At 43.5% G+C, this 144179-nt stretch overlaps 4 protein-coding genes and 2 pseudogenes across 8 annotated transcripts; 2 read left to right on the top strand and 4 right to left on the bottom strand.

Annotated features, from left to right (window-relative positions):
• Window positions 1–5937: 5937 nt before the first annotated feature.
• Window positions 5938–94673, bottom strand: PTPDC1 (protein tyrosine phosphatase domain containing 1). Of its 5 annotated transcripts, XM_059656442.1 has the most exons (11): window positions 94442–94673; window positions 66488–66572; window positions 29913–30084; window positions 27885–27965; window positions 27535–27653; window positions 26414–26551; window positions 23807–25026; window positions 15545–15574; window positions 12207–12392; window positions 10309–10419; window positions 5938–7590 (listed from the first exon to the last, which is right to left on the bottom strand). In XM_059656442.1, exons 2-11 carry the CDS (start codon window positions 66567–66569, stop codon window positions 7474–7476), a joined length of 2256 nt encoding a protein of 751 aa, XP_059512425.1. In that variant the 5' UTR covers window positions 66570–66572; window positions 94442–94673; the 3' UTR covers window positions 5938–7473. The 5 variants fall into 5 exon arrangements, with proteins under 5 accessions (XP_059512425.1, XP_059512426.1, XP_059512430.1 ...); XM_059656443.1 differs by lacking the exon at window positions 15545–15574 and having other exon boundaries at window positions 66488–66575; window positions 94077–94672; XM_059656447.1 differs by lacking the exons at window positions 15545–15574; window positions 66488–66572; window positions 94442–94673 and adding an exon at window positions 30556–30802.
• LOC132211828 (U6 snRNA-associated Sm-like protein LSm5) lies at window positions 15586–18298 on the bottom strand. Its single transcript, XM_059656448.1, is given in 2 exon segments — window positions 15586–16114; window positions 16754–18298. A coding segment is annotated over 1 exon segment (192 nt). The 5' UTR covers window positions 17194–18298; the 3' UTR covers window positions 15586–16114; window positions 16754–17001.
• LOC132211827 (diphthine--ammonia ligase-like) lies at window positions 18448–23793 on the bottom strand (annotated as a pseudogene).
• LOC132211825 (retroelement silencing factor 1-like) lies at window positions 50331–56361 on the top strand. Its single transcript, XM_059656441.1, has 2 exons — window positions 50331–50450; window positions 50511–56361. Exon 2 carries the CDS (start codon window positions 50632–50634, stop codon window positions 55819–55821), a length of 5190 nt encoding a protein of 1729 aa, XP_059512424.1. The 5' UTR covers window positions 50331–50450; window positions 50511–50631; the 3' UTR covers window positions 55822–56361.
• LOC132212911 (small nucleolar RNA SNORA48) lies at window positions 79056–79200 on the top strand (annotated as a pseudogene).
• A 20574-nt stretch (window positions 94674–115247) lies between the features above and the next one.
• Window positions 115248–122840, bottom strand: LOC132212724 (NUT family member 2G-like). Its single transcript, XM_059658723.1, has 7 exons — window positions 122694–122840; window positions 119003–119720; window positions 118521–118649; window positions 117919–118058; window positions 117237–117481; window positions 116663–116779; window positions 115248–116117 (listed from the first exon to the last, which is right to left on the bottom strand). The coding sequence occupies exons 1-7, from the start codon at window positions 122707–122709 to the stop codon at window positions 115257–115259; spliced, it is 2226 nt and encodes a 741-aa protein (XP_059514706.1). The 5' UTR covers window positions 122710–122840; the 3' UTR covers window positions 115248–115256.
• Window positions 122841–144179: the final 21339 nt, after the last annotated feature.

Consider the following 144179-nt stretch of genomic DNA (forward strand, 5'->3'; position numbering starts at 1 on the left):
GGAGGAACAGGCAATTTTGTCTCTTATTCTGTCGGCTTAGGGAACAGAACAAATACCACAGACCGGGCAACTTAAATAACAGACCTTTGTTTCCTCACGGTCCTGGAGGCTGGAAGTCCGAGATCAGGGTGTCAGCAGGGCTGGTTTCTCCTGAGGCCTCTCTCCTTGGTTTGTAAATGACTGTCTATTCCTTGTATCTTCACATTGTCTTCCCTCTGTGTGTGTCTGTGTCCTAATCTCCTCTTCTTGTAAGGACATCAGTCATGTTGGATTAAAGCCCACTCTAATGACCTCATATTAACTTAATTTCCTCTTTAAACCCAAGTTTAGTCACATTATGAGGTAGTAGAGGTTGGGAACTCAACACTGAATTTTAGGAGGGCATGATTCTGCCCATAGTACCTCCCCACCTCTCTGGGCTATGGGATAGTCAGATAGCTGAATATAATAACATTTAACAAAGAGCTAATTAGCACATATTTTGTTCCAAGGAATCAGAGCCAAGTTTTGAAGGGCATTCTGATTTAACAGAATGATAAAGTGTTGAGACTTAACCACTCAGCACTGTATAGAAAGAATGGAAGTGTGGACTGAAGGTGTAGCGAGGCAGGTGACAACGCAGAACTCAATTAGAGTGCTGACAGAGGGAGAAGACAGCCTGAACAAGTGACATGGTCCATGTGGACATGTACTAGACTCGGCTCCTAGCTGGAGGGGTGGATATGATTCCTGAGTGTTCCCAGCATCAGCAGAGGGCCAAGCACAGAGTAGGCACAAATCTGTTGCTAAAACAATGTGCCTCATATTGTCTTCCACTTATATTGGAACTACTGTGAGCATACAAGAGAGTCTCAGAAAATAATTGATCATCTAATATAATTAACTTTGCCAAAATCATTTAGGACATGTCATCTACTGGTCCCAGAAATATTGCATTTAGTATTCAGTTGAACCATATGAAATGGCCAATATTTGGCCTTTTTCACCGATAGCAATGGCCATTCCACCATGGTTAGACCTAATTGAATGACTGAGTCATTTGCTTACATTTTTATTTTTAAGAGAAAGAAAATGACAAAGCAACCCACTAAATCAAAACCAAGTAGTATTTGCAGACTGTGATCAAATGGTCATGTAACGAGGAACCTATTCCAAAATCATAACTATTCCTCCAAGTAGGCAATCTTAAGAGTAAAACATCTTTTCATTATATTCAAGAAAGGTAGGCAGCAAGGGCATAGAGCCTTCCGTTGTGACAGAAGTTGCAGTGGATATAGGAAACTCTTTTTAAAGATTTTTTATTGATTTTTTTCAGAGGGAAAGGAAGAGAGAGAAAGAGAAACATCGATGCAAGAGTGAAATATTGATCTGCCTCCTTCAGGCCCCCCACTGGGGATTGAGCCAGAAACCCAGGATTGTGCCCTGAGATGGCAACCTTGTGCTGCATGGGATGATGCCCAACCCACCAAGCCCCATCAGCCAGGGCTGAAACTTTCATTTTCAGTACAAAAGGGCTTATGATATTAAAGTCTTATTGTGACACTAGAAGCCCAGTGTACGGATTTGTGCACCGGTGGGTCCCTTGGCCTGGCCTGCACTCTCGCGCAATCCAGGACCCCTCAGGGGATGTTGGAGAGTTGGTTTTGGCTCAATCCCCACAGGTCAGGCCTGGGATCCCAATGGTGCACAAATCCATGCACCAGGCCTCTAGTATGCATATAAGATCTTTGGTTAATCTCTTCCTGCCCTCTCCCCTCCCCTTCCCTCTGAGATTCACCAGTCTGTTCCATGTTTCCATGCCTGTGCATTGAGTCTTCCCCTTGGTGGTCATTGCGTGTCATAGCTTCTGACCAGTTGGCCGGTCATTTAGGCTTTTATATATATATAGACTAGTAGCCTGGTGCACGAAATTCATGCACATTAACACATTGTATGCGGGAAACGTATTTATACGTTTTACGTTGACTGGTAGTAGAGCGCGGGACACGTATTTTATAGACGTGGGATACGTTTTTTATAGACTAGCGGTAGAATGCGGGTAACGTATAAATACGTAAACTAAAGTTATCGTAATTTTACTGAACGTTGCCATTTGTGCAAAAAATTAGCAAAAATGGCCCACGCCACCTGTTAGCGCGTGATAAAAACTACCCGCAAACAATGTGTTAAAAGGGAATTAATTAGCGGAGATATTTTAATATTGCTATTTGCCCTTTCTCTATAATAGAAGTGTGAGAGATGAAAGGAAATTAGTAAAATGTATATGAAAATAATATATAAATTTATTAGTAAAAAAACAGTAACAAAAGGATGTAACAGAGGCATGATATAAAAACGACAAAAACATGATATGAAAACAACAAAAACATGATATAAAAACAACAGTGATGCAAACAATGACTGATAAAGTGATTAAACTTATTCTAATATCTCCCTGTGCACCACATTAAGAGTGAAAACACTTTCAGAGTGCTTGATTAATTTCCCTTGTGATGAAGTATTTAGAACTTTAACTGTAACGTCACATGCTCTTCAAACTCGAGAGAAAGCAACATATAACTGACCATGTGCGAAAACGGGTTCAGGTAGGAATATGTCTACTTTGTCTAGAGTTTGTCCTTGTGATTTATCAATAGTCATCACAAATGCTGGCATCATGGGAAACCGTCATTGAATCAATTTAAATGGGAGGCCAGTGTCAGATGGGGACAAATTAATTCCTGGAATCAGAACAACCTTTCCCTCTGCAGATCCTGTAAATACTTCAGCTTCGATAATGTTAGGTCATAATCTTTTGATAATAAATCTGGTACCATTACAAAGACCCCATTTACTATTGAGATTTCTCAATAGCATGATGATTGCACCCACTTTCAATTTTAACTTATGACATGGCATTCCTGAAGGAGTAAGACTATTAAGAAATTCGATGGGAAAATTTTCTTTTTCAGCATCATCTGTGGATTCAATGGAATCATCACTCAAATATGTGTGAAAATCTCCATCGAGTATATCCAAAATTTCTTCATTTAATTTTTGAACATGCTCATTTTTTGGACAAAGAATTGCACGTTTAGATACATTTTTAATATTATCTATAAATATAGTATTCCCAAAGGTAGCTTCAATAATAGATCCATTACAAATCATTTCACAGGAGATTTCAATAATATCCATTCCTAAATGAAAACTGCTATCAAGTTTGCCATTTCCAAGGTTTACTAACCATCCACTATAAGCAGAATCCTCTGATCTCATATTTGTTGTAAGAGACAACTTTCTGAAACATCCCCAGACATTGCAGTACTTTAAACTTGTTTGTACTATGGCCGATCCCATAGAATGCGGTACAATACTGAGACATTGTCAAAAATCCCCTCCAAGAAGGAGAACTTTCCCACCAAATACAACATTCAGGCTCATAATTTCTCTTAGTAATCTGTCTATGGCATTTATAGCATGACTGGATGCCATGGTGCATTCATCAATAATGAGAAGTTGGGCCTTTTTAATAGTTTTAGCAACTTCACTCTTTATATCAAGTCTAGAAATTGAAGTTTCATTTAATGGAATCAGTAATTTATATTGGGAATGAAAGGTACTTCCACCGAGAAGTAAATTTGCAGCAATTCCTGTAGATGCTATGGGTAAAACAGTACCACCACGACCTCTAATATAATGTATTAAAACTTTATACAGATATGCAGGTGAATAGGATTCCTAGCTGGCAGGCCCCTGACAGCAAGTTGGCCACCTGTCGATTCCATGAGGAATAGGGCTCCCTCCTCCCTCCTGTCAGGGTCCAGGGTGCAGGTGAATGGGGTTCCTGGCTGGCAGGCCACTGACAGCAAGCTATCCAACAGCAAATTCTGTGAGGATGGGGCTGCCTCCTCCCTACTGTCAGGGTTTGGTTTGAAGGCCGGCCACGCCCCCTGTTGGGCCAGACCCAGAGTTCTACCACGCTGTGGCCACTGCCTCAGCAATCTAGGACTGACTGCTGCTGGGTGCTCCTGGCACTCCGAGGGTCGGTTCTTCCCTCAGGCCTCGGGGGAAGCAGCTCTGGCAAGGCAACCGAGGACTCAGTACTTCCACACTCTGCTCTGAGGGTGGGTTCCTGCCTGAAACCTCGCGCTCTGGGAAACAGCTGGGGGAGGGCGCAGCCGTTTCCAAGACGACCCCTGCAGGACTGACTTCCTTCCGGTTGGTGGAGCTTCGGGACATGATGTTACACCCAGGGTTTTTATATAAGTAGATAGATTATTTTCCGTGATTGCATGTTTTATTGGCTGGCTTGGAATGAAGGTTCACCACAGCTCCACTAGTAAATGGCCCCATTGTGATTACTTATAAATCAGTTTTATTATAGTGCTGGGCTAATCAAACATCAGCTCATGTCTAAAAGCATGACTAAAAAGTAATGCACCATTGGGTAACAGGATTTATGGAACTTGTGTCATGCCATTTTTATCTGTACACAATATTCAACCATCTCACATTGTAAAGAACAACTTAAAATAAGGTGCTAATAATCCTGGGCCACATTTACACAAACAAAAAGCACCAAAGGGAATGCTGTTCTTGATTTACTGCACTGAAAATACATCAATGCTTGTAAATTTGGAACAAAGATCCTATGGGTAAACAGTCGCTTTTAAGCTAGCCCCAAATGATTTGTAGCCCTTCGAATATCAAGAGCTTGAGGCATGCACTCTGTGTATAAGACACTGTTTCTGGAACATTTTCCAGACATCTAGAGAAGAGCCTGAAATAGCAGCAGGCATAGAAGCATTCTCCATTTAAGAGAAAATAGGAATGTTATCTCTATTAACTATGACTACTGCTATTTTCATGGAATCTAGAGTGATTGACAGCACATACTCTTTCTCAGATAATACTGGGAGGCTGGTTAGAGATATGACTAAGCTGATCAGCACAGTACTTTTGAGTTATGCAAATAGACAAAGCAATCTCTGAAGCAGCATTACTTTATCTCAAAGAGCATCAGCCAATGCTATAAAGTAGCAAAGCCCAGAAGTGGCAGAAATCATTCACGTCCTAAGTGTGCTGTGCTAGAGGCCCTGTGAGCAGCACAGCCAGCGCAGTCTTTCCAGACCAAACATGTGGGGCATCTTCACTGCACTTACGGACCAGCTGAGGCTCTATGATGCCATCATGGAGTCGAATGCTAAGAGGGCCTCAGGGTCCCTAATGGGGCCCTCTGTGCTGGGCAGCTTTACCTGGTTCCAAGCTCCATAGGCAGGTGGTTTCAGGAGGAGGAAGGCATGGTTCAAAGTCACTCAGAATGGGTGGGATTCTTTTCTCAGGCAAGAGTCTTTCCTCTCTAGGTCTGGTAAGAGAAATAGGCAAGACAATGCATGTGCTCCCTGGGGTAGGAACTTCTGAATGCCTGCTCTTGGCCCTCCCTACTTGTGCTGAGCTGAATTTTGCAACCCGTAACTTCTTCCTATAGGTAGACTTCTATTCTCTGGGCAACAAAGAATTCCTCATCCATTCAAATACAGGAAGTCAGGAATCTTGTCAGCCTTATTTTCCTTGCCCATTCCTCTTAGAATTCTCCAACCCGGGTCCCCTGACACCCTTGGTCATTCTGAACCCACAGAGTCGGAATTGAGGAGAGCTTGACAAGCTGCCTGTTCAGCCTACAGCTCAGTCTGCCCATCAGGATAGTCTAACCACCAACTGCCTCAGGATGTGCGTGACACCCAAGCTGAAGAAGTAAAAGATAAGCGTTTGGGTTATTTTCACTTTTATTCAAATAAATACAGTACCTGTACACAGCCTAATGAGCTCTCCCACCAGCTCTCCTTTGCGAGTGGGTGTACTTAGATTTTAGAGGCGCACTGGGGGTCACACCATCAGACACACCGTGGTGCCACTTGCCCACATGAGACTGAATGAGAAGAGAACAGACATCTCTTTGGGTACAAAACATTTTAATAACATATCTTTGGATAAAATGCAATTGTCTTCTTTCCTAATTTCCTAAATCAGGCACTTGAAAATGAGAAATATCAGGAATGGACAACCCAGTTCATTAAAACTCATTGGATTTGATTTCCTAAGAAAATGCAAACAGTGTGGGAGGAAATGGCATTTAGTGTTTGCCAGCAGAGTTAGTAAGACTGATAATGACTAAAATATTTTTAATGTGCTAGAGCTTGATTCACAAATGCAGAAGTTAGAGAAATTTCATTTGTTGTTAATTAGCTTTTCCTGACATTCTGTCTTTATGATTAAGTAGTTTCTTTAGTTTGAAAATGGTTTGGTTAATATCACCTTTATTGGGAAAAACTTCGGTCCTCTCTGGCCTGGCCTAGGTACCCCACCTGTTCATTTGAATATTAGTTATGGCTTCAATAGCTGATTGATAGTTTGGTTCTACAAGGAACCAGTTTAGGTTCTTATCTAAAGCCAGTAGGGCGAATATAACCTAAGTGGGTCAAATTCAATTTAAAAATCTTACTTGTTCTAGTCAAAAGGCAGTCAAAGGCAACTTGGTCTATAGAATGGCAGACTGGGAGGTATGGGCCAGATGTCACGCTATCACACCGTCAGCATGAACAGACATGGCACTGGGGAGGGCTGCAGTGCCTGGAGGCTGGCCTTTCTGTGGGGTCCTGCTTCAGAGCAGCTTCCCACATGCCGGCCACTGAGCCCAATTCCTCTGTGAAGATGCTATTTGACTCAGCAGCAGCCCAGGGGAGTGGGAATAAGGCTGATGTGTGAGAACCACTCCTGTCTCCTGTGACAGCAAAGGTTGGCAACATTGTCGAGAAGCCTGAGCAAGTCTACTTTCTACAAGTAAAAAAAAACTCAACCATCTCACAGTCATTCCTTTAACAATAAAACTAAACTACTCTGAAAAAAAAATATATTTTTAAACCCTTTGCCACATTTATAAAAAGAAAAAACACACAAAAGATTTCAACAATTGGAAAAAATCCTTTAAAAATATTGTATCAACAACCTTCTTATTAAGAAATAAGAAACACTTGGTTTAAGACACTTGGTGACTTCTTTACATCATGCATCAGGGGATGGATACACACTGAGATTTTACTACTGACATCTACTTGGTAAAAATGGTAGGAGTTCTGTCAACAAGATAATTGTTTTGGAAAGAAGAGTTACAACTTTTTTCCAAAATGTCAAAAAGAATAAGGATGTAAACATACATTACTTAAAATAGTAATACAACAATATTAACTCAGTTAAATAAATAAAGCGGCACCAACTTTATGGCAATTTTTCAACATAAAAATGTAGCTCAACGATATCTTAAAATACAGAATTGCTCCAAACAGAAGCAGTCATTCTTAGCACAACCACGAGCATGAAGCAAAGTGCTGGGAGATGAAGCAGCTCTGCACTTGACCTTGCTCCTCTAGGAGCAGAAACGCCGCCTGGGTCTTCTAGTCTGAAATATTCGCAATGAAGGGAAAGTCAGCTGAACTAAACACCAAGCTTAGGGCTGTCTTTTGTCATTTTTCTTTTTTCTTCAAGTGTGTGCTTAAATATTTTCTTTAGGGTGTTGTAAACTATGGGTCCATTTTCAGAATCAAAATGAACCTGGTGACAAAGAAAATTTATATTCAGGACACTGAAACAAGAATTTTAACCAGTCTATTTTGGGAGAAAAGAAATGGGATGGGGAAAAAATAACACTTATTAGCAAAATTATATATAACATTTTTAAAATTAATTAACTTTTTAAAATCCTCACCCGAAGATATTTTCCACTGACTTTTAGAGAGAGTGGGAGAGGGAAAGACAGGGAGAAATATCGATGTCAGAGAAACACATTGATTACTTGCCTCCTGCATGCACCCCGACCAGGGCCCGAGCCAGGGAGGAGCCTGCAACCGAGGTATGTGCCCTTGACTGGAATTGAACCTGGGACCCTTTGGTCCTCAGGCCACATTCTACCCACCGAGCCAAACTGGTTAGGGCAAAATTATATATAAATTTAAAAGCATACACAATATGCCAGGCCAGCGTGGCTCAGTGGTTGAGCGGTGACCTATGAACCAGGAGGTCACAGTTCAATTCCTGGTCAGGGCACATGATTATGTTGTGGTCTCAATCCCCGGTGTGGGGCGTGCAGGAGGCAGCCAATCAAGGATTCTTTCTCATCACTGATGTTTCTATCTCTCTCTCCCTCTCCCTTCCCTTCTGAAATCAATAAAAATATATATTTAAAAAATACACACAATACATTTCTCACATTAATTTTAATTACATATTAGAATTGCTAATTACATCAATGACAAATTGGTCAATGAACACCCAAAGACTTAAATCTAGTGCCTATATATGTAGTCTACTCATACACTGTCAGGAATCCGGTCGACACTGAGTGTGCAGTGTGTTTTGGAACCAGAACCTGATCGCTGATGATTTAAGGGCAAGGCCTCCTCATGAAAAAAACGTGCGCTAGCTACCAGGGTTGCACTGGGGTGGCCTGAACAGGAGCCTGGCCTTCCACCTGCCCGCCATGCAGCCTCGGGTCATCCTGACTTCTCTATAAGAGGAGGCCGCAATGCCCATCTCCTTAGGGTTTCGGTGAGTACTATATATGAGATCCTGACATGGGTGTGACACACATAAAAACCTATGTAGCCGTTTCCTTGGTGGGAAGGCACCATGTACACATAGGCAAACTATCTGCCCAAGTTCACTGTACTACAGGGTTAGGAGTGATGCAGGATGGACAACTAGAGCAATGACCATGCTTCCACCCCACCCCCAAAGACACATGTGACTCCTGTGACAGGATGAGATCCCTTGGCCAGTGACCCCCTCCTCCTGCTCCTGGAGGGAGGGAGGGCCATCCCCTTGTGAAGGGCTGGGAAGCGTCTGGGATTTCACTCTGCTCACATGCTGACATCTGCTGGCTTGGGGACCCTGGAAGGAGACACTAGACTGCTGGGCCGGAGACTAACAACCTTGTAACTTGAACAACATAATCACAGGTGGGTTCCTTTGCCTTCCACGTCACATGGGGGTGATGTGGAGGGCACAGGTGGACGCTGCACAAGCAGGGCATTTGCACCATAGCCGAGGATCTCAATGCGGGGCTGCAGCAAGCCTGCTGAGCTCTGCGTGAAGGGAGACACGGCCTTTTCTACACGGGAAGCCCAGGACAAGAGCTGTCACGCACTGCTCCTATGATTGTGCACAGGGGGAGAGGCCCAAGGACTCTCTCCTGACATTTTTATGGACAGATTTGGAACAGCTGGTATGTTTAACTCTTCACTAGTATCTCCCTCAAAGGCCAAAAGGAGTTGTGAAGAATTTTGGACAGACCAATATTAAGTATCATTTTCAGTTAAATCAGACATTTTTATCTTAATCATTCATTATATTGTCTATCATATTTACAGAAACTTACTAACATTAATAACAGTCTCCACTGTTTACTTTGGTAAGTACCAAACCACAGCCTTCCCCACACAGCAAGCAGCTTCTTGGTCTATGAAGGCCTATGAAAATGTGATAAAATATAGACATAAAGGATCATGTGACTGGGGTTTGTGCTGCTGACTCTGGAAACTTAGTGCCATAAAGCTCCAGATGAGGAACAAGAAAGCCTGCCGGAATAATATCACTTTGGAAAGAGCGGAGGCGGAGGAGACTGGTGAATTACCGATAATGACTGATATCATCATTAGTGTTTACCACAGACACCATCATTGAAATGCTGGGTTCTTTGTTTAATGACATTTTCATATCATAAGTGAGAAGTACCAAAAAATTAGCTGAATGGGTAAGGGAAACCTCTTCACTTGGCAGGCACCTGACTCTTCTTCAGCCAGGAAAGACTGTTATAAGCCAGAAGGATGTGCAGAGGAAGGAAACGTTCTTTACTCTCTGCTTGGGATTTGCCAACTAGAACACACTACCTAATCGTCAATGCTGGACACTGAATTCTCACTAGATGATTTCTTGTTCAGACCCAAGGTAGAACTGGCTCAACAACAAAATTCTCTGACTCCTACTAGCACAACATTTAAAATATTTTCTCAATACCCAACTGTTTCTCTTTATAAAAGCTCTTTGTTTCAATGTTCTACAAAAAAACCCACAGGTCAGCTTTTTCTAATATTACTGTTTGAAAACGGGCAATTTTAGCTAAAAGTCTGCAACCACTTTTAAGAAATGTCAAACACATTTCCCCGAAAAGGAGATGTAGCTAACAGTTTTATTTTAGAGGAGGCAGCTGACCTCTGGATTCTAACTTGCAAAGATCATGCTGCTGTGGTCTGAAGGAGGGAAAGCGCCACCCACCTTGGTGAAAGCTTGGATGGCGTGGGCCAGGACAGCTTCCTCCACATCCACGGGAACTGGCTGCAGGCTCACCAGGCAGTGCAACACGCAAAGAATAGTCTGGTGCTGGCCCTGTTTTTTGCAGAAATCAAAATCAAACAAGTTTTTTTTTGAAAAATGCCTCAAGAAATAAACTCAAAGCAAGTGGAGCGCCAGGAACTGGCTTGTGACCAAGTGCTTATAACCTCCAACACTACACTCTCTACCAAGGGCTCTACCAGTGTTTACTGTTACGTGTCTGAATGCTTTCCGGAGCTGCTTAGTTATTACATGAAGCACAATTTCAAATGAAATGTTTTCCTTGAAGTGAACTGAAGGGATGATCCACTCTTATTGTTTCTGGACACAATGGCGTCAGTTGGGCTGTGTATGCTGACATGTCATGGCAACCAGGGACCTGCTCGCCCTGCTGCCTGCAGACCCTGGAGGACGGCGGGGTGTCAGGAGAGACCGGGCAGCCCCCGGGAAGCCTGGAGCTTAGGAGAAGGTCTCTGACAAAGCGTCCAGACTTGGTTCCTGGGGCTGCCCTCCGAGAAACAAAGGAGAAGCCCCACCCCTGCACAGTGAGCATCCCGTGCACATGGCCGTCAGGGCCACTGGCTGCACCTGGACATCCGCTCAAGCACACCTGATCACAACAGTGACGCTGACAGATGTAAGCCCCCGACATGATGCCAACGCCTACCCGTGGGCATGGAGTGAGTGACGCTGGGAGCACACGCTGTGCCAGAACCGTGAGTGTGAATCCTGCTCTGCCACAGGCTGCGTGCCTGGGGCAGTTATGTCACCTTCCCTTTTCAGTAAAACGGATCCTCTACCTTTCCGGGCCAGGGGGATGAACAAAGGTGAACACAGAATCTACAGCTCAGCAAGGGCCTGGCCCGCCACCACCCAAGAAGGGTAACTGCCTCCCTCAACCCTTCTCCAGGCTCATCTCTGTAATTTACCTGCTGAGAAACCAGCCTAAGAGATCTCCCAATGGAGGAAACATCTCATCTTAAAGCCGTGCATCACACCACTGTGTCTGCGTGTCTGCGTCACCAGCAGTAGCGCAGATGTGGAAACGGGAGACACAGCAGCACAGTAGGTAACGAAGGCTGGTTATGAGATAATAGTTTCCTAAAATAAAAACAAAGCCTATTTTTAAATAAAATGTAACATTTCTCTATGGTTAAAAATATTAAATTGTAAGAAGGATTTATGATGACAAGTCAGTCTCCTTCCCTCCCTCCCTAGACCTATTGTCTCCTAGTACGTTTCCTAAGGCAATCACCATCACTGTCTATCCATTTCTTGTTTTTCCTTTTATAGTCTTCTACCTTTTATACATGGACTACATACATATGTACGTGACACACTTCCCTTTCACAGAAAATACAAATGAGTGCATGTTCCAACCTACCTCACAGCTCTTCACATTGTACACTTATGGTAAATAAGTAGAAAACGAATACTTGAAAGTGAAAATGGTTAATTATAACATATCTCCACAGTGTTAGAGTATTACCTGTCCATCAAGTTAATATTTATGAAAATGTTACACTAAACATGGAAATATGCCTGTTATAATTTTGAGCAAAAATGAAGCATAAAGTTGTATATGAAATGATTTCTACCAAGTTAACATACGTGGTCATAAGTCTGAAAGATGTGAAAATGTTTAAAGTGGCTTTCCTGGGATTATGGGCATTTCTCTTTTTATTTTTGTATCTTCTAAATGTTTATACTGGGTATTTCTTGGAAAAACTTAAACACAGAAACTTAAATTAGACCCAGATATGTGATTCCATATGAATTCCCTTTTTACAATTTTTTTGTGTGTGAACTTACTGCATCACTTGGTCCAGCAGCTACCTTACCTTCTCTAATAGAAACAGTGCGTCTGCAGCATCTGCACATCTGTCAGCCAACATGCTCACATCCTCTTGGGTTATCACAGGTTCCTTCAGCTGCTCCACCCACGACCACATCAAACTGCACAGGATGAAAGGATCCCTCTCACCACATATTCTTTCCCAAGCTCCGTCTCGGGAATTTAGCTCTTTCTAAAAAGAAAGGAAGAAAAAAAGAGAAAGAGGGAGGAGAGATAAGGAAGAGAGAAGGGAGGGAGGGAGAGGAAGCAGGCACCATCTGACATCTGATGAACCTCAAGCTATCCAGGGGGCACACTGGGTTGATACTGAACCTCTCTAAGCCTGTTTCCCTCTACGAAGTGCATCCCTGCCCCTCAGGTGTTGAGCAGTCGAGGCCTCCTAAAGCTCCCAGTGCAGAGTGGCTTAGTTATTAACCTAAGCTTCCCACCTCACTGAGAAACCACAGCAACAGCTCAGGGAGGGAGCTGCCTTTCAGGGTCTTGGGGAACAAATCAGAAATATTTGCTGCAATGGAGTAGAAAGGTAGATTAAAATTATAAATAAAAGAACATTTGCAAATTAACCTGGGGTAAGGAAAAGCTTCTGACTGAAACTTTGAAGTGTATTCCCCAAAATGCCTAAAAGTTGATAAATGTACTTATTTCAAATTCTTTAGAATCCTATGTAGCATTTAACAAACAATAAGCACTATACCCTGAAATTTGATGGGGTATAAACAACTAGGAAGTCTTGCCACTACTCCACATGCCGGGAGATAATTTAGGCAGGTGATTTTAAAACTTTGCCTCACAGAGAACAGAGGAAAGTGAGATAAGAATTGTAATTTCTGACAGGACATTTAATTTCAGATTTATGTTTTAGTAAATGAAATATGCTTGCAATAGTAATAAGCATAGTAACTGCTACCATTCATTCATTCACCCATTCTGTAATTGTAGAACACTTTCCTTATGATAGGAACTCTGATCCATTACTTACCTCTGATTCTACAGCAACCCAACTCCCTCTACCAACAAATGTACTGGGGCTCAGGAAAGATAAAATAACTTGCCCAGGAGCCCAAATCGAGAAAAGGGCAAAACAGGCATTCCCACCAGGTCTACTCCACCCAGTCTGTGATGTTTCTTCATGCCACCAGGGTCCTCTGGCATAAATAAGTCAACTTGAGAAAACAGGCTGGGCAGAAACGACAAAACTCAAAGACCCTCTTATTAAATGACCGTTACATCAATATGTTTTCTGAAATCTTCAGTGGGATTAGGAAAGACATAAGAACGATGAAAAGTATTAAACACATGAGCTGTATCCTGCTCTAGGGCATTTGGGCCATGTGACTGCAGCATGTCATGTGATCCCTGGGACCCATAGTTCCCCCATATGTGATACTTAATTTATAAGGACTATATAGATTTACAAAGAACCTGTGAATAATATCATCTGCCTCCAAGTATTACTGTGAAATCACGAGATAAAAGACATGAAAGGGCCTAGTATAGGGACAAGGCGCATTATGCCATTTAAATCATGTTCATTTTACTTTTTCTTTTAAATGATTTTTTATTTTTCATTATAGTTGATGTACAATGTTAGTTTCAAGTTATATAATGATCAGACCTTTATATAACTTACAAAGTGATCATCTTGATGAATCTAGTGCCCATCACACACCACACGGTATTGACTATGTTCCCTATGCTGTACTCTACACCCCTGTGACTGCTTGTAACTACCCATTTTTACTTCTTAATCCCCTCACCTTTTTCACCCAGTCCCCCAAGCCCCTCTCCTCTGGCAAGCATCAACATTCCCTGTACCAATGAATCTCTTTCTGTTCTGCCTATTCTCCTTTTCTGATTTCACATACAAGTGAAATTGTCTGACATTTGTCTTTCTCTGTCTGGTTTATTGCACTCAGCACAACACCCTCTAGGCCAGTGGTTCTCAACCTGTGGGTCGCGACCCCTTTGGGGGTCAAATGACCCTTTCACAGGGATCGCCTAACACCATTGGAAAAACACATATATAAGTACAGATTGTTTTTGTGATTAATCACTATGCTTTAATTATGTTCAATTTGTAACAATGAAATTGGGGATCACCACATGAGGAACTGTATTAAAGGGTCGCACGGCATTAGGAAGGTTGAGAACCACTGCTCTAGGTCCATCCATATTGTTATAGATGGTAAGATTCCATTCTTTTTTTATGGCTTAGTCATATTCATTGTACGTATTCACCACTTCTGTATCCATTCATCTGTTGATGGACACATGTTGCTCCATATCTTGGCTACTGTAAATGCTGCTGCAATGAACCTATGGATGTATTCGTCTTTTTGATTTAGTGCTTTGTGTTACTTTGGATAAATACCCAGAAGTGCAATTGCTGGGTTCTTCCTTGTCTCTTGTTATAGCCTTTGTTTAAAGTCTATTTTGTCTGGTATAAGTTTTGCTACCTCAGCTTTTTTTTCTTCCCCATTTCCATTTTCATGAGCTATCTTTTCCACCCCTTTATATTCAGTCTGTGTCTGTCTTTCGATCTAAGGTGAGTCTCCTGTGGACAGTATATGTATGGATCTTGTTTGTTATCCATTCAGCCACCTGATGTCTTTTGATTGAAGCATTTAAACCATTTAAAGTAATAGACAGATATATATTTCTTGCCATTTTATTATTCATATTTTTTATCTTTTTTTCCTCCTTCTTAAAGAAGACCCTTTAACATTTCTTATAATACTGGTTTGTTGGTGATGAAATCCTTAGGTTTTTTTCTTGTATGGGAAGCTCTTTGTATCTGTCTTTCAATTCTAAATGATAGCTTTGCTGGGTGGAATAATCTTGGCTGCAAGGTCCTTGCTCTTCATCACTTTGAATATTTCATGCCAATCCCTTCTGGTCTATAAAGATTCTGTTGAGAAATCAGCTGACAGTTTTATGGGCGCTCCCTTCTAAGTAACTAATTGCTTTTCTTTCTCTCTCTCTCTCTCTCTTTTTTTTTTTTTTACTACATAAAATATTTTTTATTTATGTCAAAAAATGTACCTCTAACAGGCAAACTACAAACTGGGGAATTTACCTGCAAAATACATGAGTGAGAGGAACCTATTAAAAATTCTTACAAATTAGTAAAAAACAAGACAAGCATCTCAATGGCAAAAGCCGCATAGACATAATCAAAATACAAAATTAATAAAGAAAATTTTAAACATACCAAGTTTTGCCTATCACAATGACAATGAGAGAAGAGAGAACACAGCCAATGGTGATATGTAAAGTATAAAAAACCAATTATAAACGTTTTGTTAGCAACATGACAATATATACCTTTTGACAGTACATACTTCTGAATGTTTTCTAAGAAAAATGAAAATGTATAAAGATTTAGTTAGATTACTGTGGCCAATAATAATAGGCTAATAAATTATGGTAAATCCATTTAATGAAATACTGTGCACACATTAATGTTACTGAAATATGACATGGAAAGACATTCACCACTTAAATTTTTAAAAAGTCTTCAATGGAGGCCACAAAACAGTGTAAGCAGGGAAAACAAGTTTTTTAAAATATAAAATGTGTACTGAGAAAGTCTAAGAGAACAGACATCAAAGTATGATGTTTTCATTTGTCTGCATTTCTACAATGTGCACAGATTACTTGTTTGTTTTTAAGAGAAGTACTGAAACTTGAGTGCAGTAGAAAAATCCTAATTTCAAAGCATCACAGTTTGAACTGAATTGAATAATTTCAGGTTAAATGCACCTGTTCAAAATTCAAAGTTCACCATTCTGTTTGGAACAATTTTTGAGAACCAAATGGTCCTATAAATAAGGAAACAGATGTAAAATGACAAGAGAGCAACTGACAAAATGACCATAAGCTTTGTTCCAATGGCTATCTATACTAATAAAAGAGAAAAATGGTAATTGGCATACGACGATACCTTTTTCATTGGCTAATCAGGGCTATATGCAAATTAACTGCCAACTAAGATTGGCAGTTAACTGCCAACAAGATGGTGGTTAATTTGCATATGTAGGCACAATGCAGGGAGGCGAAAGGGAAAGCAGGAAGAAGCCCCCTGCCACTGACAGTGATCGGAAACCCAGGGGGGAGCTAAGAGCTGGGGGGCAGGGCAAAGGCGGCCCTGGAGCCGCCTTTGCCCTGCCCCCCAGCCATGATCGGAGAATCAGGTGCCTTTTCCACCCTGGCCAGTGATAGCAGGAAGTAGGGGTGGAGCCAGCGATGGGAGCTGGGCACGGTCGAAGCTGGCAGTCCCAGGAGCTAGGGGTCCCTTGCCTGGGCCTAAAGCGAAGCCCACGATCACGGGGCCGCTGCAGCTGTGGGTCCCCGCTGCCCGGGCCGGACGCCTCAGCCAGAGGCGTCAGGCCTGGGCAAGGGGCCGATCCTGCGATTGGAGGGTGATGGGGGTCAACGCCTGAGGGCTCCCAGTATGTGAGAGGGGGCAGGCTGGGCTGAGGGACACTTCCCCCTGCCCGCCCCCCCCACATCCAGTGCACGAATTTTGTGCACCGGGCCCCTAGTAATAAATAAAATGACAATTAACCCAAACCACCTTTATTTTAGTCTTTAATGTTCTTTTCCCCCCAAGTTAAACACGATTAACTTAAAAAATGGCATTTACAATGCCTCTTCAAAGCATTCCCCTTTAACGGGAAACGTGGCTTCACAAAATCTAGATAGTGAAAGGTTAAAAAAAAATGATATTTTGTTGTCAGTATAAGACAAAACAGAATCTAACGTAAGTCAAAGAAATCCATTCATACTTCAGGTCCTTCTCCCCCAGGAACCAGCATTGTTATATTATTTCTATTTAGCAAAATCTGGCCTAATTTAGTGATCCTTCTTCATTCTGGTGTGATTTAAAACTCAGTGACATCTTCTAGTACCGTATTGACAAAGTCATCAAATCCTAAGTGTGCCAACAATTTCTTATCACTCTTCATCACCATTTGAATTCTTGAGCCTATACACTTGTCCACAAGCTCTAGGCAGTGGTTCTCAACCTTCTGGCCCTTTAAATACAGTTCCTCATGTTGTGACCCAACCACAAAATTATTTTCGTTGCTACTTCATAACTGTAATGTTGCTACTGTTATGAATCATCACGTAAATATCTGATATGCAGGATGGTCTTAGGCGACCCCTGTGAAAGGGTCGTTCGACCGCCAAAGGGGTCGCGACCAACAGGTTGAGAACCGCTGTGAGAGAGGCATCAGCTGCAATGGGTTAGTGGTAGCGTTAGCCACCATGGCAACACTGGAAGTGCATTCTAATTGCTTTTCTCTTGCTGCTTTGAAGATTATCTGTCTTTAATCTTTAACATTTTATTTATTTTTGTTTTATAGCAGCTTTATCTATAATTGCAAAAACTTGGAAGCAACCAAGATGTCCTTCAGTAGGTGAAGTATAAATAAACTTTGGTATATCCAGTTAATAGAATATTATTTAGCACTTAAAAACTCATGAAAAGCTATGAAGGAACTTTAAATGCACATTACTAAGTGAAAGAAGCCAATCTAAAATGCCGACATACTATATTAACCCAACTATATGACATTCTGGAAAAGGCAAAACTATGGAGACAGTAAAAAGATGAATGGTTGCCAGAAGCAGTGGGGATAAGCAATGAATAGGTGGAGCATGAAATATGTTTAGGGCAGTGAGAATATTCAGTATAATACATAATGATGAATACATGTCATTATGTATCTGCTCAATGTACAATAAACACCAAGAGGGAATCATAATGTAAACTATGAACCCTGGGTGACCATATGTCCACGTACTATCATAATCCCACAAAATTCACAGTTTACACCATAATTCATCAATGGTAACAAAGGAACCACACTGGTGGGGGATGTTGATTATGGGGAAACTGTATTTGTGTTGGGGGAAGTGGGTATGTGGGAACACTTTATGATCTGCTCAACTTTAGCTATTTTAAAAAAAGTTGTCTGAAGTCAGCACAAGTAATACTGAAAAGTTGCTGCTCAATGGTTGAGTGTCAATCTATGAACCAGGTCAGGGCACATGCCCCGGTTGTGGGATCAATCCCAAGTAGAGGGCGTCTAGGAGGCAGCCGATCAATGATTCTCTATCAATCATTGATCTTTCTCTTTCTCTCTCTCTCTCTCTCTCTCTCTCTCTCTCTCTCTCTCTCTCTCTCTCTCCCCTCCGTCCCTCCCTCTCTCCCCCCCTCCCTCGCTGAAATATAGTCCAATAATGTTGAAATAATGAATGTGCTGAAAACAAAAATGATAGAGCACTTTGGTGACACCCAACAGAATAAACTTGATTGACTAAATAAAGCGATTGTCTTCTCACCCTCATTTTCAAATGCCTCTGCACCATGATATTACCGGCAGAGATGAGAGCAGGAAAGAGATAAAGAGGAAAATAAACCCGTGTGATGAAAGAAAAGATATCATAGAAACGAGCATTGTATATGAAGCAAAAGTAAAAAAAATTAAAAAGGCACATATCAAAAAAAGACATGAATAGAATATATTAACAAAAGTCAGAGTGAATCCAGAGTAAATTGACAACATAATGAAGAAGGCATTCACATTTCCCCAATTAATAAATGGTTCTATTGCCCTAGCCAGCATGACTAAGTGGTTAGAGCATTGGCCTGTGCACCAAAAGGTCGCAGGTTCAATCCCCAGTCAAGGGCATGTACCTCGACTGCAGGTGATCCCCAGCTGGGTCAGGGTGCATACAGGAGGAACCAATCGATGTGTCTCTCTTACATTGATGTTTCTCTCTCTCTCTCTCCCCCTCACCTCCTTCCACTCTTTCTAAAAACACAATGGAAAAAATATCCTTGGGTGAGGATTAACAACAACAAAATGATTCTATTAACTTTTCCTGATGGGAATCCTCACCCAAGTATATTTTTCCATTGAATTTTAGAGATAGTGGGAGGGGGAGAGACAGAGAGGGAGAAACATTGATGTGAGAGCACCACATCGATTGGTTGCCTCCCCGTATGTGCCTGTCCAGGGCTGGGGATCGAGCCTGCAACCAATGTATGTGTCCTTGACCAGAACTGAACCTGGGACCCTTCAGTCTGTGGGCTGATGCTCTCTCCACTGAGCTAAACTGGATAGGGCTGATGATCTATATATTTTTTTAAAATATATTTTTATTGATTTTTTACAAAGAGGAAGGGAGAGGGACAGAGAGCTAGAACACCTATGAGAGAGAAACATCGATCGGCTGCCCCCTGCACACTCCCCACTGGGTATGTGCCCGCAACCAAGGCACATGCCCTTGACCGGAATCGAACTTGGGACCCTTGAGTTCGCAGGCCGATGCTCTATCCACTGAGCCAAACCGGTCAGGGCTGATCTATATTTTTTAGAATCAAAAACTGTAATGAGGAAAAGCTGGACATAATAATTGAGAAAATGCTATGTAATTTTTTTCATATAAAAATGGCAGCTCAGTAAACGATCAAAAATACTTTTTAAGATGTTCTATAGTTGTCAGGCACTGGGAACACCTTGTCCGCCAAGTGCAATTCTAAAAAGGGTAGTTAAGCCACAGGTGCAAATGCATCAGCTGAATGTATGACTACTTCTTATTATTTTCTTCTTAAATAGAGGGCAATCCAATGTGAACTTTTCACATTCTCCACAAACATGGACTCCATATTTCTTAGAAAGCACTGAGATAAGGCTCCATTTGATGTAGGGTTTTTCCTAAATGCGTATCTGGGTCTAAACCCAAAGCTGCTACTTTTATGATGATTGCCTGAATGTTAGAGCCTGTCATCGCTCAGAGCAGATTTTTGTTTCTCTACCAAAGGTAAGCTAAAGGCTGAAAATTAAGCCTTTACACACATTTTATACTAAACATGCTGATAACCAGAAAGTACAGAACCTACTGACATTCCTTCCACTTTTTTTTCCTGAAGTTTCAAAGCTCATGGAGATCTTCAGCCTCATCACCTTCACACTTGGTGTACACTCATCCTGTACCCACACTCCTTCCTCTTATGGTACGGCAACAGAGGGGGAAGAGCCATTGCTTCTTCATACAAATCAATGGCATGAGGACCCACTGTCTGATACATGTCGCTATCCAGTTCACCTGACCCCACTTGGTTTTCAGCTGGTCTTAGATTTGCTAAAACAACAATCTAATGCACAGCAGCAATGCACTGCATATTGTAACAGCTGTCCTTCCCACCACCGACCAGAGCTACAACCCTCATGCTGGGCGCAGGGCACAGGCATAGTGGGCCTAACCTTCAGCATTTAAATTATGATGAGTCTTGGTGTGGGCCTATTTAGGTTCATCTTGGTTGGGACTCTCTGCACTTCCTGGACTTGTATGTCTATTTCCTCACCAGGTTAGGGATGTTTTCCATCATTTTCTGAAACCGGTTTTTAAACCCTTGGTCTTTCTCATCTCCTTCCAGCACCCCCATGATGTGAACGTTGGTATGCTTGCAGTTGTCCCAGAGGCTACTTATACTATCCTCACTATTTCGAATTCTTCTTTTTGCTGTTTGATTGGGTATTTTCTGCTTCCTTATCTTCCAAATTACTGATTTGATCCTCTGCTCATGCTCTACTGATTACATATAATGTATTCTTCATTTCTGACTGGTTCTTTCACATTTTCTCTCTCCATTTTTATGCGTATCTCTTTGTTGAAGTTCTCACTGAGATCACTGATCATCCTTATAACCAGTGTTTTGAACTCTGCATCTGGTAGATTGCTTGTCTCCATTTTTGTTTAGTTCCTTTTTCTGGCATTTTGTTCTTTCACTTGGGATGTTTCCTAGTCTCCTCATTTTAACTGCTTCCCTGTGTTTGTTCCTATGTGTTAGGCAGAGGTGCTGTCTCCTAGTCTTGGTGCAGTGGCATTATGTAGCAGGTGTCCTAAAGAACCCAGTGGCACAGCCTCTCCGGTGAGTCCGTGTGAACTGTGTGCACCCTCCTGTTGTAATGTATTGCTATCGGTATGTCAATGGGAAAAACTTACCCACAGGCCATTTTGCCGTAAAGACTGGCCATGACCTCTATGGAGGATCTGCTGTGCAGGGGCTGACCCCATGGAGCAGGACTTGCTTCAGTGGGGATCTGATGCCCACTGAGACCAACCACATCTTGAGTGTGGTTTAGTGTGTCACTTGTGGAGGTGGTTGGGTGGTGCTTTGGCATGTTCTGAAGCTGTCCACCAGGTGTGCTGGCTCTGGGGCCTCCAAAAGGTACAGGGCAAGGTCAGCTGTTGCCTGTGCCCTGCCCAGGGCCACCGGACATGAGCTACAAAGCGATCTGCAGATGGCTGCTACTTATGCTAGGCTTGAAGGTGATTGGGAGAGGCCAAGCTACCTATCAAGGCTGGCTGCCAATAGTGTCAAGTTAGGGGCCACTTAGCAAGAGGTATGGGGCATGCTGAGGCCAGTTGCTGCTTGTTTGAGATTTTAGGAAACTCTGCAGCATGAGCCAAGGCAGGCTGTTAGTATAGAAAAGCCACTGGAAACAGCTTGGGTGGGCCTGGAATTTGGGTGGAGCAGGGTCTCAGGGAATCACCAGGGAAGATAAAACAGTGTTAGCCAGGTTGATGGAGACTCAGATATGATGTCCACTTGCAGGCTCTATGGGGGAGGGCTCAGCAAAGGAAATATGGTCTCTGACAGCACTTCTGTCTAGGGGAAAGCTGCCCCTCCAGCCCTTGCTCCCTGTAGTTCCTTCCTGTATGTTCCTGGCACATTTCAAGCTGCTGTGAGTCTAAGTCTATGCACGGGCTCTTTAAGTGGAATGCCTGGGACTCCAGGAGCCCTCCATCTCATTTAGTCACCATCTGTGCTGGATTAACAGCCAGAAGTTATGGGAACCCCATCTTCCTAGACTGGAATATAGGACTGGTGGAATGCGGTGTGGGGCTGGGCCCCTTGCTCCTCAGGGGGGACCTTTGCAGTGGAGATATCCCTCCTTATTTAAAACTGTCACACTATGGGTATAGGACCAACCTGTTCTGTTCTGAGTTCTGCCCCTGCTACCAGTCTTCACATGGCTTCTTCCTTATATCTTTAGTTATAGGAGTTCTGTTCAGCTAGGTTTCAGGCGGTTTTGAATGATGGTTTTTCTGTAGTTCAGTTGTAATTTTGATGTGGTTGTGGGAGAAGGCAATTACCTTCTGCCATCTTGACCGGAAGCCCTCTTAGTTTACTCTTTCCAGAATTCAATTAATTTGTTTTTATTACTGAAAGGCTTATAATAAACTCTAAAAAAGAAAAAAAAAGGCAAACCTATCCAAACAAAACAGTAGTATTTACCTCTAGAAAATGCTTTCATATATGTTACATGTTGAAACAATGTGGCCCATGTACCACACTGAGCAGTGTGGGCAAAGAGGGGGCTGGCCCATGAGGGGCATGAGCTGTCACACTGAAAGCTAAAGGGTCTGCTGCTAGCTACCATGACATACAGCAATGCAGCAGCAAGACCTGGCCACTGGGTGGAAGGCTTGTTCAGGTATGAGTAGGGAATACAGAACACGCTTCATGTTGAAAAAAACAACATCAACCCACCACATTTAACTACTGACTGAGCAAACCAATTCTGATGGCGAAAGTGTGTGAGGCGCTCTCCTCCCGTCACAGTTACAAGCTGATGCGAGGTTCCATGTCTATTTTCCTTCCCCTGCAGCAGGAAGGTTCTGGCCCGCATCAGAAGCGTACACACCCTGCTTCACTAATGGCAGGATACAGAAGAGCTGCTATACAAATAACTTGTAGTTGATTATGGGCTAACAAGGCAAGATTTCACTAAGCCAGGCCTCCCTGGGTCAGCCCCACATTGGGCAGTTGATCCGTTCTGATAACTAAGTTTATAAGGCCTGCCTTTCCTCTAGATCAGCTGCTCATTCAGGGCAGAGAGTATGGTTGATTTAAGACTGCCTTTCTAGTGAAAGTACTACTCAAAAAAGGGTTAACATTTTAAATTTCAAGTAAAAGCCTAGAAAGGGACCCAAAAGACCTAACCTCAGAAACCCATGGCACACAGGTAGTCTGTAGTTGCTTCCATTTGCTTTCCAGATCTGACAGGTGCCACTGGGGCAGGACTGGGGAGTCTGCAGAGGGAATGCTGAGCAAATGGCATCTGTTATGCTCCCTCCAGACCTCACTCAACACTTGTATGGATGACCTCTGTAAAAGAATTTGCTCTGATTTCATTTATGTGTCAGTGTTCTCACTGCTAGGCCTTGGGTTGGCCTAGAGATCTTTCAGGTCAGTTTACAGCTGTCTGCTATGGCCTGTACATCTGTCTGTCAGTTTATCCCACAAACCCAGCAAGAAAGAAGGAAGTTACTAATATCAGTCCCATCCACGCCTCTCTCTCTCAGGCACCCTGCCAAGTGCTAAGTGCTTTCTTCCACAGGAGACTGAAGAAAGTCTGTCATTTCTATGACATCGGGCTCCGATTACAGCTGAGAAACCTGAAGTTCGAAAGTGTGATAACAAACATGTCTTCATAATTATACAAGTAAATTTGGGAAAATGAATGATGTTTTTGCATATGTAATTAAGTAAAATGCAAATACCTGCCACATTTCTACCTTCCTTTTCACTTCCTCCTTTTCTGCAAACTCACTGAAGTTTGCCAGGGCTTTGGCTACCAGTATCCTCCTTTCTTCAACACTCAGTTCAGACTGTAGAGAAGTGTGTGGAGCGACTTCAGGCACATCTTTGCTGCTCTGTGTCTTAGGTCCAACCGAGGACTGTGCTTTGGGGCTGGAGCCATAGTCCACAGGACTGCTGCGGCCACCATGAACTTCACACTGACATGGGGTCCCTTGCTGGGGAGAACAGTGTGGTTTCTTGGGGATATCTGCAATGTTGGGTGTAACTGGTTCCCCAGGATTGGATGAACCTGAAACACCTGAAGAGAAGGTTCTACTTCGCTGTATTTCCTTTGGAATATTCTTCCTTTGGAAAATTGGTGACCCGTCATCTTTCAGTCGTTCTAAGCCTCCAAATTTAGCTGGATTCCAGAAAGAAAATGTATTGTGGACCAGCATTTCCTTATTGAAATCCAGCTGTGGAGTCTGTGGGGTGTCACAGTGGCCTGTGGGCATCCGCTGCCTAGGGATGTGGCAGAATGAGATCTGAGCAGATGCTGTCCACGGGGTCCCTGACTGCTCCAGAAGTGACGCGGCTCTCTGTAAATCTGAGTCGCTGTAGCTGAGTTGCCTTTTCAGGTGAGTCAGGGGCTGAAGGCACTCTACATTCCGTCTCTTCCACAGAGGGTCAAACTCTTGCTCACTGGAAAGAATCATATCCTGATTCTCAACATCCGCCGCCGCTGCAGTGGGCGTGAAGGAGTCCGACGCCTCCCTGTCGTGCCTCAGGAACTCTCTGTCCAGCTGCATTGTGACCACCTCAGAAACGGTCTTTTCAATTTCGGCCGAGAGGCCGGGTGCTTCTACCGCTTCTGTCACTATGGGCCTGTTCTCAGCTAAGTCGAGCAGCAATTTGCACACAAGGTGGATAATTTTTGGCACGTGTTTCAGAAGTCGCGCCTCATAACCATGAAGTAGATGCCGCTGGCGAGTCAGATACTGTGTTAAGGTGACAGCATGTGCTTTGGGGTCACAGCAAGAGAATATGTTGCGAAGAGGAATCAGAAACTGAGTAAATTCCCTCACACACAGTAGCTGTCCTCGAGTCTGAATGGAATTGGGACGCTTTGCCCGAACAAATATAATGGCTTGATCAGCAGTCATTCTTGTTGCAAAAACTAAGTAACAAGCTATTAAAACACCTACATAGTGAAGAAGAAAAAACTAGATGAGAAAAGCTTACATATATTTTTATTTATCACTCTCAGATTATTTAAATTTTATATGTTTTTAGAAACCATATAAATAGGAAAACGTTTTAAGGATAATATAACTTTGTAATTTTTTGCATAGGTGTTTATATATTTATTTGTCTATATGGTACCCCTTGCCTTGACTGAGAACACTCGTTGCCCACTGTACCCAGAGGAAGCACAGAAATTGTCGCAGTGAAGCTAAGTGTGGAGTAACGGGGGATGACGGAGTAATTGTAGAGTGAGTGGGGGATGACTAAGTGTGGAGTAACGGGGGATAACGGAGTAATGGTGGAGTGAGTGGGGGATGACTAAGTGTGGAGTAACGGGGGATAACGGAGTAATGGTGGAGTGAGTGGGGGATGACTAAGTGTGGAGTAACGGGGGGATGATGCAGTAATTGCGGAGGGAGTGGGGCATGACTAAGTGTGGAGTAAGGGGAGTCAGCGTGGAGTTGGGGGGAATCACTGAGTGTGAAATAGGGGAATGACTGAGTAATTGGGGAGTAAGGGGAGGTGATCTAGCATGTTTATCCTTTTTGCTCAACTCTAACATGGGAGAAATAAAGTCCTGCTTCTATTTCCCATTTAACAGTTTCTGAAAATTTCCATCCAATGGATCCATACACTGCCTTTGCCATCAGTTGCTGGAATATTCCTGCCTGGCATTCTGCCAAACTGGACATTTTTAAATTTGGGAAGCAGTCACATTCACAATCTATTTTTCCCCCCTGACAATTCTTCTTATAGACTTGTCTCTATGTGAATATGTGTTTTTTTTCCATACCATGATATAACACTACATTGCTATAAGCACTTTACATTAAGGGAAACAGTATAAACATTATACATTCCCCTAACGAAGCTCCTGAGCAGGTGGGAGACTCCATGGCAGGTACACAGGTACACTACGGCCACAGTCAAGCTCAGGTGTATGGTTGAACCAAATGGTAATGAAGATTCCAACCCATCAGTCTTTATTTCTGTCCAATACCAGCATGACACTGAGATTCTGCTGCCTGTTTAAGTAAAATAATTGATTTTTATATAGAATTCTAGGCATGGATAGACTCTCCTTCACAAACAAAATTCGGACAGTCATGAATTTAAATCTTGGCCCTTCCACTTACTTGATGTAGCAAATTGCTTAGTCTTTTCAAAATTCATATTGTTGCTAAAGATTTATTAAGACAGTAAGTGTAAAATGCTTAGAACAGAAGGTAAAACAATGCTTGCTATTTCCACTATTATTTTTAAAGACATTGGATATTAAAAAATATTATTCTTTATATGTTTAAATATACTACAAGGCAATAAAACAACCCCCTAGAATTTACCTGTTCGACCAAGCCCTGCATGACAATGGATAGCTACTTTTCCTTCTTGTAAGGCAAATGTCATCACCTTCACCATATCTAAGATGGTGGTAAGCGACGCTACACCATAATCCTTCCATCCGAAATTGTAGAAATAAACTGGGCAATGAAAAGAGAATAGGAAAAAAAGCATCAACATACAGGAAAAATATTTGCAAGGAGATGTGAAGAAAGTGAGTGAGTTCATGAAGAGTAGAAAACTGTAAGGCATGCAGATCTCACTAGATGTGTAGGCCTGGAATAATAGGCTTTTTACATTTCCAGTAAGTTTATTGTTAACATTTCTTACGAAGCACATTCCCTATTACTTAAGGCATTTCCTGCTGAAACTCAGACAGAAAGAATTATGGAAAAGCAGGATTGCAAATTAATAAAGTCAGTAATCTACACCCAAATGCCTCAGCTCTGGAGAGAAAGCATAATCCTGGTTAAACATAGTCTAAATGACTGATAAACGGCAGAAGATGGTACAGACTTTTCCACCCAGTGGGGAAAAAAGAGCTAGATGAAAGCTTCTTTAAAAAAGTTCTAAAATCGCACAGGTTGATCCTTTCTAACCTGGTGGGATCCCACCCCAAAGTTCTTATGACTAAGGAGCTTCTGAAAGTGTCACATAAGGAATCCTAGCATCCTACCCAGGGGCAGAACTGCTGTGCTGCAACAAAAGCATCAGCAAGTCCTGGGTTCCAATCCTGCTAACAGAGTTAGGCTGTGTGACTGTGGGCAAAGCAGAACTTGCTAAGCCTGGGTGAAGCAGAAACAACTATGTTACTAGACTGCTTTAAGGATAAAATGAGATAACAGGTCTGACATACTGTTAATGTTAATGCAATCACTAATCAAATGTTACCATTATTTCTACAGGGTCTCTTTTCAAAGTCCCTCTCACAGAAGAAGAAAGCCTGCCCTTTCAACAGCGATACCACAGAAGAATGGTAGCATTCTTTAAAGTTAAAGTGAGCTCATCTTCATGTTTAGGAGCCCTACTACTGCACAGTTATTTCCATCACCTTTTAAAGCTAAGAGCTGAGCAGACCAAAGTCTCTGAGTACTGTCTGGGAGAGAAGGGTGGAAGGACTTACTGCCAGCCTCCATGAAAGCCTCAGGAAGGTACGTGAAACCACTTTCTTGTTCCAGAGGGTTCCCACAGCTGGCATGCTCACCAGGCCGCTGCAGGTTAATGACTGTTTTTAAGCCATGGCTTAAAAGAAAAAGAAAAGAATGAGTCATACTGGGAATTAGCTAGCATTTTTTAAAAAAGTAATCACTTTTAGCATTAATAAACAGTATGAATTATTCTCAAATATCTTATTTGAAATACGTTCTTTACACCTATTGCTAAAATGAAAACACTTTTCCATCGATGCCAAAAGCAATGGAAGAGAAAACATGAGCTGGCTTATTGAAGTGTATGAACAATATGACATTTTACCTCCGAAACTGCTCGATGACGCAGTATTTCTCAAGGAGCTCAGTGGACGGGCGAGCCATGGCCAGGATGTTATCGGTGATCCTACAGATGGGATAAAAGACTGGTGAAATCACAAAACCTAGACCATTCCAGCTCCATGGACTGAGAGCAGGGTAACTAACTACTACTTTTTTTTAGGATTTCAAAAACTCTGTAAGATAAAAATCTCCTTATCCAAATCTGGCCTAAATTTTGCATTATGATTAGGGCTCTAAAAAAAAACAACAACCCTACCTAGCTGCTTAAATCTCTAGGAAAATGCCAGGGCTTAAGTATGGACTGCAACAAAACATTTCCAAGGACACTCAAGAGATTCTAGTGGACATGATGGAGAAACCTCAACTGGAGCAAAGGTGAGGTTCATTATCCATAGGTTTTTAACCAGGTGAGGGGGACAACAGGAGGCATTTTCAGTTCTTGAGCTATCTGCAGTTCAGCTACCTATGTGCTAAATGGAATAAAAACACCTGCTTTGGACGGTTGGTGTGAGAATTCAACATGACACAGATGTAAAGTCTTCAGCAAAAATCCCCACACATGGTTATTAATAAATGCTGAGTTATTGCAATTTAGCAAAAAATAAGATCTCTGGAATCAGTTGGGCTTGGTTTCAAATGCTGTCTTTTCTACTTTCTAAAAGCTGTGTAGCACATTACTTAGTTTCTCTGGACCTCAATTTCTTCACCAATAAAATGACTTTACCAATGCCTACTTCACAACAGTTTGATGAAGAGGAGGTAATAATTTGAAAGTGTCTAGCACAGTGCCTGGCCTGTAGCCAAATGCATGTTTATTGACTGCACAAATGGACAGAGACCTAAGAAATGGCTACGTACAAGGTACATCAGGCAGTCTACCCAAAGATGTGGGTCACATGAACCTGAGAGGAGTAATGTTAAATAAACAGGGCAGGATCCAAAAAGATACCAACTCCCCTCTCCACCCCCGGCGTAATGCCTGAAATTCAACAGGGCTCCCCAAAACATTGGAACCCCCAAGATTTGATAGTACTTGGTATGAGATGAGGAGAGATGTAACATGATATCAGCAGAGGCAAAACAAAAGATTCAGATGGTTCAGTAAAAAACAAATAAAAATATTAATGTGGCCTTAAGCTGCATTATTAGAAATTACATCAGGAATACTGTTGGCTTTCTCACAAGGTTCTTTAAGAAAGACAGTGACTAGAATACGATCTGTGCAGAACAGTGACAGTGGACACCCAACATTATCAAAATCCATGTACCCAGCAAATCCAGTATGAAAAAGTATGGGTTGCAAGTTAAGAGACTCTGGTCAACAAATTATCTAATTTGTAAATGGATTCTTGCTATATACATTGGTTCATCACTAGAATTCTTTAAACAGTGATTTTCAAATGGGATTTGGTCTGATTATCAAAACTTTTTAGGTATCACTAAATTGAAAAGATCTACTTGTCAGTTTACTATTAATAAACCATAAAAAATGCAAGCATCTTTTATTGCCCATTGAACTGACAACTTGGACCACTACTATTGAGGCAGACTGAAGATGTATTTGTGTGAAAGTGGGTCCTTTCACACAGAGAATAGGACCAAAATTAAAGTAAGATTAAAGCTTACCTGTATGAAATTGGAAACTACCTCATAATTTTTCAAATTTATAGCTTAGCATTTTTATTATTTCTAGCAATTTCTGAAATTTAAGAGCTATCTAGTTACCATTTCTTTAAGATATTTACATACATTATTTCACTTAATTAAAAAAAGACCCTATGGCATTGGTTATATTATTTCCATTTCATAGATGAGAAAACTGAGGTTCAGAGTGCCTAAGAGAGTAGGCCACAGCTTGTCAGGCAGCAAGAGATAGGAGGTAAGGTTCTGACTTCAAAACCCCATACATCCTCTTCCATGGCCTCCTGCCACCCGGCACCACATACATCTTCACTACCTTTTCCAACTTAGCCGCAGGGAAGAGCTACAACAGACTGACAGAATCACTCACCAGGACGAGTAGATCCCCTTAATGGCCTGCTCCTGCTCACTCCAGCGGGCTGGATTTTCATATTTGCAAGCTTTGCCCCCACAGGCCATGGAGCAGGCCATGTGTCCAGGAATGACATGCCGTAAACGCTCTCCGACTTTTGTATACTTTGGTGTTGGACGTCCTGAATTGCCTAGAACATGCATGAAGGGATTTGAAACTCCACTCTCCAAACAGAACAGTGACCTGGGAAACGGCTGCCATTTTATCTCAGATTGCAGATGGGGAGCTGGTGCTGACCACCCTTTACTGTGTCAAGATTAAATCCATTTCCATTGCATCTAAGTTCACTATCTCTTAATGTAGGAAACTCTTTCGTACACAATCTCCACATGTCATACTGGTCACAAAGAGAAGAAACCATAAAAGCAGATCTTTTATAAGGGAGTGAGGTTTGTTCAGAACTACATTTTTAAAGAAAAACCACACAAGTCAATAATTTTATCTATTATATATCCACTGAAACTCTCAGCATGACAGACAGTAAAAAGTATAATGCAGAATGGTCAAAAATTAAAAAGGTATAAGCACAGCACAGCCTTTTCACATTCCTTAAATTTAAACTCAAAGTTGAGGCAATCTTTAAGAAGAAAAGGAGTTTTACTTTTTCTCTCTGGGCAAGTTGGGTTTCTCTTGGCGCAGCTGAGAGAGGACACAGCTAGCATCACCTGGAGAGAGGATGAGGAGAGCATCTTGGTGGCGGAGCTGGAGCCGGAGCCGGAGCTGTGCTGCCCCTGCGGCAGCCTCAGTACTGTGTCTGAGGCAGAGTGCCGGCGGCCCTGTAAGAAGGAGCTGAGGAAGGGCATGGCCGAGAGCCGCCGGGGCGGGTCCTGCATGGCGCTGGGCCCCCAAGAGGAGAGCTGGAGGCCAGGAGATGTCAGTGCCAGCTTGCTCCGTGATGAAGTTACACTGAGATAAGAGCATCACTCTGCATGATCTAACAGCCATTCAGGATAGGCTGACTTGTTTCCATAGTGACGAACAAAGAAAGTACTGATTCCCACTCAGAGTTGCACAGGCAAAGTCCCACATGAATGAGCTGCGTTTTGAACAGATTGTTCAAATATGTGGAGGAAACATGTATTTTAAATAAATTATTCCTAAATTACAACTATTCTATTTTGTTTTCCAAACATTTAAAAGATCTGACTGCCCAAAATATTACATCTAAAATACTGTAATGATAGAAAGTTAATTGTAATGAAGTGGGACATGCTGGATATTTATAACATTATTAAACCACCACTGCATTTTTTAAAACCAAAAAAATCTGTTTTCTTGTCAGAACTATTAAATACTTGGATAAAACAAATAAAGATGTCTGTAGGGCTGATATATTAATCAGAAGACATTTACTTTTAGTTTTTATTTTTAGAATGTGAAAACCCAATTCTTGGCGATGCCTTTATTGGATAGTTATAATAGTCAGGCTTCTCAAAAACTCAAATACAATTCGGCGTCTTTAGTCAGTGCCTGGGGAGAAAAGCTTGGGTAATGTCTTGGCAGAGGCCTACAAGCAAACCTCACTAAGTATCACATTTTTTAAAGGAACTGGGTGAGGGGGTGTTGTAACTCGAGGATAAAGAATATAAAGGGAACAGAAACTTTAACAACCACCAATTGTCCTCCTCTTCCTTGGTTAATGTCAGGCTGTACCGCCCCCCACCGCAACACTCCACCCCTCATCTTTCTGTCTCTTGTCTCCAAAATGGTATTTAACCATGTGCACATGGAAACAATCTACTGCCATAGATAGGGCTCTTTTTGTTTTGTCATTTTTTATTTTAACAATTAATAATGCTTTAAGCAAGCACGTTTTAAAAGCAACCCATCTCCCCAACAGGATGCACTCTGTCAAATAAGACAATTTGGTGCTCAAATTCCTACTCACAGTGTAGCACCATGCCCTTGCTATTCTGTGTACAGCGACACAGAATAATTTTTTTAATGTAACCAATCTAGAAGCACAGCTTCCAAAACTTTACAGGAGAGAAAAGAGTTGGTGCTGCGTGGAAGGTAAGTTGGAACCTGATGGCAGAAGACCCCCCACTAAGGGGCGCTCACCTGCTACCTGGGGATCAGGGAGTCAGACTTAAGATCTGAACAAGTCTCTGTGCAGAGGTTCACGCTGCCCTGCAGAGACAGGGCTGGAAGCACAAACCTAGGGACCTACGGACAGTAACTGGAGCAGAGCGAGGGTGTGAGACAGTGCAGAGGCAGACAGATGGCAACTGGAGGGGGCTGGACACAGCGCCGGGAGTTCCTCCCTAAGTGAGCGCCAGAGAGACACTGAAGCTACTGCTGAACATAGGAGCCAGGGAGGAGCAGGTGTGTGACAATCTGGCAGGCAAGCTCCATTTGAGATACAAGGCATGTGAGGTGGCAAAGGAAATCTCAGCCAGCGAATGGGAGGTCCCTATGTCTGCAACTCTAAGGGCACCTACAGAGGAGAGTCCAGGTGACTGTTCTCAATGGTTCTGAAGCAGAAAATAAGTTTGATGAGGGTGACTAGTCTGGATGAAGCTAAGGGTGGGATAGTTAACATATCATCTCAGGAGTAAGTTTCGCTGTGAAATCTTAACTGGGCTGACCTCAAATAGTAAACATGTAACCATTTAAGCACACTCAGTTACTAGACAGTCAGGGACCCTGAGTGGGAGTATTTAGGGAAGTGGACCCACTCCTGTGGCATGTGCTGCAGCTAGACTGGTGCTGAGGTGGAGTGCAGCTGACCTGTGCGCACGGTAGGCAGGGGCAGAGGCCTGCACTTCCCCTAGACACAACAGAACTGTCACTCCACCAATTCATGCTCCAAACTATTCCTTGGCAAAACTCCCAACTCACGGCCATATTCATTTTTAAAAACTACATTTATTTATGCCAAATGGCTTTAATAGGGAAGTGTACCGCCAACCCCACCTTGAACATTCTAGACCAGCCGTGGGCAAACTACGGCCCGCGGGCCGGATCCGGCACGTTTGAAATGAATAAAACTTAAAAAAAAAAAGACCATACCCTTTAATGTAATGATGTTTACTTTGAATTTATATTAGTTCACACAAACACTCCATCCATGCTTTTGTTCCGGCCCTCCGGTCCAGTTTAAGAACCCATTGTGGCCCTTGAGTCAAAAAGTTTGCCCACCCCTGTTCTAGACTCATCTCCCTCCAGTCTTTGTCCCTAGGCATGTGGATTTTCTGCATGTTTATAATCATATTGTAAATACACTTCTTTAGTTTTATCATTTTTATTTAATGGAAACACAATAATTATGACACATTTAGCTGATGCATCATAATTTACTTATTTATTCCTTAGCTCTTAGATATTTATATTATTATCCATGATTTTATTTAAAAATAAGACAAACATTTTCAGGGCTAGAACCTTTCTGATTCTATGTTCTCTTATTTAGTAAATTCCTAGGGATGGTATGACTGGTAAGCAAAATTAAATTTCAAAGCTTATATTTTTACTAGAGGCTCAATGCACAAAATTCATGCCCTTGTGGGGGGGGGGGGTCCCTCAGCTCCATCTATGCCCTCTCGCAGTCCTGGAGCCCTCAGAGGATGTCTGACTGACAGCTTAGGCCTGCTCTGCCACAGAAGCAGGAGCGGCTCCCGCCACTGCGCTTACCAGCCGTGAACCCAGCTCAGGGCTTCTGGCTGAACAGTGCTCAACCTGTGGGCATGCACTGACCACCAGGGGGCAACTCCTGCATTGAGAGTCTGCCCCCTGGTGGTCAGTGCATGTCACAGCAACTGGTTGTTCTGCTGTTTGGTCGATATGCATATTAGCCTTTTATTTTATAGGATTCACATATTTCAACAACTAAGTATGAACATGCTGAAAGAGGAAATATTTTTAGCAACTCAACACAGGTTTATTTCTGAGATCAGAGAGAAATACAGAACTAAAATACAGATCAAGAGATGCTATCTCTGATAGGGTTTTGTGCCAACCTCTTGGACCCCAGAAATCTCCTGATTAATTTTGTGGATCAATTTTGTTATATATACCCACGTTTTTGTTTCACAAATCTATAAGAAAGCATATTTGTGCTACACCCTAAAAATCAATTAAAAATTTTAAATAGGGATCAGTTCTAGTTTGCTAATGATAAATTGTTCAGACTCTTAGAAATAACATTTTAATTTTTATTTAAATTATCAATAAGAAAAAAACAGAAGCCATATCTTTAAATAAACAGGAGCAGCAAGACTATATTAGTTTCTATTTCATATTTTATAGAGAATGGAATGTTTTAGTGGTTTTACGAAGGGCCATGCTTTCAGCAGACACTTAAAAGGCACAGAACCCTTCTCCTAGTGGCCACAGAGAGCTTCTGTAGAAGCTCGTTATCCTCAGCCGCATTAGCTTCTCTCTGCTTTCCTTTCCTCCATCCTGCACAATCGTTACTTACTTGTAGGCCACAAGAACCAACACTACTGTTGTTTTCCCACATACCTGCTAACAACTGATCTATTTTTCCTCCTTTGACAACATATTTTTCTAAATACATAAAAAAATGTCAGTTTTCTATATTTCATGAATATAAAATCAAGGGGGACCCTGCCTCATTACTGTCCCTACCCTTCTCACTCCTAAATATGCTATCTCTAAAAAAAGTCAGCCTCCAAGAAAAAGTAGGAAAACAACATAAAAGATAATCCCTGCAAGCAATCCTACACTCTCCTGAGCTGCTATGATCGTCAATGTACAAAAGACCCCTCTCCCAGCATAATGGACACGGCCTGCTTGCACATGTGGTGTGTGGTGTGTGTGTGTGTGTGTGTGTGTGTGTGTGTGTGTCCCACCAGATACTGTTGTAATTAACTAGTTATTAACAATAGAAAAGGAACAAAGAGAAGGCCAGACATTACAGGCAGGTCATTTGGGCAGCTTCACCAGGAGCTGCAACTGCAACCCCCAGGGAACCACCTGCCCATTCTCTGTAGATCACTGGTGGGGGCCAATAAAGGATAGACGTATGTGCAGTGAAGCTGGGGTGACCAGGGGAAGTACCTGTCAGTCAAACTTGGGGAACCATGGCTTTGTCAGAATGGATGGAACCAACGAAATCCTGCAAAAATTTGGGAACACATAATCTCCTAATAAAGGAGTTCTCTGTCTTGTTGCTCCTGACTCTTGGCTTCCTGGCATTCGCCAAGCCCATGTGCAATGGACAAATGGGCTGATGCTGGACTGGACTTGGCTCCAACATGGAAAGAAAATTCTGGACACTGGCTCTGACTTTAGCTCTGCTGAAGCCCCAACTATACTTCTTCTATGACTGGACTAGGAGAAATGGGATCTTGGAATTTCAGGGGTGTAATTCCACAGAAATAAAGCTTTCTACAATATCTCATCCTCTCTCGCAAGTTTCAGAAAATTCTTTTTCTTGGGATATTGCAAGTAATCCACCCCCACGAGCAACAGGTGGGGATGAGGACCTCTCCCCACCGGTAACACACCCACAGTTTTACTCAGAATCATCCAGAGTAATATCTAAGGAACCAAATGAGATACTGGTCACTGCAATGTGAAATTATCTACACTTGTCATAAGCACAATAAACAACAAAATTAAAGACAAATCTCAAAAACTGGTAATTTCCTGTTATACTCTAGATTTCGGAAAGGACTAAGAATTCCTACTCAGAGAATGGGGTGGGAGCAGGAGGTCCATCTAACCCAGGGGTGGGCGAACTTTTTGACTTGAGGGCCACAATGGGGTCTTAAACTGGACCGGAGGGCCGGAACAAAAGCATGGATGGAGTGTGTGTGTGAACTAATATAAATTCAAAGTAAACATCATTACATAAAAGGGTACGGTCTTTATTTATTTATTTATTTATTTATTTATTTATTTATTTTTATTTTTTAAAATATATTTTATTGATTTTTTACAGAGAGGAAGGGAGAGAGATAGAGAATTAGAAACATCGATGAGAGAGAAACATCGATCAGCTGCCTCCAGCACATCTCCTACTGGGGATGTGCCCGCAACCCAGGTACATGCCCTTGACAGGAATCGAACCTGGGACCTTTCAGTCTGCAGGCTGACGCTCTATCCACTGAGCCAAACCGGTTTTGGCTGGTCTTTTTTTTTTTTTTTTTTTTTTTTTTTTTTTTAGTTTTATTCATTTCAAACGGGAAGGATCTGGCCCGCGGGCCGCAGTTTGCCCACGGCTGATCTAACCTCATCCCTAAATCAATAAAGGAGTCACGTCCAGGAACTGGGCTGGAACACCTACTTTCCAACCTATCATTTTGCACTTTTTGTGACAGGAGGCTCACTTCTCACATGGCAACTAATTATTCAACTGCTGTACAGCTCAAGAGGTTTTCTAATGATGAGTCAAAATCCATTTTCTCTGTAAACACTGGTTGCAAATTCATCCCTCTAAAACAAACAAACAAAAACAAACAAATCATCTGACTTGCAAGGTTTTTAAATATCTGAAGACAAAACTTCTCCAAGATCTCCCCTATTTAGGATAAGTTAATTTTTTCAGACATCCTTAGTATATCACTGTTTCCAGATCCTTCACTATGATTCTCCTTCTAAGGGACCCTCTTCTCCCTCCACAGCTAAACTCCTAAAAAAGCTGCTCATGTCTATCATTTCCATTTGTCACCAGTCTCATCCTCAACTTCTATTTAACTCTGGTCTCTGCCTGCCCTGAAACTGCTCTGCTTAAGGTCTCCAATGGCCTCTGATTCAAGATGGACTGGTTCTGACTGCTCAGCAGCATGCAAACCAGTTGAACAACTTAACTTTAATTTTAAACACTTTTTGGAGAGGATTTTATTTTATTTTGAATCAATCTCAAATTTACAGAAAACTTATAACAAAGAATATTTTCTCTTGAACCATTTGAGAAGAAGCGGCAGATAGACTGTCCCATTACTCCAATTAACAGCATTTATTTCCCATAAATAATGAGGTTATTCTCTACAATTCCCCCAAATTATGATTGATACATTACTAGTTGCCCTTTATTCCACAGACCTCACTCAAGCTTCACTGATTATCTCAATACTAGAGGCCCCATGCATGAAATTCATGCAAGGGGCTTGGCCCGCCACCTCCCCCTCCCGCTGCGGCTTTGTCCAGAAGGTCATCCGGCCTAATTAGCATATTACACTTTTATTATTATAGACTAGTAGCCCTGTGCATGAATCAATAGCTCGCTGCCGCCCTCCTGCAGCTCTCTGCCCGCTGCCCCGCCCTCCTGTAGCTCCCCCTGCCCCCACTCTCCCCCAGCACCCCCTTTATAGCTTGCTGCCCTGCCCCCTCCTGTAGCTCTCCGCCGCCCACCTGCTTGCAGCTCGCTGCCCCACCCTCCTGCTGATCCGTGATCCGGTCATTACACGGTCAGTCATTACGGAACTATCATTTGCATATTACATCTTTTTTAAAAAATATATTTTATTGATTTCTTACAGAGAGGAAGGGAGAGGGATAGAGTTAGAAACATCGATGAGAGAGAAACATCGATCAGCTGCCTCCTGCACACTCCCCACTGGGGAAGCGCCCGCAACCAAGGTACATGCCCTTGGCTGGAATCGAACCTGGGACCCTTCAGTCCGCAGGCCAACGTTCCATCCACTGAGCCAAACCGGTCAGGGCTGCATATTACATCTTTATTATGTAGGACTAGTAGCCCGGTGCATGAAATTCCTGCACATTAAAAGGGAATTAATTGCCCTAACTGCTTTGGCTCAGTGGATAGAGCATCAGCCTGTGGACTCGTGGACTCAAGGGTCCCAGGTTCAATTCCTGTCAAGGGCATGTACCTTGGTTGCGGGCACATCCCCAGTTGGGGGTGTGCAGGAGGCAGCTGATCGATGTTTCTCTCTCTCATCGATGTTTCTAACTCTCTATCCCTCTCTGTAAAAAATCAATAAAATATATATTTTTTTAAAAAGGTAATTAGCAGAGATATTTTAATATTGGTATGTGCCCTTTCTCTATAATATAAGTGTGAGAGATGAAAGGAAATTAGTAAAATGTATATGAAAATAATATATAAATTTATTAGTAAAAAAACAGTAACAAAAGGATATAACAACAACAGAGGCATGATATAAAAATGACAAAAACATGATATGAAAACAACAAAAACATGATATAAAAACAACAGTGATGCAAACAATGACTGATAAAGTGATTAAACTTATTCTAATATCTCCCTGTACACCACATTAAGAGTAAAAACACTTTCAGATGCTTGACTAATTTCCCTTGTGATGAAGTATTTAGAACTTTAACTGTAACGTCACATGCTCTTCAAACTCAAGAGAAAGCAACATATAACTGACCATGTGTGAAAACAGTTTCAGGTAGGAATATGCCTACTCTGTCTAGAGTTTGTCCTTGTGATTTATTAATAGTCATCACAAATGCTGGTATCATGAGAAACCATCATTGAATCAATTTAAATGGGAGGCCAGTGTCAGATGGGGACAAATTAATTCTTGGAATCAGAACAACTTCTCCCTCTGCAGATCCTGTTAATACTTCAGCTTTGATAATGTTAGGTCATAATCTTTTGATAATAAATCTGGTACCATTACAAAGACCCCATTTACTATTGAGATTTCTCAATAGCATGATGATTGCACCCACTTTCAATTTTAATTTATGACATGGCATTCCTGAAGGAGTAATACTATTAAGAAATTGGATGGGAAAATTTTCCTTTTCAGCATCATCTGTGGAATCAATGGAATCAGTGATGACTCAAATATGTGTGAAAATCTCCATCGAGTATATCCAAATTTTCTTCATTTAATTTTTGAACATGCTCATTTTTTGGACAAAGAATTACACATTTAGATATATTTTTAATATTATCTATAGCAGTGGTTCTCAACCTTGGCTACACATTAGAATCACCTGGGAATCTTTTTAAAATCCTGATTCCTGGGCTGCATCCTCTGGAAATTGTTTCTTTGTTATGGGGTGGGGCCACAACATTAGTAACAAAGAAACAGAATTTCTGGATAAGACTGTGAACAAAGACCACTAGGGGGTGCACCAAGGAAGCATAACAAAATGCGGAGACAAAGAAACAGGACAAAATTGTCAATGGAAGATATAGAGTTCAGAACCACACTTTTAAGGTCTCTCAAGAACTGTTTAGAAGCCGCCGATAAACTTAATGAGATCTACAAGAAAACTAATGAGACCCTCGATGTTATATTGGGGAACCAACTAGAAATTAAGCATACACGGACTGAAATAACGAATATTATACAGACTCCCGACAGCAGACCAGAGGAGCGCAAGAATCAAGTCAATGATTTGAAATGCGAGGAAGCAAGAAACACCCAACCGGAAAAGCAAAATGAAAAAAGAATCCAAAAATGCGAGGATAGTGTAAGGAGCCTCTGGGACAGCTTCAAGTGTACCAACATCAGAATTATAGGGGTGCCAGAAGATGAGAGAGAGCAAGATATTGAAAACCTATTTGAAGAAATAATGACAGAAAACTTCCCCTACCTGGTGAAAGAAATGGACTTACAGCTCCAAGAAGCGCGGAGAACCCCAAACAAAAGGAATCCAAAGAGGACCACACCAAGACACATCATAATTAAAATGCCAAGAGCAAAAGACAAAGAGAGAATCTTAAAAACAGCAAGAGAAAGAAACTCAGTTACCTACAAGGGTATACCCATACGACTGTCAGCTGATTTCTCAACAGAAACTTTGCAGGCCAGAAGGGAGTGGCAAGAAGTATTCAAAGTGATGAATACCAAGAACCTACAACCAAGATTACTTTATCCAGCAAAGCTATCATTCAGAACGGAAAGTCAGATAAAGAGCTTCACAGATAAGGAAAAGCTAAAGGAGTTCATCACCACCAAACCAGGATTATATGAAATGCTGAAAGGTATCCTTTAAGAAGAGGAAGAGGAAGAAAAAGGTAAAGATACAAATTATGAACAACAAATATGCATCTATCAACAAGTGAATCTAAGAATCAAGTGAATAAATAATCTGATGAACAGAATTATCTGGTGATTATAATAGAATCAGGGACATAGAAAGGGAATGGACTGACTATTCTTGGGGGGAAAGGGGTGTGGGAGATGCGGGAAGAGACTGGACAAAAATCGTGCACCTATGGATGAGGACAGTGGGTGGGGAGTGAGGGCGGAGGGTGGGGCGGGAACTGGGAGGAGGGAAGTTATGGGGGGGAAAAAAGAGGAACAAATGTAATAATCTGAACAATAAAGATTTAATTAAAAAAAATCAATAAAAAAAAAAAAGAAGAAACAGAATTTCTGGAGGATGAGGCCCAGAAATCAGGATTTTAAAAAGATTCCCAGGTGATTCTAATGTGCAGCCAAGGTTGAGAACCACTGATCTATAGATATATATTTCCAAAGGTAGCTTCAGTAATAGACCCATTACAAATCATTTCACTTCCACGCTCTGCTCCGAGGGCGGGTTCCTGCCTGAAACCTCACCCTGAGGGCGCGTTCCTTCCTGAAACCTTGCCCTGAGGGCAGGTTCCTGCCTGAAACCTTGCCCTCCAGGAAACAGCTGGGGGAAGGCACAGCCGTTTCCAAGACAACCCCTGCAGGACTGACTTCCTTCCGGTTGGTCTCGCTTATGGCCGTGCTGTTACACCCAGGGTTTTTATATAAGTAGATTCCTTATAGAACATTAGCCCATACAACATTCATACAATGCTGTACTTAGTCATCCTGTCTCTTTCATTTATTTCACTCTAGAAAAAGTTCCTCAGTCTTTTCTTGACTTGGATGCCCTTGACTTTTGAAGTGTACAGGACAGTTATATTGCAGAACATCTCTCAATTTAGATGTGTCTGTTTCCTCATGATTAGATCCACGAAGCCCTGGTGTCTACTGGTGAAGAACAGTATTTAGAAAGAAGTCTGGGTGCTAGGTTTGCTCAGTGCTACTACTGTTACCACCAGGCCCTCTCAGTGGACAGAGCTAAGGAACAGGTGCACTACATACATGCAAACACACAAATCACACATTTAGATATGTACTTGTTTCTACATGGATGCATGTACACTGAAATCAAAGAGTTCATCCTGAAATTACCAATTCCAATCAAACAACATAGACTTCCTCCCAATCTCCTCCTTTTTCTGTAACTGTAACTCCCTTTTCTGAAGGTGAGAACCTGCTACCATTATCCTTAACATATTTAGTTACCTAACCAGGCTCCCTCACTTCTACTGCTCTCTCCTCAACATGGATGCCTCCCTTTCCCCATTTGGACTCTAATACCCAAAGCGAGGCTGCTGTTGCCACCTTCCTGTGTGGATGCCTCTTCTCACTGCCTGTGTTTTGATACTCTATGCAGGGCTACCTACCATGCAGGAGCTCTGACACCTTGGGTATTCTAACACAATGAGTCAGGCCAGCCTCTCACATGGACATCGTCCTGCTCAGGTATCATGACTGCTAGGCTGCCCCCATAGGGATCCCCCTCACCCCGCATGGCTTCTAGCACTGCAGCCTGACCCACTGTCTGGTGTAGATATTACTTTTCATGGCCTTGCCCAGTGGCTTTTGGACTGAATTGTTCAGGAAGGGAAGAGAAAATAAGAGGAAGAGAAAGTTCCTTACTTGTTTTCTTTAATTGTGGTAAAATATACATTAACATAAAATTTACCATTTTTAAGTGTATAGCTCCGAGGCATTAAGTACATTCACACTGTTGTGCAACTATCACCACCATCCATCTCCAGAAAATCTTCCCAGACTAAATGGGAAACTCTGTACCCACTAAACACCAACTCTCTACTTCACCCTCGCTCAGCCCCTGGCAACCACTATTCTATTTCCTGTCTCTATGAATTCGATTATTCTAGGTACCTCATATAAGTAGACTCATATAATTATTTTTGTCTTTTTGAGACTGGCTTATTTGACTGGCTTATTTCACTTGGCATAATATCTCTAAGGTTCATCCATGTTGTAGCACGTGTCAGAATTTCTTTACTTTTTCTCCCTAGGGCTAAATAATACCCCATTGTATATACATGCTGAATTTTGACTATCCAAATTCATGTGTTGATAACATTCAGTTGTTTCTAACATTTGGTGGTGTGAATGCTGCTATGACTATGGGTATACAAACATCTGCTAGTATCACTATTTTCAATTCTTTTGGTATATACCCAGAAGTGGAATTGTTGGATCATGTGGTACTTCTATTTTTATTTTTTTTAGAAACTGCCATACTGTTTTCCCTAGTGGCTGTACCATGTACACGCCAGCAATATTTAGGATTCCAATTTCTCCACACTGTCACCAACATTTGTTATTTCTGTGTTGTTTGTTTTAAATAACAGCCATACTAATGGATATGCAGTGGTATTTCATTGTGGTTTTGATTTGCATTTCCATAGCAGTTAATAATGTGCTTATAAACATATGTGTATCTTTTTAACAGAAATGTCTATTAAAGTAATTTGGTCCATTTTTCTTTTTTTTTTTTTTTTTTTTAAATATATTTTATTGATTTTTCACAGAGAGGAAGGGAGAGAGATAGTTAGAAACATCGATGAGAGAGAAACATCGATCAGCTGCCTCCTGCACATCTCCTACTGGGGATATGCCCGCAACCCAGGTACATGCCCTTGACCGGAATCGAACCTGGGACCTTTCAGTCCGCAGGCCGACACTCTATCCACTGAGCCAAACCGGTTTCGGCTGGTCCATTTTTCAATTGGATTGTTTGCTTTTGGTTGTTGAGTTTCAGGATTTCTCTATGTATTCTGGATATTAATTCCTTATTAGATACATGAATTGTAAATAGTTTCTCCTATTCTGTAGGTTGACTTTTCATTCTTTTGATAGTGTTTTTTGATGTACAAAGTTTTTAATTTTGATGAAGTTCAATTTCTTTTGTTGCCTGTGCTTTTAGTGTCATATCCAAGAAATCACTGCCAACACCAATGTTATGAAGCTTTTCCTCTATGTTTTCTTCTAAGAGTTTTATGCTCTTAGCCCTTATGCTTTGAATTAACTTTCTATATGGCATAAGATAAAGGTCTGACATAATTTTTTTTTGCATTTTCATACCCAGTTCCCCCGCTCTTCCCCCCTAATTGAGGGGAAAAAATGTCTTTTTCCCACTGAAAAGTCTTGCACTCTTGTTGAAAATCATGTGCTCACATATGTAAGGGGTTTTCTCTGGGGTCTCTATTCTATTCCATTGGTTCTTGTATTCATCTGTCTTCATGCCAGTACTGCACTGTTTTGATTACTGCAGTTCTGTATTATGTTTTGAAATCATGAAACAAGGCTATTTGGAAGTCCTTCAAAATGCCACATACATTTTGGGGTGGATTTTTCTACTTCTATAAATACCATTATTGGGATTCTGATAGGAACTACACTGAATCTGTAGATCTGATTGGGTTGTGCTCATATCTTAACAATATTAAGTCTTCCAATCCATGAATAGAGACTTTCCCATTTATTTCGAACTTCGTTAAGCAATGATTTGCAGTTTTCTTTCAGCAATGATTTGCAGTTTTCAGTAAGGCAGCTGAGAATACTGGGTCCTGACAGCCCTCCCCCCACCTTGTTTGTAGGTCAGAGGTTCCATGCTGAGAAAGGTAAACCAAAAAAGACCAGAAGCTACTACCTCTACTCAGCTTGCAAAGCAGGGATAGCAATTAGGGAAGAGGGCCACCGGCCTCACTCTAAACTCCAGAGCCAAACCTAGGAGACTTTGCCCAGTGGGAAAGGCAGACCTTAAAAACAGAGAACTCTGAAGTTATTTCCAAAGAAACTGTCTTTATCTGAAACATAGTGTGAGGAAGTTCATGCCTAACCAATGTTTCCTAAAACAATGAAGGCTTTCGTTGTAAGCAATTAAGAGGAGGCTGGTAGATTCATGAGAGCAACAAGCTAAAGTGTAAAACAGCTAACTTACTAAAAAGAACCAGAGAAAGAGACAACTTAGAAGAGCCCTCACAGGTTAAGAACAAACCTCAAAGACTGGCCTCAAAAATCACCACAGCCTGAACTTAATTGGATCAAACTGTAGAGCAACAAATGCCTCAAGGCTCTGTCAAAAGTAATAAAGTGACCAGCAGGTGGCTGGTGAAAGCTAACAGTTGCATGTGACAACAATTGAGGGAGACAGTTTAACAGAAAGATTAGTGAGGGAGCCGAAACCGGTTTGGCTCAGTGGATAGAGCGTCGGCCTGCGGACTGAAAGGTCCCAGGTTCGATTCCGGTCAAGGGCATGTACCTGGGTTGCGGGCACATCTCCAGTGGGAGATGTGCAGGAGGCAGCTGGTCGATGTTTCTCTCTCATCGATGTTTCTGACTCTCTATCTCTCTCCCTTCCTCTCTGTGAAAAATCAATAAAATATATTTAAAAAAAAAAAAAAAGATTAGTGAGGGAGAGAAAGAGAGCCCTGCCACAACACTGTCATCCCAGGTCTGTGCCCTCCCTTGAAGGAGTCACATCAGAGGCTTTGGAACGTGGAGAAAACAGATCTCACTAAAATGGTCTGTCTAGTCAAGTCTCTAAGCAAGCATGTCAAACTCGCGGCCCACAACGCATATTTTTGCAGCCCAGCCAATATAACGGTATGTAAGAAACATTTTAATAAAAATTTCGTAACTTAATTTTTACAATATCCTGTTATACATAATCATTAATAATGAACTACAATGTTCGCTAATGACTGATTACTATAATTGTGTTGCATCCATTTCCCTTCCGTGCCTTATGCGCAGGCGTACCACTTCTCTCAACAAATATTAGCAGCGAATATTTTAGCAGCCCATTACCACGTCATTAGTCTTGTACTGACTTGTTTGGTGTGCGCAACAGGAAATATTTCGCTTTCTGAGAAAAAGAAAAATAGGTTTATTTGTGTTACGCTTATTAATTTGTGCAGTTATTCAGTGTCTGGTAAGTTAATGTTCAAGAAAAAATATTAATTTTTATTAAAATGTTCTATTATTTTATGTGAATTATTACTCATTTATTTCAGCCCTTTGTATTCACATGTCTCTATCGGAATAAATCTACATTTCTATGAAAATCAAAGCTTTTGTTTTTTTCCAGCCCAATGTAAACTTAATCCTTGTTTATTTGGCCTGTGTTAGCCTTTGAGTTTGACATGCTTGCTCTAAACAAATAGTCAGGCAAAAGCAAAAAACAGTTCGACTGGTGTGACTCAGTGGTTGAATGTCGACTTCTGAACCAGGTCACGATTTCTAGTGAGGGCACATGCCGGGGTTTCAGGCTCGGTCCCCAGTAGGGGGCGTGCAGGAGGCAGCCAATCAATGATTCTCTGTCATCATTGATGTTTCTATCTCTCTCTCCCTCTCCTTTCCCTTCCTTTGAAATCAACAAAAATACATATATATTTTAAAAAGTAACAAACAAATAAACAAACAAAAACCCAACAAGTTTGGTATGGAAGAGGTGATATGGAGGTATCATTAGAAACTACTGGTGAGAAGGCCCAGGCAACGTATTTACAGGCAAAGTCTTCAAAGTGACCACTGTAAATATGCTTGAAGACTAAAGAAAACCAAGAAGTAAAGGAAGCTATGATAACAAAGTCTCATCAAATAAAGAGCCAGAAATTATTTTTAAAAAACCACACACAAATGGAAATTCAGAAGTTTTAAAAGTATAATAATAATGAAAAAAATCACTAGAGAGTTTCAATAGCAGATTTGATGCAGAAAGAGGAAGATAAATTGATAGAGATTATATATCTTGTAGAACAGAGAATAAAGAATAATAATAAAAAAGAACAGAAATTCAGAGAAATGTTGGACATTCCTGAGTGTGCCAAAATACATGGAATTGATGTACCAGAAGGAAAGGTGCAAAAAAAATCAGAAAAAATATTAGAAGAAATAATGGCTCAAAAAACTTCCCATATTTGATGAAAAACACTAATCTATACATCCAAGAAGTTCAACAAACTCCAAGTAGCATAAAAGAAAGAGATCCACACCAAGACATGTCATAGTAAAAATGCTGAAAGCCAAACACAAAGAGAAAAATGATTCCCTATGTACAAGGGAACTTACTAGTAAATAAGATTTCAGCTGATTTTTTATCAGAAACAAGTGAAAACCAAAAAGCAAAGGGATAATATATTCAAAGTACTGAAATTAAACATTGTCAACCAAAAATCTTATATCCAATAATATTATCTTTTAAAATGGAAGGGGAAATACATTCCCAGATAAATAAAAAAATAGGGACTTTCTTGCTAGCAGACCCAACTTACAATAAATATTAAAGGACATTCTTCAGATTGAAAGCAAGTGACCCAAGAAATTAATGTGAATCCACATGAAAAGAAGAAGGATATTGGTAAATTACAAGGCAGTATAATATATAATATTGTAATTACTTAAGAATATAAGACAGTAAAAATGTGCTTTTCTTTTCCTTTATTCCATTAAGTGATTTGAAAAGGACTGTACAAAATAATATGTATATAAATATATTGTTGGGGCTATCCATTTAGAAATGTAATATATATGACAGTAATAGCACAAAGGAGTAGGTGGGTGTAGAGTTGTATTAAAGTAAGTATGAGACAGAAGATGATAATTCAAATCCACAAGAGCAAATGAAGAAAACCAGAGAGGGCAAAAACAAAAATTAATATAATAAACTAGTATCCACAGTAGTCTATAAAGAACTCTTAAAACTCAACAATAAAAAGATAAATAACCCAATTAAAAAATGGGCAAAGGATATGGATAGACATTTCTCCCAAGAAGATATACAAATGGCCAATAAGCATGAAAAGATGTTCAATATCATTAGTCAGTAGGGAAATACATTTCAAAACCACAGTTTGGCACTTCTTCAAAATGTTAAACATGAAGTCACCATGTGACCCAGTAATTCCACTCCTAGGTATAGTCTCAAGAGCAACTGAAAATACATCCAGGGCTTGTCCTTGGGGGTGGGAGTGGCAGGCGGGGGGGGGGGGGGGGAGGAGTCAACTGGGGAGAAAGGAGACATATGTAATACTTTAAACAATAATTTTAAAAAAATACATTCACACAGCCCTGGATGGTATTGCTCAGTGGTGAGAGTGTTGGCCCATGAACCTAAGGATCTTGGATTTGATTTCTGGTCAAGGGAACATACCTAGGTTGCAGGTTCAAACCCCAGGCCCAGGCAGGGAGCACGTAGGAGGCAACCAATCGATGTATCTCTCTCACATCAGTTTCTTCTTTCTCCCCCCGCCCCCTCTCTGTTACCCCCTCCCCTAATCTCTCCCTTCCACTCTCTCTAAAAATCAATGGAAAAGATATGCTTGGTGAGGATTAACAAAAACAACAGAAAATACACCCCCACAAAAACATATACACAAAAATTCATGAGCATTATTAGACTAGCCAAAAGCACAAACAACCAAATTGTGCATCAATCCAAATAGATAAACAAAATGTAGTATATTCATACAATGAAATATTACTCAACAATAAAAAGGATGGCATATGATACATGCCACAAGGATGAATCTTAAAAACATTATCACGCTAAATAATAGAAGGCAGACACAAAATATCACATATATTAGTATTATTCTATTTATATGAAATGTCCTGAATAGGCAAATCTGTATGGACAAAAGTAGATCAGTGGTTAGCAGGGACTAAGGAAAAGAAAAAATGGGGATCGATTGCTAATTGGTACAGAATTTCTTTATGATCTGATGATGGTGTTCTGGATTTAGACGGTGGTGATAATTTCACAGCTTTGTATACTAGTATGTACTAAAAATCACTGAATATTTTAAAAGAGTGAATTTTATCATAAAAAATGAGCAAGAGATTTGAATGGGTAGTTCTCAAAAAAAGTAAATATGGCCAACAAGCACATGAAAAGACATTTAACATCGTCAGTCAAAAAAAAAAAAAAAAAAAAAAAGCAAACTGAAACCACAATGAGATGCCACTTCATACCCCCATGGAGAACTATGATTAAAAAGTCAGACAATAAGTGTTGGTGAGGATGTGAAAAAATAAGAGCCCTCAAAAACGCTGGTGGGAATGTAAAATGGTAAACTACTTTGGAAGAAAATCTGACAGTTCAAATAAGCGAAGAGTTAGCATACAACCCCAAAGTTCTACTAAGTATATACCCCCCAAAATGAAAACATGCCCACACCAAAACTTGTACACAAATGTTCAAAGCAGCATACTCACAAAAGCCAAAAAGTGGAAACAACACAACTGTCCATCAACTGATGAATGAATTAAAAAATGTGTGAAGCAGGCTAGTTGGCTCTCCTGTCTTCCCCACACTGTCCCCAGTGTCACTGGAGCCTAGTGGGGAGCTGAGCCTCCAACTCCACCTGCATGCATGAGGAGAAAAAAAGCGGTAAGAGGTGGGATAGTTGGCACTATGTTTCCTGCCCTCCCCCCATGTCCACAGGGCACAGCAGGAAAATGAGCTTCAGTCACACCCTGCAGCAACAAAGTGGGGTGAATCACCTTTTCATTTCCTCTTTCCCAGATGGCAGTGGGGTCCAGTGGGAAGCTGGTCATCTTTCTTTATTCAGGAAGCTGGTCTTACACCCCCACTCAAAAGTAACATGAGAGTGCAGGGCAATGCTCTACCTTCTCCACAAAGGTGTCAGGGAGCTTATGGGAGAGCTGAAATTCCATCTGATTCATGTGCAAGGAGGCAGTGTAAGTGCTCCACTTTTGTTGGGGTGGAGTCAACAAGGCTGAATGGGAAAGTAAGCATTCAGACTCACCTGGTCTCGAGCTACGCTCCAATAGGGAGAACACTCACTAAAATAAAAACAAGCAGGATTCAAAATATCTACAAGATCACTTGTTATTCCAGGAACCAAAAAAATCACAACAAGAATGAGAAAAGACAATCAACAGATATCAAAACAGAGATAAATATGTTGAAGATATCCAATAAGGATTTCAATGAAGCTATCCTAAAAATAATTCAACATGTAATTACCGATTCTCTTAAAACAAATGAGTAGAATGCTCAGCAAAGAAGTAGAGGTTATATAAAAAAAAAAAAAAAAAGAACCAAACAGTAATAACAGAACTAAAAAATACATAACTAAAATTTAAAAACTCTCTGGATGGGTTAAATAGCATAGTGAAGATGACAGAATGTAATTAGTGACCTTGAGCACAGATAGATGAACAGAAATTATATAATATGAACAACAGAGAGAAAAATAGACTAATACAAATCAACAGATTCTCAGATGCCTGTAGGAAATTAACTAAAGGGCTAACAATATTCGTATCATTGAGTCTCAAAGGGAAAGCAGAAAGGGAGTGGGACTGAAAACGTATTCAAAGAGATAATGGCTGCAAGTCTCCCAAATTTGGGGAAAGACTTAAACCTACTTGTTTAAGAAGCTAAAGGAACCTTAGATAGGATACAAGCAAAGAAATCTATGCCAAGATGTATTCTAATAAGACTTCTGAAAACTGAAGACAAAAATATCTTGAAAGGAACCAAAGAGAAATGACAATTATAGGAAAAAAGCCCAATCTGAATGACAGCCATTTCTCACCTAAAAGAATGAAGGCTAGAGGAAGTGGCATAACATTTTTCAAGTTTTTGAGAGAAAAGAACTGTCATATGCAAATGTTATAGCTGGCAAAAATATTCTTCAAGAATAAAAGAGAGAAGTGACACTAACAGCACAGAGGAGTAGGCATCTCCAAACACCCATCCTACCAACAGAAACATTTAAATCAATCAGAAGCTGTCAGAACCAACTTTGTCAGAACTCTGGAAAATACTGAGAGATGTACAGCAACCAAGCAAATGCTGAATCAAGAGAAAAGGCAACATTTTCACTTGTCTTTGCCCCACCTACTCTCCACCTCCCACTCCCCTGCTTGGCAGCACTCTGATAATTATTGTGTGTTTGTTCTAACCTGTCTGGGGATACCTGAAGGACTGATACAAGTTACTCACTCAGGGCAGACAAATAATGGTCGCTACTTGAAAATACTGAGTAATGAACAAAAAATCTGTAGCCTCCTAGGGCAAAAGACTACTGCTGAGATATTGGAAAATGCTACCCAATATTTAAAGAATTTAACCAATTTCACACAATATCTTTCAGAAAATAGAAGAGGACAGAACATTTCCAACCCTTTTTATGAGGCTAGGATCACTCTTTCACCTAAAAGCAAAGACTGTACAAAAAACAAACTACAATTCAATGTCTCTTTAGAACTTAAGTATAAAATTCTCATCAAAATATTAGCAAATCAAATTCATCAATGCATAAAAATAATCACACACCATTATCAGATGGGATTTACTGCAAGCCTGTGAGAATGGATAAACATTCAAAAATCAATCAATATACTCGCCTCTCCTCTTAGCCTGGCTGGGCGTCGTGCTGGTCGGATCAAAAAAGTAAACATTGTGGAGGGACACTGATATGTTTGGAGAGAAATGGGAACATATACAATGAAAGAGTAACATTGAAAGGTATGGCCTCATCCTGCATCTCTGAATTGAGCTTGGCTTCAGCATTGACTTTGTTCTCAGAAAACGGGCTGCTCCTTTGTAGAGGAGATTCATATGTTCAGTCATAGCTGGAGTTTTTCAGATTCCTGACATTCAAAAAACGTGATTTTTAATACACTTCTACTACTTTAATCAATCAACAATGGATTGGAATGCTAAACTGAATAGTGTCACCTTACAACCAATGTATCCTAAAAAACAGTCATCTCTTTTGGAGCCGAGTATAATAAACACACCACCTCAAGTTCCTTTAAACCCTCCTGCAAGTAACCATCCTGCATGTATGTTTCGGAGTAACTCAAATCCAGTTTCACAGTCACCTCTCAACATCAGAAATACAACTTCCCAACAAATCTCTGCTTCTGATAAACATGGTAGGACAATTTTTGCCTCACAAGCTTCATTGGAAAGAAAAACTTATGCAAATGTAAAAGGACCCAATCAACTAAATAACAGTTTGCAAATGTCTCCAGGAGTTGCACAAAATGTGTGGGCAAACTCACCAGTGAGAAATTCTATGTTTTCTCACACGGGGGCAGCTGTTTCTCAACAAACTGGTTTTAGAACTAATCCACCAAATGTAAATGCACTACAGAATCAATTTGTAACATCAGAAATCTATCCTATGCAAGGACAGACGGTCCCTTCTAATTCTGTAAGAGTTCCTGTAACTTATCAAGGACACCAGAGACTTACCTCATCTTTATCAGAGCGACAGGCTGACTGGGCACAACAGTATACATCCAATGGACTGACTTATGCAGATTACAGACCACGCCCAGAGCAATACAGTTATCCACCACAAAGCTTTTTGCAAAGTCCTACTCTTCAGAAACAAAATACTATGCAACTTACATCAGTACAAGTTAAAAATAGTAATCATTCAAATTCTGCACTGACATTACAGTCAAAGCAGACTGCATCTTTACCGTCCTATCAAATTGCAGTTATTCAGAATGAAAAAAGACTTCTTCCTCCTTATGACTGTAGGTATGCAAGCCAAACTTTGCAAAATACTCAGCATGTTATTAATCACTCTTCAGAAGTTCCTCAGAGTCAAGAAGTTCATACTTCTGAAATGAGGAAAGACTTTTGCAGGGGCTTTCAACAGCAAAACCTCAATGAAAATGTCAGTATAACTGGAAATTTTTGTAATATGAAAGTAAATACTAATGTCAATCAGCCTGTTAGTGAGCCTACTAGATCTGTGGATGATGTTCAGATTCTTCCTCAAAATAATCAAGAAGAAAGAGTAGATTTTTCTAATCTGACTTCAAGTCAAGTACTGGACACAAATATTGTAAAAGAGAAGTTAGTGAAGGATATTAAACAATTAGTAGAAATGAGAAAGAAATTTTCTGAACTGGCAAGGAAAATTAAAATTAATAAAAATGTTTTAATGTTAGCAGGTTGTACTAAGGCTAATAGTGAAACACCTCAAAATTCTGAACTGTCTCTGAAACAAACTGGCAATACCCAGTTTGGACCACATGTAACCGCAGCCACTCCAGAGACTGCAGTGGATAAATCACCAAAAGCAGTGGAAATAGCAGAAGAAACAAATAGAATGCACAGTACATTGAATTCTAATAATCAAGAGACCAATTGCAGGAATTCTAACCAGGTTAATTCGATTTTACTAAATTCTGTGTGTTTGGGAAAGGGGCCAGTGCCAGACCAGTTACATAATTTAAAAGATACCACGTCTTTCAAGATGCCAACTATGGAGAATACTCAGTTTTCATCAGGAAATACAGTCAATGTTAAAGAAAATGTGCAAACCAATTCTGAAACAAGTTTAGTTTCTCAGTCTACGGCCTCTGAGTCATACGCTTCAAAATATCTAAATGAAAATAGGCTACTTATCAGTCTCCTTGCACATTCAGATGAAATTGAGAAAAGGTTAATGAAAGATGGTTGTGAAACTACTAAGGATTCTAATCCACACAGTTTTAAAATGAATGCTAATACCCAAATCACTAATAACCAACTGAACTTGAAAACCATGGAAACTCCAAGCTCTTGTAATATAAACATGAATGTATCAGAGAATTCTTTTTGCCTGGACCATAAATTCCCTAAAACTGGAGTACCTCTGAATGCGGACAGTCATTTGGAATTGCTAGCAACATGTCTTAATCTGTGGAAAAAAAACCCTTCTGAACCTACAGAGAAAAAACAGTGTAATGAGTTAACAACACAGAGAACAGCAGTTGGAATCTCGAAAGCTGGGGAAATCTGTGATAAAACTCCAGTTTCACTTGTGGGATATTCTCAGAATAAGATGGAAAACTGCTCACAAGTAACAACTCTGCCAATGGCAGTGCAAAGTTATGAATCTCCAGGTGCAACTACTATTAAGGGAACAGAACTTCAGATTGCTGTGGTGTCACCCTTAATTTCAGATATCAAAACATTGCCTGTCAATGGAATAACACCTGATCCTTTACCCGAAACAGTCTATCCAGTTATTAAAGAAGGCAGTGTTTGTAGTTTACAGAATCAATTGGCAGAAAACACAAGAGTGACTGCTGTATTGAAAGTGAACGAACCAGTTACAACAAATAAGGTTTTGCCACTAATTCAGAAGGAAAAGCGAAATACGTCAACTAATGGTGATTCAGAAGATGCACCTAATAACAATCAAGGAAATCCAGTAGAATCTGAACTAAATATTCACTGTCCTGTGAGTGATCAGCAAGCTTCATCTAACTATAAAGACAATGATACTGTGAGTAGTGAGTTGTTGCAGATTGACAATATATGTTCTCTGGTTGAAGGTGATACATCTTATAATTATCAAATAGCAAAGATATTCAGCTCACCTCCTATTGAACAGATTGAGTCACAGAAATCATTACCAAATCTCCAAGTGATTAGTACTAAAAAACAAAAAGAACAATTAGACAATATCACTGAAAAGATAGAACTTGGTTTACAAAAAGATAATTTTTTACAGTACACAGATGTTTTATATAAAATACCTGATCAATCAAAGTCACCACAACCTCTAGAGTTATCTTTGAAGAATGTTGATTCAAGTAGTGAAAATCCAGAGGAAAACAATTTGAAGCATTATAGTAAAAAAGTAAGCACAGCTAAAGATATGTGTTCATCAGCTGCTCTTAATCAGGACAGTAACCCCCAGGAAATTGATGTGTCCTGCAATCACACTGCCCAGGACCCTGCAGTAAATGAGGTTCTTGATAACACATCCATTTTCTTCCCACACAATCAGCTTTCAGAACTCTCAAAAGAATTTCCCTATGGTATTGAACCTGTGACTACACATGAAGATTCTCCAGCAAAACAAATAACGGACAAAAACTCTAAAGATGAGTCTTGTGATAAAACCAGCTGTGACTCCAAAGATGCAACTGACGACATAAAAATTACAATATTAAACTCAGAGCAAATGAAAGAATTATTTCCCGAACAGAATGATCAATCTTGTGAGTTAGACAAATTTACAAACTCTGAGAAAGAATGCCCTGTCCCAAAAAAAGGAATCCACTGTGTCTCACCAGTACATACAGATGGAGAAAGTTCCAATTTTGTTACGGATTCAGAGAAAGACGATGTCCGTTGCTGTGCATTGGGTTGGCTCTCTAATGTTTATGAAGGAGTTCCCCAGTGCCAGTGTAAGTCCATCAATAACTTGAATTCAAAGGTCGAAAATGGAAAAGATCAGTATTCTCTGGAGACCAACAGGTGCAAGGAAGTAGAGAGTACTTCTGATAAAGATTATTCCATAGTATGTAATAGTTCTCCAAATAACAATCCAAAGATTGCGCTGACTTTTCCAATTGGGAAAAACCCTTTTTCTGAAACAGAACAAGGCAAGACTATGAAAGTTCTATCAGAACCAAAATGCAGCTCACTAAGGACAGAACAAGAATTAGCCGCCACATCTTTTTCTAAAGGGGATAAAAAACTAGATTCCTTAAAATGTCACAAGAAGAAAAGAAAACTGAAATTTCATGAGATGACTTCTCATTCTAGTGCTAAAAGAAAGTTTTCTCAAGAGAGCTTGCAGAGAAAGATCATAGCACAAAATTCAAGTCCACCTAAAGCAAAGCCAGGTTTCTCGACAAATAAAAATAAAGATTTGCATATAAAAAATGGTTCTTTTGTACAGAAATTATTTCCAGAGAAGATAAAATTGGAAACAGGTGATCGTCAGCAAAAAGTTTCAGCAAAAAGGAAGTTAGGTGAAGGGAGCATACTTAATTCAGAGGTAAAGAAGATGAAGTATTTTAAACAAGAGCAAAATAAAAATGGAGATGGTACTTTGAAAACATGTACTCTTGTGTCAAACCCCGATGGAAGAGCCAAAGTTAAAGAAAAGACAGTATCTAATGTTAAATCATTAGTCTCTACGTCTAAGGATAATTTGCCTAAAGTTGTTATAACGCTAGAGCAGTATTTGCAAAGGCAGAAGCATAAAGAAGCAATGGGTGTCAAAGTATCAAAATTAAACTGTGAGAAAAGTATACCATGTGATTCTCAATCCATGAGGTCCAGTAAACTTTCTATGCAAGTGGGGAGTTCTGGGAAATCAGATGAGAGACACAGTAGCAGTGTGCAGACTTCTGAAGAATCATTAAGTATTTGTTCAAGCCATGATAAAAACACAAAAATTCACCATTCTCATGTTTCAAAATCACACCTTTTGGGGAATGCTAAAGAAACAGTTGGTGGAAAGCAACCTGATAAAATGTTCATTGATAAAACCAAATTAGATAAAAATTTAAACAACATAAACAATGGAGGTGAACGCAACCACTTGTCTCCCCAAGCAAAGGAGCAAAGGAAACAATATCTGAACAGAGTTGCATTTAAATGTATTGAGCAAGAGAGCATTTGTCTCACAAAACTTGAGAGTTTGCCGAAAAATATTAATAAAGAGAAGAAAGTGGAAAATAAACCTTTACCTCAGAAAAATACCACTGAAAAACAAAGCATGCTGGAGTTTAAATTATGTCCAGATGGACTGATTAATAAGAAGATAAACTCCACTGAAGAACAGAAGGATCTGCAACCTTGTCCTAGGAAGGAGCAAGCCCCTGTGCAAGTTACAGGAATAAAAAGTTCCAAAGAAGACTGGATAAAAGGTGCACCTGAGGAGAAAAGGATTCCAGAAGCCAACCAAGAAATAGATGACAATGTCTTGGCTAATTCAAGAAACACCAACAGAACCTTCAGTGCAGATGGACTTGAGACACTAAAAAACCCAGTAAAGGATTCAAAAGCAATGTTTCAAGCCTTCAGGCAGAAGTATCTGGAGAAGAGAAGCAAAAGCCTTGGTAGCAGTCCTTTAAAAGAATTCTGAGACTTTAATTCTTATGATTCTGTAACTGGCATGAATTTTTATTATTTTCTGTTCAGAATATTTTGTTGGGAATATACATAATTTCTGTGATAAAATGCCTCAGTCAGAGTTAGTTACGATTTAGGTTATGTATGTCATTGAGAACCTTATTTGTGGGTAACAGACAAAACTAAATGCTATTTTCAGGGAAATCATATGGCATGGAATTACAAAAGTATTGAGCCAAGTGTACCATTATTTTAAAAGGAGTTCTTATAAAAATCTTATTTTTAAATGCTAATTTACCTTTTGTGAGGCAAAATATTCTTCAGTTAAGGACTTGGTGATTTTAGGCAAGACTTTAAATATATTTTTGTCTTTAAAACTAACTGGCAGAACTTAGTTTTCAAAAGTGCTCTCTGTGAATGTCAAAGTATATCCTAAGTATTTTATATGTAATTGTTAACTTTTTTTGTCAGAAGTCTTGTTTTACACTTAGTAAACTGACAGATTTTTGGATAATACTGAAACATTACTTTTTATACTTGAAATAAACTTTAAAAAAAAAATCAATCAATATAAATATATATATATGTTATATATATATATATATATATATATATATATATATATATATATATATATAACAAGCTAAAGAAAAAAAATCATATGAGTAGATTTTCAACTGACAGAAAAGGCATCTGATAAATTCCAACACCTATTCAAGTTAACAAAAAAGGGCAATTAATTCAACTTGTTATAGAGCATCTATTGAAAACAACATCATACTGAAAGGTATGGATCAGGATGGAGGCAAGATATCTGCTCTCATGACTCTTATTCTGCTCAGTAGAAGTTCTAGGCCACTACAATAAGGAAAGGGGAAAAATAATATCATACATATTATAAAGGAAAGAAACAAAACTATCCTTATTTGCAGACATGATTGTTTATACAGGAAATTCCAAGGACTCTCCAAAACCTCCTAGACCTAATAAGTGAGTTCAGCAGACTGCAATGAGATACCACAAGAAACGTACTAGAATGCCTAAAATAACTAGTGACAACACCTAATGCTGGTGAGGCTGCAGAGAAATTTAATCACTTACATTGCTGGTAGGGATGTAAAATGGTATAGCCATTCTGGAAAATAGTTTGGCAGTTTCATATGAAACTAAATATGCAACAATCTTATGACCTAGGAAGTACACTCTTGGCCATTTATCACAGAGTAATGACACAATTCATGTTCATTCACACAATAATCTGTATGTGCATGTTCACACAGCTTTATTCATAATAACCCAAAACTGGAAACAACCCAGATGTCGTTCAATGAGTGAATGGCTAAACCCCATACCAGAGAATGCTACTCAGAAATAAAAAAAAAAATACACTGTAGATACGCACAACAACCTGGATGAAATTCAAGTGAATCAGGACAAGTGAAAAAGGCTAAATCTAAAAGGCTGCATGTTGTATGATTTCATTTATATAACATATTTTTTTGTTTGTTTGTTAGGCCTCATCCAAGGATATTATTTCCACTGATTTTTTAGAGAGAGTGGAAGGGAGAGAGAGAGACAGAGAGAAACATCGACATGGGAGAGACACATTGATTGGTTGCCTCCTACACACACCCCGAATAGAGCCAGGGAACTTGGAACCAAGGTACGTGCCCTTGACCAAATTGGACCTGGGACCCTTCAGTCTGTGGGCTGATGCTCTATCCATTGAGTCAAACCTGCTAGGGCTATAACATTCTTAAAATAAATGATAGAAATGGGAAACTGGTTAATGGTCATCAGAGGTCAGAGTCATGGATGTAAGTGGGTTTGACTATACAAGACAACAGGAGGGATCCTTGTAGTGATAGAAGTGACCTTATCTTGACTGAAACAATGTCAATATCCTGGCTGTGATATTGTACAGTTTTAGTTTAGTGTAAGATGTTACTATTGGTAGAAACTGAATAAAAGGTAAATGGGATCTTTCTGTATTATCTCTTACATTTGCATGTGACTGTATCATTATTTCAGTATTTTAATTGAAAGTGTATATATAGTCAAAGAAAAAACAGCCATTAGGCAGGTCTAAGTAAAGGTCATTTAGCAGAGGTCTGGGCTAAGGCAGGGGAGGCAACTAGTACAGCATGCGGCATGTGACCTGGCAGGGTGTGAGCCTTGTGTGGAAAAAAAGACCTGAGTTGGACAATGGCCAGGCAGGGCTCGAAGACTGGTTGTGAAAAGGATTGGGTAAATAAGTAAACACATTGGGGATAATAAGAGCCAGGTTTCTCATTTGTGGAGAAGAGAATTAGAAACATAAAAAATGAGGAAAGCTAGAATGATGGTATATGGCTCGTTTAGAATGGAAGTACCAATACAACCTCATGGTTTTCAATATATACAGATAGAACAGAAATAAATATGCATGTAAAAGTGGATAGACACAGCATGTGTATATACGAACATACACTTCCTAGCTTTGTCTTCTAGGGAGCTTGGGGATGATGACATTCCAGTAGTAGTGGGCACATCCATTAGTGAGCCCATCTTGATTTCTAAATCCATTCCCCACAAGGCCCTATGGAGAACTGGCTGATTTCAGAGCTGGGACAGGAAAAGTACAAGATGAGACTAAAAGAGCTTGGTGTGCCAGAAAGCAAGGAATGCAGGAATGGTGGGGAAATGTCAAAAGACATAGCGAGCAGCTTGAGGGAGCTGTTACTGGCCAAATATGGGACAATTTGAGCATCCAAATAAACTGTGGTAAAGAATTATATTCCATTAAGCAGAATAGGAATCTACAGTGGGAAAAAAAACCCCCAAAACTAAACAAATAAATGGATAGAGTTCTTCCATACAGTAGAATGCCAATTAAGAAATGCAGAAGGAGCCCTAGCTGGTTTGGCTCAGTGGATAGACTGTTGGCCTGCAGCCTGGGTCCTGGGTTTGATTCTGGTCACGGGCACATGCCTGGACTGTGGGTTCGATCCCCAGTGCGGAGGCGTGCAGGAAGCAGTCAACCAATGATTCTCTCTCATCATTGATGTTTCTATCTCTCTCCCTCTACCTTCCTCTCTGAAATAAACAAAAATATATTTTAAAAAAAGAAATGCAGAAGGAATGATGGAATTAGAAAACTACTATTTAATTATCTATCATAGTAATAATTAATTCAGCCAAGAAACCCCAATAGATGATAAAACTACTGGGTGAAAGTTGAATGAGGACCAGGGCATTTACATTAGTCTCAAAGCATCACTCCACAAAATATTAGTTATGAGGTGAAGCATCCATCTTATATAAAAACTGCTGTTGGAAATTTCAACCCTGCTATTCTGACTTCTGTCTTAAATAATAAGGAAAATAAGACTACTCCCAGAGAGGCTGTGAACTATGCCCCAGACAGAGTTGTAAGTGCTGACACCAGGCCAGGCCTTGAGATATGGTCTCATGGCCCCTTCCCAGCATGCAGGCCTTCTTTCTCAGAAGGCCCGGAAGTCTCAATCCAAATTTGGGAGACAAAGGACTAGCAAAAGTATAAATAGAGTTTCCTCCATATTGGGGGCCCAGAATTTGAAAGACACATTTTTCTCTGGGCCTGCGCAGAATTTAATAATAAAATGTAACTCCCTTTCTCTAAGTGTGGCTTGGTTTTTAACCCGGTCTTCTGCAACAAAGGGAGAAAGAATAATTTATAATGGATTAATCTCGGCAGACACCACTTTGCTGACAATCAAACTTATCGTTTCCAGTGATGGGGCAAATGACATCTTCTATCTCATGATGGATGTAATGAGAAAAGCACAGAATCACTTCTGTGATATTTCTGTCCAAAATGCATAACCTCAATCCTGTCATGACTAAATAGGAGATAAAATTGAATTGAGGAACATGCTGCAAATAATGGCCTGTAATCTTCATAAAGTTCACAAAAGCACAAACTATGGTCATTGAAAGACTCTACAAAACCATGACAAGTATCCTTTTAATATTAAATTTTGGTATATCATATACCAAAGAATATTTTTGGGTCAGTTGACGAAACTTGAATGGTGATCTCTGGGTGAATAGTAATCAGTATATAGAAATTCTTTGTGTGCTTTTCTGTAAGTCTAAAATTATTTCAAAATAAAATAACTAACGTCACAAGAAGATAGACAACCAAACATCATGGGCATCCTGATAAAAGAGAACAGTACCATCCATGAAATATTGTTGCCCAAAAAACCCAAACCAACCTGACTATAGACTCTACATTCCTCTACCAACTCAGTTTATAGAAAGCACCATCCTATCTAATAAAAGAGAAAAATGGTAATTGGCGTACGATGATACCCTTTTCATTGGCTAATCAGGGCTATATGCAAATTAACTGCCAACTAAGATTGGCAGTTAACTGCCAACAAGATGGCGGTTAATTTGCATATGTAGGCACAATGCAGGGAGGCGAAAGGGAAAGCAGGAAGAAGCCCCCTGCCACTGACAATGATCGGAAACCCAGGGGGGAGCTAAGAGCTGGGGGGCAGGGCAAAGGCGGCCCTGGGGCCGCCTTTGCCCTGCCCCCCAGCCATGATCAGAGAATCAGGTGCCTTTTCCACCCTGGCCAGTGATAGCAGGAAGTAGGGGTGGAGCCAGCGATGGGACCTGGGCACGATCGAAGCTGGCAGTCCCAGGAGCTAGGGGCCCCTTGCCTGGGCCTAAAGAGGAGCCCACGATCGCGGGGCCACTGCAGCTGCAGGTCCCCGCTGCCCGGGCCGGACGCCTCAGCCAGAGGCGTTAGGCCTGGGCAGGGGCAGAGCCTGCAACCACGGGGAGCTGGGGGTCCCCTGCCCAGGCCTGACACCTCTGCCAGAGGCCTCAGGCCTGGTCAAGGGGCCGATCCGGTGATTGGTGATCGGAGGGTGATGAGGGTCAACTCCGCTGGCCGAGGCCTCAGGCCTGGTCAAGGGGCCGATCCGGTGATTGGTGATCGGAGGGTGATGAGGGTCAACTCCTCTGGCCGAGGCATCAGACCTGGGTGGGAGGCGGAGCCGGGGATTGGAGGGATATGATGGTCCCCTTGCCCAGGCCTGAAGCCTGGGTCAGAGGCGTCAGGCTTGGGCGGGGGGTGGAGCAAGCGATCAGTGGAGATGTGGGTCCCCTGCCCAGGCATGATTCCTGGGCCAGAGGCCTCAGGCCTGGGCGGGGGCCAGAGCCAGTGATCAGGGGGAGATGGGGGTCCCCTGTCCAAGCCTGACACCTCTGTCAGAGGCGTCAGGCCTGGGCAAGGGGCCGATCCTGCGATTGGAGGGTGATGGGGGTCAACACCTGAGGGCTCCCAGTATGTGAGAGGGGGCAGGCTGGGCTGAGGGACACTCCCCCCCACACACACACACCCAGTGCACGAATTTCATGCACCGGGCCCCTAGTCTATAATAATAAAAGTGTAATATGCTAATTAGACTGGACATCCTTCTGGACGCCCTTCCGGTTGCCGTTCTGGATGACCTTCAGGATGAAGCCTGGGCTGCAAGGGCTGCAGCTGCGAGGGCTGAGCCCCTTGCAAGAATTTCGTGCATTGGGCCTCTAGTGTGGATATAATCAGCAAAATATAGATCATGGCAAGCTCTATTGGGCAAAAAACCTGGTTTCTTCAACAAATAAACTGTAAGTAAAAAGGAGATAGAGGACATAGGGGGGAAACCCCATGTTAAAAAAGAAGTAAGATACAGATCCTATCTAATAAAGAGGGAATATGCAAATTGACCATAACTCCATGACAAAGATGGCGACTCTCACAGCCAATAAGGAGGGAATATGGAAATTGAGGGTCATTCTGTGACAAAAGATGGTGGCGGCCAGGCCTGTCTAGAGGGCCTGTGGGCAGTGCACAAGCGTGGAGGCGTGGAGCATGCGGGGTGGGGCGTCCCACCCCGGCTGGTCCAGGCTGTTGGGCAGCACACGTAGGTGCGGAGCAGCCAGTGGGCAGCTCTGGGACAGTGGGCAGCGCCCTCCAGGCCAGTGGGAAGCATGCACAGGCACAGAGTGGCTGGTGGGCAACGCACACAGGTGTCCAGCCCCGCCCAGGCCACTCCGGGCCTGTGGGCAGCGCACGCGGAGAGCCTCTGGGTCGGGGAGGCGGGCTGATGGAGGGTGGCCTGTACTCCCCACATGGCAGTGGTGGCAGCTGTGAGCACACCAAGCGGAGCCTGCAGGCTGAGCTGAAATAGCACCTGCAGGCCATCAGCGCCGAGAAGTGGCTGCACAAGTCCCACCTCTTGGCCCAGAAGGTGCATGATCGCAGGGACAGCCACCGTGGCAGGCCAGATTGATGTCCTCCTGGCCGTGCCACGGGGGTTTGCGGATCTGCACAGTTGCAGGCCTTCGGTGCGCACATCTTTTCCTCACTCCCCTGGCGTGCGAATGTCCCCCAGCACACCTGCAACAGTCCCGGACCATGGTGTGCGCAAATTCCCCCCCGCCCCCCGCCCCTCCGCCACACTTCCATCAACCCCAGCATGCCTACATCCCCCACAGGACTTGCACACGTCCCCTCCGACACACTCATGTCCTTTGGAGAGTGTCTGGGTGTTCTGGGTGCTGAGGGTGGGCACCTGTGAGATGACAGTGAGAGGGCGGAGTGGTGATATCCTGTTCCTGCGGAGGCCAGTGCAGTGACGAGATCACCTCCATGGGGCTAATGCAGGTGTTGAGGTGGGAGCAGGTGCAGACAGACACACCTGGTGGGTGTGGGTGGCCGTCGCTGAGGTGCCTTGCGTCAGTATTCAAGATCAGGAACTCAGAAGAGGCGAGGAGTTCCGTCCTCTCAGTGAAACGGTGGGATAGTCGGGGCAACTGCAGAGGAGGAATGTGCACTTTGGGTGCTGGTACCCATGAACGAAGGCTGCCCTGACTGAGCCTCGCTCGTTGGGGCCTAGCTCACTCCTGCCAGGCAGTGGGTGACAGGACCTGCTTTTCCGAGTTAATGAGAGAAAACATTGATTCTCCTGCTGCCCACGAAGGTGGAAAGTGGAGTGGTGAGACATGCGGGGATGAGCAAGGTTACCTGTCTGGGGGTTCCAAATCCACCATTGGTTCCTTTCACCACTGACTAGAGATATACAGGGTGTCCCCCCAAAATGTATACACACTTTGAAAACCTACTAATTACAATGGGCTTAAGCATGAAAAGAAAGAAACAACAATGGAGCTGTCATCTGTTAAAAGTGCGGGCACAAACCAGCAGTCGGACATTCCCAGAGGGATCCCGGATTGGAGAGGGTGCAGGCCGGACTGAGGCCCCCCACCCCATGAATTTCGTGCACTGGGCCTCTAGTCTATAATAATAAAAGCGTAATATGTTAATTAGACCGGATGTCCTTCCAGACAACCTTCCAGACGAAGCCGGGGCTGCGATGGAAGCCCAGGTCCTGGGTGCTGGAGATAAGTCCGGGTCCCAGGTGCCAGAGGGAGGCCGGTGCTGGTGGCCAGGGGAAGGAAGGCCTACTCTTGCACGAATTTCATGCATCTAGTTGAATTATAAAATATTGACCTTTATTGGATCTCGATTCACACATACATATATGAGATGATTAGAAATTTGAGCAGTGTTTCGATATTTGCTAACATAAAGCAATTATTAACTTTTTTAGTTATGGTTATGACGACATGTTTAATAAAATGAAGTAAATGGAAGCACGAGAAAGGGCTGGGTGATGGTACCTCCATGGGGAGGGGTGGTACCTCCATGAGTATCTTTACTGTATTCTGTATACTTTTGTAAATTTTTGAAATTTCCCAAAATAAATGTTTGATATTTTTTTCTAAAAGTAGCAGAACTAAGATTTAAATCTGTCTGTCTCATTCCAAAGCTAGTTCTTGATAAGTCTTTATTTCTTTAATAATAATTTAAATATTTTATGTATTCCCTAATTAATTTTTCCCATGATTCACTGGCGAACATTTTTTCCCCCTACATCAGGGGTCCTCAATCTTTTTAAATGGGGCCAGTTCACTGTCCCTCAGACTGTTGGAGGGCCGGACTATAGTTTAAAAAAAAACTATGAACAAATTCCTATGCACACTGCACATATTTTGAAGTAAAAAAACAAAACGGGAACAAATACAATATTTGTATTTGCATGTGGCCCGTGGGCCGTAGTTTGAGGACCCCTGCCCTACATATTTCCCCACTTTATAAAAGTGAATTCTAAATATTTCAACCACTTTCCTACATATATCCAAGGTCCTTTTAAGTGAATTATAAGTGTTTTCAAAAACTTTACTACATATATCCCAGCGTTTTCAATGTGGAGTCTAAGTGTTTTAAACACTATCCTACACATGCCATAGCTCTTTTAATGGGAATTCTAATTTTTTCAACACTTCCCTACACATTTCACATAACTACTAAGTGTTTCAAACACTTCCGTAAACATTTCCCAGCCTTGCCAATGTGAATTCTAAGTCTTTCAAACAGTACCCAACACATTTAACCCTAACACTAAATGCTAACCCTGACTCTAGTCCAAACCCTAATCCCTAACCCTAACTCTAATCCTACCAATAACATTAACCCTAACCCGAAATCCTAACTGTAACTCTAACTCTAACCCTATACTTAACCCTAGCCCTAACCTTAACTCCGAATCCTAACCCTAACCCTAATCCAAGCCCTGACCCTAAATCCTAACACTAACCCTAACCCCAACCCTAACCTTAACACTGTCCTACACATGTCACAGCTCTTTAAACCTGAAATCTCAGTATTTCAACTTTCCTACACATAACCCTCACTGGTGAACATTTTAAAAAAAAGAGTTCCCATCCCAATGTTAACTCAATAAAGAATAACTGGCTACTTTTGTAGATTAGATGCACTTTGAAAAAGTTAGATGTAGCCCTAATTCTCTCACATCAATGCTTCTCTTTTTCTGTCTCAACCCCTCCCTTCAACTCTCTCTCTAAAAAAAAAAATCAATAGAAAAAATATCCTCGGGTGAGGATTAGCAACAACAACAACAACAACAAAAAGATATAAATTAATTAATTTTTTAAATTTTCCAGATTTCCCCCCAAATTTAAAATTACCTATATTTATATAATGAGGACAGTTTTAATTAAAAAGATGGTTTTGGGCCCTAGCCAGTTTGGCTCAGTGGATAGAGTGTCCGCCTATGGACTGAAGGGTCCCGGGTTCAATTTCGGTCAAGGGCATGTACCTTGATTGCAGGTTTCTCCCAAGGGCACATGCAGGAGGCAACCAATTGATGTGTCTCTCTCTCATCAATATTTCTCTTTGTCTTTCCCTCTGTCTTCCACTCTCTAAAAATCAATGGAAAAATATCCTCGGGTGAGGATTAAAATAATAAATAAATAAAAAGATGGTTTTGGGAAAGGTAAAAATCAGCTTACTTAGTGAATCACAATAGAAGTGCTTGTAGAAGTCTAGAGTTTTTTGATTGTCACTGTAATTTGGGGACATTACTGGACTCCATTGGGGAGGACGCAGGGATCAGTGCTGGGGCTCTCCTGCACAATGAGGAGGTGCCCCACCTCTAAAGCCAACAGACTCCCCAGGGAGAAACACCAACTAAAAAGTAACACTGCAACAAAAGAAAGGACAAGGGAAAAGGTTCATCTAACTTTGACACTTGTTAGCTGAAGAGTTAATAAACAACCCATTATTCTACAATGGAAGCAGTAAGCATACACCATTGTTGCATTTGTTTTAGACAGCATTTCATTCTAAGGCAGTGACACTAACATACAGTAAGTGTGGCACACAGACGCTGTCCACAAATGATAGTAACCAGTAATAGTCAGATACAATATAGACAGACAAATGAGGATCTAACAGGGTTATTAAGTGGGAAATACTGGTTTTCTTGGTGGAAAAGAGCTCCCCCTGGTGGAGGAGATTCCAACAAGTGCACAATCAACTGAACCACTCTCAGCAAGCATTGAACTCCATCCAATAACTTTAGACCCATACTCCCTTACTTTTCCTTATATTATCTAATCCATACTTTGGGGAAAAAATACTATACAGAAGAAATAAAGTGAACTTGGGTAAAACCCAGAGTGGGCACTAAGAAAATCATGCAATGGTTACTGTCCAAAAAACACACCAAATTACCCAACATCTCTTGGCTGACTGAAGGGCCAAAGAGGCACAAAATCAAGGCATGCTCCCAGCTTACAACTTGTGACAGTAAGAAAAAGTGAGGGGCAAGTGGCAGTGAGAGTCCAAGTTACAACACCTTTCCTTCCTGGTACCACGTGAAGGCAACCACGGAGAGACAAAAACTGAGAGGAGCAGGGCTAGCGTGCTTCTGAATGTGCTTTACAAGTGACACTGCGAGTAACCAAAGAAGAAAAGAAATGAAAGTTTGATTCACAAGGAGGCGTTTGATGAGAGGAACAAATGGATAATTTCAGTCTAAGAATTATTAAGGAGGCAAACATTGTTTTCAATACTTTCTTAACAGGCCAAGATCATTATTCAGGATTTAGAAAAGGAATTTTAACAGGCAAAACAGTCAGACATAAATAAACAACAGGCCACAAGTAGTACCTGTAACATGGGATTTCAATATGAATGAAGAATCATGCCTTTTCTTTCACGTCCATTCATATAGTTAGTTTGATTAAACTCTAGTTTGCACAGAGACAAAAAAAGCATATTAAAGAACGATTACCTTTCATGTTTGCAGCATGCCCACTGTTATTCACCAAAGTGGAATATGGTGGTTCATTCTGAGGCAAGACTCCTGCAGCCATGGTCTTCTGTTGAGAGGAAAAAAAATTATTTTTTGAAAGACTGCCCATTGGTTATTCATTTACTAATTATCTGTAATATGCTAGACCTCTGCAGTATAACACAATAGTCATTAGCTAAGTGGCTGCTGAGTACTTGAAATGTGGCTAGTACAGATTTGAGATGGGCTGTAGGAGTAAAGTACAAGATTTGGAAGACTTAGTACAAAAACAAAGAATGTACAATATCTTATGAATATTTTTACATTCACTCTACATTGAAATATTTTTATATACTGTGTCATTTTAATTTTTAATGTTGCTACTAGAAAATGTAAAACTGAATACATGGGTCACATGATAGTCTACTGGATGGTGCTGTGCTAGATATTAAGGACATTATAGAGGAAACCAGACATGTTCTCCCTTATACATTTATAATCTGTCAGGAAGACGAAAAGTAGACACAAATAATGCTACTATGTGCTTAGTGTTACAAGACAGGCTTGGACAAGCATGAGGGCTGTCCACTTCAGGGTGGCTGCAAGGCATCAAGGAGAAATCAGAATTTGAACTGGGCAAAAGGAGTAACATTTACTGTGGACTTGACAGTATACAAGGCAATTGAACAGAACCATTCATTCTTTACTAATTTCATTAATTGAGGATTTACAAAATTTATGTGACTTTCATCTGTAGTTAAATTTTATGACTAAGTGATTTTTGTGTCACTACAGTTTCCACTGAGGAAAGTTAAGTAAATATGTCAAAAAAGCAAAAACCGTCACCGTTCTTAAGCTCTTACCATATGTAAGACTGTGAATTGAGAAACTTACATAGTGGTCTCTTCTGATTCCTGAAACAGAGCAACTAATCCCCTATGGTTCCAGCCGGTTTGCTCAGTGGATAGAGTGTCGGACTGCGGACCAGAGGGTCCAGGGTTCAATTCTGGTAAAGGGCACATACCTCAGTTGTGGGCTCCTCTCAGGCCCGGCCCTGGTCAGGGTGCATGCAGGAGGCAACCAATCGATGTGTTTCTCTCACATAGATGTTTCTGTCTTTCTCTCTCTCTAAAAATCAATGGAAAAATATCCTCAGGTGAGGATTAAAAAAAATAATAAATAAACCCTTATAAATTCCTAAGTGAGAAGAGCACTAGGAGCATCTTTTGTTCTAATAAGGAGGTCATGATTAGAAGTGGGGGTGCAGATGTCCTCTAGGGAGGTGGGGGTGCAGATGTCCTCTAGCGGAACCCTACCCAACATGAACATGACCTCCGCAATATCTTTGAACAGAAACAGTGATGTCATCACACAGCTCTGGTAGTTAGAAAGCTCTTCATAATGCGGGTGCTCTGTGATTCTGCCCATTGGTCCTACTTCTGCCCTTTGAGCCCACACAGAACAATAAACCGTTTCTTCCATGTGTCTAAAGTTGGCGATCATGCTCCCCTTACTCCCGAATTACATCTTCCCAGACTATACACCAGCAGTTCCTGTCACCACTCTTCATGTGTAATGGTTCTAGACCTCACCACCCTGGATATCCCTTTCTACTTACACTCCAGTTACTCATATTCTCGTGCCCAGAGCTGGAGTCTATCCCCCAGAAGTGGTGTGATCATCGAAAGAATTGCCCTGACTGATTTGGCTCAGTGGATAGAGTGTCAGCCTGCGGACTGAAGGTTCCCAGGTTCGATTCCGGTCAAAGACATGTACCATGGTTGCAGGCACATCCCCAGTAGGGGGTGTGCAGGAGGCAGCTGATCAAAGTTTCTAACTCTCTATCCCTCTCCCTTCCTCTCTGTAAGAAATCAACAAAATATGTATTTTTTAAAAAGAATGAAAACAGCTCCCTGGTCAGGACAGTATGTGGCTTACCATCACATTAGTGTTTTCAGCAGGCTCAAAACACATCAGGATACATCAACAGTCAAAGAAAAAACTGGCTAGAAATAATTTGTTAATACATCTTGAGGTTAAAATATACATTCAATATGGATGGTTGAAAATATATCAAATTTTAAAGTGAGATAAAAGGTAGAGAATAAACTCTCCACTCCTATCACCCTGCCCAGGTTTTACTCCTCAGAGATAACAATGTACTCATTGGCCTTTATTCTTCTGGGGTGTAGGAGGTCACTCTACTTATACCTCTGGTTATTAATTCATCGTAATTAAACCGTAGTATAAAATCCTGGCATAAAAGATGGGGAAATTGGCTTAATATCTAATACACACATACATGGTCTGGGTACACACACCTTTTTAGAAAAATATTTATCAAGTACTGTGCTTGGACCCATACAAAAGAAGATACTCTTGCTATCACCACACCTGTGCTGCTCAGGGTTAAACATTCTAGGCAGCAGTGTCCAATGGACTTTTTCTTTCATTTCATTTGTTGCTTAAAACAAGGGCATACTTGTGTGTTTTGCTGCAAATTTGGACTATGTGTTTCTTATAGGACCAAGGCCTCTGGTCCTTAGATGCTGCTTGGCTTTGATTTATCCTTAACTCGTTGTTGTTATTTCCATAAAAGGTGAATGGAAGGTAAACTTTCCTTTTGTTATTGGAAAATCAAATTCCACCCTGGCTTGAGGGAGTGGGGTGGCTCTTGGGGTACCACTGAACTAAGCCTTTTCAGAAGCCCCCATGAGTGAATGAGGTGTGGCAAAAAACTTTATTTGCATGGGGATATATTCCTTGGGTTGCAAAGTCCCATGTCCTTTAACCCAGTCCTGAAAGAGGGGCAGCTACGGTTCCAGTAAAGCCAAAAGCAAGGCCAGTGTCCAGAGCTTTCCTTCCATGTTGCAGCCGGGTCCAGTCCAAACATTTAGGTTAATTAAAGTCCATGGTGTAGAGTCCCACAAGGGTGAGCCACGAGGGTGTAGGGAGTGTGCCCTGTAGAGAGCTCCTGGGAAGGCGCATGAGCTGACTGTCGGCAGAGCCACGTCCTGGAAACATACCTTGCCAGAGGCAGGTATGTTGTCAGCCAGCCTGACCTTTAGCTCAGGCGCCAGGGGGTGGGTTTCATTATCTAAGTTCAGCCAGGCACCAGGAATGGACACAATTATCTGGGCTCAGCCAGGAGTAACAATTACAAAGAAGTCATAAGAATGAAGAATTGCAGTTTGATCTTTAACCATGATTTCACATAATTTCCTTTGTCTAAAACTTTAGTAAAACTTCCTGGTATCAGGCTATATATAACAAACACGCTGCACCAGCTCTGGGTCACTGTCTCTCCATCAGCGGGCAGCGTCCCACCTGGCCCCAGCTTTACTTAAAGTCTTTGTGTCTCTCTCTTTTTTTCCTTTTCTCAATCCCCAGCCGCCTCTACTCAGGACTCGTCCACTCTCTAGCCGTGCTGGTCACAACTAAGAGAGAAATACTTATAGTGCCCCGTGAAACAGGAGAGCCAGGAACCCTGCACATGAGAGATTCCTTCGTGTAGTTTATGTATTCAGGTTTCACACCCTTGCAGTGGCCACACCTATTCTGGCCACTAATTTGTTCTCAGGTGTGACTGACATACATCTTCCCACATTGCTCAGACCTTACGGGGCATGTGTTTAAACTGCCTTTGTCCAGTCCCTTCCTCCACTGCTTAGCAGGGAACAGACTTGGAGAGTGTTAAATTAGTAAAGCTACGTAAATGGCAAGCCTATACTATCTAGTCTTCCCTTTACTCCTTTCCTGTTAAATAATAACCAGGTTATTATAATGGTATCACCTACATTCTGAAAGTATCTTTATTTTATCCTTGTACTCAGCTAATAATCTGGCTACTTACAGAATTCTAGGTTGAAAAGCATGCCAGAATTTTGAAGGTATTTTCTACTGTATTTTAGCTAACAATACTGCTGATGACACTAACCTGAGACTTGTAACAGATCTACTGCAGTATCTGTATCTTTGGTTTCTAAAATTTCACAAGGATATGTATTGGGAGCAGACCCTTGTCACTTAACTCAGTTGGTTCCTGCTGGGCCCTTATAATATGCAGATAGATGGCTCATTCAGCAGTTAACATTTTTTTTTTTTGAGTTAAATTTTTTTTTTTATTGCTTAAAGTATTACAAAGGGTATTACATATGTATCCATTTTATCCCCCCGCCCTAGACAGTCCCCTAGACTCCCCTATCACCCAGTGTCTTATGTCCATTGGTTATGCTTATATGCATGCATACAAGCCTTTTAGTTGATCTCTTACCCCCCTACCTCCTGCCCCCCAACCCTCCCCGGCCTTCCCGCTGCAGTTTGACAATCTGTTTGAGGCAGCTCTGCCTCTGTATCTATTATTGTTCAAAAGTTTATAATGGTCTCTATTGTCCATGAATGAGTGAGATCATGTGGTATTTTTCCTTTATTGACTGGCTTATTTCACTTAGCATAATGCTCTCCAGTTCCATCCATGACGTTGCAAATGGTAAGAGTTCCTTCCTTTTTACAGCAGCATAGTATTCCATCGTGTAGATGTACCACAGTTTTCTAATCCATTCATCTACTGATGGGCACTTAGGCTGTTTCCAGATCTTAGCTATGGTGAATTGTGCTGCTATGAACATAGGGGTGCATATATCCTTTCTGATTGGTGTTTCTGGTTTCTTGGGAAATATTCCTAGAAGTGGGATCACAGGGTCAAATGGGAGTTCCATTTTCAGTTTTTTAAGGAAACTCCATACTGTCTTCCATAGTGGCTGCACCAGTCTGCATTCCCACCAGCAGTGCACAAGTGTTCCTTTTTCGCCACATCCTCTCCAGCACTTGTCGTTTGTTGATTTGTTGATGATAGCCAGTCTGACAGGTGTGAGATGGTACCTCATTGCTGTTTTGATTTGCATCTCTCGGATGATTAGTGACTTTGAGCATGTTTTCATATGTCTCTTGGCTTTCTGAATGTCCTCTTTTGAAAGGTGTCTATTTAGGTCCTTTGCCCATTTTTTGATTGGATTGTTTATCTTCCTTTTGTTAAGTTGTATGAGTTCCCTATAAATTTTGGAGATTAGGCCCTTATCAGATATGTCATTGGCAAATATGTTTTCCCACACAGTGGGTTTTCTCGTTGTTTTGTTGATGGTTTCTTTTGCTGTGCAGAAGCTTTTTATTTCGATGTAGTCCCATTTGTTCATTTTTTCTTTAGTTTCAAGTGCCCTAGGAGCTGTATCAGTGAAGAAATTGCTTCGGCATATGTCTGAGATTTTCTTGCCTTTGGATTCTTCTAGAATTTTTATGGTATCCTGTCGTACATTTAAGTCCTTTATCCATTTTGAGTTTATTTTTGTGTATGGTGTAAGTTGGTGGTCTAGTTTCATTTTCTTGCATATATCTGTCCAATTTTCCCAACACCATTTATTGAAGAGACTATCTTGGCTCCATTGTATGTTCTTGCCTCCTTTGTCAAATATTAATTGAGTATATTGGTTCGGGCCAATTTCTGGGCTCTCTATTCTATTCCATTGATCTATATGCCTATTCTTGTGCCAGTACCAGGCAGTTTTGAGAACAGTGGCTTTGTAATACAACTTGATATCTGGTATTGAGATCCCACCTACTTTGTTCTTTTTCAGGATTGCTGCAGCTATTTGGGGTCTTCTTTTATTCCAGATGAATTTTTGGAAAGTTCGTTCTAGATCTCTGAAGTATGCTGTTGGTATTTTAATGGGAAGTGCGTTGAATTTATAGATTGCTTTGGGTAGTATGGACATTTTAATGATGTTGATTCTACCAATCCATGAACACGGTATGTTCTTCCATCTGTTTATGTCTTCCTCTATGTCTTTTTTCAACGTCCTGTAGTTTTCTGAGTAGAGGTCTTTTACCTCTTTAGTTAAGTTTATTCCTAGGTAGCTTAGTTTTTTCGGTGCAATGGTAAACGGGATTGTTTTTATAATCTCTCTTTCTGAAAGTTCACTATTGGTGTATAGAAATGCCTCAGATTTCTTGGGGTTAATTTTGTATCCTGCTACATTGCCAAATTCATGTATTAAGTCTAGTAGCTTTTTGATGGAATCTCTAGGGTTTTGTATGTATAATATCATGTCGTCTGCAAATAAGGACAGTTTTACTTCCTCTTTTCCAATTTGGATGCCTTTTATTTCTTCTTCTTGCCGAATTGCAATGGCTAACACTTCCAGTACTATGTTGAACAGGAGTGGTGAGAGGGGGCATCCCTGTCTTGTTCCTGTTCTTAGGGGAAATGGTGTTAGTTTTTGTCCGTTGAGTATGATGTTGGCTGTGGGCCTGTCATATATGGCTTTTATTATGTTGAGGTATGATCCTTCTACTCCCACCTTGCTGAGAGTTTTTATCAAAAATGGGTGTTGAATTTTGTCAAATGCTTTTTCTGCATCAATTGATATGACCATGTGGTTTTTTTCTTTCAATTTGTTTATGTGATGTATCACGTTTATTGATTTGCGGATATTGTACCATCCTTGCATCCCTGGGATAAATCCTACTTGGTCATGGTGTATGATCTTTCTGATGTACTGCTGGATCCGATTTGCTAAGATTTTGTTGAGGATTTTGGCATCTATGTTCATGAGGGATATTGGCCTGTAATTCTCTTTCATTGTGTTGTCTTTACCTGGTTTTGGTATTAGGGTGATGCTGGCTTCATAGAATGAGCTTGGAAGTGTTCCTTCCTCTTGAATTTTTTGTAGTAGCCTGAGGAGGATAGGTTTTAGTTCTTCCTTGAATGTTTGGTAAAACTCCCCTGTGAAGCCGTCTGGTCCTGGGCTTTTGTTTGATGGAAGCTTTTTGATGACCAGCAGTTAAAATTGACTGGACTCCTGGTACCATGAGGAGGTGTGTACTATCCTTATCTTCTTTTTCTCAGGTGGGAAACCTTGTCTGAGCTCACACATTTCTAGCTGCATTTTTTCTCTATTCATTAATGCTGGGCATTTCAAATATTTTTAACAGAATCATTGTTTTACTTTGCATATCGTTATTTAGTGAGGCAAATCAGTTGCTCAAAGGTTTTTAAAAAATGAATTTATTTATTAATTAATTAATTTATTTGTTAATCATCACCTGAGGATATTTTTCCATTAATTTTTAGAGTGTGGGAGAGGGAGATAGAGAAACATCGATTGGTTGCCTCCGACCAGGGCGGGGCATCGAGCCTGCAACCAAGGTACGCATCCTAGACTGGAATCGAACCCAGAACCCTTCAGTCTGTGGGCTGACGCTCTACCCACTTAGCCAAACTGGCTAGGGGAAAAAAAATAAATTCTTTATTAATAAACAGCCAGCTGCAGAGCTTAGCCCCATTTCCTACTGGATATTTGCCCCTTTCTTACTGACTTGCAAGATGTTCTTCTATATTAAGAATATCAATTCTTCACCATGTATGTCAAGTATCTTTTTAACAGTTTACCATACTTTAATTATGTTAATGGTGGGTTCTGCCTAGTATTCTCATTGTTGTGTAGTCTGTTTCCTTGGACTTTTCTGGCTCTATTGCCACGATAAGAAAGGCTTTCATCAATACGAGATGTCAGTCCCGTTTTAGTGCCTCCCATTCCAATGGCTAGATGCCATCCCTTGTTGCAGGTTAACAGCACTACTGCTAACATGCAACAGTCTACAGAATTAAAGATGGCCCATCTTTGAAGAATATCATATGTATACTAATGTGACTATACTTTGAAAAAGTAAAAATTATTTTTATTTGTAAATTATCTACATTTGTAAAGCTTAAATACTATATTTTTACCAAACAACATGAATACATGCTTTCTTTTTTAAAAATACATTTTATTGATTTTTTTACAGAGAGTAAGGGAGAGGGACAGAGAGTTAAAAACATCGATGAGAGAGAAACATCGATCAGCTGCCTTCTGCACACTCCCTACTGGGGATGTGCCCGCAACCAAGGTACATGCCCTTGACCGCAATCGAACCCGGGACCCTTCAGTCCGCAGGCCAACGCTCTATCCACTGAGCCAAACCAGTAAGGGCATGAATACATGCTTTCTATGAAAAAGTTATTCTTCTAACCTAGGAAAAACAGTGGAAGAATAGAAAATTTTAAAGGTTTAATACCCGAGACTTACTACATATTACTGCTTCCATAGTTTTGCCTTTTCCAGAATGTCACAGAGATGGAATCATACAGTATGTAGCCTTTTCAGATTGGCTTCTGTCACTTATTAATACACATTTAAGACTCCTCCATGTATTTTCATGGCTTGACAGCCATTTCTTTTTAGTTCTGAATAATATTCCATTGTCTGAAGATGTCACAGAAGGATAAATGCATCCTTCAGTTTATTCATAAATTCACCTACTGAAGGATACATTTGTTGCTTCCAAGTTTTGGCAATTATGGATAAAACTGCTATAAATATCTCTGTGCAGGTTTTTGTGTAGACATAGATTTTTCAGGTTCTTCAGGTAATCAGCAAGGAACATGATTGCTGGGTCACATGGTATGAACATGTTTAGTTTTATATATTACTAGAGGCTCAGTGCACAAAATTTGTGCGGGGGGGGGGTGTCCCTCAACCCAGCCTGTACCCTCTCCAATTTGGGACCCCTCGGAGATGTCCAACTGCCTCTCGCAATCCAGGACCACTGGCTCCTAACCGCTCGCCTGCCTGCCTGCCCCCTAACTGCTCCCCTACTGGCCTGATCGCCCCTAACCACCTCTGCCTCGCCCCGCACCCGGGACCCAGGATTCCCTCCTCCAGCCAGTCGCAGGCACCCGGGACCCATGCTTCCCTCCTTCTGGCTGGCTTCGCCCGGGCCAGCCGCAGCTGCAGGGGACCATAGGCGGGTGGCTTCACCAGGGCCGCAGCTGCAGGTGCCCGGGACCATGAGGCGGGTGGCTTGTCCCTCTCCTGGGCCACAGCCCCAGCCACTGCAGGGCACACAGCTTGTCCCTCTCCCAGGCTGCAGGCACATGCACATGCATAGCCACTGGAGCCTGGGACCGTGGGGCAGGCAGCTTGTCCCACACCCAGGCTACAGCCTGGCTAGTCCATTTCTCTCTTGCGAGCTCATTTGTGCCTGGATGGTCCCTATTCCTCTCTTGAGAGCTCATTTGTGCCTGGCTGGTCCCCATTCATCTCTCCCCAGTGTTGAGTGTCTGAGCCGTTAAGGCATGATGGCGTGAGGGCATGATGACCATTTGCATATTAGCTCTTTATTATATAGGACTAGGGGCCCAGTGCACGAAATTCGTGCACTGGGTGGGGGGGGGGAGTGTCCCTCAGCCCAGCCTGCCCCCTCTCACATACTGGGAGCTCAGGCATTGACCCCCATCACCCTCCAATCGCAGGATCGGCCCCTTGCCCAGGCCTGATGCCTCTGACAGAGGTGTCAGGCCTGGGCAGGGGACCCTCATTTCCCCCCATCACTGGTTCTGCCCCCAGCCCAGGCCTGATGCCTCTGACCCAGGCATCAGGCCTGGGAAGGGGACCCCCAGACCTCTCCGATTGCTGGCTCTGCCCCTTGCCCAGGCCTGATGCCTCAGCCACAGGCGTAGACCCCCATCACCCTCCGATCGCCTGATCGGCCCCTTGCCCAGGCCTGACGCCTCCGCCAGAGGTGTCAGGCTTGGACAGGGGACCCCCATCTCCCCCCGATCACTGGCTCTGGCCCCCGCCCAGGCCTGAGGCCTCTGGCCCAGGAATCATGCCTGGGCAGGGGACCCCCATCTCCCTCTGATCGCTTGCTCCACCCCCCGCCCAAGCCTGACGCCTCTGACCCAGGCTTCAGGCCTGGGCAATGGGACCATCATATCCCCCCAATTCCCAGCTCCGCCCCCTGCCCAGGCCTGATGCCTCGGCCAGAGGAGTTGACCCTCATCACCCTCCGATCAGCAATCACCGGATCGGCCCCTTGATCAGGCCTGAGGCCTCCAGCAGGGGTGTCAGGCCTGGGCAGGGGACCCCCAGCTCCCCTCGGTTGCAGGCTCCGTCCCTGCCCAGGCCTAATGCCTCTGGCTGAGGCGTCTGGCTCGGGCAGCGGGGACCCGCAGCTGCAGCGGCCCTGCGATCGTGGGCTCCACTTTAGGCCCAGGCAAGGGACCCCTAGCTCCCGGGACTGCCAGCTTCGACCGTGTCCAGCTCCCATCGCTGGCTCCACCCCTACTTCCTGCTATCACTGGCCAGGGTGGCAAAGGCGCCTGATTCTCCGATCATGGCTGGGGGCAGGGCCAAGGCGGCCGCAGGGCCAAGGCGGCCCCAGGGCCGCCTTGGCCCTGCCCCCCAGCTCTTAGCTCCCCCCTGGGTTTCCGATCACTGTCAGTGGCAGGGGGCTTCTTCCTGCTTTCCCTTTCGCCTCCCTGAATTGTGCCTATATATGCAAATTAACCGCCATCTTGTTGGCAGTTAACTGTCAATCTTAGTTGGCAGTTAACTGCCAATCATAGTTGGCAGTTAATTTGCATATAGCCCTGATTAGCCAATGAAAAGGGTATCGTCGTACGCCAATTACCATTTTTCTCTTTTATTAGTGTAGATTCCTATTTTATAGATTAGGAAACTAAGGCAAAGACAAGTCAAATAACTTGCCTGAATTCACAGAGCTGTGAAGTAGTAGATCTGGGATTTGAAACCCCACACAGTTCAGCTCCAGAGTTGTATGTATGAACCATTACACATACAGCTTCTCAACAATAAAGACCTCACACTAAACAAAAGCTTATTAATCTATGCTTTTTAACTCAGCTACACTGGATCTGTACCATTTATTATTCCTTTGCTTGCAAGAAACTTTTCAGATCTCCCTTCCCACAATGAGATTTTCAAATTTGTTTTGCTTTGTGCAGGTAATTGGCTGATCCTTCATCCAAATCTTCATTCATTGCTATCCAAGACATATATCAAGAACACAGCCCCTTACATTTCAGTCTCCTTCCTTCCAACAGAAACACAAATACAGCTGGTCTTAACATAAGGTCATAAAATCCAAACACATTTTCTTTTTTAAAAAAATATATTTTATTGATTTTTTACAGAGAGGAAGGGAGAGAGACAGAGAGTTAGAAACATCGATGAGAGAGAAACATCGATCAGCTGCCTCCTGCACATCTCCCACTGGGGATGTGCCCACAACCCAGGTACATGCCCTTGACTGGAATCGAACCCGGGACCCTTGAGTCCCCAGGCCGACGCTCTATCCACTGAGCCAAACCGGTTTCGGCCAAACACATTTTCAATACACCTGTTGTCACTTACTAGCTGTGTGATCTTAGGCACATTTATTAACATCTGAGACTCACTCTGTCTGGTAGTTGTTGAAAGGTTACCTGAGAGCCTGTATACCAAGTATGTCAAACTCGTGGCCTACAGGCCGCATGCCTCATTTATTTGGCCCATGTTAGCCTTTGAGTTTGCTGTATACAGACTTAATTTATGCCTGGTCCATATTCAGTTTGTTCTCAACACAGTAGTCAGAGTGATCTTGTTAACTTAAGCTGGGTCATGTCATCCCTCTCTTCAAAATCCTTCTAGCTACCACACATGTCCTGACCAGGGCCAGGAATCGAACCTGCAACCCAGGTACATATCCTTGATTCAGAATTGAACCCGTAACCCTTCGGTGCACTAGCCAACACTCTAACTACTTAGTTTGCATTTACCTAACAGTAGGTATTCATACAGATTATTGTGAAGGTGTGTCTCCTGGGTTCTGTTTATGTTGCCAAATCACAAAGCCTTTTAACAGTTCCTGAGCCAATTTTCACAAAATCTTGAAATACAATACAATCTCAGCCAAAATCCCAGCAAGTGATTTCATGGACATCAACAAACTGACTCTAAAGTTTATATGTAGAAGCAAAAGACTTAGAATAGCCAGCATAATATTGATGGAGAACAAAGCTGAATGACTGACACTAACTTCAAGACTATGACAAAAAGTAATGAAGACAATGTGGTATTGGTAAGACACGAAGATCAATGGAACACAACAGAGAGCTCAGAGACAAACCCACATAAATATAGTCAACTAATGTTTAACAAAGGCGAAAAGACAATACAATGGAACAAAGACAGCTTCTTCAACAAATGATGCTGGGACAACTGGTTATCTACCATGCAAAAAAATGAATCTAGACACAGACCTTATGCTCTTCACAAAAATTAACTCAAATGGACAATAGACATAAATGTAAAACTATAAAAGGTAACATAGGAGAAAACCTAGATGACATTGGGTATGGTGATGCCTTTTTAGATACAAAAAGACACAATCCATGAAAGAAATAATTAATAAATTGGACTTAATTAAAGTTTTCTGATCTGCTAGAGACAAGAATGAGAAGATAAGTCACAGACTGGGAAAAAAATATTTGCAAAAAACACATGATTATTATCCAAAATTTACAAAAACTCTTAAAATTCAACAATAAGAGAACAAATAACCTGATTAAGAAATTGGCCAAACACCTTAACAGACACCTCCCCAAAGAAGATATATAGATGCAAATAGCATATGACAAGATACTTCATGTTATATGTCATCAGGGAAATGCAATTAAAACAACAATGAAACCCCCTGGCAATGGGCAAGGAGACACCTGATTGGTGGTGTTGCTCTTAAATCAGTCAGGGGCAAAGCAGATGTACAGTCCTTAGTTCATCCAAGCTTGATGCCTGTGTCGGTGGCCAGAGCTGTTTCATGCCTGAGGCACATAAAAAAAAAACAACAAAAAAAACCCAACAACAACAACAACAATGCACCCTGGCGAGAGTGGCTCAGTGGGTTGGCACGTCATCCTGAACACCAAAGGGTTGAGGGTTCGATTCCTAGTCAGGGCACATACCCAGGTTGCAGGATTGATCCCAGGTTGGGCACATGTGCGAGGCAAGTGATCGATGTTTCTCTCTCACATGGATGTCCTCTCGTTCTCTTTCTCTCTCTTTCCTCCTCTCCATTCCTCTTTCTCTCAAATGAATAAAAACATATCCTCGGGTGAGGATTTTAAAACAACAACGGGATACTAATATACATCTATTAGAATGGCAAAAATCTGGAACACTGACAACACCAAATGCTGATTAAGATATGGAGCAACAGGAACTCACATACATGGCTTACAGAAATGCAAACAGGCAGTTTGGTGATTTCTTACAAAACTAAACATTCTCTTAATATATAAATCAGCAATTTCACTCCTTGGTACTTTCCCAAAGGAACTAAAAACTATGTGCAAAAACGTGCACATGGATATGTACAGCAGTTTTATTCATAAAACTTGGAAGCAACTAAGATGCCCTTCAATAGGTGAATGAATAAATAAGCTGGAATACATCCCAATAATGGAATATTATTCAGCATTAAAAAGAAATGGGCTACCAAGCCATGAAAAAACATGGAGGAATCTTAAATGCATATCACTATGAAAAAAGAATTTAATTGTATTACAAATGTATGATATAGCCTCACTGGAGGGAATAGAGAGGAAAGGATCTAAGTAACTTTGGAAATGACTAGAAACTGTAAGACCACCACAGATGGTAATGCTGCTTCCCATGGAGGTACTGGTTAGAAGTTCTGATGCTGCCATCGTATACACTGGGACTGAAAAAATAAGTAAAAAGATAGTGAATGGTAGGGGCCAGGTTTCTCACTGTTGGAATGAAGGATGACAGATACGTAAGGGGGAAAGTCTAGAATGAACCATGGTAGTTCTGAATTAGTGTCTAAGTCATCAGTGGGAATTCCTGTTTAGCTTAATATAGAAACTGATGAGTAAAAGGAGAAATAATACAGGTATATATGTATACAGAGGTTAATATGCATACATTTATTTCCTAGCTCTGGTCACTGACAGGGTTTAAAAGCAATGACATCCCTGTAATGATGAGCACATCAGAGCAAATCCTGGTTTCTAATATCATTCCCCAACAAAAGGATCCAGGGATCCTTGCTGAAATGGCTGGCTTAGTGCTGGAACAGAATATATAAGACTAGAAGCCCGATGCACGAAATTCATGCAAGGGTAGGCCCTCACAGCCCCGGCTGCCTTGGCCCTTGCAGCCCCGGCTTTGTCTGGAAGGTCAACGGGAAGATCGTCCAAACAGTCTTTCCACTGTTCAGCTGTCCAGTCTAATTAGCACATTACGCTTTTATTATTATAGATGAGCCTAGAGCATCTATCCTGTAGTGCCAGAAAGTAGGGAGGTACTCAAAACACAAACTGCTGGGAGTATGTCAAAGGGATACAGAAGGCAACTGAAAGAGCCCCCATGGCAAGAGATGAAACACTTTGAGCAACAAAAATAATGAAGTTTTCAGTTATGTCTGGTAACAGAAAACTTTGACATGTTCAATGATAATAAAAGTAGGTAAGCTTTGATATCTTTCCAACTTTAAATCATGTAAAATTGTGTTCTTGTGCAGGTATATTTTTTCAGCGTAGGAGGACAGACTATTCCAGGAACATAGCTTAAATGGGACAGGTACACTGGAGTGTGTTTACAGGGGAAGAGGCCAGGAGAGGTAGGGACTCACATGAACAACAGACCAATTCAATGTAATAAATACGTGAGCCCCTACTAGGTACCAAGAACTATGAGATGTAGGGGAGAATACAAGGACAAATAAAATAGTCCCTGACCTTTAAAAGGTAACTGTCTGGCTCTGCTGGTGTGCTCAGTGGTTAGAGCGTTTGCGTGCACACTGCAGGGTTCTGGGTTTGATTCCTGGTCAAGGGCACATGCCTGGATTGTGGGCTCGATCCCCAGTGGGGGGCATGCAGGAGGCAGTCAATCGATGATTCTCTCTCATCATTGGTGTTTCTATCTCTCCCTCTCCATTCCCCTCTGAAATCAATAAAAATATATTTTTAAACAAAAAGGTCTAGCCCTAACTGGTTTGGCTCAGAAAATAGAGCATCGGCCAGAGGACTGAAGGGACCCAGAATTCCATCAAGGCACAACCTAGGTTCCAGGCTCCATTCCCAGCCCTAGTTGAGGGGCATGCCAGAGGCAACCAATCAATGTGTCTCTCTCACATCTATGTTACTCTCTTTGTCTCTCCGCCTCCCTTCCATTCTCTCTAAAAATCAATGGACAAATATCCTAGGATGAGGATTAACAAAACAAAAACAACAAAAAAAGAAGGTTTACCATGGATCCAAGTAAAAATTATGAAGCAAGACCGTGGAACTACAAGCTAAAAGCATAATTATTATACAATCTCTTTACAACAATTTAGACCATTAAGGGCATTCACACTTTAAAAATCCACAATGCCTGTTAGAAATATCTAATCATTCCATCATATTAGAAGAGAAGAAACTTATCTAAATGAGAATTCTTTTCCCATGTGCACCAGGAAACACACACAACTAATCAAAGAGAGAAGAAAACCTCCCCCTGTGGTCCTGTTTCTCATCTCTGTTCTCAATAAGCTTTTGCTCAAAGGAAAGAAAACACTGAAATAGAGTCAGCTAATTGTGTAAAGCCTTTTACTGATAAAATTAGGCAGGCTAAGTTAGATGCATGCTAGGTCCTTTACAAAACAGGCTTAAAACAGCGGTTCTCAACCTGTGGGTCGTGACCCCTTTGGCGGTCAAACGACCCTTTCACAGGGGTGCCTGGCCCTTTCTCCAGAGATTGGACCTGCAGGACTACTGAGGGAGTGAGTGGCTGCTGCCGGGCTGGTGGGCCATCAGGATGGTTGGTCAGCTGAGCGGCGCTCCCACTGTGGGAGTGCACTGACCACCAGGGGGCAGCTCCTGCATTGAGCTTCCCCCTAGTGGTCAGTGTGCATCATAACAGCTGGTCATTCCAGTCATTCAGTCGCTTAGGCCTTTCTATATATACTAGAGGCCCAGTACATGAAATTCGTGCACTGGGGGGCGGGGTTCCCTCAGCCCAGCCTGCCCTTCTCACAGTCCGGGAGCCCTCAGTGGATGTCCTACTGACGGCCACAGTCTGGCAGCAAAGGCTTGGATCAGGCGTCCCGTGTGTGTGTGTGTGTGTGTGTGTGTGTGTGTGTCTGTCTGCCTGCCTGCTAGGGCCTGCCCCCAGCCGTGCCACGTAGGCTCGAAGCAGTTGCCGTGTGTGTGTGTGTGTGTGTGTGTGTGTGTGTGTGTGTGTCGCCACTGGGGGTCTGCCCCCAGCCACATTGGAGGCTCAGAGCAGGCACTGTGTGTTTCTGTGTGTGTGTGTGTGTGTGTGTGTGTGTGTGTGTGTCTGCTAGGGGCCTGCCCCCAGCCACACCATGGAGGCTTGGAGCAGGAGCCCCTCTGTGTTGATCTGTCAGGCTCCTGGCCTCCACTGCATGTTGTACTCTCCCTTGAGCTATGGCCAGGATGGGGGTGCTGCTTGCAAGCTGGGCTTTCCTGCTCCCGGATCGCCATGGCGACCGGGCAGCAGGCCCAGCTGGGGGCAGCCTGCAGGCCAGGTTTTCCTGCTCCCGTTTCAGGCCCAGCTTGGGGCTGCCCGCAGGTCAGGCTTGCTTTCCTGCTCCTGGATCAGGAGCAGCTGGGGGCTGCCTACAGGCTGCACTTTTCTACTTTCCGATGGCCGGATCACCACAGCGACCCAGGGCAGAGCGGCACTTTCCTGCTCTCCAATAGTCATAGGGTCGCGGCTGGGGGCGGGGCTTAGCAGTGCGGGGCTTAGGTGGCACGGGGGTCCCGGCTGGGGGCGGGGCTTATGCCCCACTGCCCAGGGCTGCACATGGGGCCTGGATGGCAGCTTGTGCTCTCCCGCCCTGCCTGTAGTATAGGATAGAGGCCTGGTGCATGGGTGGGGGCTGACTGGTTTGCCCTGAAAGTGTCCCAGATCAGGGTGGGGGTCCTGCTTGGGTGCCTGGCCAGCCTGGATGATGGGCTGATGGCTGTTTGCAGCTGGTCACACCCCCTTCAGGGTGGGGGTCCCCACTGGGGTGCCTGGCCAGTCTGGGTGAGGGCCTGAGATCCGTTTTCAGGTTGGAGGGCAACTTAAGCTCCCAGCCTCGCCTTTCCCCCCACTTTTTTTTTTATTCTGGGATTTATTTACCTTCTATAACTGTCACTAGAGCTGAGAGCCGGCTCCAGCTCTGAGGGCTGAAAGAAGGTTCTGGGTCTGTTTGGCTTCTATAATTGAAACTCTGTTTCCATCACTGCCACTCTAAGCTCTGAGGCCTGGCTGGCTGAAAGCAGGTCTCTGGAGCTTGTTTAGCTTCTATAATTGCAACATAGTTGCTTAGAGTGCAGCTCAGAGCCCAGCAACGGCAGGCCAGGAACGCTGGCTTCCTCCATCACTGGAGCAATCAAGCCTCCTGTTTGCTTCAGCTGTGTGGCTGCCGGCCGCCATCTTGGTTGGCAGTTAATTTGCATATCCTGCTGATTAGCCAATGGGAAGGGTGTCGGGGTTATGGTCAATTTGCATGTTTCTCTTTTATTAGATAGGACTAGTAGCCCGGTGCATGAAATTTGTGCACATTAAAAGGGAATTAATTGCCCTAACCGGTCTGGCTCAGTGGATAGAGCATCGGCCTTCAGACTCAAGGGTCCCAGGTTCAATTCCGGTCAAGGGCATGTACTTGGTTGCGGGCACATCCCCTGTGGGGAGTGTGCAGGAGGCAGCTGATCGATGTTTCTCTCTCATCGATGTTTCTAACTCTCTATCCCTCTCCCTTCCACTCTGTAAAAAATCAATAAGATATATTTTTTTTAAAAGGGAATTAATTAGCAGAGATATTTTAATATTGCTATTTGCCCTTTCTCTATAATAGAAGTGTGAGAGATGAAAGGAAATTAGTAAAATATATATAAAATAATATGTAAATTTATTAATAAACAGTAACAAAAGGATATAACAAGAGGCATGATATAAAAACGACAAAAGCATGATATGAAAACAACAAAAACATGATATGAAAACAACAAAACCATGGTATGAAAACAATAGTGATGCAAACAATGACTGATAAAGTGATTAAACTTATTCTTTTTTTTTCTGTTTTCATTTATTTTTTTTATTGCTTAAAGTATTACAAAGGGTACTACATATGTATCCATTTTATCCCCCCGCCCTAGACAGTCCCCTAGCCTCCCCTATCCCCCAGTGTCTTATGTCCATTGGTTATGCTTATATGCATGCATACAAGTCCTTTAGTTGATCTCTTACCCCCCTACCTCCTGCCCCCCAACCTTCCCCGGCCTTCCTGCTGCAGTTTGACAATCTGTTTGAGGCAGCTCTGCCTCTGTATCTATTATTGTTCAAAAGTTTATAATGATCTCTATTGTCCATGAATGAGTGAGATCATGTGGTATTTTTCCTTTATTGACTGGCTTATTTCACTTAGCATAATGCTCTCCAGTTCCATCCATGACGTTGCAAATGGTAAGAGTTCCTTCCTTTTTAGAGCAGCATAGTATTCCATCGTGTAGATGTACCACAGTTTTCTAATCCATTCATCTACTGATGGGCACTTAGGCTGTTTCCAGATCTTAGCTATGGTGAATTGTGCTGCTATGAACATAGGGGTGCATATATCCTTTCTGATTGGTGTTTCTGGTTTCTTGGGATATATTCCTAGAAGTGGGATCACAGGGTCAAATGGGAGTTCCATTTTCAGTTTTTTAAGGAAACTCCATACTGTTCTCCACCGTGGCTGCACCAGTCTGCATTCCCACCAGCAGTGCACAAGTGTTCCTTTTTCTCCACATCCTCTCCAGCACTTGTTGTTTGTTGATTTGTTGATGATAGCCAGTCTGACAGGTGTGAGATGGTACCTCATTGCTGTTTTGATTTGCATCTCTCGGATGATTAGTGACTTTGAGCATGTTTTCATATGTCTCTTGGCTTTCTGAATGTCCTCTTTTGAAAGGTGTCTATTTAGGTCCTTTGCCCATTTTTTGATTGGATTGTTTATCTTCCTTTTGTTAAATTGTATGAGTTCCCTATAAATTTTGGAGATTAGGCCCTTATCAGATATGTCATTGGCAAATATGTTTTCCCACACAGTGGGTTTTCTCGTTGTTTTGTTGATGGTTTCTTTTGCTGTGCAGAAGCTTTTTATTTTGATGTAGTCCCATTTGTTCATTTTTTCTTTAGTTTCAAGTGCCCTAGGAGCTGTATCAGTGAAGAAATTGCTTCGGCATATGTCTGAGATTTTGTTGCCTTTGGATTCTTCTAGAATTTTTATGGTTTCCTGTCGTACATTTAAGTCCTTTATCCATTTTGAGTTTATTTTTGTGTATGGTGTAAGTTGGTGGTCTAGTTTCATTTTCTTGCATATATCTGTCCAATTTTCCCAACACCATTTATTGAAGAGACTATCTTGGCTCCATTGTATGTTCTTGCCTCCTTTGTCAAATATTAATTGAGCATATTGGTTCGGGCCGATTTCTGGGCTCTTAAACTTATTCTAATATCTCCCTGTGCACCACATTAAGAGTGAAAACACTTTCAGATGCTTGACTAATTTCCCTTGTGATGAAGTATTTAGAACTTTAACTGTAACGTCACATGCTCTTCAAACTCGAGAGAAAGCAACATATAACTGATCATGGGCGAAAATGGTTTCAGGTAGGAATATGTCTACTCTGTCTAGAGTTTGTCCTTGTGATTTATCAACAGTCATCACAAATGCTGGCATCGCGGGAAACCTTTGTCGAATCAATTTAAATAGGAGGCCAGTGTCAGATGGGGACAAATTAATTCGTCGAATCAGAACAACCTCTCCCTCTGCAGATCCTGTTAATAATTAGAAATTGAAGTAGTCATCAAAAAGCTCCCAGCAAACAAAAGCCCAGGGCCAGACGGCTTCACAGGGGAGTTTTACCAAACATTCAAGAAAGAACTAAAACATATCCTCCTCAGACTATTCCAAAAAATTCAAGAGGAAGGAACACTTCCCAGCTCATTCTATGAAGCCAGCATCACCCTAATCCCAAAACCAGATAGAGACAACACAATGAAGGAGAATTATAGGCCAATATCCCTCATGAACATAGATGCCAAAATACTCAACAAAATTCTAGCAAATCGGATCCAGCAATACATCAGAAAGATCATACACCATGACCAAGTAGGATTTATCCCGGGGATGCAAGGATGTTACAATATCCGCAAATCAATAAACATGATACATCACATAAACAAATTGAGAGATAAAAATCACATAGTCATATCAATTGATGCAGAAAAAGCATTTGACAAAATTCAACACCCTTTCTTGATAAAAACTCTCAGCAAGGTAGGAACAGAGGATCATACCTCAACATAATAAAAGCCATATATGACAAACCCACAGCCAACATCATAATCAATGAGCAAAAACTAAAACCATTTTCCCTAAGAACAGGAACAAGACAGGGATGCCCCTTCTCACCACTCCTGTTTGACATAGTACTGGAAGTATTAGCCATTGCGATCAGACAAGAAGAAGAAATAAAAGGCATCCAAATTGGAAAAGAAGAAGTAAAACTGTCCTTATTTGCAGATGACATGATACTGTACATACAGAACCCTAAAGACTCCATCAAAAAATTATTAGACTTAATAAATGAATTCGGCAATGTAGCAGGATACAAAATTAATGACAAGAAATATAAGGCATTTCTTTATACTAGTAGTGAACTTACAGAAAGGGAGACTAAAAAAGCAATCCCATTTACCATCGCACCAAAAAATTTAAGATACCTAGGAATAAACTTAACTAAGGAGGTAAAAGACTTATATGCGAAAAACTATAGGACACTGAAAAAAGAGATAGAGGAAGACATAAACAGATGGAAGAACATACCGTGTTCATGGATTGGTAGAATCAACAACATCAAAATGTCCATACTACCCAAAGCAATTTATAGATTCAATGCAATCCCCATTAAATTACTAATGGCATATTTCACAGATCTAGAACGAACGTTTCAAAAATTCATCTGGAATAAAAAAAAGACCTCGAATAGCTGCAGCAATCCTGAGAAAGAAGAACAAAGTAGGCGGGATCTCAATACCAGATATCAAGCTGTATTACAAAGCCACTGTTCTTAAAACAGCTTGGTACTGGCAAAAGAACAGACATATGGATCAATGGAATAGAATAGAGAACCCAGAAATCGACCCAAACCACTATGCCCAATTAATATTCAACAAAGGAGGCAAGAGCATACAGTGGAGTCAAGACAGTCTCTTCAATAAATGGTGTTGGGAAAATTGGACAGATACATGCAAAAAGATGAAACTAGACCACCAACGCACACCATACACAAAAATAAACTCAAAATGGATAAAGGACTTAAACGTAAGGCGGGAAACCATAAAAATACTAGAGGAATCCACAGGCAGCGAAATCGCAAATATATGCCAAAGGAATTTCTTCTGATACTGCTCCTAGGGCAATGGAACTAAAGAGAAAATAAACAAATGGGACTACATCAAAATAAAAAGCTTTTGCACAGCAAAGGAAACCATCAACAAAACAACAAAAAAGCCCACTGCATGGGAGAACGTATTTGCCAATGATATCACTGATAACGGTTTAATTTCCAACATTTACAGGGAACTCATGCAACAAAAGGAAGATAAACAATCCAATCAAAAAATGGTCAACGGGCCTAAATAGACACTCTTCAAAAGAGGACATACAAAAGGCCAAAAGACATATGAAAACATGCTCAAAGTCACTAATTATACAAGAGATGCAAATCAAAACGACAATGCGGTATCATCTCACACCTGTCAGAATGGCTATCATCAACAAATCAACAAACAACAAGTGTTGGAGAGGATGTGGAGAAAAAGGAACCCTTCTGCACTGCTGGTGGGAATGCAGACTGGTGCAGCCACTGTGGAGAACAGTATGGAGCTTCCTCAAAAAACTGAAAATGGAACTCCCATTTGACCCAGAGATCCCACTTCTAGGAATATATCCCAAGAAACCAGAAACACCAATCCGAAAGGATATAGGCACCCCTATGTTCATAGCAGCACAAGTCACCATAGCTAAGATTTGGAAACAGCCTAAGTGCCCATCAGCAGATGAGTGGATTAAAAAACTGTGGTACATCTACACAATGGAATACTATGCTGCAGTAAAAAAGAAGGAATTCTTGCCATTTGCAACAGCATGGATGGAACTGGAGAGCATTATGCTAAGTGAAATAAGCCAGTCAGAGAAAGATAAATACCACATGATCACACTCATTTGTGGAATATAGAGAACAACATAGACTGATGAACAGGGACAGACCCAAAGACAGAGAAACAGCGATCAGACTATCAATCCCCAGAGGGAAAGTAGGGGAGGGTGGGGGTAAGGGGAAGAGATCAACCAAAGGACTTGTATGCATGCATATAAGCCAAACTAATGGACATGGACAACAGAGGGATGAGAGCATGAGTGGGCGCGGGAGAAAATGGGGGTTCATGGAGTGGGGGGGATGAGGACACATTTGTAATACCTTAACCAATAAAGAAATTTAAAAAAAATGCTGAAGGATTGGTTGAAAAGTTTTGACAAGAATGTAAAATGTTAACTATGTGTAGCTGACAGCGGCTCTCAACCTGTGGGTTGAGATCCCTTTGGCGGTCGAATGACCCTTTCACAGGGGTCGCCTAAGACCATCCTGCATATCAGATATTTACATTACAATTCATAACAGTAGCAACATGACAGTTATGAAGTAGCAACGAAAATAATTTTATGGTTGGGGTCACAACATGAGGAACTGTATTTAAAGGGCCAGAAGGTTGAGAACCACTGGACTAGATAAACCTTCCTTCAGAGATTCTCCCAAGAAAACCATCCTGTGAGTGGGGGTGCGTTGGTGGCTGGTGGTGGTGGTGGTGGGGGGGGGGATGGAATCAGAATTCAGGAAGGAAATAAGAAGTGGATTTTCCTCCCGGGCAGGTGCTTTGAGTTTCTGAATTTATCCTGCAGAGCAATTTAATAAATGGATTTTTTCGTCCCTGGTCTAGTGATAAAATAACTGCTTTAAAAGAACTGGAATCATGTGACTGAAAAGCAGAGTATGACCTCATTTTTGTAAAAATATAAATAAATGTACTTAGACGAAAGACTCAAAGAATATATATCAAAATATTAACAGAGTACATTTTATTTTATTTTCTGAGTAGCAATATTTGACACTGAATACATATTACCTTTGTAAGAAAAAAATGTTATTTTTAAAAGACCATATGTATTACATATAAACTTCTTGGGAAACAGTCATAACACTAATTAAACTACTGGGCAATTAAGTTCCTAAAACAGATTTCTAAAAATGAAGAAAATGTCATTCTCTATAATCTTTTTCACCTAGAGTTGAATTAATACTTATAAACTATAAAAGTAACTTATCAAATATGACTTTGCAAAGGCATGATTCTAAATGAAAAAAAAATGCTTCCATGAGTAGGAAAGATCACAAGGCCCTTCTTAAACCTATAAAATTTGCCAATGAATCTATTAAAATAGATCCATTTAATCCATTACAATTCCTGGCACAGAGTAAGTGCTCAAAATTTTGATGAAATAAAGTCCCGAGATTATATAATATATATCCAGATAACTTTCCTTTTGAAGGGTAGGATGCCACAATGATTAGATCAAACGTGCTGGAGAAGAAATGGTGAATAGAAATAATGCAGAGACCAAAAGGGCAAGCCTTAGTTTCTCTCAAGTAAACTATCTGGGCCTTCTCCTAACTATTCCCCACCTGCAATGGCCAACTCCTTGTGCTACAAACACTGCAGCATCCAGACAAAAAGTCTAATCCAGAGATTGATACTTATTCATGCCCACACAGAAAGAACAAAGAGGGGATGTGTTCTTTCACAGCAGCCAGTATGAGGCTAGGTGATCACCTTGCTGTAGAAACTGTCACTCGAAAGGCTGTGAATTAAAATCATAAGTTTTACCACCAAAGGACAAATGTTAGATTTTTAAACCATGACAAAAAAGTAATGTCCAAATATGTAACTAGATAGCTGGCAATAAAAATTAGTAAACTGAGAAAATGCAGAATCATATTAATATTTAAAGTTATTTTTTCATGCAAGTGTAAATAGTTAGGGATTTTTGAATCTTCATCATCACAACTAGTCAACTTGCAAAGTTCAGTTCTTTAAAAACCCAATCTGTTGTTTACTGTGATCATCATTTGATCAACGAGAAAAATTAAGATATGTAACTTCTAAATTATATGTAAAGTTACGGAGTTAGTTGTTCTCTCTCACACCTGTCTAACGGTCAGTTCATACTCATTCTGGGTGTTAAAAATTCCCACGGGCTTAAGAATCAATACATTTTACAGAAATCCCTGAGAAAAATATTTTTGGACATAATTTGCTACCGAACTAGGTGCCCATGCTAATTGTTATTAAAAGCAGTAATCTCCAAGAAAAAGAAAATTAGAACTTCCTAGAAGTTAAGCCAAAGGACTATCAAAGTACTGACATTTTTATGGGACAAACACAAACTGTATCTGTTGGATCCATTACAAACAGTATTTCAGACCTGGGTAATCTTTACCTGCACTAATTTATTTTCCTTAAGTTTCCCATTTTCTGACACACAACCTACTTGCACAATCTTAATTGAGGCTTGAACTTAAGAGAATTTTCTAACCAGTATTTTGTTACAAATGACACTCAGTGAGAAACACATTTCCTCATCATATTAACAGAGACTTTTGTTTTATTGTTCAAGCATTTATCACAATCAGTAATTACCTTGTTTTGTTTGCTTATTGCCTTTTTCCTACATAATTTCTGTATGAACAGAGTCCCTATCTTCTTCACTGGTATCTCCCCTACATCTAACATAGGTGCTTGGCACTAACAAGGACTCATATTTACTGAATTAACAAGTGGATGATTTTGGCCACGGCAAAATATGATAAAAAGCTAGACAATATGCCCTTAGATTTCTCAAAAATATTTTTTAAAGCTGGTTATTTTTAAAAAATGCTTCACACATAGATTCTGAAAAAAGTTGCATCTTTTTGGAAATGAAAATAACCTCAAATATCACAGCAGGGTTGGAACCCACAAAATTATTCTAAAGAGAGTGAAGGTGAAAGAAAACTAGAAAAAGAATTGTGCTTATTACTCTACCAGGGTTTTATACATGCTATCTTAGATAAAATCTTGGAGGCACCATAAATATGAGCGAAGTGAGAATCAGAGGGTAAGTCATTGGCCCAAGGTCAAGAAAGTGTTGAGCCCTAGCCGGTTTGGCTCAGCGGATAGAGCGTCGGCCTGCGGACTCAAGGGTCCCGGGTTCGATTCCGGTCAAGGGCATGTACCTTGGTTGTTGGCACATCCCTGGTAGGGGGTATGCAGGAGGCAGCTAATTGATGTTTCTCTCTCATCGATGTTTCTAACTCTCTATCCCTCTCCCTTCCTCTCTGTAAAAAATCAATAAAAATATATTAAAAAAAAAGAAAGTGTTGAAATTGGAATTAGAATATCATGTCTTTCATATATATATATATATGTGTGTGTATATATATATATATATATATATATATATATATATATATATATATATATAGTTTTTTTTCCTTTTCAGATAGAGGAAGGGAGAAGGAGAGAGAGATAGAAACATCAATGATGAGAGAGAATCATTGATTGGCTGCCTCCTGCAAACCCCACACCGGGGATGGAGCCCACAACCTGGGCATGTGCCCTGACTGGTAATTGGACCATGACCTCTTGGTTCACACGTCAATGATCAACTACTGAGCCACGCAAGCCAGGCTATCACGTCTTTTCTTAAACCAAAGCCCATTTTATCTCTTTTACTCCATGTTGTCTCTACAGGAACCAGAAAAAATAAATAACTTTTCCTAGTGACACACACTAATTCATTAAATGATACAGTTACTGTTTGCAAAGAAATGTTTACATAATTTAATTTTTATAATTTTTACAACAGTAAATATATAAGCAAATTAAGTAATTAAATACATCCTTTGGTGAGGTTGAAGTGATATGGGAAAGAACAGATAAAGTCACTAGAAAAGAAACATTCCAATGTACACATTCTCAAACCCACTATACCATTTATTTTAGAGCTAAAGATCTTCAGACTTTGAGGCATTTTTAGTTTGGAAAAAGGAAGATATGCCGTTTATCAGAATTGTGATCTAAGATTAATCTTCAGGGTAACTAACTGCCAGGTTTCCAATTGGAATTTATAGTTCAAGCCCATCTCTCAGAAGAATTTCCTAAATTTTGTGAACCTGAACAATCTATGTGATTAACAACAGGAAGATGGTTAATTAATTGGACAATACAACAGAACATGAGAATAATTCTGTTAGAGTACCGACATTTATGGGTGAATTGTCGTTTTTAAACTTTTTCATGGTGTTTTACAGTTTAATATTAACTTTAAAATTAATGCCTTGACCTGCTTTTTTAGGAAGGTCAGAATAGGACTGAAGGAAACTCTACAAAAGTCAAAGTCAAAGCAAATTGTCAGCACTTTCTCAAACTGAGAGCTGTTCAGCAGCGCAACATGCTATCTCATCCTAAGCCTTGGCTTCTCCCAACAAAGGATTTCCTCCTGAAGCTTGTCAGTCACCTGCCCAGAGGAGGCGCTGGAATCTGCTCAGGAAGGGACACTTTGAGTCCCTTGGGTACAACCCCATGAAAACTGGGTGGGAAATTAGACAACAGTAGTTGTCCTCAAAATGCTCCCTAGCTGGTTTGGCTCAGTGGATAGAGCTTTGGCCTGCGGACTGAAAGGTTCCCTCTTCGATTCCCGTCAAGGGCACATGCCTGGGTTGCGGGCTTGATCCAGTAGGGGGCCTGCGGCAACCTATCAATGATTCTCATCATTGATGCTTCTCTCTCTTCCTCTCCAACATCAACAAAAATATATTGTTTTAAAAAAAAAATGCTCCCTGGATCACCAAATGGAATCACCTAGTAAAGTTAAAATACAGATTCCCCAGGCCCGGTTCCAGACAATCCACATTCCTGAAGCTGGTTGGGAATTTGCACCTGTTAAAAGTCACAAGATGTGATTCTTTTTTCTTTCTTTTTTTTTTAATCCCCATTGATTTTTAGAGAGAGGAAAGAGAGAGGGAGAGACAGAAAGATATATCAATTGGTTGCCACCCACACGAGCGCCAACCAGGGCTGGGGATCGAACCTGCAACCGATGTATGTGCTCTGGGCTGGACTCTAACCTGGGAACCCTCAGTCCTCAGGCAGACACTCTAACCACTGAGCAAAACCGGCTAGGGCCACAAGGTGGAATTCCGGTGCACGAGGAGGTGGGGCCACGCTGGACTGGAGGCTGAGACGGGACGAGCGGGTGGTTTGGGGCCGGGCTGCCGGGGTTAAGTCTCAGTTCCCCCATGAATAGCTCTGGCGGCGCCCCTACTTCTCACACAGAAAGTGGGAGGAGGCTCGCGGGGCCGTGGAGACCGAGCGCTCCGTGCCTGACGCGTGTGAGCGCCGCCTGCTTCCCCTGCATGTGCGGACAGCTATTCGGAACGCGCGTTTCTCCCCTAAAGCGGCGTCTCCCCTTTTTCTCAGCATCCCCGCCCCCCGGGGCCTTTCTAGCCATTTTCTCTCCCGACCCTCCTGCCCCAGGACATGAAACTCACAGCGACTGTGCATCTGCTCGTTCTGCAGCCTTCGGGAGACGCGAGGCGCTGACCTGTCGGCGTCCTCTCCGCCCCCAGGAAGGTGAGCGGGGACCGTCCTCTCCGCCCCCAGGGGGTGAGCGGGGAGCGCTGTGCCGGGTCCGGCTACACACGGAGGCGGAGTCGCGTCCCGTCGGCCAGAGGTCTCCGCGGGCTCCCCGCGCTCGGGACTCACTTGTCACTAGTTGCCAGCGTCAGAGCCAGGGGCTTCCCCGCCAGAACCGCCGGTCAGCTCCTCGAGACCCGGTCGGTCCGGGCGGCGCGGGCCGGCAGCCCCGAACCTACGGCCCGAGACCCCCCTCCCAGCACGAAGGGCCCAGGCTCACCGCGTAGGAGCCCTCGGACGTCTGGACGCCCGGGAGCCGCCGGTGCCGCTGTCCCTGCGGAGGTCGGTCTCCTCCCAGGCTCCGCCGCCCCGGCCCCCGCCCGGCGGGGCTCTCCCAGGCGGCAGCGGGTCCCGGTCCGCCCCCGGCAGGACGGGCAGCACCGCCCCCCTCACGGCCTCACCCACCCGCCACACAACCGCCGGGCGCGCGGGCATTCCCCCGGGCCTGTAGCCCCAGCCGAGGAGCCCCGCCTCCGCCACCCCGTCCACCCAATCGCCGCCGCGCGCCGCTGCACGTGACGTGCGCCAGCCAATGGCAGCCCGTGGCGGCCGTGACGCAGGCGGAGCTGCTGTGCGCTCTCCAGCGGGCGGCGCACGGCGCGGTCCCAGGGCGTCGGGAGCGCAAAGGGTCGGGGGCGCGGGCCTGCAGGACTGGGGGGCCGCGCGGAGGAGGACGAGGGCGTGAGGGAGGGTGCAGGGCGGAGTTGCTTAGGGGCAAGGGGAGCCCACGTCCTGCTCTGCTTCCCGCTGCGTTCTGAGACCAGCCCAGAAGGTCTGGGAGAAGGGAGGGAAGAATCCAGGGTGTGCACTGCCCTCCCGCCCCCCCTCTCCCCATCCCCCCCATCCCCAACTCGGAGCTACTGCAGTTTCCCGCCTTTGTATAGCCAATGCCATCCTGGCCCCACACTGGCCAGCAGCCTCCAGCGGCCAGCAGTGTTCCCAAGGACTCTACTGGGGCGGGAAGTGCTGGGGTGAGAGCGTGGCCAAGCGGGCACCCAGACCTGCTACCTTAACAGATGGGTTGCTGGGGTTCATCACATTGTTGTGCCCAGATTTCAAAGTTCCCAAGACCCCCAGGGAGCCAGTCAGTCCGATGCAAAAGCAAAGAGTCCTTTATTATGCAAGCCGGCCTGCGCTCCCCGTTCACCAGACCCACCGACACAGCGGAAAGTCCAGTGGCCGAGAGAGCGAGGCCTGATGGGACAGGGGGTTTTAAAGGGGGGTGGAGTGAGGGCAGGAGAGGGCACTGTGGGCCCTGCCGATTGGCCAGGCGCGAGTCGGTACAGGATGTGGTCATAGTGATGGCGTGCACTTCCCTTGATCACTATTGGTTAATCCAGAGAAATCCTGGGTGTGGCTAGCAGCGACTTCTTCCCGTGAGGAAGCACATGGCCCCATCCCAAAATGGAGGACCCAAGGCAAGATGGAGGGCGCACATGGTTCTGTCCCAAGATGGAGGACCCAAGGCAAGATGGAGGGCCACCGGCTCCTGCTGCTGCCGCTCGAACTCGCCACAAGGCAGGATGGCCCCCCCGCACAGCACCCACAGCTGGCCTGCGGGCAGACCGGGACTCCAGCGCATCTGGGCGGCACAGGCCCAGCAAACGGGGTGCGGCCGGTGGAGCGGCCCAGCTCTGGAGGAGCGGCATCCGCTCGGAGCAGGCCCGGCCCATGGGGCCGGCGCACTGCAGCATGGCGGCCTCCCCCAGCTAGGGCACGCGCCCCACTCCGCTGCCGCCGCTGCTGCACCGGGCCCGGTCCGGAGGGCAGTGGGCGGGTGGCAGCCCGCGCCGGGCTCCCGCCGTGGGCCGGGGAGCCAATGCCCCCCCCCCAATGGGGCCCGGCGGAGGCCAGGCCCTACGGCAGGCGCGGAGGGATCTCAGAGCCGGGCGGTCAGACTCCTCCCCCCCCCCCCCCTGCACCGCCTGGAGAGGCGGGCGGTGCGCCTTTCAACATGTAACAGAACCCCCAGCATTTTGATATTCTAAACCAGTGGTTCTCAACCTTCTGGCCCTTTAAATGCAGTTCCTAATGTTGTGACCCAACCATAAAATCATTTTCATTGCTACTTCATAACTGTAATGTTGCCACTGTTATGAATCGTCATGTAAATATCTGATATGCAGGATGGTCTTAGGCGACCCCTGTGAAAGGGTCCACCCCAAAGGGGTCGCGACCCACAGGTTGAGAACCGCTGTTCTAAACCCATAAGGTTTTAAAGACTCTATCATGGAAGAAAGTGTTAGGTAGCTACCCCAGGGATCCGGACTCTCCTCCTGCTTCTTTATCTTTACTGGCTCCCACCTCGAATTTACCTCGTGGCCCAAAATGGTTGTTGGACTCCAGCCATCACATCCTTATTTTCCAAAGGGCCTGTCCAGAAGCCTTGCCCAACAACTTCTACCCACAACATAGAGATATGAATTGAGCCTCACCCAGCTGGGAGACATAATCTAAGCACATTTCTGCCCTCAATAAAATCTTCCCCCCAAAAAGGGAGGAATGCATTTGAATAAGACAACTAGCAGGCCCTACTACATCTTTTTTTTTTTTTTTAAATATATTCTATTGATTTTTTACAGAGAGGAAGGGAGAGAGATAGAGAGTTAGAAACATCGATGAGAGAGAAACACCGATCAGCCGCCTCCTGCACACCTCCCACCGGGGATGTGCCCGCAACCCAGGTACATGCCCTTGACCGGAGTCGAACCTGGGACCCTTCAGTCCGCAAGCCGACGCTCTATCCACTGAGCCAAACCGGTTTCGGCCATCCTGTTGTTTTTTTAACGTTTGCAGGAGTGGGGAGGATGTCCTGTATCACCCAGCTCAGTAGAAATAAGTCCTTCCCCTGGCTGTGCTCAACAACTTACTAGGAAAAACATAGTCTATGACTCCCTGTGCTAGATGCTTTACATATATGTTCCTATTAACTCTGCAAGGCAGGTATTCCTAGCCCCATGATGCAGATGAACACTAGATGGTATAATGGCAACAAACTAGAATGGAGACGAGCTTTTAGATAGACCAAACAATCTGAAGGGAGTTGCTGCACAGTATTGCAAGCACACGGACCTAAAGCACATAATTTTGTGTACGACAAAGGCCACTCTACTCTGTAAGGCTGACAAGAATCAACAAACAAGGTGAGGGTAAGACCACTGCCCTGTAGCTCAGGAAGCAGGCCTCACATGTTATACAAAAGTAAAAATATTGTCATGTCAAAATACCAATATGGTGATTAAAAAGAAAGATTTTTGGTTAACAGTCTAAAAGAATTGAAAAGTTTGAACTTCATATTTCCCAGCATAGGCTAGGGGTTAATGAATAATGGGACTCACTTTGTGCATTCAATAAGCTTTAATGCCCATTGTATACTTGCTGCTCCATCAAGCATCAGGCATTAGTGAGGTAAGTTAGACATTGCCCTGCCTTTAGGGAGCCCATGATGTATGGGGAGAAAGAAAGTTCACAGACAGTTTGAACATATGACAACTCTGGGTGGTATGGGAGCATGTGAGAAGGGCATCCAACCTGGAGGGGAAGCAAGGAAGGAAGAATGTTGTCAGAGAAGACTTTTTAAAGAGATGCTAACTGAACAGGGTCTTGAAATTTGAACTGGAGGGGACCAAGCTAAGTGTAGGGAATGATAGTACAAAAGTATGTAAATAGCATAGAGGGTGGCACATTCAACTGCCGGGAAAGTATAAAGAGAGAGGAGGTAGAAGAGGATGCAGTTATGCAGTGCCTTGTTATGACAGGTCGTTTAAGCCATGCCAAGGAGTTTGCATCCTTTGGCCACTGGTATCCATTCCTTCCTTGCTTTGGGAGGAGTTATTTTACTTTGTGTGCAGTCTTGGTGGCATTCTTAATTTAAACACCCTCTGCTACCAGCGGATGGATGGATGGGCAGTTGACTCAAGCTAAGCCAATTGAAACATCACCAAGTGTGAGAGGGGAAGTAGTTAAGGAGAATATGGAAACATCTTCATTACAAAGAAAGTGATGGGGGTTTCTTTGGGTCATGAAAAGATTGGGAGATTGGATGGAAAGCCAAACCCAGGGTAGAGATGATGTGTGATGCTTTCCTATAGCCTGGATTCTTGTTACTTCATTTTCACATCTCATAACTGGATATAAATACTGTATTTTATTGCCCAGCTGGCATGGCTCAGTGGTTGAGCATTGACCTATGAACCAGGAGGTCACAGATCCATTCCCAGTCAGGGCACATGCCCAGGTTGTGGGCTCGGTCCCCAGTGTGGGGCATGCAGGAGGCAGCATATTGATGACTCTCTCTCATCATTGATGTTTCTATCTCTCTCCCCCTCTCCTTTTCTCTCAATAAAAGTATATATTTAAAAAAATAAAGTAAAGCCCTAACTGGTTTGGCTCAGTGAATAGAGCATCAGCCTGCAGACTGAAGGGTCCCAGGTTTGATTCCAGTCAAGGGCATGTACCTTGGTTGCAGGCACATCCCCAGTAGGGAGTGTGCAGGAGGCAGCTGATCAATGTTTCTCTCTCATCGATGTTTCTAACTCTCTATCCCTATTCCTTACTCTCTTTAAAAAATCAATAAAATATATTTTAAAAAAATAATAAAGTAAATAAATACGGTATTTTATTCACTGGAAATATGTACTCTATAGTAATTGTAATCATATTTTTAAAAATATTTTATTGATTTCAGAGAGGAAGGGAGAGAGAGAGAGAGAGAGAGAGAGAGAAACATTAATGATGAGAGAGAATCATTGATCAGCTGCCTGCAGCACCAGGGATTGAGCCCACAACTCGGTCATGTGTCCTGACTGGGAATCAAACTGTGACCTCCTGATTCATAAGTCAATGCGCAATCACTGAGCCACATCAGCTGGTCTGTATTCAGATTTTCTAATCAAAATTTAAATACTTAGTGTTTTAAATCAGCACTGTTACGGAAAATTCAGACTATGTAGACATCATTTCTCTATGGCAGTTTGGATGGGGTGTACTATTAGAAATTTTTTTGAGTAATATGTGCAAAAACCCTGTCCAATTTCATTCTTATCCCGTGTTCACGTAACAACCTTTTTGAAGTTTCAACCCAATAACAAAAAGGTTTCCAGTAGAAAAATGATTTCTGTGTTATGTTATATGAGAATTCTTCATACCTGGTGGATATCTTGAGACCACACCAAAGCACCACCCAACTAGTGCCAGAAAGAAAACACCAAAAGGGTGAAACTGGCAGGCCCAGCCCTGCTAAAACAAATCCCACTCAGAAGGTCGGGTTCTTCACAACAGCTGATGCTGTAGTGATGACCAGTCTTTACACCCAGTAAACTTGGGGGTCAATCTCACCAACTGAAGTGCCAACGGCAATCAGGATGCAACTAGAGCAGGAGAGCACACAGAATCCACAATGGTACATTGTTGGGGCGCTTGCTGGGGAAATCAGGGAGACTGTGCCACTGGACCTCACAGGACACCTACTACATAAGGTCACTCTGCCAAGACTGGGAAACATAGCAGATCTACCCAATACATAGAAACAAACACAGGGAGGCAACCAAAATGAGGAGACAAAGAAATATGTCCCAAATGAAAGAAAAAGACAAATTCCCAGAAAAGAACTCAATCAAATGGAGGCAAGCAACTTATGGGATACAGAGTTAAAAACACTGGTTATAAGGATGCTGAATGAACTTAGGGGAAGAACAGATGATCTCAGTGAGAACTTTAACAAAGAAATAGGAAATATACAAAAAGGAGATAGAAAATATAATAAAGAACCAGTCAGAAATGAAGGGCACATACACTGAAATGAAGAATACTGGAGTCAATCAAGAGCAGATTAGATGAAATGGAGGATCGAATCAACGATTTAGAAGTCAAGGTAGTAAAAAACACCCAATCAGAATAGCAAGAAGAAAGAAGAATCCAAAAAATAAGAAAAAATGGGTAGTTTCACGGATGTCTGGGACAACATCAAGTGTTGTCCAAAGGTAAGAGAGGGAGAAGAGACAGAGCAAGTGATTGAAAATGTACTTGGCAGTAATAGTGATGGAAAACTTCCGTAACTTGGTGAAGGAAATAGACATACAAGTCCACGAAGCGCGGAGTCCTAAGCAAGATGAACCTGCCCTACCTGGTTTGGCTCAGTGGATAGAGCATCGACCTGTGGACTGAAGGGTCCTGGGTTCGATTCCAGTTAAGTGCACATGCCCAGGTTGCAGGCTCAATCGCCAGCAGGACAGAGCCAATCAATGATTCTCTCTCATCATTGATGTTTCTATCTCTCTCTTTCTCTCCCTTCCTCTCTGAAATCAATAAAAAAAATATATTTTTTTAAAAGATGAACCCAAAGAGGCCCACATCAAGAAACCTCATAAATAAAATGGCAAAAGTTAAAGACAAAGAGAGAATAAGAAAAGCAGCAAGAGAAAAACAGTTTGTTATGTAAAAGGGAGCTCCCTCCCATAAGACTGTTAGCTGATTTCCCAACAGAAACTTTGTAGGTCAGAAGGCATTGGCACCAAATGTTCAAAGTGCTGAAAAGTAAGAACCTTCAACCAAGGTTACTATACTCAGTAAGGCTACCATTGATAATCAAATGAAAGATAAAGAGTATGCCAGCCAAGAAAATACTGAAGGAGTTACAAGAAATGTTAAAGGGACTTCTTTAAGAAAAAGAAGGAAAATAAAAATATGAATAAGAAAATATCGCAAAGAATATATTCTCATTGACAAAAGAAAACACATAATAAAAGCAGTGGATCAACCAACATTAAAGTTTATACAAAGGTTAAGATGTAAGAGTAGGGCCCTAGCCAGTTTTGCTCAGTGGATAGAGCGTCGGCCTGTGGACTGAAGGGTCCTGACTTCGATTCCGGTCAAGGGCATGTACCTTGCTTGCAGGCACATCCCCAGTAGGCACATCCCCACCACCACAGCCATGAGGAAGCCCAGGGTAGACCTGCTCTGTAGTGGCCCCTGTGCTTGAGTTTGCTGCTGTCTCTCCCTCTCCCTCCCCCACCCCCAGCCCAGATAAACAGTATGTACATGCATCAAGAGAGGAGCTGAAGCAGGGGCACCCACGTCACAGATCGCTTATACCTCCCTGAGCCGGGGAGCCACAAGGTTTGCCAAAGGAGTACAGGATAATGGCCTAAGAGTCCAGCAGGCTGGGACAAACCTCTTTGGCTCTGTTGGGGGTTGAGGGAGGAAACAGCTCCAGCTACCTAGCCCAGAAACCTGTGGCAAAGGTGGGAGGGGGAACCTCATCACCTTGAAGAGTCACATCTACATCCACATTCCCGTTTAGTTTTAGAAGAGGCTCTTTCATCCCTCCGCGCTCTGACCCCAGCAGTTAAGAAGAATTTGGTGCCACATAGGGGGTGGCGGGCGAAAGATCAGCAGGAGGCAGCTGATCGATATTTCTCATCGATGTTTCTAACTCTCTATCCCTCTCCCTTCCTCTCTGTAAAAAATCAATAAAATATATATTTTTTTAAAAATGTAAGAGTAGGGGGGAGAAAATGGTGGAGGTATAAACGGACGTGTCCTGTGCCTTGTCCTGGAGCAGATAAGGGTGAGCAGCTGAAACGGGTAACATACAGCCCGAACAGGCAGAGGATTTTCAGCTGAGAGACTGTCTGAAGCTGGGAAAGACCGAGAACGCCCAGGAAAAAAAGGACGGTTGGAGACTGCAGCTGAAACTTCTCTCCGTGCACCAGCTCAGCAGCGGAGACTGCGCCATCTTGGGTAGCTATTGCCGGCGTCCAGAGATCAGCTTCTAACCTGGAAACAGGGGATCTCAAGCAGCGTGACTGCGTGAACTCAGACGAGCACTGCTTCTTCTCAGGGAAAGGTTGGACATCCCCTAAAGGTGCAGTTTGCAGTTCAGGTTGGAGAGAGGACCGAGCTCGTGTGTGCAAGGGGCGAAATCTGCGCCCCACAGAGTCCTGGGCCGTTGGGACCAGCGTGACCCGCGAGTGGGGAAGGGGCCCCACAGGGCTGCTGGCAGAAGGGAACGCTGGAAATAGGCCCATAGCTGGACTGGATGTAAAAAAGCAGCCTTGGACTTTGCCGGTGTCCCGGCTGCTTGGTGCCAGGGGCGAGTGGGCGCGCGGAGACTGTGCGCAGACCTGGAAGGTGGAGGCTTGCGAATTCACACAGAGTATCAGGCTCTTGTTACAGTTCCCCTTTGATCCGTGCATTTGATTATTAAACCCAGTGCATGGGATTCCCCAGTTGGGGTCATTCGCAGAGCCTGTAGGGGAAAGTTCTTTTTGGGGAGCCTGGGAAACAGAGCGGGCAGTAACGTTTAAAGAACCAGCTCTGGGCAGTGAACTTTCCCAAATCAGTTTCAAGTACCATAGAGCAAAAAACCCTACTGATAGAGAGGACTTATAACCTCGGAGGTCAATCCAGACACACTGCCACCCAGAGGCCGAGCCACAAACTGTCTCTTCTGTGATCACAAATAAAGGTAGTGTGGTAAACAAATACAACCTGCCTTAAAATCAGAACTGTGGTTTACGGCACGGAGGGACAGTGTATCACAGGGAAATTCAACACTCTCCTGAATGCCTGGCAGGACTAAGGCGTGCCAAAAAGAAGAGTAGAAGATCTGAAGCACCTTCACTACTGCATATTTTTATATTTTTTTTTAATTCTTTTTTCACCATTTCATTAAGAAACTATTTTATTTTTTTAAAATTTTTTTTTTCATCACTTGATTTTACCTTTTTTAATTACCACATTTTTTTAAACAGTATTATTGCTATCATTTTACCATTTTTTCAAGTGTCATTTTATTTTTTAAATTTTTCTTTATTTTATTTTGGGATTAGTGGTCTACACTCTATTTTCATCGTTCCTTTAGCATCATTTCTCTCTATCTCACATTTACCCTTAAGCCAAAACTCCCTTCCTCACTTTTCCCCTTTTGCTGTCCTGTTTCTCTTACCCTATTCCTGCTTTAGATTTTCCCTATTCCTTCTTTATACCCACTGTCTAAATTTCACCCTACTTATACATCTAATTTCCAATCCCTTGCTCTAAATCCATATACACCTCTCTATTATCTTTCTTCACTATCCAATTTTTTTTTCTCTCTCTCTGTCGTTTTGCTAGTGTTTGCTTGATTTTGAGTATATTAGGTTTTTTTATGCTTGTTTGGGAGATTGTTTTGTTTTTCATTTTCATTTTTCTGTTTTGCTTATTTTTTCTTTCTCTGGTTATTTTTGTGTTTCTGTTTTCCCTTGCCTTGCTTGATATTAGTGGTTGTTTATAGTTTGCATTAATCTCCAGGGATCTGCTGCTGGAATTCATTGAGATTAGTTGCAGTTCTCTTAGAGTTTTCCTCCCATACAAATAGCCTCTTCCCCACCTCTATTTCATTCTTCCTCTTACTTTTTTTTTTTGTCTGTTTGTTTTTTTCTTCTCTCCCTTTTCCCAATCTCATTTCGGCACTCCTTTTTGTTTTTTCCTTTTCTCTTTAATCTTTTTCTCTTTTTTCTTCTTTATGCCCTAATTCTCTTCGCTCGGGTGGTCACCTTTATTTGGGGTTATTAATATCGTGAATACATTTTGTTCAGTACCTTGTATTTTGTGCTTTAAATCAACGCAGCAGAGAGAGAACTACATAACCAAACACCTGGAGAAGAGAGATCATGGTGAAACAAAGAACCAACCCACATATGAAAGAAAAACAGGCATCATCAGAAAAGGAAGTAAACGAAGTGGAGGCAATGGAGGCAAGCAACCTGTCAGAGAAAGAATTCAGAGTAATGGCCATAAGGTGGATGAAAAAAATGGAAGACAAATTCAACAATATATGTAGGAACCAAGAGGAAATGAAGAAGAAACAAGAGGAAATGAAGAGAAACCAAGAAGAAATGAAAAATGACATCACTGCTATAAAGAACTGAATAGAAAGCATCAACAGTAGACTAGAAGAAGCAGAGGACCGCATCAGAGAGCTAGAAGACAAGGTAGGAAAAAATACCCAAACAGAACAGCTTCTAGAAAAAAAAATTAAAAAGCAGGAGAGCCTAAGAGAACTCTGGGACAACGCTAAACGAAACAACATCCGAATAATAGGGGTGCCAGAAGGAGAGGAAACTGAGCAAGGAATAGAAAACCTGTTTGAAAAAATAGTAACAGAAAATTTCCCTGATACAGGGGGAATAAAACCTCACACAAATCCAAGAAGCTCACAGAGTCCCAAACAAAATGAACCCGAAAAGACCGACGCCAAGGCACATAATAATTAAATTGGCAAACACCAACGACAAAGCAAGAATCTTAAAAGCAGCCAGAGAGAGACAGAAAGTTACCTACAAAGGATCCCCCATCAGACTAGTGACCGATTTCTCAAAAGAAACACATCAGGCAAGAAGGGAATGGAATGAAATATACAAAGTCATGCAAAGGAAGGGTCTGAATCCAAGAATACTGCACCCAGCGAGGCTATCAATCAAAATTGAGGGTCAAATCAGGAGCTTCACAGACAAAAACGGTCTACGGGAGTTTATTACAACCAAACCAGCAATGCAAGAAATGCTAAAGGGTCTGCTGTAAATAGAAAAAATAGGAAACAAAGAAGGAACGCAGTGGTAAAGAACAGAAATGGCGACTAACAAGTTTCTATCAATAATAACTTTAAATGTAAATGGATTAAATTCCCCAGTCAAAAGGCATAGGGTAAATGAGTGGATAAGAAAACATAACCCATACATCTGCTGTCTACAGGAAACCCACCTCAGAAAAAAAGACGCACACAGACTGATGGTGAAGGGATGGAAAAAGGTTTCTCAGGCCAATGGAAGTGAAAAAAAAGCCGGGGTAGCAATACTTATATCTGACAAATTAGATCTCAAAGTGAAGGACATAAAAAGAGATAAAGAAGGCCACTTCATAATACTAAAGGGAGCAGTCCAACAAGAAGAAATAACTCTGGTAAATATATATGCACCCAATTTAGGAGCACCCAAATACGTAAGAAATCTTCTGGAGAAGATCAAGGGAGAGATTGACAGCAATACAATCATAGTAGGGGACCTTAACACCCCATTATCACCACAGAAACTCAGCAAAGAAACATCAATCCTAAATGACTCACTAGATCAGATGGAATTAATTGACATCTTCAGAACATTTCACCCCAAAGCCACAGAATATATATTCTCCTCAAGTGCACATTTGTCATCTTCAAAGATAGACCATATATTGGGTCACAGACAAAGTCTCTTCAAATTCAAGAAAATTGAAATCATATCAAGCATCTTCTCAGACCACAAAGCCATAAAACTGGAAATCAACTACAACAAAAACAATCCAGAAAAATCAAACACATGGAGACTAAATAGCATGCTATTAAACAACGCCTGGGTTACCAGTGAGATCAAAGAAGAAATAAAAAGCATCATGGCAACAAATGACAATGAAAACACAACAATCCAAAACCTATGGGACACAGCAAAAGCAGTCTTGAGAGGGAAGTTCATAGCTCTACAAGCCTACTGCAAGAAACAAAAAAACAATGAGAATAAATGACCTAACTCTACAACTCGAAGAGTTAGAAAGAGAGCAACAAAAAAAGCCCACTGTAAGCAGAAGGAAGGAAATAACAAAGATCAGAGCGGAGATAAACGACATAGAGACCAAAAAAACAATACAAAAGATCAACAAAACCAAGAGCTGGTTCTTTGAAAGGATAAACAAGATTGATACACCTCTAGCCAGGCTCACCAAGAAACAAAGAGAGAGGACCCAAATAAATAAAATCAGAAATGAAAGAGGAGAAATAACAACAGAACCCATAGAAATACAAAGGATTGTTAGAAAATACTATGAACAACTCTACTCCAACACACTAGACAACCTGGAGGAAATGGACATATTCCTAGAAAAATACAACCTTCCAAAACTTAACCAGGAAGAATCTAAAAATCTCAATAGGCCAATAACTATGGAGGAAATCGAAGCAGTAATCAAAAAGCTTCCAGCAAACAAAAGCCCAGCGCCAGATGGCTTCACAGGGGAGTTTTACCGAACATTTAAGGAAGAACTAAAACCTATCCTCCTCAGACTATGTCAAAACATCCAAGAGGAAGGAACACTTCCTAGCTCATTCTATGAAGCCAACATCACCCTAATCCCAAAACCAGATAAAGACAATACAATGAAAGAGAATTATAGGCCAATATCCCTCATGAACATAGATGCCAAAATCCTCAACAAAATCCTAGCAAATCGGATCCAGCAGTACATCAAAAAGATCATACACCATGACCAAGTAGGATTTATCCCAGGGATGCAAGGATGGTACAATATCTTCAAACCAATAAATGTGATACATCACATAAACAAATTGAGAGAAAAAAACCATATAGTCATATCATTTGATGCGGAGAAAGCATTTGACAAAATCCAACACCCTTTCTTGATAAAAACTCTCAGCAAGATAGGAATTGAGGGATCATACCTCAACATAATAAAAGCCATATATGACAAACCCACAGCCAACATCATACTCAATGGGAAAAACTAAAACCATTCCCCCTAAAAACAGGAACAAGACAGGGATGCCCCCTCTCACCACTCCTGTTCAACATAGTACTGGAAGTACTAGCTTTTGCGATCAGACAAGAAGAAGAAATAAAAGGCATCCAGATTGGAAAAGAAGAAGTAAAACTGTCCTTATTTGCAGATGACATGATACTGTACATACAGAACCCTAAAGACTCCATCAAAAAATTATTAGACTTAATAAATGAATTCGGCAATGTAGCAGGATACAAAATTAATGCCAAGAAATCCATGGCATTTCTTTACACCAATAGTGAACTTACAGAAAGTGAAACTACAGAAGCTACCCCATTTACCATTGCACCAAAAAAATTAAAATACCTAGGAATAAACTTAACTGAGGAGGTAAAAGACTTATATGGGAAAAACTACAGGACACTGAAAAAAGAGATAGAGGAAGACATAAACAGATGGAAGAATATACCGTGTTCATGGATTGGTAGAATCAACATCATCAAAATGTCCATACTACCCAAAGCAATTTATAGATTCAATGCAATCCCCATTAAATTACCAACGGCATATTTCACAAATCTAGAACAAACGTTCCAAAAATTCATCTGGAATACAAAAAGACCCTGAATAGCTGCAGCAATCCTGAGAAAGAACAAAGTAGGTGGGATCTCAATACCAGATATCAAACTGTATTACAAAGCCACTGTTCTTAAAACAGCTTGGTACTGGCACAAGAAGAGACATATAGATCAATGGAATAGAATAGAGAACCAAGAAATCGACCCAAACCACTATGCCCAATTAATATTCGACATGGGGGCAAGAGCATACAATGGAGTCAAGACAGTCTCTTCAATAAATGGTGTTGGGAAAATTGGACAGATACATGCAAAAAGATGAAACTAGACCACCAACTCACACCATACACAAAAATAAACTCAAAATGGATAAAAGACTTAAACGTAAGACGGGAAACCATAAAAATACTAGAGGAATCCACAGGCAGCGAAATAGCAAACATATGCTGAAGGAATTTCTTCTCTGATAATGCTCCTAGGGCAATGGAAACTAAAGAGAAAATAAACAAATGGGACTACATCAAAATAAAAAGCTTTTGCACAGCAAAGGAAACCATCAACAAAACAACAAGAAGACCCACTACATGGGAGAACATATTTGCCAATGATACCACCGATAAGGGTTTAATTTCCAACATTTACAGGGATCTCATGCAACTTAACAAAAGGAAGATAAACAATCCAATAAAAAAATGGGCAACGGATCTAGATAGACACTTTTCAAAAGAGGACATACAGAAGGCCGAAAGACATATGAAAACATGCTCGAAGTCACTAATTATATGAGAGATGCAAATCAAAAGGACAATGCGTTATCATCTCACACCTGTCAGAATGGCTATCATCAACAAATCAACAAACAACAAGTGTTGGAGAGGATATGGAGAAAAAGGAACTCTTCTGCACTGCTGATGGGAATGCAGACTGGTGCAGCCACGGTGGAGAACAGTATGGAGCTTCCTCAAAAAACTACAAATGGAACTCCCATTTGACCCTGTGATCCCACTACTAGGAATATATCCCAAGAAACCAGAAACACCAATCAGAAAGGATATATGCACCCCTTTGTTCATAGCAGCACAATTCACCATAGCTAAGATTTGGAAACAGCCTAAGTGCCCATCAGCAGATGAGTGGATTAAAAAACTGTGGTACATCTACACAATGGAATACTATGCTGCGGTAAAAAAAAAAAAAAAAAAGGAACTCTTGCCTTTTGCAACAGCATGGATAGAACTGGAGAGCATTATGCTAAGTGAAATAAGCCAGTCAGAGAAAGATAAATACCACATGATCTCACTCATTTGTGGATTATAGAGAACAACATAGACTGATGAAAAGGGACAGACCCAAAGACTGAGAAACAGCGACCAGGCTATCAATCCCCAGAAGGAAAGTAGGGGAGGGCGGGGGTAAGGGGAAGAGATCAACCGAAGGACTTGTATACATGTATATAAGCCAAACCAATGGACATGGACAACAGGGGGATGGGAGCATGAGTGTGCGGGGCAGGTGGGGGAGGGGGAGGTTGGGGGTTAATGGGGGGGATGAGGACAAAAAAAAAGAAAAAAAATGTAAGAGTGGGAAGATCATATGTAAATACAGCAGTAAATTAAGGGATACACACACACACACACACACACACACACACTCCACATAAACAAGAAGAGGGTGAATAAAAAATGATAGTGATTTTAGAATGTGTTCAAATTTAAGTGACCATAGGCTGCTATAAACATAACTTGATATATTTGAAGCACATCATAACCACAAACCAGAAATATACAAGAGACATATAAGAAATAAAAAGGAATTGAAGCACAACACTACAGAAAGTCAAATACATTCAACAGAAGAGAGAAAGAGGATAACAAAGGAACAAGAGAACTACAAGAACAACTAGAAAACAACTAATAAAATGGCAATAACTATATATCTATCATTAATTACTTTAAATGTAAATGGATTAAATGCTCCAATGAAAAGACAAATGGAGAAAGAAGTGGTACATACATACAATGGAATATTGCTTGGACATAAAATAGTGAAATCTTACTATTTGTGACAACATGGATGGAGCTATAGCATATTATGCTAAGTGAAGTAATTCAGACAGAGAAAGACAAATGCCATAGTATTTAACTTATATGTGGAATCTAAGAAACAAAATAAATGAACAAACAAAACAGAAATAAATTCATGGATACAGAGAACAAACAAATAGTTGCCAGATGGGAGGGGGATTTTGGAGGTAGGTGAAAAAGGTGAATGGATTAAGAGGTACAAATTGACATTGAAAAATCAGTCATGGTGATATAGAGTGAAGCCCAGGGAATATAGTCAATAATCTATAATAATAAAAGCATAAACTGCTAATTAGACCAGACATCCTTCCAAACAAAGGCAGGGATATGAGGGAAGCACAGATCCTGGGTGCCAGAGGGAAGCCGGTGACAGCAGCCAGTGGAAGGAAGGCTTACTCTTGCATGAATTTCATGCATCGGGCCTCTAATATTGTACTAATTAAACATGGTATCAGGTGAATGCAAGACATCCCAGGGGAATCACTTTGTAAGTTATATAAATGTCTAACCTCTACGCTATGAAAGTAATATAATATTGACTATCAACTGTAATTGTATATTTAAAAATTGAATTTTTAAAAAAGAACAAAATAAATAGAGAATGTTGTCTAAACCACCTAGTCTATGGTATTTTGTATAGCAGCCTGAGCAGATGAACACATAGAGAATACGTAAGATATACATATCTTTGGGGTTGTAGGAGTAGAGACAAGAGACGATGAGGAAATGCAACATTGAAAAGATGATACTATGTTCTTGAGTTGATGAAGAATGTATATTGTCAATTAATAAATCAAAAGCAATCACAAGGAGGATAGACATTTTTTAACCTGAACCTAGTTGCACCTCTTAAAATGGTAGAACGCAAAAGACAAAAGACAATCTTAAAATCAGTTAGCAAGGAAGATGATCACCTACAAAGAAAGCATTATTAAAATGATGGCATAATTTTCCATAGCAGCTACATAAAGTATATTAGATGAAAGAATTTTTCAAAGCCCTTGAATGGGAAAATTTAGCATCTACAATTGATTATCCAGTAACATTATAATTTTAAAAAGCCCAACAACAAATATTATGTTATTTTCAATATATACACATAATGCAAAATTATATATAATTCAAAAATTAAATGAGATCTCATATATAAATTTTATTACCTTGAACTCAGAATGTTGAAAGAAGACCAAGGCAAAATGATATATACAATATGATACTATATATAACCCCCCAAATTACTGTTATATATAATTTTGGTTACACATAGCTATAATAAAACCATAAGCTTTTTTGTAAGCTGGACATACACCAAGTTGGAATTTTCTCAAAATTAAAAATATAATTAGCATGTAATTCTACAACCCTCTCTTCAAAACAATTCAAAGAAGGATCTCAAAGAAATATTTGCACACTCACATTCATTGCTCCTTTTTTTTCTTCCACAATAGCCAAGAGAAACCCAAGTCCATTAACAGATGAACAGATAAAGAAAATGCGGTCTGTAAATACCATGAGCCTTGAAAACAAAGAATCCACATCACATGTTACAAGGCAAATGAACCTTTGGGACATTATGTTAAGTGAAATACGCAAGTCACAAAAGAACAAATACTGTGTGATTCCAATCACACAAAGTATCTAAAGTAGTCAAAGTCACAGAAACAGAAGGTAGAAAAGTGGTTGTGCAGATCTAAGGGAGGAGGTAATACTAAAATGCTAGAGGTCTGGTGCATGAATTTCATGCACAGGTGAGGGGTCCCCTCAGCCCAGCCTCCACCCTCTCCAATCAGGGAAATCCCTCTCAGAATCTGGGACTGCTGGCTCCTAACTGCTCACCTGCCTGCCTGCCCCCCTGCCAGTCTGATCGCCCCTAACCGCCTCTGCCTGCTGGCCTGGTTGCACCCAACTTTCCCCCGGCCTAGTAGCCCCCAACTGAACCCTGCTGGCCAGGTCGCCCCACACTGCCCTCCCCCGCTGGCCTGGTTGCCCCCAATTGTCCCCCCCAGCCTGGTTGCCCCCAACTGCCCCCCCCCACCAGCCTAGTCCCCCACACAGCCTACTGTTCAGTTGTTTGGTAGTCCCTCACTAACCCCCCTGCTGGCCTGGTTGCACCAAGCAGCCTGCTGTTCAGTCGTTTGGTCATCCCTCACTAACGCTCCTGCTGGTCTGTTTGCTCCATGCAGCCTGCTGTTCGGTCATCCATCTGGTTGTTTCGGTCATGACTGCTCCTGGGTTTTTATATGTTAGGATTATTGACTATATTCCCTAATTAGGGAGAATTAGGGTCCAATGTGTACAGAGATCCAATGTTGAAAGATGACAATTTTCTAGAGATCTGTTGCACAGCAGTGTAAATATAATTAACACCGCTGAACTGTACACTTAAAAATGGTAAAGAAGGATTAAAAAAGGAAGAATCATAGGAATACATTTCCACAATACATGATTGTCAACAGATTTTTAGATATGACAACAAAGGCAACAAAAGAAAAAAAATAAATTCGGCTTCATCAAAAGAAAAGACTTTTTTCCTTCCAAAGACACTATCAAGAAAGTAAAGGGCAGCCCACAAAATGGAAGAATTTAGTGGAAACCTTATCTCTGGAAAGACACTTTTACCTAGAATATATAAAGAACTCTCACAGCTCAATAATAAAAGCCAAACCAACTAAACTTGGCAAACGATGAGGACACACTGCTCCATTGAGATGTACACGTGGCCAGGAGCACAGAAAAGGTGCTCAACATCAGGGAAACGCAATCTCCATCCGCAGTGAGATGCCGCTCCGAGCCACGAGGGCGGTGACAGGTCGGTCCCATGTCACCCGGATTTCCCCAGGAGGCCAGGGCTTCCTCGAGGGGATTGAGTCCTCCTGGAGAAGGAGGAAGTCTCTGCAGCCAAACCTGCCTGGTGCCTCCCAGGCTGTCCCAGTTCCTGCTGTGGGACCTGCACGCAGTCCCCAGACCTCCCAGCCCCACTCTCCTCACAGAAAATCAGGGGAAAGGAACTCACCCCCAGGCTCCCTAAGGGAGGAGGTAATATTACAACATTACTCCCCGTTCCCTCCCCCCTCCCAGCCCCACCGGGAGCTACAGGAAGTGGAGCAGCAGAGAGCGCTGAGCACACAGGGAGCACCTTCTCCCTATGAGCATCCTGATTTCCCTGGAGGAGTGACGGGAGGGCATTGCCTTTTCACAGATTCTACTCAGTCACTAGGAGCGCCGTCCTGCTTCCTGCCTAATGCGCTGCCCTCCAGGGTGTCATGTCAAGTTTATTTTCCATTCATTTATGACAAACCCAGTTTATTTTATTTATGTCTGCAGAACTGCCTATAATAAGTTTGTAATAAAGAAGGTTGGCTGCAGGGAAATATGAAACACTTCTTCCCTTTTCTCCCCATTGCACCTACCGTAGTATTTTCCAAACGCTAATGTGCAAATCTCTCCAGGATTCCACGTAGCATGTGGACTTGGCCTCACCCACGATTGAAGCAACGATGGGCCTCCACTCAGCCCCATTGTGCAGGTGCCAGGGAGATTTCGGGGTTCCCAGGGCTCTGAGGTGGGGGCAGCCCAGGCTCTGCCTCCCCCTGGGAACTGTTCACCCAAACAATGACTCAAAGGCAGAAACAGCAGGCGAGTGAGGACAGGCGCAGAGACACCCGGGGCCAGGTGTGAACCTGATGATGGTGACAAGGCACACAGGGGTGGAGCAAATGTGTTCCCTTCAAACACAACTCAGTGCTCCTGACAACCCTAGGGGTGGGGGGCCGGGGTCGGGGAGCAGTTACCCTGTTTAACCACGGAGACCCTGAAAGCAGAGAAGACCCAGGACTAATTCGCACCAGTGACCGAGGGTCCAGACTCTGTCCGTCACCCACACATTTGCATCCAGGGCCTGCCACCCAGGCAGGGACACATCGGGGCTCATGGGGGGGACACTCACCCGGGAGGGGAGGCAGCTTCTGGACCAGCCCCAGGACACACACAGAGTCTGGCACAACCTCCGAGCCCGTTTCCCTGTTTGAGGCCCAGCGGGACAGGGAGGGGCAGCGGCCGGGAAAGACGGGCCCAGGGGAGAAGTCTCCTTCACAAAGTGCCCAGGAGGCTGGGAGAGTGGGTGCTGCCCGCCACACGGGACAAGGGAAGGCAGCAGAGGAGGACCTGAGGGCTGACCTGCGGTTTGGTGGGAGGGGTGAGGGCCCTGACGTGAGTCCATTCTCCCCCGAGCTCTTTGTGGGGCAGCAGAGGGCCAGGCCTCCTTTCACTGCGCGGCTGCCGCCCCGTCCCATCGCCGCTGCTGGACCGCCGCCCGGGCCACAGCTCTGCATGCTGGGTGGGCTGGGGCCGAGCTCGGGAGCCTCAGCCGTCCCACCCCACCTGAGCCAGGGCAGGAATCAGACTTGAACCTGGGGAAGAGGCAGTGGCCAGGAGGCAGGGGTGAGGGCCAGGGCGTGGCCACGTGGGAGCAGAGCTGGGACAGGCAGTTCTGCAGACAGGGGTCTCCTCCTGGCTCAGCTCCGTCCCTCACTGCTGGCTCATCTCGCACTTACATCCAGGGTCGGGTCCCTGCTTTGTCTGTGGGGTCGGTAGCAGTGCCCACAGCTGGTGACGGGGCCCCTCCCTCAGCGGGGATCTCAGCTCCCACCAGCCCTGGGGCCACACGCACCTGGGCCCCTGCCACCCCTGCCACCCCTGCTGGTTGTGATTGTGAAAGGGCCCCACAGGGTGTGAGTAGCACCTGTTTCCCACGCGGATGTAAATCTGCGTCAGCATCTATCACACAAGACTCCAGCCCTGGTTGGGAGGGAAGGGACAGCAGTCGTGGGTGTCCTTGAATCCCCGTTGTCCCTGAGCCCGTCCCCCAGCCACAGGAGAGGGGTCCTCCTCCCCCAGCTGGACACAATCGTCCCACACAGAAACCCCCCAAGGGACTTGGTATCCCCCCACCCTCTGCCATTCCCCGTGTACCCACCTTTAACAGGCTTGTCGCCATGACTCTCCTGTCACCCCCTTGTTCCAGCCTCGCCCCACCCCCTCCACTTTCAATCACCCACTGAGACAGAGGGTGCTCCTCCTGCAGGAGGCCCATGGGGGACAGGTGCCCCTGAGGCCCAGCCTTTCCCTCTCGGGTCAGGACACAGTCTGGCCTTGGGAGCAGAAGTGGTGGGAGGGGTCCCTGGGGATTGGAGAGCTGTGTGCTCCCAGGAGCAGGAAGAGGTCCCTGCCAATCAGGAGGAGGGACTGAGGGTCCCCTGTGGATGCAGAGCGCCCAGGACCTCCCGCATCCTCCCTTCCTCTCAGGTCCCCTCTCCAAGGAGCAGCGCAGACCCGAGTACAGACACAGCGGCCCCCAGAGCATTTTCAAACAAAATTATCTTTATTCATAACAGACCCACAATGCCCCAAAGGTGCTACTCCTACCCCCACCCAGGTCCACCCCCACCCTAATGGTCCTGCCCTCCCTCCTACCCCCACCCAGGCCCACCCCCACCCTAAGGGTCCTGCCCTCCCTCCTACCCCCACCCAGGCCCACCCCCACCCCCACCCTAATGGTCCTGCCCTCCCTCCTACCCCCACCCACCCCCACCCCACCCTAATGGTCCTGCCCTCCCTCCTACCCCCACCCAGGCCACCCCACCCTAATGGTCCTGCCCTCCCTCCTACCCCCACTCAGGCCCACCCCCACCCTAAGGGTCCTGCCCTCCCTCCTACCCCTACCCAGGCCCACCCCCACCCTAATGGTCCTGCCCTCCCTCCTACCCCCACCCAGGCCCACCCCCACCCTAAGGGACCCGCCCTCCCTCCCTGCCTCCCATCCTCCCATGTCAGTGGAACAGCAGGATCAGCCCTGCAATGAGAAGGAGCCCTTGGCTCCTCTGGGGGACAGCCAGGCCCCATGCAGTCTGGGCCCCTCGGGGCGCTGGCAGTGGGGGGCACACCCCTCTGCTCCATCCTGGCTGCGGTGCCGCTTCCTCCCGCTCCCTGGGTCAGACGGGTCACACTTCCTCTTGCGAGGCTGTGAGGAGGGCACCAGCCCCAGAGCCAGCGCTGGCCGCCCACAGACCCCGAGGTCGGCCCCTGGGCGGGGGGTCTTCTTCTGAGACTTGGACGCGGCAGGTGCAGCTCTGCTGAGGCCTCTTCTCTGAAGGGACTGGGACTGGGCCGCGCCCCGGGGCCCCCGACCTCCAGGGCAGGCCAGGCCCGAGGCGGGGACAGGACTCAGAGAGAGCGCGCAGGGCAGCAGGCGGCCGGGAGAGGCCCAGAGGAAGGCCAGGCTGCGGAGGTCCTCCTCCTCCTCACGGGGCCTGTCCGCTGGCCCGCGAGTCTCCCCGACAGGAGGGGCCTCTCGGGGGACGCGGGCCTCCCCGGGGCCCAGTGCACAGTCAGCAGGCCCGGGGCCCTGGGGAGCCGAGGGCGGGCATCGCGCCCGGAGTGGTGGGTGCTCCTGACGCCCCGCAGAGACAGCAAAGGCCTGGGGCCTGGGCCGGTGGGCGCCTGCTGGGCCGCGCCTTTGCTGGTCCTTGAAGTCGGTCTCTGGTGGGCAGGCTTTGTCACTGACCCCCAGCTGGGGGCCACGGTCACGCCTCTGGGCATCTTGGCTGGTCACAGACTCAGAAGGACTTGAGCCCCACAGGAGAGCACCGTGACTCGGGGGTGCCTGCACGCCCCCCTCCTTGGAGGCCAGGTCTCGCTTCTCTACCAGCTGGGAGGAAGAAGGGACAGTGACTGGTGCTGCACACGTGTGTGTTTGTGTGTGTGTGTGTGTGTGTGTGTGTGTGTGTGTGTGTGAAGAGGATGAGCATGGGTGATGGGGCAATGGCACTGGGGGGAGATGACACCGTGACTGGAATCCACCACAGTCATGTGTCTCTCCTCTGTCCCCTGTGCCATATTCCCAGCCTTGTGTCCCCTCCCCTTCTGGGCTCCCACCCCCTCCTCTCTGTAGCCCTCTCCTTCTTGTCATCCTGCCCTGCTCCCACCCAGAGCTGGCCCCTCGGCATGCGGTGCCTGCAGGCAGGGGTGGCGTGGACACAGGCATGTGTGTCCTGGTTCTGGGCTGCTCCCTGCCCTGGTTTACCTGGGTGCGCCCTCCCCTGGCTCCCTGAGGGCCCCCACCCCTGATCTACCACCCTCCCTCCCTGACTCACTAGGGCCTGTCCCTCCTCTAACTCCCCTGGGGTCTCTGGGTCCTATGGCTCATTGGGGTCCCCCTCCCATCGCCCTAATATCCGCCCTCCCCTGGCTCACCTGGGCAGCAGTGAGCCCTTCTTCCTGCTCCAACTCCTCAGCTAGCGCCAAGGGATCCTGCTGTGCGTCTGGGGAAATTATTTGTTCCATGAATTGGGAGTGAATGACCGCCTCCACCTGGGACAGAAGGAAGCGGCTGTGAGCCCCTTGGCAGGGAGCAAACTGGGAGTCAGCGGGGCCTGGAGCACAAGTGGGAAAGCCCAGACCCACCCGTCCTCCTGCTCAGGCGGGTGTTTTACTCCATCATGGTCATCAGGTGCACACACACACACAGAAACACATGCATGCACATACACACACACACAGAAACACATACACACACAGAAACACACACCCACACCCACACCCACACACACAGAAACACATACACACACAGGGGTACACCCACATGAACAAAGAACACACACCACACCCACACAAAGCGCACACATGCACACAGACACACACACTCTCACACGCCCAGCTCAGGAACAAAGAGTAGAGCCCAATCCCATCATCCTGGGAGACCCCGGGTCTGGGTGCTGCAGCGCCTCCCTCTGGGACCTTATAGACCCGGAGCTGCCAGCCAGCCCACCTGGGTGACAAAGTCTTCCTGGGAGCACAGCTGGTCCAGGTAGCTCAGGAGACCCTCATCTTGCAGACACTCCTTTATTTCATCTTCCCATTCTCCACCTGGCGCCCCCACGGGCAGCTCATCCATGATGTCCATGTCCTCTTGCTCGGCCTCAGGGGGGGTCCCATTGCAGGACTCGGTCTCCTGGGGTAGCGGGGCTGTGTAGGCGCACTGGGCGCTGGGTACAGCCTTCCTGGTAGTGCAAGCTGGGCAGAGAGAAGAGGAGGGAGCATGAGGGGATAAAGCTCCCACCTCCAGGGCATGCGATGCTGAGGGCAGTGTTGGGGCATTAATATGGGTGCGGCTGGGTCAGGGCCACCTGAAGCCTGTGACTATGTGAGGGGAGAGGCCAGAGGAGAGCACCCAAGAGAGTCATGTGTGAGGACGTGTGGAGCCACCGAATCTCCAAGGGGCCCCGCAGCCAGCCGCTTCTCAGCAGACTTCATGTGGGGCCTTTGACAGGGAGCGGGGAGAGGGGATGAGAAAGTGGACCGGGTCCAGACCCCATGGGGACTCTCAGGGCTGTTTCCCTTGAAAGACCAAAGCCCCCCTGAAGGAGAAGGGCCCATGTGGGTGGGACAGTGGCCTGCCCTAGGCCCTGGTGCCATTGGCCATGGGCTCCCGTGGGAACGTGCTGGCCTACCTGGCTGCCTGCCCACCACTGGGGCTGGGTGCCCCCGAAGATCAGGTCTCGGTGGGGCAGCAGGGGGCTGGGTATGCGCCCCCTTCTTCCACTGCAACTTCTCAAACTGCATCTCCTCCTCCGCCTCAAACTCCATGAACCTGGGGGTGAGGGGGGCACAGCTGTGCTGAGAAGGAGGCCGCTGGGAGCCCAGAAAGGCAGCAGCGGGTGGAGGGATGGGAGAGCCAGGGCCTTGGGGCTGTCAGGGCCCGGACACTGGGGAGGCAGGAGGCTGGCTGAGCACATTCCTGCACAGCCCCTCTGGCTGGAGTCTGCCTGATGGGCGGGGCACCTTCTCCCCAGCCTGTCCTGAGCCTTCATGTCCAGCCCAGGATGGGTCAGGGTCAGAGGAGGGGGGAGCCCCCGGGGAGGTTGGACAGAAGCATTCATGCTCCGAAGCTGAGGGAGAGGCTTCCCCAGGAGAGAAGGGCCTCTGGGCTGCGGGGACCCTGTGCTGAGTGACACCCTCCCACCACCCTCCTCTCTGATGAGACCTCACAGCTGGACCCTGTCCCACAGTCAGCCCCCACCCCCAGCTGTGGGGACCAAGGACCCTGACTCACTTTTCTGCCATCTCAGAATAGACCCTCCGGTCAAAGTTGCTCTTGTGCTGCCATTCCTGCATGGCCTGCCTTATTCCCTCCTCCAGCGTCATGGTGGGCCTCAGGCGGGACAGGGACCGGAGCGCTGGCCTGTAATGCCTCAGGGTCAGTCATGGCTGCAGCCTGGCCTCCACCCGCCTGCCCACCCCAGCTCAGCAGAGCCAGGTTCCCACCCCCACCCGGCAGGACTGAGCGATGGCAGGTGTGGGAGGGGGCGTCTGTGTGCAAAGACAAGCCTTCCAGCTGCTGTTGTCAGGGCTTTACATTCACACCAGCCCAGGAACCAGGACTGGAGGCTGACCCTGCACTCGCACCCATCGCTGGGACCCCACCCTCAGACCTTCCTGCCAGCGTCCCGGGATCAGCCCGCCTGCAGGTCCCTCCCAGCTCCTCTCTGATGTGAAAGCTCCAGGCGTGCCCCCTGCCCTGCCCAGTGGACTCACATGAGGAAGCAGCAAAGAGCTCCGGCATCAAGACTCTGGGGAAGGTGCTCCCGGGCCAGGGCCTTGAAGCACTGCCAACGACGGAAGTCCTCATACACACTCTTGGGGTTACAGGTGTCATCCAGCGAGTCCTTGGACTGGGAGGCGGCCAAGCCACCCTCCCTGGAAGCCCCGTGTGGCCGTGATCCAGGGTCCCCTCGGGGGACGATGGGGGCCAGCTGGGCAGCTGGTGGTGGAGCTTGAGGAGGAAGGCCGGGACACCAGCCTCCATTGCCGGCCTGGGTGCCCCCAAAGGCCGAGGCAGGCATAATCGCCTCCACCGCAGTGGCTTCCAAGAAGAGGGGTGCAGGACACACAGCACCCCCACAGATGGCACCTGGAGCACTCCCGTTGAGGGAGGCCTGAGTCAGGACAATGGTCTGAGTCTGGGAGGGCTGTAGTCGTCCCCCTTCTGACCTGACCTGGTCCATGATGTTGCAAGCCCCAGGCCCAGCGGGGCCTTGACCCACATCTCCTGCCACCAGAGGTGTCCTGGGCAAAGTGGGCAGCACCAGGGGGCAGCCAGGAGGGAATGACGGGGTCCTGAGGGGCGGCAGGTGCTGCTCCCAAGGTGGCCGGTGGGCGGGGCCAGTAGTGGGCTGGGGAAAGGGCTGTGCCGTGAAAGGAGTCACGGAGGCACCAGGCTTCAGGGTCACATCCGCTCCCAGCACTGCAGATGCTGTTGAGACAAAGGAAAGGGTGAAGGGAGGAGGAGAACTAGCAAACAGCACTGAGGTGCTCTCGGCCCCCTGTAGCCACTGGGGAATCAGAGCAGTGAGTCTCCCAGGGGAGGGCCATTGGGATGGGCAAACTGCGGAGGTGGCACATGTCCTCAGGTCATTGTCACACTGTGACCTCCAGTGGGAATTACTCCACTGGAGAGCTTGCTCCCCATCTCCAGGCTCCCTGACCACTGTCTGCGAGAAGAAACGGCCCCAGCCAGCGCTGACCCTGAGAGCCGCCCTAAGCATTCCCTGGCACCGACCCTGCCAGCCTCAGAGACATGGCCCTGGGCAGCAGTCTGCTCTGGGGGCGATGACCCCAGGCAGACCCACTCCGGTGATTGCCGGGGTCCAACCCCAGCGGGTCCAGGGGTCCCCAAAGGTGTGGACGGAGTCGGCGAAGAAGGAATGACACGGAGACAGCGTTCAGTTGATCAGCAGCCTAGCCAGGATCTCCAGCCAAGTTCTGGTCTTGATCTCCAGAGAGGCTCTGCTTAGGCTCTCCAGAGAGGTTCTGTCCAGGTACTCCAGTCAGGTTCAGTGTCCAGGTTCCAGTCAGGTTCTCCTGCCAATCTCTGTAGTCAGGTTCAGTCCAGGATCCCTTGCCATGTTCTCCCGCTAGGCTCTGTCTCTAGGCTCCGAGGCCAGTCCCGGTCCAGGATCCTCTGGCATGCTCTCGCCAGCGAAGTTCTTCTGTCTCTAGGCTCCGTGTAGGTTCTGTCTTCTGAATTCTGTCTCCTGAGTTCTGAGTCTTTCTGTCTTGTTACAACTGTATTTATACCAGTTGATTCAATCCTATCAATCTCTATTACAAAGGTTAGGGCGTTTCTTATCTCCATTCCAGGGAGAAAAGATTATGTAGTTTAAGCATGATTGTTCGTAGTTAAAGGGATTAATTACCCGCCTGGCACTTAGTTGAGGGGTTTTATTCCCTCCCTAACTTCAGGGGAAAATCCCTACCTGGGGATTCAACCTTTCTCGGAGAGGTGACCTTGGTTAAAACACAGCGCCAAGAAGGTGAGCAAACATATTAAGAAAAGTATGCCATATATGCCAGGTCCCTTGAAACAGCAAGGATGGACCGGCTCCCGGCAGGTGATCTTCTCCAAGGTAAGCTCTAGGCACCCAAAAGGCCTCTGAGAACAGGCCGTGTCTAAAATATTAGGGCCCCATCTGCTCCTCAGTCTTCCCGTTTTTCAATAAAATCACACCCTTTCTGTCCTGGGCTTGCACAACAACACAGAAACCCTTGAGTAATGTCTCTCCACAAGAAGGCACAGGGACCCCGATCTGACCCTTAAACGCACTGACCAGCATGCATATGTGTGTCAGAACCAACAGTGAACACTCAACACGGGCCAGGTCCTGCCACTCGGCCCCAACGCTCAGGCCAGTGATGGCGAACCTATGACACGCATGTCAGAGGTGACACGCGAACTCATTTTTTGATTGATTTTTCTTTGTTAAATGGCATTTAAATATATAAAATAAATATCAAAAATATAAGTCTTTGTTTTACTATGTTTGCAAATATCAAAAAATTTCAATAGGTGACACGGCACCAGAGTTAAGTTAGGGTTTTTCAAAATGCTGGCAACGCTGAGCTCAAAAGGTTCACTGTCGCTGACTCCGACTAATGGCCCCTCAGGAGCTTGTCATTTCACAGCCAGCAATGGCTGCAGAGGGTTAGAGAAGAACCAAGGAATGGGTCAAAGTGGGGCTGTTGGTAGGGGTTTCCAGAAACTTCCATAGCTGCTGTCCTGTTAGATGGGTCATGGGACTGCAGACTGTGTGAGGTCCTTCCCCTTCCAGCTCCCAAGAGTGGAAAGTGAAGGCCCAGTAGGAAGCAGGTGTGAGCCGGTGACAGTGGGACACAGTTGTCTGAACACATCCCCGCTCAGAGGAACTTGAGCAGACCTAGTCCAGGAGAGCACGCTGCACACCACGTGCCCCTAATTCCTCAGGACAGGCGGCCTCAGACGTTTACTACTGACACAGACCGTGGTCTTCCTGCCCCTGTGCACTCCCCTTCCCCTTTAATAAGGAATCTGTCTTCACAGACGTTCCACGAAACACCAACCAGGCTCCACACCTGTTTTCTGTCCCTGAAGCAGGGACGTGGACTCTGAGCAAACCCCTCATCTCAGAGGTGAAGGGCAGGGCAGAGGGTGCACCATGAGATACAGGACAAGAGGAAGTCAGTCTGAAGACCTGGGTGGCCACAGGGGGGACGATTCGGGACAGCTCAGGGAGCGGGCCCTCTCTTGGTGGAAGTTACCCGGCCGCCCTGCCCCTGTGGAATCCAAGCCAACAAGCAGCTCCCTGGGCTGAGGAGGGGTGAGCTCTGGGCCGGAAGCAGGGGAGAAGCTCTGGGCTGCAGCAGTTGGAGGACCTTCCAGCCCAGCCCTTGGGGAGGACATTTCATTGTGGACTTGGCCACAGACAGCCCCACTGGATAGCTCTCTGGCTAAGACCCTCCCACAGCCCCCATTAGCTCTAGTGAACTCAGGTCAAGTCCCTTAGAAAGATACTGCGGGGCGAGCTCCAGGTGCCTGAAGAACAGCACACAGGACTAGGCTTTCCCGTGACCACCCTGTGCCACCCCCAGGACATCGCCCACTACTCCCCCCACACACGTGGCAGTGGCTTGTCTCCCCTCTGGGAAGAACCCACATGCCTGCTGCCGTCCTTTCTCCACACCCAGGCATTTCCCTGAGCCACCCTGACCCACCTCTAGGAGCCCTCCTGCCAGTGCCCTCACAGGTTCCCATGGGCTCCCAGCCTCCCCGGGTGACAGGTCCTTGGAGGTCCAGTGCTCGCTCCCTCCCCTACTTCAGTCAAACCGTGTTTCCCCAGGGTCACAGTTTAACCCCAAGTTTTGAGGGACATCTCCGTGTTTAAAACATCCCCCCTCCAATCTATAGTCTTACCTCCTACTGAAGCCATCCCCGCAGGCTCATTCACTGACCACTGCTGCCTAGTAGCCTCCACAATGAGAAAAGTCAAGTGGAGAATCCAGAGAGTGAGCTGCTCCAACAGCTGCTCAGCATCCAGTGGAGGGAAGGTTTGGATTTGAACTGTAGAATGTAGGCTCCAGACCTTCTGCAGCGGGGGAGGGGCCGAGGACCAATGGGCTGGGGTGGGGGTGGGGGGGCATTCCATGGAGGACTCTGATAGGTAGGCAAGAACAAGCAGTTCCTTTCAAATTTAAACTCACAAATTTAAAGACACACTAGCAGTAATGACCTTCTCTAAGGTAAGCTCTAGGCACCCAAAGTCACCTGATGACTTTTTTTCAGTTCTTGATCCATCACCCTATTTCTGGGTCCCTCAACCTGCTTCCTATCTGGTCTTGGTTGACTTCAACACAGGCTATACTTTCTGAACAAAATTCAGAACATGCAGCCTGAAGAAATATGGCAACTTATGGCCACATGGAACCCAGTGTTTGAAATTAGGACTGACCCAGCAGAGACAGCATGCTCGGTGGCTGTGTGCACATCATTCCTCAGGAAGCAGTCCCATGGCCCCAAGTGCTGCCCAGTGCTGGGAGCCCTGCAGATGCAGCCAGCCCAGCCTTACAAACCATCCCCTTGGCTCCCGTCCATCCGGGCAAGGCCCTGTAGCCTACATGGCAAGACCAGACATCACCACTTTTTGTTTCTCAGAGTATTATGTTGTTCAATGTCTAATTTTTTATCCTTTGAGTGATTTTAATGTACTGTTTTAAGCAAGTAATGCCTTTGCATAGTTCACAAATTGTGCAAAATGGAAAATGTAGTGAGGAGTCTTTCTCCTGCCTCCTTCTCCTCTTGCAAATGACCGGAGAGATGATGCTATAATTTCAGTTTCTTTGGGAAATATGGCAAACTCAAATCAGTAAGTTGATTCTGCTACTATATATATGTTTTATTGCCAACTGAAATTCTGCAATATAATACAAAAAAGGAGGGCGGGCAGGGTGTCATTGTTCCCATGCTACCTGCCATGTCAACGGAATTTGGCCCAGAGAGTCATGTCTTGATCAATGTTAAAACAACAGTCTTGCAAGGGAAACATCTGTGCAGCAACATTTATTGAAAACCTCCACGTCTGAATTAATACAGGAGGAACGGGGTCAGGGGCAGGCATCTCTTAGAGTGTGTCCAGGTCTAAAGTTCTTGGCCGGAATTGTGCAATGCAACGCCCGGACTTCTGGGAGGAAGGACCTACTCTTTTTGGAAACCACGGACCTGCAGTCCAAGGGCATGAAGGCACTGGCCCCTCCGAGGACAGTGCTTCAGGCCGGCCTCTCCCAAACTCTGTCCCGAGGGGCAGCCAGGTGCATGGACTGCACGTTTGCAACTTTAAAGTCGCAAGTGCTCCCTGCACAGGCGCTGGGAGGTTCCTGGGAGGAGGACCTGCAGGAGGCCTCACAGGGCCCCTCCCTCCACTCCTTCCTCTCCTGCAAGGACAGCCTGGGCCCTTCCCAGGGTGCCTCGTGCCAGGAAGCATGCAGGAGCACGCCCCCTGGTGGCGGGGCTCTGTCCTGCAACTGCTCCCAGCGTCCATTGCTGCGGTTGGTGCCCACAGGCACGCGCATGCGCTAACGGCAGGGCGGGTCCCCAACGGCTGCCCAGGCTGCACGTGGGACCAGGCATGGCGGCCCCGGAGTCCGTTAGGCAAACAGGGAGGTAAGGGGCGTGCGGCCTCCTCTCCCCTCAGGCGCCCCCTCTTCTCTGTGGTCTCCCTGTGGGCTCTGTGCCCCGGGTCTGTGCTCAGCCCCCCCCCCCCCCACATGTTTCTGTGTGTTTTCACCGGGAAGTGACAGCAACTGCCCGTTGGGGGTCAGTGATGGGGGCCTACACGGCCCAGTGATGCCTGTGAGCGTCCGACTCGGGGTCGGTCTGTGTCCCCCGCTTTCTGAACAGCGCGGCTCCCGGCAGCTCTTCCGCCTCTGACAGCGCCTCCGGTTCGGCAGAAGCTGCTCGCGTCCCTGAAATGAGTGGACGGGGCGGAGCCCCCACTCCCCACAGTCCCGGGGCCTCCCTCCTCAGGGCCTCGGCCCGCGGGCACCTCCCCGTCCCCGCCATGCGGGCGACCTGCCGACCGACCGATCGGGATGCGGCTGCTGCCAATGCCGGGGTGCGGGCAGCCTGGGTCGGGGGGTGGGCACTGGCGGCGGGTCTGAGGTGTGTGCGCCATGTGGGCGCTCGCTGTGTCTGTGGGCGTCTGGCCACGGGGCGCCCCGGCCATGCCTGTGTCTGAACGTGCAGGTGGAGGCTGACTTTGGAGGGTGTGGAGGTGTATATGCCGGTGAACCGTAGTGTCTGTGCGGTTTGATGTGGGGTGTGTGGCTGTGTGTTCTGCAAGATGGGAGAGTGAATTCTGGGGAATTTGGGAGGGGTTATGTGTGCGCAGGTGTGTATGTGGCATGAAGTGTGTTTGGGACATACGTATGGGGAGACAGGTGTGCATGTTTGCAGGGCACGGGGTACTGGGGGGTCTGTTTGGGGCTTGTGGAGAGTGTGTGTGTGGAGTTTACTGTGTGTTCCAGGGCCATGGCCGGGGAAGGATGTTTGCTGGAGCTCCGTGTTTGCATTTTTCAGTCGGGCCCTAAGGCTTACATATGTTGGGAACCGAGGGTGTGAGTATTTGAGGGAGAGATGGTTTCTGTACTTACACAGGGGATGGAGGATGGTACCTATGTATGGGAGGTGTTTGATAAGGTTATTTGTGGATGTGAGAGCTGACTCATTAGCTAGGGGGAATTTGGAATTTGGATGTTGTCTCATATGTGGTTTGCTGGAGATATTTCTACGTGTCTTGCCCAGATATACTGGTCTGTGTTTATATCTATCATCAGGTGCATGAATTATCAGTTTGTTCATACGGTGTATGGGGTTCTTAGTTGTACATAAAGTGTATTTCTTTGGAGAATACTGAAGTGTTTCTACATGTATTTGGTAGTAGTTAGCAAGCAGTGGTCTGTATATTCAGAGTGATGCCAGAGAAAACAATGTGTACAGTGTGCTTTTGTTACATACTGAAGAGGCGAGGTGATGAGGTTGTATTCTGGACAGGTGGCATAATGCATAGTGTTTGAGGGTCTGTATAATCAGGGCTTGAGAATATTTGCAAGTGTGTGTTTCCATAGGTGTGTGAGAATTGTGTATGCATATTAGTGAGAGTTAAGGGCTTGTCAGTGCTTTTGTGTTTTGCATGTGTCTATCTGAGAGTGTGGGCTGTATATTCGTGAGTGGTTTGTGGGTGTGTGTATTTGGGATTTGTGAGTGTATCAGGAGGCTTAGGGTCCTCTTTGCATCTGTTCCAGAATGTAATGTTTGCAGAATTTGGTGGTATTTCTTTTATGTGTCCTCTCAATGTGTGTGAGGTGGGCTTATATGTATTTGATAAGTAGAGGTTGTTTGTCACTCTATGTATTTGAGTTCTTGGAGCTTATGGATCGGCTGTGTATTCTAGGGAATGTGAGAGTTCACTTTGTGTGTTTGGAAACAAAGAGACTGTAGATTGTGTGTGTGTGTTCAGGAATCATGGAGAGCATGCATTTTATGGCTGTGGAGTTTCATATGGATTTTTTTGGGTGTGACACATGAGACAGTTGTCTACTTGTATTTTTAGAGGGTCTGAAATTTTCAGTATTCAGTGTGTATATCTGGGTGGTATGTTGGTTGCCCATGTTTATATACAGGCCCATGTTGTGTGTGTGTGTATATAATTGTAGGTGTAGAATGTGAATATTCAGGATGATTAGGGGTTTATTTGTAACAACTTAGGTAGTAAGAGGTGGTCTATCTGTATATTCCAGGAGAGTGAGGGTAGAAATGTACATGTGTGTTCATATATGTAAATTAATTTTTGTTTATATATCTGTGTGGGAATGGAGGTTCCTACGCAGGGTGTAAGTTCATTGTATGCACATAATCATTTTACAGGGGATGGGGTGTGCTGGAACTGGCTCATACTAGCTTGGGATAGTTGATGGTGTATGTCTCTCTGGGGCTCTGTGTTCATCAGGTGGGTAGCATGAAATTAGACATGCTGGGAATATTTGTACCAGGTACTCACCACAATTGAAGTATTTCCTGCATCCTCCTGAGAGTGATCAGCATTCACCAGCACCCCACTTGTGTGTGTGTCTGTGTGTGTCTCAGTGTATGTGTGTGTGAAGCAGGAATATTCAGGCATCAGTGGGCATATGTATGGGAGGCTCTATGTGAATTGGGAGCGAGGCATCTGGGGCTGCGGGCCTTGCATAGACCATGGTCATTCTGAATCATTGCATTGCTCTTAATCAGGTTGGTCCATTCTTTAGGGCCAAAGAATCCCATAAATGTTGGTGATTTCTGGCCCCTCTTCCTACAGATGGATTGGGGTTGTCTGTCCCTTAGGCAGGTGGAAATTTCTTTATTCTTTAGCATTTGTATGGTCCTGGCATCTGGGGCCCTAGATGGGTGGGCCTGGTAGACAGATAGCCATGCAGAACAGAACCTTCACAGGTGTACTGCTGGCCTGACAGGCTGCAGTCAGAAAGAGGAGGGGGCTTCCTGGAGGTCAGATGGCAAAGTGTTCCCCCTGGCAAACGCGCTAAGAATCAGCTGGGCAGGTACTGATATTACTGACTCGTACCTGCTGACGGCACGGAGCAATTGGGGCCGGCACCAGCAGCAGCTGGGAGCGGGGCTGGGGCTGTCAGCAGGTGCAAGTGGTGGCTACTGCCCTGATTGCCCCTCAGGAGCAGGGGGAGGTGGAGAAGCCCTGAGGGGCAATCGGGGCCTGCAGTTGCCACTCGCACCCGCTGATGGCTTGGAGCAATTGAGGCCAGCACCAGCAGCAGGTGCCTATATAATAAAAGCCTAAGGATAAGGTGGGTGGGCAAGGACAGCCTTTGCATGGGGTCCAGGTTGTGAGTTGTGTTGTGTATCAGGCTGGTGAGTGATGTCACTAGTTCTTAACCCACTTATCTCCATGGAAACCTCAATCCTTTTGGATAGGGAGGACTTCAGGGGTCAGTGATATGACAGAGATGGATGTGAAGAGGCTTTGTCCCTGAGGATGGCTGGGAGCTGACACCTGGACAGACAGGGGAGTCCCACTCTGAGGACATATATGTCTCTGACATTTCTGAACACTTTAGACAGGCTCTCCTTTGTTATCTGAAGGCTCAGGATGATTCTAGCACTGAGATGAATCTCATCTCAGCTTCATGTTTCACAGATAGGATGACATGACACTCTTTTCTCTATTCCATGTTGATCTGCAAACCACCAGAGGGAACCACATGATGAGTGTAGCCACCAGCTGACCCCACAGCTGCCTCCTGCCTCTCTTAATCCCTCCCAAGAATTTATTGGGTCTTCCTTCCTTATGGTGAGTCTCCTGGTCTTTTCTCTCCCATGGTGAATCCTCCTGCCACAGAATGTACCCCTCACTGGCTTGAATGCCCCAATAACTGCTTGTCTGAGTATAAGCAGATTCCTAGTAGCTCTCACTGCCTTCTCCATAACCTAGCCCCTATAAAATGACAGTGTGGTACTGATCATGTTGTGGGTTGATGCCAGAATGGAGCCAGTCCTAGTTTTATATTTTAAAATGTTACATATTTAAATAAACATGCAGTATAATGTATACAAGGTAGATATTCTTGGGGTTGTTTGTTGAAAATTTTTTTGGCTTTGGCTCTGAAATGGGGAAGGCACGGCTCTGAGTTGTATGGGTGAGGAACAGGAGTACCTTGATATCCTGAATCGGCACTGAAAATCCCCCACCAGGTGCAATTAATGCAAAATGCTAGAATTGCTGAGCTTGGACAGAGCTGGTTTTTCTGGGGCTGATATTTTTTTGGTGTAGTCATTCCCCTGTCTCTCCATGGACAGAAGGAATCTTCTGTTCTTTTTTAAAAAAGAATTTAAGAAAATGTTTTATTACAGTTGCCATACAATTATTATATTAGTTTCAGGTGTGCAACATGGTGATAAAACATTTATATAACTTACAAATTGATTACCTCGATAAGTCTAGTACCCATTTGACACCATATGCAGTTCTTACAATATTATTGACTTTATATCCCTATGGCTGTTTTTATAATTGTCAATTTGTAGATATTAATCCCTTCCACTTTTCACCCATCCTTCCCACCTCCCTTCAAAATGTTCACAGCACCTGTGAATATACTTCTGTTTTGTTTGTTGGTTAATTTTTTTCTTTTGATTCCACATGTAAATGAAATCACATTGTCCTTGTCCTTCTCCATCTGAGCTATTTGACTTAGCATAATACCCTCTAGTTCTATCTGTGTTGTTGCAAATGGCAAGATTTCAGTCTCTCTTTTGGTTGAGCAAAATTGTATTGTTTTCAGTACCACAACTTCTTTATCCATTCATTTATTGATGGATACTTCTGTTTCTTCCATGTCTTGGCTATCCTATATAATAAAAGCCTAATATGCTAAGTGCCCAGTCAGCCAGTCATTCATTCCACCAATCAAAGTGTAAACCTATATAATAAAAGGCTAATATGCAAATAGACCCATCGGTGGAACAACAGAACAACTGGTTGCTATGATGTGTGCTGACCACCAGGTGGTGCGTATGGAACATGGTGGGTGTTGGCCGCGGCGGGATGGTGGGGCAGGTGAGCAGGGGCACCAGACCAAGGTGGGGCACTGGTTGTTGTCACTGGGGCGAGCCTCTGGTGGTTACTGAAAATTCTTTGCTCCCCCATGCCATGGTCCCGCACGGTGCTTACACCTGCTGCCAGTGCTGGCCCCACTCACACCTGCTGATAGCGCCTGGCACTGGCCCCGATTGCTTGGCGCCATTAGCGGATGTGAGTGGTGGCTGCTGGCCCCGATCACCCCTCAGGGCTTCTCCACCTACCCCTGCTCCTGAGGGGCAATTAGGGCAGTAACCACCACTTGCACCCGATGGTGCCGGCCCTGCTTGCACCTGCTGCTGGTGCCGGCCCCAATTGCTCCTCACTGTCATTGGGTGCAAGTGGGGCTGGCGCCGTCAGTATGTGGGGGTGGAAGCAGTGGGATCAGGGCTGCAGGCAGACAGTGGACCGAGGGCCTTGTGGAGAGGGGTTGGGCGGAGGCGTGGAGTATGGGTTGAGACCTGCCCCTGTGCCTGCCGCAGCTTCGCGGCCCACGGTTCCTTTCAAGGTGCATGAATTCGTGCACTGGGCCCCTAGTATGCTAATGATATGCTAAGGCTGCTCAACCACTCGGTATGACATGCACTGACCACCAGGGGGCAGACAGTACACCAGTCGCTATGATGTTCACTGACTACCAGGGGGCAGATGCTCCAACCAGTAGGTTAGCTTGCTGCTGGGGTCTGGCTAATCGGGACTGAGTGAGATGCACCAGACACGCCCTGGAGCCCTCCCGCAGCCCCTCCCTGGCTGGCCAACCTCCTGCGTCCCTCCCCAGCACCAGTGGGATCCCTTGGCCTGGCCTACACCCTCTCGTATTCTGAACCCCTTGGGGGATGTCGGAGGGCCAGTTTCGGCCTGATCCCGCAGGCCAGGCTGAGGGACCCCATTGGTGCATGAATTCCTGCTTTGGACCTCTAGTTGTAATTAATGCTGCAATGGACATAGAGATGCATATATCTTTTAGAATTAGTGCTTTATGTTTCTTTGAATAAATACCGAGAAGTGGAATTGCTGGGTCCTCCTCGTTTCTTTTTATGGCCTTTGATTTAAAGTGTATTTTGTGTGATATAAGTATTGTGATACCAGTATTTAAAAATTTCCATTTGCATGAAATATCAGTTTTCATCGCTTTGCTTTAGATCTGAAGGAGGTCTCTTGTAAGCAGCATATGTATGGGGCTTGCTGTGTTGTCCATTTAGCCATCCTGTGTCTTTTGATTGGAGCATTTAATCCATTTACATTTAAAGTAATTATTGATAGGTTTGTAGTTATTGCCATTTTATTATTCATATGTTCACCTCTACCTCCACCTCTACCTACACCCACACCCACACCCACACCTTCTTTTTCTTGAGTCTTTTTAACATTTCTTGTAATACTGTTGGGTGGTCATTAACTCCTGCTTTTTCTTTTCTGAAAAGCTCATATCTCTCCTTCTAAGTGATAGCTCTGCTGAGTAGAGTAATCTTGATATACCAGTAGGTCCTTGCTTTTCATCACTTTGAATATTTGGTGCCAGTCCCTTCTACCTTGCAAAGTTTCTGCTAAGGAATCAGATGATTATGGGAGCTCTGTTACAGGTAAGTAGTAGTTCTTATCTTGCTGCATTTCAGATTCTCTCTTTGTCATTAACCTTTGCCATTTTACTTATGATGTATCTTGGTGTGGGCCTCTTGGGTTCATCTTCTTTGGGACTCTGAACTTCCTGGATTTGTGTGTCTATTTCCTTCACCAGGTTAGAGAAATTTTCCATTCGTACCTCTGTAAATAGGTTTTTAATCCCTTATACTCTTTCTTCTTCTGGTACCACTGAGATGTAAATGTTGTTATGCTTGATGTTGTCCCAGAGGTCTCTTAAGCTATCAGCATTTTTAAAAATTTGTATCTTTATTGCTGTTCCTTCCTAGGTAGTTAATGGGCTGTGGGAGGTGCAGCAAGTGCTGCCAAAACAAGTGAAGTACAAATTGACCCGGCCGGCATGGCTCAGTGGTTGGGCATCGACCTAGGAACCAAGAGGTCACGGTTCAATTCCTGGTCAGGGCACGTGCTTGGGCTGTGGGCTTGATCTCTAGTGTGGGGTGTGCAGGAGGCAGCCGATTAATGATCCTTTCTCATCATTGATGTTTCTGTCTCTTTCTCTCCTTCCCCCTCTGAAACCAATAAAAATATATTTTTTAAAAAGTACAAATTGTCAGTTACAAAATAGTCACAGGGATATAAAGTACAGCATAAGGAATATAGTCAGTAATATTGTAAAAACTATGTACAATGTCGGGGTTACTAGACTTATGGGAGGATCACTTCATATGCTATATGAATGTCTAACCACCATGCTCTACACTTGAAACTAACATAATATTGAATGTCAACTATAATTGAAATAAAAAGATTACCTCCAGAGAAATATCTGAGTTTATATTCTCCTGATAGGGTTATTGCTTGGAAAACACAGGTCATCATGATTTATAAACCAATGTTTGATAGAGCATTCCTATAAATCCTTTAGATTGGAAATAAGAGATAAGAATAAAAGAAACCCTCCCCCACCTCCATAGCTGTTGTCATGCAGTAGAGGAACCCCCAAATCAGTGGTTGTTCCAAAATAATACACAGCACAGAAGTGTTTCATATCATTGAAAATATCCTACTGTAAGGTCATGTGGCTCCAACTTGTTTGCTCTGGGTCAAGCTACTGCTGAATGTGCTTCACCTTCTAACACCAACTGCACACAAAGTAATGGATTAAGTGTACTTTAACCCAAAACATTTGGGACTTACTTATAGGACATAGCTGTGCACTGGGTACTATTAAGCTCAAGGGCCTACACACACTTACTTAAGTAACTAATGAAACTTAATGGACATTACTGGTTTTCTTATTAATATCTGATGTAGGTACTATTGGGATAATCAGTCATACCCTGAACTTTTATTTCAATACTGGATTAAAGACTTAGATTTAAGACTAGAAATCAGAAAACTCCTAGAAGAAAACATAGGCAGTAAACTCTTTGACATTTGTCTTAGAAATATCTTTTTGGATCTGTCTCCTCAAGCAAAGGCAACAAAAGCAAAAATAAACAAATGGGATTACATCAAATTAAAAAGCATTTGCACAGTGAAGGAAACTATCAACAAAACTAAAAGATGACCTGCTGAATGGGAGAAAATATTTGAAAATGACATATCCAATAAGGGGTTAATATCCAAAATATATAAGGAATTCATACAACTCAATATCAAAAATATAAACAATCTAATTAAAAAAAGATAGAGCATCTGAGTAGATATTTTTCCAAAGAAAACAAGCAGATGGCCAAGAGACACATAAAAAGATGCTCAACACCACTAATTATCAGGGAAATGCAAAGCAAAACCACAGAGAGATATCACCTCACACCTGTCAGATTGGCTAGTATCAAAAGGACAATAAACAAATGTTGGCAAGGATTTGTAGAAAAGGGAACCTCATACACTGTTGATGGGATTACAAACTGGTACAGCCATTATGGAAGCCAATATAGAGGTTCCTTAAAAAAATTAAAAATAGAACTACCATATGACCCAGCAATTCCTCTTCTGGGTATCTATCAGAAGAAAACTAAAACACTAATTTGGAAAGATATTTGCACACTTATGTTCATTGCAACATCATTTAAAATAGCCAAGATGGAAGCAACCTAAATGTTCATCAATAGATGGATATGCAATGAAGTGAAATCTTGCCATTGTGACAACATGGATGGACCTAGAAGAGTATTATGCTAAGTAAAATAAGTCATATGGAGAAGGACAAGTACCAGATAATTTCACTTACATATGGAATCTATAAGATAAAATAAATAAAAAACAAAACAAAACAGATTCATAGACATGGAGAACAAACTGATGGTTGGCAGAGGGGAAGAAGGTAGGGGGGAGGGGGAAAATGAAGAATAAGAGGAACAAATTTCCAGTTATCAAATAAGTTATGGTAATATAATGTACAGTATAGGAAATATCATCAGTAATATCACAGTAACCATATATGGTGTCATATGGTTACTAGACTTATTGTGATGATCTCTTCCTTAGGTATACAAGTGTTGAATAACTATGTTATATACCCCAAACTAAAGTAATATTGTATATTAACTATATTTAGATAAAAATTTTTTATGAATATTTATTTAAACATAAGTAATTTTAGATATCAAAATTACAACTAAGCCACAGAATAACCATCATTCAGAACCACCTGAAATCTGGCTGAATGGAAGTCCTATAACTAGAGAATTAAAGAAGCCACATTAAAACCGGATTAAAGACTTAGATTTAAGACTGGAAATAAGAAACCAGTAGGAGGACTGGAGGTGGGGGCCAGCTTTCTCCCAGACAAAAGTGCTGGCAGAGGTCATTGTTCCTCATCAGAGCCCTCCCCCATCACAGGACCAACAGACAGGAGCCATATCTGAGCTTCCACTAACCTGGCCCACACTATTAACCTCACCTCCCTGGTGATACCTTGAGACCCTGCCCCACCAATTTGCAGCTCCACCCAAGCTGTTTGCAGTGAGTTTCCCATATGACTGTCCTGGCTTAGGCTTCAGACTTTCCTAAAACCTCTCAAACAAGCAGCAGCTGGCCTCAGCTTCCATACCTCTCAATGAGTGGCCCCAGACCCTGCAGTAGCAACAGCCTGGCAAGGTTTGTAGGTTGGCCTCTCCTGGACACCTCCAAGCCCAACATAAGTAGCAGCCATCTGCAGGTCACTCTGTAGTTTATGCCTCAGGAAGGGCACAGGCAGTGGCTGACATTGTACCCACTGGGAGGCCCAGAACCAGTGCACCTAATGGTCAACTTCAGACCATGCCAGATTACAACTTGACTATATCCATCAGTGACACACTCAAAGGATGGACTTGGTGAGCACCAAAGCCCCACTGAAGCAACTCTTGCTCCATAGGGGCATCTCCTGCATAGCAGTTCTCCCACTGTAGTTGCAGCTGGTCCTCACAGCTGATTCACCTGGGAGTCAATTCCTCCCAGTAACACCAACAGCAATCAAAGTTCAACTACAGCAAGATAGTGCACACAGCCCACATAGGGGCACAGCCAGAATGCCCAGCTCAGATGACTGGGGAGGCTGAGCCACTGGGCCCTACAGGACACCTACTACAAGAGGCTACTCTACCAATTCCAAGAGACATAGTAGTTCTACCTAATACATAGAAACAAACGCAGGTAAGCAGCCAAAATGCAGAGACAAGGAAACATGTTGCAAATGAAAGAACAGAAGAAATCTCAAGAAAATGAACTAAATGAAATAGAAGGAAGCAAACTACTAGATACAGAGTTTAAAATAATGGTTACAAGGATGCTCAAGGAACTTAATGAGAACTTCAAGGAATTTAGGGAGTACTTTTAAGGAACTTAGAACTTCAAGGAACTTAGTAAAAACAATGACATAAAAAAGGACCAGTCAGAAATTAAGGATACACTAACTGAAATGAAGAATAATTTACAGGGAATCAACAGTACAGTAGAGGATGCCAAGAATCAAATCAGTGATTTGGAATATGAGGAAGCAAAAACTCCCTATCAGAACAACTAAAAGAAAAAAAGAATCCAAAAATATGAAGATAGTCCAGCTGGTGTGGCTCAGTGGTTGAGTGTCAACCTATGAATCAAGAAGCCCCCAGTTCAATTCCCAGTTAGGGCACATGCCTGGGTTGCAGGCTCAATGTCCAGTAGGGGGCATGCAGGAGGCAGACGATTGCTGTCTCTTTCATTGATGTTTCTATCTTTCTATTCCTCTCCTTTCCTCTCTAAAATCAATAAGCTATATATTTAAAAAATAAAATAATACAAAGAAATATGAAGATAGTGTAAGGAGCCTCTGGGACAACTTCAAGCATACCAACATTCACATCATGGAGATGACGGAAGGAGAAGAGAGGGAGCAAGAAATTGAAAACCTATTTGAAAAAATAGTGACAGAAAACTTCCCCCAACTGGTAAAAGAAATAGACTTACAAGTCTAGGAAGCACAGAGAGTCCCAAACAAGAAGAGCCCAAAGTTGCCCACACTAAGACATATTATAATTAAAGTGACAAAGTTTAAAGACAAAGAGAGAATCTTAAAAGCAGTTAGTTACCTACAAGGGAGCGCCCATACAACTGTCAGCTGATTTCTTAACAGAAACTTTGCAGGCCAGAAGGGAGTGGCAAGAAATACTCAAAGTGATGAAAAGCAAGGACCAACAACCAAGAATAGCCTACACAGGAAAGCTATCAGTTAGAATTGAAGGTTAGATAAAGAGCTTCACAGATAAGAAAAAGCTAAAGGACTCCATCACCACCAAACCAGTGTTTCATGAAATGTTGAAGTGTCTTTAAGAAGAAGAAAATAAATTAAAAATATGAACAATAAAATGGCAATAAATACATATCTATCAACAATTAAATCTAAAAAACAAAAAACAAAATTGAACCAGAGGCATGGAAACATGGAACAGACTGACAAATCTCAGAGTGAAGGGGGTTGGAAGATGGAAAGAAATTAGCCAAAGAACTTATATGTATACTAGAGGCCTGATGCACGAAATTTGTGCAAGAGTAGGCCTTCCTTCCCTCTGGCCACCGGCAGGCACTGGGATCTGGGCTTTCCTCACAGCCCTGGCTTCGTCTGGAAGGATGGAAGGACATCCGATCTAATTAGCATATTATGCCTTTATTATTATAGATATGCATTAGCTATGAACACAGATAATAGGGTGTTGAAGGCCTGGGGTGGGATGCAGGATCTGGGTAGATGGGAGCAATGAAAGGGGGTAATTAAGAGGGGCTATCAGTAATACTCTCAAAAATAAAGATTTTTTTTAAAAGAAATAAAATTTTAAACAAGATCATATCATAATCATCTTTATAAACTATTTTTTATTTAACATAGAGAATTCTGCAATATAAATTACCACAAACTTAGCAGCTTAAAACAACACATATTTATTACTTAAGCATTTTTGTTGCCAGACTGAAATCCAGTATTGGCCAGGTTGCAATCTCATCAGAGGGTTGACTGGGGAAACATCTGCTTTCATGCTCCCCCAGGTTATTGGTAGGATTCATTTCCTTGCAGCCAGAAACTGATGTTCCTGTTTTCTAGCTGTCAGCAGTGGGTTGCTCTCAGCTCTTAGAGGCCCCTTTCATTCATTGCCATGGGGTCCTCTCCATAGCACCTCTCACACCATGGTAGCTTCTTCAAAGCCATCAAAGGAGAATTATTATCATGTTTATTGGTAGCATATTATACATATGGTGTGGTTATAATATAATTTTACTATTTTCTGTAGATATGTTTTCTACTTATCTTTATTATAATACATATTTGGGACTTCTCCAATTAATTCCTTAGATAATGCGCAGAAGTGGAATTGCTGAGTCAAATGGTATGCACTTTTAAAAATTTTTTACATATTGCAAAATAGAAATCTAATCCCATGATACTTCCAGGAAGAATGTATGAGAGTGCTGGTTTGTGTACATACTTTCAAACAGTGGCTTTATCCATAAATTTAAGTTTTGCTAATTTACTGGTGAAAAAAATATTTCATTATTTTAATTTGTATTTCTTTGGTGAGGTCAGACATTTTTAAATGGTACGGAACATTGTGTTTGTGAATTGTCTTTTCATGACTTTTGCTCATTTTGCAATTGCAAAAGTACTTCATATGCTCAGTACTCTGTTGATTGCAAATATTTTTCCTAATTTGCATGCTAATATTTTGGGGAATTGTTGACCATATAAAAGTTTACAATTTTTACATAAGTCAGTTCTATTGGTCTCTTTCTTAATGCTTTTTGCCTTTGAGGTCATGCTTAGAAATATCTTCCCATCTAAGAGATGTAAAAAGTTTCCTGCATTTGTGCTTCGAAAATACTTATAGTGTCAGTTTACATTTAAGTGTTAATTGTTCATGAAATATTGTGCTGGAGATTTGTTGATTGGTTTAGTGAAACCATGACAAGTGTTTTGTGGCTCTCTGAGTACTTTTATTTTTTTTATTTTTTTAAATTAAATCTTTATTGTTCAGATTATTACATTTGTTCCTCTTTTTTCCCCCCATAACTCCCCTTCTCCCAGTTCCCGCCCCACCCTCCGCCCTCACTCCCCACCCACTGTCCTCATCCATAGGTGCACGATTTTTGTCCAGTCTCTTCCCGCATCTCCCACACCCCTTTCCCCCCCCCAAGAATAGTCAGTCCATTCCCTTTCTATGTCCCTGATTCTATTATAATCACCAGTTCATTCTGTTCATCAGATTATTTATTCACTTGATTCTTAGATTCACTTGTTGATAGATGCATATTTGTTGTTCATAATTAGTATCTTTACCTTTTTCTTCTTCTTCCTCTTCTTAAAGGATACCTTTCAGCATTTCATATAATGCTGGTTTGGTGGTGATGAACTCCTTTAGCTTTTCCTTATCTGTGAAGCTCTTTATCTGACCTTCAATTCTGAATGATAGCTTTGCTGGGTAAAGTAATCTTGACTGTAGGTTCTTGGCATTCATCACTTTGACTATTTCTTGCCACTCCCTTCTGGTCTGCATAGTTTCTGTTGAGAAATCAGCTGACAGTCGTATGGGTATTCCCTTGTAGGTAACTGAGTTTCTTTCTCTTGCTGCTTTTAAGATTCTCTCTTTATCTTTTGCTCTTGGCATTTTAATGATGATGTGTCTTGGTGTGGTCCTCTTTGGATTCCTTTTGTTTGGGGTTCTCTGCGCTTCCTAGACCTGTAAGTCTATTTCTTTCACCAGGTGGGGGAAGTTTTCTGTCATTATTTCTTCAAATAGGTTTTCAATATCTTGCTCTCTCTCATCTTCTGGCACCCCTATAATTCTGATGTTGGTACGCTTGAAGCTGTCCCAGAGGCTCCTTACACTATCTTCGTATTTTCGGATTCTTTTTTCATTTTGCTTTTCTGGTTGGGTGATTTTTGCTTCTTCGCATTTCAAATCTTTGCCTTGATTCTTGCGCTCCTCTGTTCTGCTGTTGGGAGTCTGTATAGTATTCGTTATTTCAGTCTGTGTATGCTTAATTTCTAGTTGGTTCTTTATCATAACATCGAGGTTCTCATTAGTTTTCTTGAGGATCTCACTACATTTATCGGCGACTTCTAGACAGTTCTTAAGAGACCTTAAAAGTGTGGTTCTGAACTCAATATCCTCCATTGACAGTTTTGTCCTGTTTCTTTGTCTCCGCATTTTTTATGCTTTCTTGGTACACCCCCTAGTGGTCTTTGTGCGCAGTCTTGTTGTAGTTAATCCTTGATTGATGTTGGCAGTACCGGGGTGATTTGACCTCCAGGCTAACTGGCTATGAGAGTCCGCTGTGTCTGCAGTGGGAGAGCTTCTGTGCTGGATCTCTAGGGCGGTGCTAATCTAGCATTTGCCTGAGGCTATCCAGCAAATGGCTCTGTGCAGGGCTTGGGCGGGGCGGGTCCCCAGGGATCTACAGGGTGGGCAGGAGCGAGCAGTTATGGCTGCTCTCAGTTCCGTCCCTAGGGGCTCTGCCTCACAGAGTCCCAGCAACGGCTGCAAACCTCGGAGAGAAAGCTGCCTTCGAGTTCTGACCGAAGCCAGACAGTCCCGCTTCTCCTGTTTGAGTCTGGGTCCCTAGGGACTCGCCCGGATCTGGAGCTCAGAGTCTGAAACTCCCTCCCGATTGAAAACAACAACCGTGCCCTCCACCGCCAGCCCCCTCGCATGCACTCCGCACCTGAGTATTTCACTTCAGCACTGTGCCTCCTCTGAGTCTGGGTATGATATTCTCTTTCCTCCTAGTTGTAGAATTTCCACTCAGCCAGCCTTCCTGTGGTTCTGGATGATGTCCATTCATCTTTAGTTGTTTTTCTGAAGTGGTTGTTCGAGGCAGCAATCTCTGGCGTTAACCTATGCCGCCATCTTGGTTTCTCTCTCTGAGTACTTTTATTTCTAGTAATATCCACTTTTCCCCTGAAATTTTATGGAAACATGTCACTAGTCCTGTGACTTCTGAGATGTCTTATAGATGAAATTGACAACATGAATAAATGAACATGATTGACCAGGAGGACCTGGGACAAGGATCAAACCACAAAAGCCCTTAAAAGGAGATTCCAAAATGGTGGTGGGTAAGTGGAAACTAAACAAACATGCTTCCAGGACCAAACTGGAATTACAACTAAAATACAGAAAAAACATCCTGAATAATCAACTGAAGACTAGCTGTAGAGAATCCTCATAACCAGGGACAGAAAGTGGAAACAGCATAGAGAATGGTAGAAAGTGTGGAGGTGCAAAAGGGCTGGCCAGGCTCCCACAGACATCAGCTGAAGTTCTGGAGAGATATCTCAGTAGTGTAGAGTTCCCACTAAGAACTCTGAGATCTAAACCCCAAGCTGGGCCCCCCAGCCCAGAGCACCAGAACTGAGAAAGGTGCCCACATAACACCTGGCTGTAAAAAGCCACAGGGTTGAGACAGCTGGAAATGCAGGTACCCTCTTAAAAGGCCAATGCATGAAATTTCATGTGCAGACACTCATCTTGGGCTCTGGAAGAAGGAGGGTAGAGAGGACAGGAGCTATGTGAGCAAAAGCCAGGGTTGGGGGTTCTGGGATTAGAGCTCAGAAGATAGACACCCTGTTTTCCTGTGCTGACTCATTCCCTCATACTGCAGAGGACATCTTTCTCCAGCAGACCTTTTTCCACCCAGGCAGCTTTTTCCTGGGGAGGGGAAGAGTGATTGGAAAAATCCTTATCCCACCCTGTGGAGTTTCTGAGGCCCATTAAGAGACTGAGAATAATAATCAGCCTGCAGATAGAAGCAATTGCCCCCACCCTGTGGTCCATAGCCTGAAGTTAATCAAGATTGAATAACAATCAGACTGCAGGCAGAGGTGGGTCTCTGGAGGCTTTGAGTCTTTGCCTGATCTAATTCGGGGTCTGGCGCTAGGAAAAGTAGACATCTTGATTCTTTCTAAAGGCACCCATCCTTAGTAGAGGGAGCCAAAATCTGTGGAATGCTGGCAGCTCCAAAGAGGGCTACTGATGGGAAGTCAGAAACAGTGTCTGATACTGTCATGCACTAGAGATTGGGAGACATAGCAGCTTTATCTAATACATAGATACAAACACAAAAAGGTAGCCAAAGCAAGGAGACAAAAAAAAAAAAAAAAACCCAAGTGAAAGAATAAGAGAATTCTCCAGAAGAAGAGCTAAATAAAATGGAGATAAGAAATTTATCAGACATACAGTTCAGAATAATGATGACAAGGATGCTCAACAGCATGAGAAAAGATATGGTATCTATGAAAAAACACCAATCAAAAATGAAGAATGGCCCTAACCGGTTTGGCTCAGCAGATAGAACGTTGGATAGAGCGTCGGCCTGCGGACTCAAGGGTCCCAGGTTCGATTCCGGACAAGGGCATGTACCTGGGTTGCGGGCACATTCCCAGTAGGGGGCGTGCAAGAGGCAGCTGAATCGATGTTTCTCTCTCATTGATATTTCTAACTCTCTATCCCTCTCCCTTCCTCTCTGTAAAAAATCAATAAAAATATATTTTTTAAAAAAAGAAGAATGGCATAGCACTAACAAAGAACACAGTGAAAGAAATACATAGCAGATTAGGGGAAGCTGTGGATTGGATCTGTGAATTAGAAGACAGGGCAGAAAAAATCACTCAGGCAGAGAATCAAAAAGAAAAAAGCAATTGGTGGGATGCATGCAGAAGACAACCAATACGTGTGTTTCTCTCACATTGATATTTCTCTCTGGGTATTCCTCTCTTTTCCACTCTCTAAAAAATCAATGGAAAAATATCCTTGGGTGAGGATGAGAAAAAGAAAAAACAAACAGGACAGCTTAAGGTAGCTCTGGGACATGAACATAACAGTATTTGCATCATAGGAGTGCCAGAAGGTGAAATAAGTGAGCAAGGGATACTGAATGTGTTTGAAGAAATAATGGCAGAAAACTTCCCTAACCTATTGAAGGAAAAAGTCACACAAGTTCAGGAGACACAGAGAGTCCCAAGCAGGAAGAACCCAAAAAGGCCTGTGCCCAGACACATCATAATTAAAATGTCAAAATTTAAAGACAAAAAGAGAATCTTAAAGGCAGCAAGTGTAAAGCAAATTGTTCCCCTCAAAGGAGCTCTCATAAGGCTGACACCTGATTTCTCATCAGAAACTCTACAGGCCAGAAAGAAATGGCATGAAGTACTCAAGGTAATGGAAAGCAAGGATGTGAAACCAAGATTACTATATATACAGCAAGACTATCATTCAAAATAGAGAAATAAAGAGCTCCCCAGACCAAAAAAAAAAAAAAAAAAAAGGCTAACGTAGTACATCACCACCAAGCCAGCATTACAAGAAATGCTAAAGGGACTGCTATAATGAGAAGAAGAAATAGAGAGAGAAACTTAGGCATAAGAATTAAAATGGCAATAAAGAAGTATCTATCAATAATAACCTTAAGTGTAAATGGATTAAATTCTCCAATCAAAAGACATAGGATAGCTCAGTGGATAAGAAAACATGACCCAAATATGTGCTGTCTATAAGAGACCCACCTCGGAACAAAGACTCACATGGAATGAGAGTGAAGGGATGGAAATAAATTTTCGAAGTGAATGGAAAAAAAAAAAGCTTGAGTAGCAATACTCATATCTGACAAAACAGACTTCAAAATGAAGGCTATAACAAGAGACAATAAAGGTGACTACATAGCACTAAAGGAATAAATCTTACAAGAGGATATAACCTTGGTAAACATATATGCATCCAATGTTGAAGCATCTAAATATATTTTTTTTAAAACTTCAAGAAGACTTTAAGGGAGTGATCAACAGCAATACAGTCATAGTAGAGGATTTTTAACACCCTGCTGACTTCACTGGGTAGATCTTCCAGACAAAAAGTTAACGAGGAAATAGTGACTCTAAATGACACACTGGATCAGATGGATTTAATTGATACTTATAGAATATTTCACCCCAAAGCTGCAGATTATACATTCTCCAGTACACATTAGTCATTCACCAAGATAGACCACATGTTAGGACACAAAACAAGTCCTACTAGAAGCCTACCTCAAAAAACAAGAAAAAGTAATATTAAAGTATTTAACCCTACAACTTAAACAACTTAAAGAATTAGAGAACAACAAGAAGAGCCCAGAGTAAGTAGGAGGAAGGAAATAAATATTAGTGCAAAAATAAATGACATAGAGACAAAAATAAATAAATAAATAAATAAATAAATAAATAAATAAATAAATAAATAAATAATAAAAGAAAAAATCCAAGAGCTGGTTCTTTAAGAAAAATAAACAATATTGATGAACCTTTAGCCAGACTCATCAAGAAACAAAGAAAGAGAACCCAAATAAATAAAGTCAGAAATGAAAGCGGTGAAGTAACAAATGACATCAGAGAAATACAAAGGATTGTAAGAAAATACTATGAGCCAACAAGCTGGACAATGTGAATGAAATGGACAAGTTCCTAGAAAAATACAATCTTCCAAAACAATCAGCATGAATCAAAAAATCTGAATAGGCCAATAATAATTGATGAAATTGAAGCGGTAGTAAAAAAAAATAACTGCCAGCAAACAATAGCCCTGGTCCAGATTGCTTCACAGAGGAGTTTTAACTAACATTCAAAGAACTAACACCTGTCCTCCTCAAACTATTCCCAAAAATCCAAGAGGAAGGAACACTTTCAACTCATTTTTATTAGGCCAGCATTATCTTAATTCCAAAACCAGATAAAGACACTTCAGAGAAAGAGAATTACAAGTCAATATCCCTGATGAACATAGATGCAAAAATCCTCAACAAAATATTAGCAAACCGGATACAGCAATATATTTAAAAGATCATACCCCATGATCAAGTGGAATTTATTCCAGGGATGCAAAGCTGGTACAATATTCACAAATAAGTAAACATGATGTATCACATAAACAAATTGAAAGACAAAAATCACATGACCATATCAATAGACACAGAAAAAGCATTTGCCAAAACCCAATACCCATTTTTGTTAAAAAAAAAAAAAAAACTCTCAGCAAAGTGGGAATAGAGGGATCATACTTCAACATAATAAAGGCCATATATGACAAACCTACAGCCAACATCATACTCCATGGCAAAAACTAAAATCATTTCCCCTAGGAACAGGAACAAGAGAGGGATATCTGCTTTTACCACTCTTAATCAACATAGCACTGGAAGTACTAGCCACAGTGATCCAACAAGCAGAAAATGTAAAAGGCATCCAAACTGGAAAGGAGGAAATAAAACTGTCATTATTCGCAGATGACATGATATTGTACATAGAAAACCCTAAAGACTCCACCAAAAAACTAGATTTAATAAATGGATTCAGCAATGTAGCAGATACAAAGTTAACAACACCCAGAAATCAATGGTATTTTTATACACCAATAATGAATTCTCAGAGTAACTAAATCAACAATCCCATTTACCATTGCAACAAAGAAATGAAGATACTTAGAAATAAACTTAACCAAGGAGGTCAAACACTTGTACTCAGAAAACTATAGGACATTGCAAAAAGGGATAGAGGAAGATATAAACAAGTGGAGGAATATACCATGTTCATGGATTGATAGAATTAACATCATTAAAATGTCCATACTACCCAAATCAATCTATAGATTAAATGCAATCCCTGTTAAATTACCAATGTCATATTTCACAGA

Source organism: Myotis daubentonii, chromosome 11 (assembly GCF_963259705.1).
Source record: "Myotis daubentonii chromosome 11, mMyoDau2.1, whole genome shotgun sequence".
Taxonomy (NCBI): domain Eukaryota; kingdom Metazoa; phylum Chordata; class Mammalia; order Chiroptera; family Vespertilionidae; genus Myotis; species Myotis daubentonii.

Excerpts from the sequence above, each read along its gene's own strand:
- PTPDC1 (XM_059656447.1), bottom strand. The coding sequence starts at position 30,787 with ATGCAGGACCCGCCCCGGCGGCTCTCGGCCATGCCCTTCCTCAGCTCC. Across the intron at positions 27,654-27,884 it reads GTCATCGAGCAGTTTCGGAG|CCATGGCTTAAAAACAGTCA; the intron begins GTAAAATGTCAT and ends TTTTCTTTTAAG. Across the intron at positions 7,591-10,308 it reads CCATCCAAGCTTTCACCAAG|GTTCATTTTGATTCTGAAAA; the intron begins GTGGGTGGCGCT and ends CTTTGTCACCAG.
- LOC132211825 (XM_059656441.1), top strand. The coding sequence starts at position 50,632 with ATGGATTGGAATGCTAAACTGAATAGTGTCACCTTACAACCAATGTAT.
- LOC132212724 (XM_059658723.1), bottom strand. Across the intron at positions 118,650-119,002 it reads GCTCTTTGCTGCTTCCTCAT|GCCAGCGCTCCGGTCCCTGT; the intron begins GTGAGTCCACTG and ends GAGGCATTACAG. Across the intron at positions 118,059-118,520 it reads TATTCTGAGATGGCAGAAAA|GTTCATGGAGTTTGAGGCGG; the intron begins GTGAGTCAGGGT and ends CCTCACCCCCAG.